The sequence below is a fragment of the Chroicocephalus ridibundus genome, chromosome 1 (genome assembly GCF_963924245.1).
Source record: "Chroicocephalus ridibundus chromosome 1, bChrRid1.1, whole genome shotgun sequence".
NCBI classification, from domain to species: Eukaryota; Metazoa; Chordata; class Aves; order Charadriiformes; family Laridae; genus Chroicocephalus; species Chroicocephalus ridibundus.
Genome location: NC_086284.1, coordinates 133,779,246 through 133,923,424, shown reverse-complemented (window position 1 = coordinate 133,923,424; position 144,179 = coordinate 133,779,246). Strand labels below are relative to the sequence as shown.

At 42.2% G+C, this 144,179-nt stretch overlaps 5 protein-coding genes and 1 long non-coding RNA gene across 36 annotated transcripts in view; 3 read left to right on the top strand and 3 right to left on the bottom strand.

Moving 5' to 3' along the window:
• KEL (Kell metallo-endopeptidase (Kell blood group)) overlaps window positions 1-4,627 on the bottom strand; it is a 23,912-nt gene extending 19,285 nt beyond the window's left edge. For all 14 annotated transcript variants that reach the window (XR_010073560.1, XR_010073564.1, XR_010073578.1 and 11 more), the window contains exons 1-2: window positions 4,364-4,627; window positions 4,112-4,264 (exon numbers count right to left, since the gene is read on the bottom strand). Coding sequence is in view for 7 of the 14 variants with exons in the window: in XM_063354276.1 (XP_063210346.1) it covers window positions 4,112-4,129 (18 nt within the window). In the remaining 7 variants the exon portion in view is untranslated. The remainder of the gene's footprint in view (window positions 1-4,111; window positions 4,265-4,363) is intronic.
• Window positions 4,628-17,488: 12,861 nt separating this feature from the next.
• On the top strand, window positions 17,489-18,424 carry LOC134509878 (taste receptor type 2 member 40-like). The gene has a single exon (XM_063322530.1). It carries the CDS (start codon window positions 17,489-17,491, stop codon window positions 18,422-18,424), a length of 936 nt encoding a protein of 311 aa, XP_063178600.1.
• An 18,778-nt stretch (window positions 18,425-37,202) lies between these two features.
• LOC134524263 (antigen WC1.1-like) lies at window positions 37,203-65,421 on the top strand. The gene is made up of 15 exons (XM_063354120.1): window positions 37,203-37,272; window positions 45,531-45,845; window positions 47,334-47,642; window positions 49,230-49,544; window positions 50,346-50,657; window positions 51,087-51,404; window positions 52,603-52,917; window positions 59,226-59,540; window positions 60,313-60,375; window positions 60,462-60,776; window positions 60,972-61,007; window positions 61,308-61,445; window positions 61,733-61,828; window positions 62,425-62,496; window positions 64,882-65,421. The coding sequence occupies exons 1-15, from the start codon at window positions 37,203-37,205 to the stop codon at window positions 65,178-65,180; spliced, it is 3,288 nt and encodes a 1,095-aa protein (XP_063210190.1). The 3' UTR covers window positions 65,181-65,421.
• LOC134524331 (uncharacterized) lies at window positions 60,553-72,596 on the bottom strand. The gene is made up of 5 exons (XR_010073556.1): window positions 72,185-72,596; window positions 70,481-70,622; window positions 64,868-64,998; window positions 63,789-63,921; window positions 60,553-60,678 (listed from the first exon to the last, which is right to left on the bottom strand). It is a non-coding gene; the product is annotated as an uncharacterized LOC134524331 (long non-coding RNA).
• GSTK1 (glutathione S-transferase kappa 1) lies at window positions 71,722-78,807 on the top strand. The gene is made up of 8 exons (XM_063354259.1): window positions 71,722-71,977; window positions 72,603-72,684; window positions 73,552-73,680; window positions 74,029-74,129; window positions 74,528-74,563; window positions 76,398-76,514; window positions 77,039-77,132; window positions 78,406-78,807. The coding sequence occupies exons 1-8, from the start codon at window positions 71,912-71,914 to the stop codon at window positions 78,453-78,455; spliced, it is 675 nt and encodes a 224-aa protein (XP_063210329.1). The 5' UTR covers window positions 71,722-71,911; the 3' UTR covers window positions 78,456-78,807.
• A 329-nt stretch (window positions 78,808-79,136) lies between these two features.
• LOC134524274 (rap1 GTPase-activating protein 1-like) lies at window positions 79,137-131,127 on the bottom strand. Of its 18 annotated transcripts, XM_063354134.1 has the most exons (24): window positions 127,569-128,253; window positions 123,478-123,571; window positions 122,549-122,584; window positions 116,321-116,368; window positions 115,166-115,204; window positions 114,860-115,051; window positions 106,363-106,466; window positions 104,792-104,870; window positions 104,436-104,489; window positions 104,262-104,345; window positions 103,914-104,014; window positions 103,165-103,294; window positions 102,751-102,906; window positions 99,922-99,993; window positions 99,650-99,736; window positions 98,835-98,969; window positions 97,093-97,239; window positions 95,760-95,863; window positions 93,350-93,466; window positions 88,334-88,460; window positions 88,146-88,248; window positions 82,334-82,419; window positions 81,765-81,836; window positions 79,137-79,648 (listed from the first exon to the last, which is right to left on the bottom strand). In XM_063354134.1, the coding sequence occupies exons 1-23, from the start codon at window positions 127,610-127,612 to the stop codon at window positions 81,813-81,815; spliced, it is 2,163 nt and encodes a 720-aa protein (XP_063210204.1). In that variant the 5' UTR covers window positions 127,613-128,253; the 3' UTR covers window positions 79,137-79,648; window positions 81,765-81,812. The 18 variants fall into 18 exon arrangements, 12 of the variants coding, with proteins under 12 accessions (XP_063210204.1, XP_063210242.1, XP_063210200.1 ...); XM_063354172.1 differs by lacking the exon at window positions 127,569-128,253 and adding an exon at window positions 130,790-131,127 and having other exon boundaries at window positions 79,137-81,836; XM_063354130.1 differs by having other exon boundaries at window positions 79,137-81,836.
• Between the last annotated feature and the right edge of the window lie 13,052 nt (window positions 131,128-144,179).

Here is a 144,179-nt window from a genome sequence, read left to right as displayed (position 1 = left end):
CCTTCTGGTTTACGGAATCACTTTGCATATACCTCCTGAAGATATCAAAGCCTTTTTGGGCCCATAAAGCTAATAACAGGATGGCTAGGACTGGTCATTCTTTATTCTGTTACAGTCTGGCAAACTGAGCCCTAATTTCAGATTTCTCCTCAAGAAATAACTCCTACATCCTAAGTCCTCCAGTCCAGTTGAAGTGGGATAGAAGACTTGCCCTGTTCTACAAACTGCAGTAAGCTGTAAGTCACAGAGATGATCTTGTACACAGGTTTTATGTCACTTAAATTTAGTTGTGTTCATAAACTAGGTGTGTCTTTTTGGTCAGAGGAGAAGGCTGGGCACAGTATGACTACGGTTTCTATTTTAGACATCGGTCTTAGGATCCTCCAGAGTTACCAGTCTTTTTCTACATTGACTGCAAAGGAAGACAGATGGCTCATAACGTCTACCTTCATAAAGTTAGATAAAATGACATTTATCGTGTGTGTCCACCGTTTCTACCTACTTTGATGTACACAAGACTGGAGAACAGCATATTACAAGAGAATAGACGTGGGAATGGATGCTGGTAATATAAGGAAAGGGGTAGAAGTGGAATAACAGAATAAGAATATACAGTGAGAAAAAGGAGGCAGAAGGAAAAAAAACAGAAGATAATGGAAAACCTGGGAGGAAGAGGGATAGAGAAAGCAGTATAGCAACGAAGGAGTAAATCTTATAGGTGTGAAAGCTTATGGAAGTGCCACTTTGAGAGTCTTACATTCCAGTGCCAGGGCCTGGCCTCTACTGTCCCCACAGCCTAAAGTTTAGCTCCCTGTGCTCAAGCCTGGTTCTCTGAAAGCTGTTTGATAAACCTTGACAGGCTTTGGAGCTCTTTGAGAAAAAGCTAGAAGCAGCCTTGGTTGGAGGTGCCCACTTCTTCACTTGGGAGCTGCTTTTTGTAGCTCTCAAGTGATCTTCATCTGAGCTATGCCGCGGTGGCAGCCATGTGCCCCATTGATCTGAATCCTGACCTTAACCTACAGACTTGATTCTGCAGGTTTGACCTTGGACCTGCCTCCTCACAATGCACTTGCCTTATAGAAAATAGAAATAGAAAAACAGAGCTCAAACATGCTTTTTATTCATCATTAACAGAAGCCTCTCAAAAGCATATGTCAGCTTACTTGACTCATGGAAACTGCTAACAAGGGTTAAATACCTAACTGCTTTTCTCCCTTTAATATCCTATTCTCCTGACTTCCTTAGGCAGGATACAGTATAACTAAATGGAGAGCAAGTACATACAAGTGAATCCTGGCATTAAAAGGTGCTAGATAAAGAACATGACCATACTGGCAACATACAGCTTAGGAAACGTAAAGGAGGAAATCCAAATTCCTTTCATACGCCCCTGTAGTAGAACACTTCAGCTTTTACTCCTCAGGTAGAGAGTAAATGTCATGACCTAATAGTATGTCAGGGAAGTGAGCAACATAAAATTTGCTCGGCTGAAAAGGAAGAAGAAAAAGTATTCTTCAGTGTGCAAGTCCCCATCTCTCACTATTTAGGTGAGAGCGAATGATTTACATTCACAATGCTCCTGACTTCTCTGTTGCAATAGACTTCTTGTTTTTCACATTGAAAATCTGGCCTATTCCTACTATGGAATATTTATAATTTTGCAATTCTTTGGTCCCATGTCATCAGAGGATATCTTTTTCTCTCTTTCAAGTAGTAAATACCAAGGCTATGGAGATACTAATAAGAAATCGGTATTTCAAGACTGACATTGCCATTCTGCTGAACTTCTGGTAAACAGTACATCTATATTTGACCTAAGCATTATATTCTTCAAACACTTCACCTTTCATAAGGAATGTGTATCTAATCTTGCCTCTGTTACTGGGGCTCAATTTGAGAGAACTTGTGGACGTACGTAAACAGAAAAAAGAGGAGGGCAGTCATGCTTCGTTGTCCCTTATATCTTTTTCATGACAACAGTTTAAAGAAACCTAGACAGACAAATACCTGCTCTTTCAGTACTCTTTTAAAGATACTGACCTGAGCAATATCCCTGTCAGATCCTTTACCTAGCATGAACTTCACTTTTATGCCACAAATGGACTAAGTGGTTCACAGGCACTGAAATACAGAGCCCTTCCTAATTCAGTGATCCTTGGTCAAGGAAGTGTGAGTTTAACTACGTGGAACTGGAGGTGGGATATAAGAACTTCCAGGGTACAGGATGCAGGAACGTTACATAGCTTGCAGGAAGCAGATACACTTTATTGTGGTATGTTTTCAGGCTTGTTTGCCTCTTGCAGCATGCTCTGTATAAAGAGCCAAGTGAATAGTTTGAACAAGCCTGTGGAAAAGGACAAACAACCCTTAGGTTCTGACAGAGCTTTTTCATTTATGAGTAAGTGAGAAGAATGATTAGTATTTGCATGAAGTTGAAGATGAATGCAATTGCCAGTACAGTTTCAGTCCTTTCATGCTTTTCTTTGAGATGTGTAAGTGCTCAAATTTAAATGGCTTCTCTGTAGCTAAGTGAGATCAAGTGGCTGTAAAATCACTAAAAGCTGAATTCTAATTGTCCTCAAATCTAAAATGATTAATTTTGAATTTATGTACTACATGAATCATCCGATTCAATGCAAGCATGACTTTGGCGAGCAGAATCTTAACAGGTACTGTTACCACTAAAGAAAGAACAGTTTGATGCAGCTAAATCAGCCAAAGAATTTGATTTTCCTTCAGCATCTCCTTCTTTCTGTGTGTGAGCTATTCCTGAATTCTGCAGGGACGTTGAAGTTCCTCTGCCTAATTCTTCCTCACCTTGCATTTTCCCAATGTTTAGTGTGCTGTTGCAGAAAAAGAAACATCTGACTGTTATGAAAAGAAAGTAAATTAAAATAAAGAGATCAAAGGCAGAGAGAATCGGAGTTATTTTTCATAATTATTTACCAGACAATTTAGGGGTATTATTTTTCAGCCTGTAGATTATTCGTGAATTACTGACTTTGGCTGTTTCACAAATTGTGTTTATCACGTTACTCACGTGGATGACATGTTTTCAGACTAATGCCCCAATAATCACAAAAACTTCAACATTTTCTTAAATTTATCTTTAGTCAGCAAATCACTTAAGGACATAAATTGAGCACATTAAATGCCATTTGAGAAATAATATTTCACCCTGTGTTCAAAACATAGTACCTGCTAACATGAGAAACTAAACAGAAAGTTTGCTGAATTATATTCTGGGCTACTGAAAGTTTGAAGCATAACAATGGCCAATAACTATTTAAAATTATGACTGTTGTCTGATCTTTATCACACAGAAATATGAGAATGGATATACAAACCAAACATTTTTGCAAATACTCCAGCCAGAAAAATATAAACAAGATAAATATAAAGTGAGCATTTGCATTATAACCACAGCTCTTGCAACACTGAACGGCTCTCAACATAACAAAACATACACATTTCTTTTTTTATATTATTTAGTTACATAGAAAGCTTTACTTATCTCTATTGTCTTTGAATGTTTTGTACATTTCAGCAACCCTGAGCTAACAGTTCAGTTCAGTGTGATTTGTCTGTAAATATGCAATTAACACTTTACTAGTTATTTATATAAGACATCAAAACAGGAAAATGACACTGTGCTACACGGGAAGCAATTAGGCTGTCATTCTTACATTCAGAAAACTATGCCATGTTTACCCATAATCATTTGTAGGGAAAAATATTGCATGTTTCTGCTTGAGTAGTTTCTTAAAATAATTTGTTGAAAAAATGGAGATGCAATAAAAGATGCAAATAATCATATTATTACTACTACTACTACTACTTACTGGTCAGTTCTTCAAACAGATATGAATACAGCCTCAGAATGGCCATTAGGATCACTAAGAGGAAGAGCAGTAACCCCTAAATCCTCACACCACGTCCCACATCATTAATTCTGAGACCTGGACAAGCCCCTTCTGGATGCAAACTGTCAAAACCTCAACTGCTCCAGCTCCCTAGGCCAATAAGCAGTTTAGCTGTGACAGGGGAAGGAAAAAGAGAGGGATGCAATGAAGGTACCTCAGCAGACTGCAAGACAGACCTGTTTCCTTACCTCTGGAACAGTCCTCATCCTTGTCACTGAGCAGGCTTTGCTCCCGTCGTTGACACAGTTGTCAATTCTGTTTACTTGTTTACTATCAGTCTTATGTACCAAGACACACTCCGAAGTTCAGAGACAATCTCTTCTTCCCAGCTTGGCTGATTGCTGTGGGGAGGAGAAAAGAGAGGAAAAACTGTGAGAAAAACGCCCTTAAAGAAAATGGGAGGGAGGGAAATGGATACATTTCTGCAACTCTCCACCCACCTTCTCTTTCTAACACCTCTGCTTCTCATAAAACTATATTTTTTGTTCCCTTCTGCCTCTCCCTGTGACCCATGTGTCTTTGTGTCTTGTGGAGCTGCACTGAAAACTTTTTGAACAGGAGTATGTGATTCACTCTCCCCGCCCCAGCCTCTTCTCAACCGTTTGCTGCTTCTTTTGACTCCAACAGCCTTACTATCCTGCGCACCCAAGAAGCCTGTTTTAGTCTGATATTCTCGCAGCTACTAGCTTGTTTCAACCTGCTGCTCTGGGGCCTACACGCCTCTGCCTATTGCAAGATAGCGTGGGTTATGGATCCTAGTGCTCCTCCCCCTGCGAAAGAAAGGCCAATGTGCTGACTGTCTTTCTGCTCTCTCTCATCTGCATCCAAAAGTCCATTCAAGAGGTGAACACAAATCCCCTTCTGATTCTTTTTCTTTTGCATTGAGGCATAAAAGAAATCATTCATTACTGATTCTATTTACAGCTGTTCGTTGCTTCTCAGGTGGTGGTCAGCCTGTCTGTCTTTGCTTCCTTAAGGATGCATATTGGAAAGATTTGGGAGGGAAGTTTCTCTGCTTTGAGGACTGGGAACCAGAATCACTTGCCTGAGGCAATAAAAACTGAGTACTGGGCATTGGGAGTGGAGACCTTCTCAAGTGGCAGTTGGGAGCTGAGAGAGATGATGGGGACCAGTTTGGTGTCAGCTTCCAAAATGACTGAAACAAACAAAATAAATACCAGGACAGAACTGCTTACCTCCCCACCTTGCTAGTCCCTCAGGGGAATATGATATCTTGATTCACTAGTATGAAGATAATTAGATATCTGTTCAAGTTGTTCAGAGCTTCACAAATCTTTGGACTCTCTCCTAAAGTCCAAATCTTCTCTCCACCTTCATCAATCTGATTTTTTCCCTATTCCTGTAGTGCTTGCATAATTTCTTAACATTTTTGATTATACTGCGACAACAGGATTCTTATATAGCCAAAACAAATTACTTACTCCCAGTTCTTTCTACCTCTTAGGTCACTGGTAGGTATATATTTCAACCTTTACCCAACAGCTCTAAATACTGCAAAAAAGGTCCTTTCACACTGCAAAAAAATGTCCTTGATGACCTTTTATTCCTTGCAATACATCACTTCTCTTCAGCATAACATCAGAATCCAATTTGCAAATACTTCTTGCATAAATGATTGAGACTCAGCTTAGTGGAAGTAACACGACACTCTTTTGGTAGTCACAACTCTTGCATCACTGTGAGGAGCATTACTGTGGTCCATACTGTCCAACAGATAGGCGCTTTGTTCATTGTGGCCTAAGTTAATCTACAGCTAGTCAAATCACAAATCTTTGTGCAAATGGAGAAATGGGAATATGTAACAAAATTCAGCCCTTATTATCCTTTGTTCCAACACAGCTTTAAGTCTTCCATGTGTTTCTGCCACATTTGCCTTCGAGCCTTTTCCACACTTCCCTACTTTACATCTTTTCTCACAATAGCTACAGTTCTAGTACTCTCTCACAAACACTTTTCAGTAATTGCACTGACAGTACAGACAAACGAGTGGTATGCAAATGCATGTAGTGACCTGACTAGGTTTAACTATAAGTGATCTCACAGTGGAGATATCTTTGTAAACTGACTGGACAAATTGTTCATGACAAGACGCAGTTATTTATCTGTCTTTTCTATGTATCTGAACTCTTCCATCTTCATAGTTACAGCATCTAACAGCTCCCAAACTTTAAGTAACAAAGTTAATTTTACCTCTATTTTCTCTAATGAACACTATCTAGGCTTTAAAATTTCATTGGGCAAAGAATTTATTGCCTTTTTGATTATAAAATGGCTATGATCATTTTAAACACAATGTGATTTAAATTAAAGCAAGTAATAAAACCTTGGCTGAAGTATTCAGTTTTAAAATGAAACTTGAGAAGACCAAAAATATTTTGGTCAATATGCCAATGGGATATGATTAGAGTTAACATGGTTTCGTGAGCCAGTATCTTTTAAACACGTCCTCTTTGTCCTCTTGATTAAATGCAAATTTACCACATAATTTGAAAAAATGTTACATTGATATTGCTACACCATATGGATTGACACACGCACACTACCCAGAAATAATTTGAATGCATATATATGGATGATTTTTTCCAGACCTTGTAAACTAATCAGGACACATCTTGAAAAGTAGTTGGATGACAACCTCGTTTTAAGTGAGCATAGAATGTTTCAGGAAATGAAACGCACATCACTTTCTCAGTAAAGAGCGTGGGTCTTTGAATTAGTACGTGTTTCAGTGGTCCTGTGATGCTGAGAAAGCTGTCTTGCAAGGTCTGGCATGGAGGTGTTGTTCCTTCTCCTAAGTCATCGCAGACCATAATAACATCATATACTGGATGTAGCAGACACTACTGTTGGTTTCCATTGGAAGAGTATGTTCCTGAGTAGCATTCTGCTGCAACAGAGTCTGTTAAATAATTCAGTAGGAAAGTTGAACTGTTATGGAGACAATCAAGTTGTTAAAACTTTTATTTATTCCAAAATTAACATCTCTCTTTGGAGAGAATGTGGATTTATTTCACATAGGTGCTCTGTCTGTCCCTGTGCTCTGAGATATCCAGGTATAAGAAATATTTTATCCAAAATTATGACCCACACTTCAGAAAAATCTGTTTGACTGTGGTCATTAGCTGAAACTGAGTAATTCACACACTGTAGTCATGTACCTTTCCACGCAGAATTTCTTGCATCTGTCAGAGTAAGGACAGAGCACATTTGCATCTGTCAGCAATAAGCCAGGGAAGCATATCTTACATTTTCCACACTACCAATTGGATATGGAAGTCTTCTTCAGGTTGTGTGCCACAGGACAGTGTAGTGTCCGTGTATGCATTTAAGCCTTGAAAAAGGTCTCCCTTGGAGGGGATTGCATGATGGCAGTGTGCCGTCAGAGGTGTTTATTGAATATACAGCCTGTAGAGCTTTGGGGATCTTGTGAGCTGAATACATGAAGTATTTGCGTATACAAGAGTATGTGCTGTATACCTGCAGTTGTTTTTTCCTGCTAGCACATAAGTTTCTTTGAAGACGCCTTTATCAACTACCTAAAGTGAAGACAAAAAGTTTCCCTGTAAACTTTTTCTAACTACAGAGGCAGGAAGAGGGGTTGGGGTGTGTGTGAGGGGGAAACGTCACAAATAATCCTTATCAACTGATTCCCTTCTTATCTCTAAGGCACAGATGCCAGCTCTGCTCTCAAGTCGACAAATTAGTGAGAGGACCTCTGGCTTTTTTCTCTGTGACAGACACTTTCTCTTCTCTATACAGTGCACTAGTTCTTCCAAATGTAACACTGATCAGCCCATTGTAAAGAATACAGTGTTGGACATGCCTTCCAGCTGTCACACATGAAAATCTTTAATGGCAATTATCTTTTAGATACCTCTTAGATTTAAATAGATGTATGATGCAAAGAAATGTGGAATTATTAAGTGCATTGATGTGCATTTGACAGATGTTTTTGCAAGCTTTTCTTATAGTTTCAAGATGGTTAGGAATCTAAGCAGATTTCAGAAAATTATCTTCTTACTATCTGTCCTGAAGTGAAATTGAATTGGGACTTTGATCTTCTATACTGTGTGAATAGTAAACTCCCCTGCAACAGTTTGTTAGGGTGAAGTTTTGCTTCATAGATTGATATTCCAGCTTCAACCTTCCAAAAATATTTATATATCATAGACTGCACAAAAAAATGCCAGCTTTATGTAATTAAATAAATAAAGAGCATTAGAAAAGCATGATACAGCAATGTTAATGTCACCAGCCATCTTGAAAACTCATGTGGAAAGGTTATCACTTACAAAGAGACTGTACGTAGTTTTAAAAATAAACTTGTCTAACTCAAACTTTTCTACCCCAAATGGTCACTGATGGTACTACCAGTGACCAGTGGGATTTGTGGATTAAAGTAACATGAAAGAAATTTTCATATTCTCATTTATATGAAAGACAGTTTTCCAAAGGTTAGTAATAATTTTGGTAACAATCAAAAGTACAAATTTGTTTTGAAAATGTCAGAACACTGTAGCGCTGTGCGAGCTTGCTATTTCACTAGAGAAGTTCAGAAAACTGGAGGCAGGATAACCTGAGAGCCATAATGTTTTCCATTATGGATGGGAGGACCAACAGAAGAATAAATTAATTTTAAACAGCCCATAATTGTAGCTGCCAGTCAGGCATCTAGCAGACTGTTCTAACTGCTCCATGGGTGACAGAGAGATCCCTCGGGGGCAAAAATGCTCTCAGAGAGTCCTAGTCACATATGCAGACAGGAACTTTTCACTACCTTTTTTTCCACCAAATTCTTGCTTTCTCATCTACGTTCAGTCCATCAGTTACATAGAATCACAGGATGGTTTGGGTTGGAAAAGCCTTTTTAGAGATCATCTAGTTCCAACCCCGCTGCCATGGCCAGGGGCATCTTTCAGTAGATCAGGTTGTTTAAAGCCCCATCCAGCCTGACTTGAACACTTCCAGGGATGGGGCATCCACAAATGCCCTGGGCAACCCCTTCTTCCAGGTTCTCTGGGCCACTTGTTCAATACCTTTATTCAGGAAAAAAGGACAGAAAAGTGGCTGATACTTCTAACCCCTAACATCAGTCAAAAGATTTTAGGTTCAGAAGAGAGAGGAAGAAGGGGAAAGGCCAAAGGTTGCAACCACAGAGTAGCGCAATGTGTGGTAGTTCAGTTACCTGGTTGAATCGGTTCAAGATTATGAGAAAAAAAGGTGGGACAGCCTAACCTGTGTGGGTCCTTCAATCTGAAGATTCATCAATCCACCCAAAAGGAAGAGTATACTTGACTTGGAAGCCAAGCGGATGCAAGGTATGTGAATCAGGAAGTAGACAGGAAGGGTAGCCTTGATGACAGAAAAGAAAAGGGGTTGGTTTCAGCTACTAGAGAAGGGAAGTCTGAGAATGAAGATACGAAGGTAGAGAAGATAAGGCAAGAAAGCCAGGTGAAGGGGAAAGAATTAAAAGTAAGAATGGCAGGAGAAGACATTGAAGCTGAAACTACAAAACATCCACCTTATTTGCGTGAGTTTCCCTGGGCATAATCCTGACCTACATTAATGTCTTGTATTATTTCTTATGTTACTTTAGTATCTCATTTTATTGCTTCACTGGGCACAATCTCTAAGAATTAATAGGCTTAATTATAATATCACTTCAGGCTATTGTTAATGATTTTGTAGTTTGTTGTAGTTACTGTACTAGTGAGAACTTGATTTTTTTCTGTGCAACAGGGTAAACATTTATATCAAAAAAGATTTTTTGTAATTGTATATCTTTTTACATATTCAGACATTAACTGTGGAACCATCCCAAAACACCCATGAGGCATTGTTTTCCATTCAGAAAAGCAAGTCCTAGCCTCTGAAACTTTTATTTAAAATGAAGGAGGGCAAGAAAGAATAAAAACATAATCCCTGAATAAGCAGACACACTTAGCATGCCTCCTCAATAGCAGGCTGTGTGGCTGCTCAGAGGACAAAAGAGATGCTTGCCCCCGTAAAATTTTTAGAAAGCTGAAAATGCAGTAGATAAAAATAAAAAAATACTGTGGTTCAAGCTATAGACAGAGAAACTAAATGAAGAAATATTCAAATGAAATGTCTGAGCCCAGGAGACTGCCAGAGGGCATCTGTTAAAATTGAGCCTGTAACAACTCTGTTCTTGCTTCTTCACAGTGCACCACTCTCCAAAATACATCCTAGAAAACCATTTTCTACAGTTCTTTAAAGTACTGGCTACCTACTTTGCCTTTTACAATTGCTTACAGGCTGATTTAAAAGGATATTTGCTCTAAAATTCAGTTCTGATTCTGAAAAATCAGTAGAATGAAAAATCCCCTTTCGTATTCAACATAATCAAAAGTGGTGAATTTAATAATATAAAATCTATATGCTGTGTTTTACTGCATTAGCCCTAAAGAAACAATCTGAGATGAGAGGCAACCTTGTGTGAGATGTGCAGTTGTTCACTAATATCTACTTATGACAAACTCAGGCTAAATTCTGTGCTTGATGATAGTAAAATAGAACTAAGCCTTATAACTTGAATGATGGGTGCTAACATGTGAGGTGAAAAGGGCCTTGAATTTCAGAGATTATGGGACTCACAAACAGAATCAATTATATTTCAGATGTAGATTAAATTCTCCTGATGCAGACTCACTTGAGTCATTACTGTTAAAATGCAATAGTCACTTGACCAAAACTCAGAGACTTGTGTCTCAACATGTATATTTTAAATGCAATGCCCCAACAAGAAATTACATGGAAGTATTGTGTTCACAGTTAATTAGAAACAGTGGGAATTCCATAGGCATTGGCAATGCTTTAGAAAGTGTTAGCAAGAACAGTGTTTCTCAATATTTTTTTGGATTGAAGTACATCCATGTTATTTACCATTAGTTACAGCTGTGGACCAGATATTGAAGTTTCATCAGTCATAAAAATCATAGAATCATAGAATGGTTAGAGTTGGAAGGGACTTTAAAGATCACCTAGTTCCAACCCCCTGCCATGGGCAGGGACACCTTCCACTAGATGTCCTTCAAAGCCCCATCCAGCCTGGCCTTGAACACGTCCAGGTATGGGGCATCCACAACTTCCCTGGGCAACCTATTCCAGTGCCTCACCACTCTCACAGTAAAGAATTTTGTCCTAATATCTAAGCTAAATCAACCCTCTTTCAGTTTAAAACCATTACCCTCCATCAAAATTCTTCTCTTCTGTTCAGTCCACAAATCTGCTGTCCCCATTTGTGGTTTAGATTGTACTTGATACGAAAGCTCTTCAAATAGAATCATAGAATCACCTAGGTTGGAAGGGTCCTTTCGTATCATCTAGTCCAACCATCAAGCTAACTCTAACAAAAACCATCACTAAACCGTATCTCTAAGCACTATGTCTACCTGTCTTTTAAACACCTCCAGGGATGGTGACTCCACCACTTCCCTGGGCAGTCTGTTCCAGTGCTTGATAACCCTTTCAGTGAAGAAATTTTTCCTAATACTTTGCAATATCATAAATAATGCTTGTGAAATGCAAAGAGAACTGACATATTTTTTTCAAAAAAGAAAAGTGACCTCATGTCTCCTGGGCAGAACCCTCAATTTCCTTGCCCTGTATTTCCACCAAGTTTTCATTTTATGTCTTCTCTTCTAACCCTTTTCATCCTGTTCAGTATCTCTAGTTATTGCACTGTGTTTCAGTAGTTAAGGCCTATACTTAGGATGCTGGAGATTTCAAGTTCCACTGCTAACTTTGATCCTGACATGATATGTGGTATGATTCGATGATCTGCTAACTTAGCAGTGCATGTGTAAAAGGGAGTTGTTTCTATCTGCCCAGCAACATAGCATGTTTTGAAATTTACTCAATAATTTCCTATGTGACTATGAGGTATTATTAAGTACCAAAGACCCCAGTACACAAAGTCAAAAGACAAACTGAACACCCTAATTAGCAGCAAAAGATTTTCTCCCAGACTGATGAAATAGAAACAAATGCATTTTTAGTAGGCCTCTATGAAGTTAAATGAATAAGCTGTGCTTTCATTCACTTCTCTTCACAAAGGCAGGATCAGCTTTCCTTGTGACATTTCTGCAACTTCTTGCTCAAACTCTTCTAAAAAGTTTGCTGTGAGAATACATGTGACTTTTTTTTTCTCTTATAGTAAAAAGAATCTGACTTTGTCATTATGAAGCCTGTCGCTCCTTGGCCTCTCCATAACGGACATGGAGAAAAGCTTATTCCTGTATCTTCAGAGTTATTTTTTGCATATGTAAGCCCTTTTGCAGATTTCTTCTCTCTAAACTAAACAAGGCTGGTGTTTTCTATTTTTACAAATGTTTTAAATTTTTGCAGTTCTGCAACACAACCTTAATAGTGCTACATAGAGCACTACAATGCCTTAATTTGTACAACAACAAAAAAAATTGCTCTTTGTATCCCAGCATGCCATTTATCTTTTTTACAATTGTCTTCACAACTGTTGCTGTACCTACCAGATCCTTCTCTGCAGTTCTGTTAACTGACAGCTTCTTCCCTATCCATTATTTATGCCCATGTTTATTCATATCTATAAGCATTTGTCCACATTTTTTCAGTCTGCATCTCCAGTGTGTCAAGATAATTTTGAATTCTGAATCTGTCTTCCGAAAACTTTGCAGCCAGTCCAAGCCTGGTGTTACCTGCAGATTTAATAGTTCTCCAGTCACTAGAAAAATAAAAGTACCCCTGAATATTGGATGCAGTATTCCAGATACTGTCCTTAGAAGTGCTGAGGGAATCACTTCCCTTAATCTACTGGCTATGCTTCTGTTAAAACAGCCCAGGATACTGTACACTGTATACTGTGTCCTTACTGTCCCCTCCTGCCCTGTAGTGATGCTAACTTCCTGGCTCACCTTCCCTTATGGAACAGCTCCTCCTGCTGCTCCTTGACACACGCATGGCAATTGTAATCTATGCTTCATTGATAATTCCCCCTCTGGTTTTACCCCATGTCGTGTAGCTTTTGAAATGGATGTACTGATAGCAGCCTCTCAATAAAGAGCATATGGGGATATGTGCTTCGTTAGTTGTCTCCATGAAGATGGGGAGTTCAGGTTCAGCTACCGCCCATCTGATCTCCGTGATGTTCCCTGGGGAATACCGTTACAGGCCTCCAACTAGACTCTTCGCTGCTGATCACAGCCCTCCGAACTCTGCCGTTCAGCCAGTTCTCAATCCACCTCACTGTTCACTCATCTCACCCACACTTCCTCAGCTTGCCCATGAGGCTGTCATGGGAGACAGTGTCAAAAACCACTTGTACTTCCTGCCACAGTAAAAATGACTGCAATAATACACAGACAGCAATATGGCGGCAAACTAACTGCATTCCTTCATCAGCAAACACTGTTGGAAGACACATAGAAAAGATTGCTGGAGGTTTGAAGAAACAAGCATCAGTACAACTTGCACAGTGTGAGAGGCTTGCTATGCAGCTGGATGAAAGTACAGATGTTTCTAACATGTCTCAGCTTATGATATTTCCTAGATTCTGTTTTGATCGTGAAATACATGAAGAACTACATTCTGTGAGCCACTAAAGGGAAGATCTACCAGAGAAGCTATATTCGCTACAGCAAATTACTTCTTTAATAAACATGTTTTATGGAAAAACTGCAAGTGTAATGACAGGTGGAGCAGCTGCCTTTTCTAAGAAAAGGATTGCGTGGTAAGGTTACACAGACAGCACCACACCTGAAATTCAGTCACTGCATTGTCCGTAGGCAAGCTACTGCAGCAAAGAGATGGGAGCCAGACACACACAAAGTGCTACAGGATGTCATCGACGTGGTTAATTTAATAAAAAACAAGACCTTGAAACAGTAGAAACTTTACAATACTTCATCATGAGATGGCAAGTGACCATGGAAATCTTTTGACCTTGGCTGGCTGCCAGGTGCCCACCAAGCCACTCTATACTCCTCGTCCGCAGCAGGAGAGGAGGAGAAGATACTGTGAAAAAGCCCATGGGTTGAGACAGGGAGATCACTTAGCAATTACCATCACAGGCAAAACAGACTCGACTGGGGGAAATTAACTTAATTTATTGCCAATCAATAACAGAGTAGGGTAGTGAGAAAGAAAGAACAAAACCAAAAACCTTTTCCCCCGACCCCCTCCTCTTCGTTCATGACTCTCCTACCTCCTCCCCTCTCCCCCCGCTCCCCCCAACCGTGCAGGAGGATGGGAAATGGGGATTGCAATCAGTTCATAGCACTTTGTCTCTGCCACTCCTTCCCACTCACAGTATTCCCTTGTTCCAATGTGGGCTCCCTCTCACGAAGTACAGTCCTTCAGGAACTGCTCCAGCATGGATCCTCTCCACAGGGTGCGGTCCTCCAGGAACAGACTGCCTCAGCATGGGTCCCCCACAGACCACAGGTCACAGGTCCTGCCAGAAAACATGCTCCAGTGTGGGCTCCTCTCCACAGGTTGCAACTCCTGCCAGGAGCCTGCTCCAGTGTGGGATCTCCACAGGCTGCAACTTCCTTCAGGGCACATCCACCTGCTGTGGCATGGGCTCTCCACGGTCTGCAGGGTGGATATCTGCTCCAACGTGGTCCTTCCTCCATGGGCTGCAGGGGGACAACCAACATCACCATGGTCTTCTCCAGGCGCTGCAGGGGAATTCCTGCTCTGGTGCCTGGAGCGCCTCCTCCCCATCCTTCTTCACTGACCTTGGTATCTGCATAGCTGTTTCTCTCACATTTTCTCACTCCTCTCTCTCACAGCTGCTGTGCAGTGGTTTTAACCCTTTCTTAAACATGTCATCACAGAGGCACCGCCAGCATCACCAGTTGGCTCAGCCTTGGCCTGCAGTGCGTCCATTTTGGAGGTGACTGGAACTGGCACTGTGTGACATGAGGGAAGCACCTGGTCTCTCCTCATAGAAGCCACCCATGCAGCCCCTCCCACTACCAAAACCTTGCCACATAAACCAAACACAGAATTACACAAACATTTGCTAGTTATCTTGTGGCAATGGGCTTAAAAGAGTTGTTGAATTTAAAGACCAGTTACACATTTTTCTTTTACAAAAAAGTGTTCTGAATTTTCTGACCTTTTTTATGACGACGAGCATCTGTCAGCAGCAGGTTACCTAGCAGTTATTTTCAAAAAAATAAACACACTTAAAGTATCCCTTCAACTTGAAAGTGACATCCTAACGGTGGGTGAGAAAGTAACTGCTTCTCAAAAGAAATTTGTGTTGTGGAGACTTTTGTGATTTTCCTGCCAAAAATGATGTGTGTCACCTACAGAAACTCTCATACATGTGCACTTACAAAATTTGAAAACAGAACTTGCTAATCTGTTTAAAAATCTTCCAAAGGAAGAGTTTCATTGGCTTTTGAACCCATTTGTTAAAAATGCAACACCTTCTGATTAGTTTGCAAGAACAACTGATTGACATCAGGGAAGATGGGCATTTACTAGCTGAATTTCAACAGAAACTTTTGCATAAGTGGTGGATGGGATTGACAAATGAGCATCATGATTTGGTCAGTGCAGCCAACAATATACATCTTCCATTTGGATTTATGTATGAGCCAACAATATACTTCCATTTGGGCTTCTGTATCTATGTGAGATATGCAATCACATTTCTCTGACTAAAAATAATTATTAATAATATTTTTAGTGTGAACGAGAAAAGGCGTTGTACCATTAATAAAATAAAATAAAAATTATTTTTAAAATATTGTTAATTCATCTTTAATCCCTTTTTTCATTTCTGGTCTTGCGTGTGTTTTATAATGTACATAATAAGTGCATTATAGAAGAGGCCATGGTAATTATTTCTCATGAACTCAGAAGTGATAATTGTGCAATCCAGGGAGAGGTTTAGGCATCAGATATAAAATACAAATATGGGCATGTAAAGTGGGACATCAGACACCAGAGTTCAAAACTGTAGCTGTAAAAACAATTCAGCTGCTGCATAACCCCAGACATGTCTGTATTTCCTAGCGTTAGGATGTCGGTATGTCGTCTGGTCTGTCACCTCTTCCTCTGCCAGTGCAACGGAAAGCATCTGGTTTCCCAGTGATCATTGAGCAGACCCAAAGGAAGAAAAGGAAAGAAAATGCCCAAATCTCTCTCAATGGAGTGAAAGAGATGTAGATACTTTCGCATCCAGCGTATTATTCACCTTGAAGTACCTTTTCAAGGTAGAGAGAGATTTCTGTTCTTCTTGGTAATGTCACCTTCAAATAATTTCTGAAATTATAAGGCCTTTTTGCCATGGGAAATGAGGCAGGGACCCTGTGTCTTTCTCTTCTACTTTATAGCAGTCAGGTCATTTAACTGAAAGTTGGAAGGCTTGGACAGATTCTCTTCTGACCTATCCCCCAGACCACTCTGCTCCAGCATGGTGGGTGAATAAAAAGAGGGACAAGAAGTGTGCTGGCAGCAGTCAAATCAAAGAAACAATGCAGTAGATCAGATCCACATCATAACGTGATGATCAGCAAGAGCAAATTGTGTGCTTGCTTCATCAATTACCTGGTAGGAGTGAGTTGCCAATCAGTGTAAACTGTACTTTTCTTTTCAGTTGGCTTTGGTGCGATTGGTCCTTAAAGGTGTAGTTAGGCTGCTGGCCACAGAACTTTAATGCTTAGGGGCTAGCTCTTCTGACGGGTCAATACATCAAAAAAACCCACCACAGATTCAGTGGTGGGGGGAGAAGAAGGAAAAAAAAAAGGCTGTAAAGCAAGTGCACTAAGGTTCCCTGATGGATGGGATGCTCTCCTTAGATAACACTAAATATTCCATTACAAGTCCACAAGTGGAGTTGAACCAAGCTCTGAATCCTTTGTTTTGTTAGGAAAAATCAAGCATATAGTAGCCAGGCTGTGAATGTCTTTTCTGCAAACTTCAGACCCACAGTGAGAACGCTGGTGAAACAGTTGCAGGAGTGAGGGAAGAATATTAACTGCTTGATGGTCAGATGTGGAAATCAGATCAGGCTCCTCAAACACGTTTAAGAGACTTCAGGCATTTGTGTACAAAATTTAGTTCATTGTGTATTTTCTGAAAAAGTTTAGTATTTCTTGCACTTTCTGATGTTGAAACAATCTTTCTCTCCCCCCAGATAGGGGTATGGGGCTCAATCCTAGCATGAGGGAGAATACACACATCTGAAACTCTTCTCCATCTTTACATACATAAATTCAGAGGGTTCTGTGCAAACTGGACTACAACATTTTTTAAAATGTGTCTGAGCCCCTTAAATGCAAATCCTTTCTCTGAATTGCAAAGACTGTAATTGAATCTTTATCCTGTTTGCATGCTTAGAGAAAGCATCTGAGCTATTAATAACCTCCCAAAAATGCAAAACAACATAATATTAAATTACTTATTATGATACTTCTTCCTCTGAGATAAATAGGTGAGCATGTGCTGATAACAGCTAGTTGGGATTGGCATTGACCTGCAAATTTGAGGCTTTCAGGAGCCCATGAAAAGCCAAGTAAAAATTGTGATTTGCTATGTTCACAGTATTTTACCTCCTTTTTCTAACAATTGCTATAATTGAATCCATAGCAGGACTTCTAGGAAATGGAATTATCTTGATTGTCAGTTCAACTAGCTGCATCAGGAGCAAAATATTGTCCTCATATGATATGATTATGATCTTTCTGAGTTTATCCAGATTCTTTTTGCAGTCCTGGCTGATGTTGGATTTATTCCTAAGTCTGTTTTGCGAAGGCTCCTATTATCAAGAAAATTTGTTTGTAATTTTCAAGACAGTTTTTGTGTTTCTGAGCTACTCCAGCCTCTGGTTTGCTGCCTGGCTTAGTGTCTTCTATTGTATCAAGGTTGCTAGTTTTACTCAGTCTATCTTCATCTGGCTGAAGCAAAGAATTTCCAGTCTCATGCCCTGGATGCTGATAGCATCATCTCTTTTCTCCTTTGCAACCTCTCTTCCTTTCGCCTGGGATGTCTACAACGTACAAGACAACATCACTGCTCCTTTAACCATGACAAACTCTTCAGAAAGGAGAGTCACAATGAAAGACAAGGTTTTTCTACTGATTCTTCTCTGTAATGCTGGTATAGCTTTGCCTTTAATACTGTTTGCTTTTTCGAGTGTCCTGCTGATTAGGTCTCTGTCAATACACACCAGAGAGATGAAAAACAATGCAACTGGCTTCCGGGATCCCAGCTTAGAGGCCCATATTGGTGCCATCAAGTCAGTCTTTTCCTTCCTTATCTTCTATGTTACATATTTTATTTCTTTGGTTCTCATTTTATCCAGCATTTTTTTACCTTTTAGCATTGGGGAAATCATATGTATAGCTCTAATGGCTGCCTGTCCTGCAGGACACACTATGGTCTTAATCTGGAGCAACCCCAAATTTCGAGAGGCGCCAGCTAGGCTTTTGCACCACGCAAACTGCCATGTCAGACCTAGATACATGTAAAAGACGCTGGGCTAGCCTGGACTTTCTAGTTTAGATCCAAACTGATTAAATTGAAGTCACCAGAGGTACAAAATAATAGAAGCACAAATGAGTGGATTGTGGCCCTGACCCGGAATCATGAAGAAGCTGGGAATTTGCTTCACTTGGATGTGATCCTTGTAATGAAGATTTCTGTAAGTTCTCTTCTGTTTTAAAGGACAGTTGCCTGCAGAATAGAAGTACTGTACCTGCTGTACTTTCTTCAGAAATCATCACCATTTCTCAAAGACAGCAGAAAAACAAGGCCAAGACTCAAGATAATAAGGTAATCAATTGAAAAGGTTTAAGTTACAAATCAGACTCTCATCAAACTAAGAGAACAGACCTGCTTAAGCACAGGCACGCTCAATTCAATGAAGCCTGGAGGCTGTTTCTGGTTAGTACAAGCACACAATGAGGATGCTAAGTAATACCCAAGAATTTGGTAATTTCTTACTGATCATTTTTGACTGCTTGTTGATTCTCTAAGTTGAAAAATATTTTTTGATTCCAAAAGCATCTTTAAGATTCAAGCATGATCCAGTAAAGAATGACACAGCCTTTTGAGCTTCATGGTATTGCTGAACTAGTAATCGGTGTCTGCGTTACCAACAAAAAGACACACTGGAAGACTCTCCAAAATCCTGTGATTAGAGCTAACAGGAAAAAGATTTTCCTTATATGAGACTTTTCTGAAGAATTAATTAAAAGGTTAATATTTCAGGTTTTGTTATGGAGAATATATTCCTCAAATCAGAGGCATGGATTTGTGTAATTTAAATATTGTCAAATATATTTAAATTACTAAATTATTAAAATTAATTAATTAATTAATTAGCATTATTGAGAAAATAGTTCACCAGTGTTTACATATATGGCTTGAAACGCTCTTTAAAAGTTTCTAGAAATCGCACTTCTCCGTGATGTGTCTCAATTTTGACAAGCTGTCCCCTGTAATTTTTTCTACACAGGAATTCCTTCGACTTTGGAAATAAATTACAATTTCCTCAGCAAAACTCAGCACATGACTGTTACATTAGGACTGGAACTTTATGATCCTTTTCAGTTGCAGTGGGAGCTTACATTCTTTTAAAGTGGTCATCACTGAAATATATATGGCTTGAGCCTTGTGTTGACTAAATGCATTCTGATTTAAAATATCTGGTTTTGATGTTGTCACAGTCAATCTGTTTGAAGCAATGTATCTGTTTAAACTGAGTTTGTGCCAGAATTGCTTTTTTAAAAAGATTTAAAAATACCAAGTTAAAGAATTTTTTCTGTTGGAGTCTTTCTTCCCATTATGACATACACTGTTCCAGAGGTGACAGCAGTGGCTTGCAGAAGAATTTTGTATGACATTTAACAGACACGGGGAAAACTCAGGACGTGGCAATAACACCATGACATGGCATTTTCACCATCTGTGAAAAATGGTGAGAGATTTGATCTATCTTCTCCATGGTGTCCCCTCGCTGGCCTTAGGGAAAAAAATCTCAGATCTGCCTGACCACAGGAACAAGCAAGACACATGGGGTCTGGTCAACCCATAAAACATATTTTTTCCTGCTCCAGGGTGAGCTATAAGGTACGTGGCTGCTCAGCAGGGATACCCTGAACAGCCTCTATCACATAAGTTGGTTTACGTTACATTATTTCTTCTCCATTTCCCCCCTCATGAGTAAACAACCTAACCACGTTCCTCAGTGGACATGAGATTTGAAAGAGGTCCTGTGTTATTTTTCAGACTCTTTAAGTGGGTCTTCCCTCCAAAGCTTTATTTGCATAGAGCTAAATGAAAAAGTTACCTGTGCATCAACATGCATTTTGGAATCTAAGAGGGAAATTAGACAGAAACACTGGAAGTGACCCCTTATAGGGTCAGTCTTCTGGTAGACCTTTCTGTAACTGACCAGCTAACTAACTTGGCATACTGATAAAAATATCTTTAAAATGAGTTTTATAAACAGTTACTAAACCCTTGTTGTTCCACTTGATAAATTATTAAATAAGATCGTTAAACATTTGTTCTGGTGAAAAAAAACCAACCCATGTACTGGTAGGAAAACAATAGTTGCTAGAGTTATGATTCTTTGATGTAATGCACCTTATCTGATAGTAGGCATTTTTCTCTTTTCTCTGTTTTGTTTGTAAGCTGGGAGTTGGTTTGAGTCCCCCATCTTAAACTTACGAGTTTGCAAGCTGAAGAAAGTTTGAAATTCATCTTATCAGACCCTTCTAAAACATTTCAACTATTTCCCCACACACCAATGCTACTTAGAGATACTGGCAGCTCTATTTAAAATCTGGTATGATAAATCAACTCAGGAAAAAAGCAAATTCAAAGCTCATCCTGTTCTAACACTAGCAGAATGAAATGATACAAATCATGTTGTCTTGTAGCAATTTTCATTGAGGATCCAGAAAAAAAAAATACAAGATTTTCTAGAAAAGTGCTCAAACATAGCATAAAACAAAGATGCCAGTATTTGAAACAAAGCTCTTTTCCACTAAAGAGACTTTTCTGGATTTCTGTAATTTACCAGTTTTACTAGAAGCCTTTCTTTGTGCCTGAGCAGCAAATTCCTTGTAAACTCTATGTGATGGGATTCCTGTTCCCTGAAGGAGAAGTACTATAAAATTGCAACATTATGACTGTATTTTAACAAAGTGTATTGTCTTTAGATTCCTTTGTATTGGACAGACAGAAAATTAGTTCCATTATACTGCATGGGTCTGTGGACTATCAGCTACTGATGAAGCCATACACAGAAAAGGCCCCGAACAAAATGTTTACCGGTTCACAGTCGGAACTTCAGGTTTGTGACAATATCAATATATTGTATAAAAGTAGCCTGCAGATGACTGGTAAATCATAAAATCCTTTGTAATGATAAAAAATAATCAATGAGAAATTCAGAGTAAAAAGGACAACAGCCCTCATTTGTTTTCTGAATCAGAGTCTGGCCTCTTTTCCAAGTAATGAAACAGTAATTTGATTCTAGTCATTAGCTCAAGGCAAGAAATGCAAAGATGTGCTATGTAATTGATAGATCACTACGGGATCATTCTCTGATTTGCATACCGGTAAGCACAGCTGGAATTTTCCTAACTGAAATTCTAGAAAACATGCTATGGATTCTACTTTCAATGCACATCAGAATGGGATTTTAAGAAATAGGAAAACCTGTCAATGGTACACAGATACAGCTCATTCCTCACAGACCTTCCTGAAACGAACACTGCACGTGCACACCAACGTATACCTGCACATGCACACACTGGCAAGCAGGCGTCTTGTATGATGGTTCCTCATACTTTTGCATGTGCACATAAAAATGGACGGCAGGACTTCCACATTAAGCTGGATAGCAACTTAAAGCAAAATATACATCTTTTAAAAGGGCATAGTTTCTTCATTACACTTCATTTTCTTTCATCTTCATGTGGCTTAATTTGTGGACATATGGAAATGCAACTGTTAGTCATGCCTAAACCAGCATATCTGATATGGCAGGTTACAAATGTCTTCCACAAGTCCAATTTTGCTGTTTATTTAAGCCAATTCACTGAGCTCTCTTTGTGTCCACCCTCTTACTTAAGCAGGGATACCTCTTAGAACAGTATCTTTGTTGCACAAAGGGGAGTTAAAACAGTGATGCCTACACTTAGCATTTGAAATATTTCCCTCTGTCCTATGAAATGGAATTCTTTTCTTTCCTTTTTGTCACCTGGAACGCTACACTGAGCTCAGAGAAGAAAAATGGGATTGCTGTTACTTTCAGGTTGTTGCGAAGATATGCGTTGTATGAATCTAAATTACAGCATGGACAGAAATTCCAGTTTATTGTGATAATATATATGTGTTTGTAAAATCCCAGGAGCCGTTAAGATCAGTTCCTCCAAAACGGAAGACATTTCTGCTGAAAGGATTTGTCATCAAAACACAGTTTGTCGAAACAGAATCACAGTAAGGCTACATCTGCAAGTATATCTTACATTCATATGGATTCCTACATCACTTATTTTAAAGGGCAGCAAAAGACACCTGAATAGAAAACCTCATCTTTCCCAGAAAAAAATGCTCATTTTAAAACATCTCAGCTTCTGTGTGTCTTTGCATTTTTGTGTGTGTTTGTGAAAAGCTGTCCTGAAAGTACGTATTTGCCAAACCCATTTTCTGCAGAAATCACTTTTGTAAGGCTTCTAAATTTAAACTTCTTCATTGGTATACAGACACTGAGGTTTGAAAAGCTGAAGTGACAGACATCAGCCTTAATGGTATAAGAGCTACCAAATTTTTTTCCAACATTGTTTGATCAAAGACTAAGAAGATGCCACTGTATAAGAATAAGGCACGAAGTAACTTACACTCTCTAAAGTGGGGAAAGAGTTGAAAGGGAAGACAAACATGACACATACTCAGTGCAGGACAGAGAAAAACTAAAGGAAAAAAGTAGACTGTTGTAAGACTGGTTATGAGTACAGGAGGCTAGCAATATGAAGGGAATTAATTAATTAATTGGTGGGACTTTCCTTAATCATTTGTACCGGCTTTTTCTCACCATCTGAGCACATGTTTCTTCACCATTTTTGTTGGAGGTCACCACAGTTTTCAACTCCTGGACAGGCAAGATCATCAGAGTCTTCACTGCTTGACACATTCCTTCCAACCAGGGGCAGGAGCAGAAGGACACGTTATACAAATAGCCAATACTATTTCTCAATGGGTTGTGTCTTTTATGGCAAAACTTGGTCATCATATGGAAGTAAAGCAGAGGGGACAGCATGCTCAGACATATTTCAGTTGCTAGAAGAACAATATAGACTTTCTCAGGAAGAAAGAAAGTAAGAGAAGGACATTGAATTATAGAAGAATTTCACATACATATGGATTTTCCCTGCAAATTTGAAAACAATTAAGACTATTTTTGAAGGACGCCACAGTTTTTGTGCCTAATATTTTTTAGCAGGGTAGCTTAGTCTTGTAGTTACACCAGAAATGAGGCAGAATTTTGGATAATTCTGTGCTCATTAAACACAAATGTGTCTCAAGGGTTTGGTGGGTGACTTGAAACTCCATACATACTTTTCTATGTACCCAATACTTTAATGAATGAGTAAGTGTAAGGTAATCCTTCAAATTGTTTTGAAACGCCTTTGTGCGGTTATCATATAATTGTATAATTATTTGGTTTGAATGTAAGTTTTTAGCGTAAATGGTATTATAGTTTCACACTATATACACTGTATTTACATACCGTTTCAGACATTTTTTTAGATAATTTCCTAAAATTGAATAATTCTAGCTTTTGCATTTGCAAGGAAATTTTTATGATTAAATAAAAGTAAACTGTGCTTAGTCCTGTAATTTTTTTCATCAAATAATACCATGTTATGGATTAAAGTGTTCTGCATCTCACATCCAAGCTTACAGGCATATGGTATCTGTGGATGGATTTTTTGCAGGCTGTTTTTTCACAGTTTCCTGACAACAGTGACTTTGAGAATTTTGAAAATAAAACGACTGTTGTAACTGCTGTTATCTGGTGTGGTTCATCTTTACTAACGGGTTAATCAAAACACTTATGAACTGTGGTACACGCCTGCTCCCCGATCACAGTAAGAACTCATAGATACCAGGGCTACAGGTACTACAGATAGCTACGTATTTAGGAGAAGGCTACAGAGGAATTAACTTGAGAAGCAGTAACACCAGTCTCATGTGTGGGCATCATTATGCAAGTAGGTTTGATATTCTTGAGAAGTAACCTTTCTCTGATTATTGTTGCACTTCTTTATATTTTTGTGACTTGCCGACAACAACTCATCCTAAACAAGGGTAGTGTCAAATATAAAGTCATTGTCACTCTGTTAGGAGCAACAACCATGCTATTTCTGCAAGCCAGAAGAGGACTTAAACCTTACTATTTCCTTCACATAACATGTTGTAAGAAAGCCAGATTTGAAACAGAAGTCCGAAAAACACTGGAAGAAACTCCTAAAATTTTCTAGATCTCTCATTGCTTATCTTTGAAGTTTATTTGCGCCTAGAGCTTCAGTTCTGCAAGCACCAAGAAGCAGTCTACACTATTTCTGACTCAAATTCTGGTGAATAAAAAACAACACCTAGGTAAAGCAGCACATACATTTGCCATGCATTATGTTTGCCCTGCCCACATGAAGTGTGAATCAATAGAGTTGAGCAGCTTCAAAGATTTAATACCAGCCACCTTATATTCGTGAAGAGTTAGTAGGAGAGGAACATGGCTCTCCTCCCTTTCCTTGCCTACTGTCTAGAAAACTTCTTCAAGGAAAAGAGCCTGGACTGAGTGTCTTATGAAACCTGATAACATGCAAACAGACATACCAGCAAGAGGTTATTAGGCTGTAAGCATGAAGGGGCTTGGGCAAGTAGGAGGTTCTCTCCACTCACTTGGTTGAGATGCTTCCTAGTATAAGACTAATGGCACACAACAGAGAAACTGCCTGCCACTTACAATAGTAAGTGTCCTGAACTAAGAAGCAAAGTCTTTTGTTTCCAGTTCCTTTTCTATCCATGGATTATTAGATTTAGATGAAATGTTTGTTGGACAAAAACCCAGTAGAAATGGGGGAAAAAAACCCAGATGCAATCCTACACGTAGGAGCTGAGGTGTCTTCCTGGGAATCTGATGTCATGCTCGGGTTTGGGCTACACACCCTCGGCCTACATTTTTCTATAGAAGAGTCTTAGGTGTTCTTTGTTTGTACATGGGTTATCAGTTCCCTATGGGGACCCTATCCCTTTGCTTTACCAAATCAATTTCATACAACTTCCAGAGCCTTGGTTACTGATATTAGCTAAGTCAGCTTAATTCTAGGTGTATGATATTCAATTTTTCTTCTGTAGAGTGTTAGGCTGCAGTTACAAATCATAAGCATTTTGACTGGCACATCTTGCAAATGAATTCCTGATTTTTTTATTGCCTGTTCTTTCTGGGCACAGGATGGAATTGTACAGAAAGATGATACACAGGTTAAACATAGAAAGATTTAAATGATCCAAACAGGATATGCAAACAGCCAATCACTGTAGTTTGCATTCTTATGATTACTGATTGGGCTTTTACAATCAAAACATTCTTTCCTGAGATAAGAGAAATGTCTTTGGGACTTTCTGGGAGATCCACAACTTCGTCTTTATCTGAGTATGTATTGTAAGAGCAGTACTATCATCCTGATTTTAGTTTGATTAATATCTATATACAGATGGTACTTGTGAAAGGCGATAAATAATTTTAAGGCAGCATCTTGAAAATATGCCTAATATATGTTGTATAAAAATATAAAAACCTCTCAAGATCAGTCAAAAGGGACTAATCATACTTGATGCTCAAATTTTCAGTGCTGAAATTATTTCCTTGAAAAGATATAGGCATTCTTCTATTCTCCAAACTTGAAAATGTAACGATTCAATCAGACATACATAACCGGAGCATTTAAAACTCTTGAATAGATTTTCTGCTTCTGTATATCAATACATGCGACATCAGGGTTATTGCAAATTCTACTTTCCTTGACAGAAGATTATGTCATGGAGAAACCCAGATCACAAACGGTATTTACTTTAATGTCTTTTATTAATTAAGCTGCTATTTTATTAGAATACATTTTTCATTAGTAGATAGCTATTCACACAGTACAGACACTTAACTCCTTACACAGTTCCCTCTCTCTCTCTGTCTCACACACACGCACACACACCCCCCTCTATAAATGCTCACTCATAGTAACCTGGTCAGAGTAATGGCTGAGACCAACCCCAGCTGTTTATTCAACAGCTGTGCAACAGTAGCTTTTAGGTCAGTGCTCAGAAAATTCCTAAAGAGATCCTTTATCTCATCAAGTATATATATATATATACACATGTATGTGTACATACGTATACCTATATTTGTATATCATCTTCTCCTCTTTTTATAGAACAGCTATCGCCACCTCGGTTGACAAAAATTTTTGTGCTTTTGATGATTTTCTTACATTTAGGGGGGGTTTGTAGCCTAATTTGGCATTTTTTTGGTGTGCCACCATGTAGATGCAGATGAAGGTGGTCATGGTTTCTTTCTCCCTTTAAGCCTCTCTGACACTTTATGGAGGGTCATAAGTCAAATCTGAGATCTACTGAAGGAGTGATTGTTTCTTTCAAGTGTTTGGTGACATGTTTCCTAACAATAACATTCTAGAAGTTCAAGAGTACGTGCTAATTCAGAGTTTCCATATTGTAAACCTCAGAACTATTTTTTTAGCCTTTTTAAGGATCAAGAATCCTGAGACACAGCTAAGTTCATAGGATAGGTATACTTCAGATTAATAAGTAAAAATCTGTTAAGGATATCTGGCTAACAGCTATACAAATACACAGAAAGCAATGAGTGGAAAATCAAAACTCAGTCTAATCCCTCTGAATCAGCTACTCCTAAAACCACTGAAGATTACTAATTTAGTAATTATCCCTGTTGTAAAACACTCAGTGGTGATTCAGTTCTCTTTGGAATGCAATGCAAGTGAAGACAGACTACTGCATAAAGTAGTACAGAGGTTAAAATGGGGAGCTTGGGGGAAGAGGAGAATTTGGGGATTAAACAATGGAATTTTGGGAATGTAGAGGAAGAATTAAGGGACGTTTACAGGGAATAGGGAGGATCATCTTATGGAGGAAACTGGAGAAATTGGGAAAGGGGAGTATAAAGGATGCCATTGCATATAAGCAGTAAACTTGTCTGATCACTACAGACTGTCCTGTCTTCTTATTAAGTTCTAACTGTTTTCATGTGAGTATGCTCTCTCTTTCTTCTGTGTGTGTGGTCTGCCAGCAAACTTCAAGCTTGACTCTCTAGTGAGTGAGAAGTTCACGAGCTAGGTACTGGAGAATCTGAGGGTCCAGAAGCCAGCTACCAGAAAGACCCACTGGTTTTTGTTGGAAAATTTCTGACGGCCACTTCTCCGAAAGCATTTGGACCCACGAGAGAGTAACAAAATGTACAACTAGCTTTTGGAAGTTTTTGACAAACACATTCATAAAGATTCACAAATGTAAATACTACTCCAGATGACTTCATTTCAGATGTTTGTTTAAACCATTGTCAGTTTGAGATACAGAGATTAATCATTCTCAAAGCTCAGTTTTAACTTAACCACAGGATACATCTCATTTCTCTGAAACTTAAAATCCCTCCAGCACGGTCTGAGTAAGGAAGAAAGTGGTTTCCTTCCTAACTGCTTGTTTTCCTTCAGACACCTCCATCTTTACCTTAGCATTAAGTGTATTAGCTCCATCTCTTAGCTCCATCTATGTTTTATTTCAAGATAACATCAGTTCGAAGATACGCATACTTATATAGTCCCAAAACAAGTTCTGAAGCAGCCTATATTAACTTTGGACCACACGACATGTGTTTGCGTGTGTGTATTTATCTCCCTCACCCACTTTCATAGATGTATGGGACCGAAGGTCTTAAGACCTGGAGGAAACTTTTTGAAACATGTACAGCCTCCTGTACAAAAGGGTTCATATTCTGATTAAATCAATTTAATAGCACTGTAGGACAAACATATTCAAGAATTTGGTTTTACTTGTAAGCCTAATAGTTTGAGAGCTTACCAGAAACCCTTACTGATGGCACTGTCTGGTGAGCAGAGAGCACAGCATCTCTTCCTGAACACTGCAGAGCAACAAGTTGCCCCAGCGCTGGGGCAGTAGCTCCTTCACCTGCCTGCCTTTAGCAGGCTGGAGAGGCTGACGTGGGTAAGCAAAAGCAGCTGCAGGATAAGAAACGCTGGAATGCTGTCTGGGTGGAGACCAACAAATTACAGACAAAGATTTGCTGTGCTCCGCCAACGTTAATTGGAAAACTGTGTGCCCCTGGAGTCAAAAGTATGGAAAACAGAGCTCTATATGGATACAGTTCCGGTCATTCTAAGGGAAACACTGTGTCAGCTGTGGAAACACAGCCACCCGGCATGGTAGAGGGAATTAAACAATTGGCGTAGAGCTGTTTGCCTCTTAGTTATGTTGCAGTGAGTGACGTATTTTAAAACTCTAAGTTTTAATGTGCAGCAACCATAAGACATAAATTTCACACAGATAGAGGAGAACTATGTCCAAAGGGACTGGAGGTAAAGATTACTGCTGCAAGCTGAAATCGTGGGAGCGGAGAGTGTCTTGTGGAAAACATTTTGGCTTATGGGTCAGCTCTGGCACTGCATTTCTGTCATAAAAGCCTGTATTGGGTGAATATGTATGACCGAGCAGTGCCTATGTGTGTGAATGGAAAGACAGTAACCAGAAATCAGATCAAGGAATGAACGGGTAGGTGCTGAGAGGCAGCATGTTGAAGTCTCCCAAAAATATATACGGTCTGGAGAGTCTCAGTCCTGTGGATCCACAAGAACAGAAAAACTCAGAACATCAAGAATCTCAAGTCTGTCAGGGCCACCAGCACACAATGATACCAGCTTAGATAACTTAGACCACATCCTAGGATGCAGTGTCTTCTGTATACAAAGACAACAAAATTATATACACACCTGCTGAAAAATGAGCCTTAAAGGACCTTTCTGAGCTCAGTTGGAAGCCCTTGGCATCACAACCCTTTGCTTTTGGGATGGGCCTCCCAGTCTTGCCCTAAACGGTAACTGACAGCGAGTGCCTGAGTGTGAGGCAGTAATTGAGCGTACTGTGTGAAAAGTTATCTGCTATTAATAATAACAGCTTGTTTCTATTAACATTTTAACTAGTAAAACATCATTTAATAAACATTGATTGTGATCTTTTTCTCCCCTGACTTGAACACCTATCAGGAAAATTTACAATTCTACTGATGAAACCATCCTGTCCTTGCTTGACTTTTTAGGATTAGCACAGGCTCATCAGTGGTTGTCTGCCTGAGTCCCACCTGTACCTCACTTGACCAATAAGTATTCCGTTAATACTGCTCATTCCCTCTTCACTGACCTGCCTCCCCTGCACTTTGTTGGTCACGGTATAGGGAAATCTGAGAGTTTGCATGTCCATAGAGGAGGGTCCATTGCCAAGTACCAGATGAAAATGCTACATTGTCATGACGAAGTACGTTTTTTCGGTCTACTCTACAGCAATCTTCCTTGTTCATATTCAGATTTACTTCTCTGGATAATTCCAGGAAACAGAGGAGGTTGTAGTTCTACCACATCTTGCACTATGCATTCTCTAATGTTTCTACAGCAAAAGTATGATTTATACAGAAGGTCTATTGTGGTAAGGGATTTAAGGGGACAACCCCAGTCATCAAGCCTACATTTGTGTTAACCGAAAGAAACGTGCCCAGTAATTCCTTTCAGTGATTACGACCTTGGTCATCACTAAAAAAGTTTCTTTCTGTTACCATTTTTGTTGGAAGCTTATTGCAGGACCTCATTTTTCTGATTGCTAGAAGCCTCCTTGTGACATCCAGTCTTACATGTCTTCACAGCATCTTTATACTTTTCTTCACATTATACAGTTCTTGTTCCAGTTAGTGTTAACCTGTCTGAAAATACTTAGAAGCAGAAGTTTCTTTTGTGAGACTGGCATTTTTTGTTAGTTTCTTCATCACCCTTTGACCGTAAGACAGACTCTGTATTCCTCTGATTATCCTTAAAGGCCTTCTTTGTATTGTTCCAACTCTAGTACATCACTTTACTTATACATGAGCAAAATTGTTAACTGCAGAAAATACTCTGTAGAGTAACCTTAAGAATCCTCTATCTGTACTGCAAATTCTCAACTAATACAGCCTAAAATTGCATTTGCCTTTTTTTATAATGATATGATTCCGCTTCATTGATTACAGAATGAAAAGATCTAGGCATTTTTCTTCCTTTTATGTAGTAATATGTTTCATCCAGTCACCTTACCCTCATCCTCAAGTTATCTCCTTCCTCCTTGGTGCTGTTGGTGCGTCCTAACTTTGCATTATCTACCCATACTACTCTTACCACTGTCTTAAGGGAACACCATGCTTGTTTCAGCGGAATGTCTCAACAAAAAGTCCTTTTCCTCTATATGGAATTGTAACAGGTCTGCTTTTAAAAATATTTTCCCCAGAAGAACAATCTGAGAGCTAACACAAAGGGCTGTTGGTAACCACAAGGGTGTCTTCCTCATGAGCAGAAGAAAAAACCTCATAACAGAAAAGATTTTGAGTTAAAATTAAAAACTCACATCCAAAAATCCATAATGGAACAGAGTCTTGATAGGATTAATGTTGCAGCACAACCAGGGTATAACATGACCCAGAAAACAGAGGTAAAACCTGAAATTAGGAATAGACAAAAATTACAACCCAGACAACAGAAGGAAACAAAAGAAAAGGAGCTTTAAGGGAAAAGGGGAAACATAGCTAATTGTAGAAGAAGGAACTACTACAGATTCAAAGAGTTGTCTCTAAAAGAGAACACTGAGAGCCTCCTGAATATTTAGAACATGCCTTCCACCTCTGTTATACATACAAGCAGAAATAACAGACACCATATTAAATCCAGCGTAGCTTTCTGTGTCCCTTATTCAAATCAACCAAATATTTTTAACAGAAAGGGAGATTTGGAAGAACTGGGACAAACAATATACTCTACATTTAAAGACATCTCATAAGCTACTTCTAAGGAAGGAATGAATTAAATGAGATTCCCTATTTGTTTAAGAACGCAAATATAAGATGGAGATAGAACCTGCCTTTCAAAAGTCTCTTTACCATCAAGAAAAGAAAAAAAAACCCACAACACAAAAGAAAAGTTAAAAAAAGAAACATTCCAGTTCAGAGAAACTGAAAGACTTGTCCTCTAGACCCTTCACCAGCTTCATTACTCTTCTTTGGACGTGCTCCAGCACCTCAATGCCTGTCTTGTATTTAGGGCCCAAAATTGAACACAGTATTTGAGGTGGAGCCTCACCAGTGCCAAGTACAGCGGGACAATCACTTCCCTTGTTCTGTTGGCCACACTATTTCTGATACAAGCCAGGATGCTACTGGCCTTCTTGGCCGCCTGGGCACACTGCTGGCTCATATTCAGTCAACTGTCGACCAACACCCCCAGGTCCTTTTCTGCCAGGCAGTTCTCCAGCCACTCCTCCCCCAAGCCTGCAGTGTTGCATGGGGTAGTGGTCAACGGCACCACTGCCTTCTTTTTATCGTATCCCCAGGTATCTTCTAGATACCATTGGCCTAAACCACTGCCTGGAGGAGCAGCTTTTCTCTCATCCCATTGCAATCCACCAAATATGTGGCTCTCAGCGAGGCAGCTGAAATGATTCCAGGTGCTGCAAGAGAGACCAGGCAATTCCCAGGGAGGTGATGCCTGTCTGTGCTCCCTTGTCACCACACGTTGCCATCCCTGTGTGTTGAGCCACCCTCAGGCTATCCCTTTGGCTATGGCAAGGCTGGCAAGACCTAAGTACTCCTCTGCAGCAATAGTCAGGAAATTGCAAACGGCAGGCCTAGCAGCTCACCTCTGTTTCTGAGAGAAAGTTCCTCTTCTGAATTCCTGCTGAGGCTGCCATTGGGTCTGCTGTGTGAAAGGTTCAGCAAGGTCTAGCACTGATATGCCTAGAGCTGAGGAAGATGATGGCATCTCTGTTGCTCCCTCACTACTAAAGCTTCTGGCAGCAAGAGCCTCAGAAACAGTGTACATCAACATCCCTGATGTAGCCTTCTTGAAAAGCCCTGAGTTAGAGCTCGAAGCAGTTTGTGGCAGGAGGGCTTCTTGGTATGCAGAGATCAAACCTGCCAGTTGCAAAGATGGAGACACTGAGCTTTTTGTGACCTGAAGATCTGCTGATGTCCTGGATCTCCTGTCCCCATAGGTTCCCTGTGTCTACCTGCTGGACAATCCTGTGTCAGTGCAGCTGAGGTACCCATTCCCATTGTCTCCCATCCCTCCATGACTTTCTTTGCTTCACCTCTGTTTCTCGGGAAATGGTCTCTAACAAATGTTTTCTGTGTTTTCTTTCCTATGTTCTAAAAGGGCCTGAACTGCCTCCTTTGTTGCTTACCCTGCACCAGTGTGCATGCCTGGAATCCTGCAAAGGCTCCTTTGTAGTCCAGATGATCCAACAGAGAGCTTGCTAATGGGTCTTCTTAGCCATCTCCACTACAACTGCTTCCTAAGAGATCTCCCACTAGACAGCTCTGTACTGCCAGGTCTTCAAAACTCTTTTAGAAAGAAAGTTTTTTACAGACTGCAAGGACAAGACTTTTCTTGCTGACGTCCTACTCTATATACCTCATCTTCATGTGCGTGGGGAGGGATGCCCCATACTGTCATGAGGATGAATCCTGGCAGGTGTCAAGAAGGTCAGGGAGCTCTTCAGCTGGAGGAGAGAGAGATGGGAGGGACTGTGTGGGTACAGCTACAGTGCACGATAAGCAAGCAAACTCAAGCACTTAACCTCTGCCCATGGCTCAGGTGCTCGTTCAGTCGCTAGCTTTGCTTTGGCACACTTCAAGGGAAATGTGAGATAGAGGGAATTAATCCCATGCAGTGCTGGCACAAGTCAGTCTGTGTCACTTGACACCGGTCCCAGGAATCAGTCCCTGACCAACTTTTACTTAGCACTGTAGACAATACTTGTGCTGACTGCTTCAAAAATGAGATGAGCCTCTAACCACATCCTTCATTGCTTGCTCCAGAAGATGAAAGCCCCAGTGTCTCCATGGTACTTGCTGCCTTAGGTGAGTCAGTGTGAAAACAGTCCCTGTACACCTCTCAGCTAAGGGGTCCTGCCGCACAAGCCTTCCAACTACTCTTGCTACACAACCGGCGGGTGGTACCCATGCAGCCTGCTTCAAAGCCATGCAGCAGCATCCTTATGTGTGTCAGTTCCCCATGCTATCTTCCTTTGCAAATGCAAAGTGACAAACTAAGGAGCATCTGAAGAGAAGAGAGAACTAATGTCTCACTATACTTATGATATAAACCAGTGATTTCTTTATGAAACAGAGGGCTATTTATTGGGCTTCTCCCACCACCCTCCTTTTGCAGGAAGGTAAGTATCTCCTGTATATGGACAGATCCTGAGAACAACAAAGCTTCACTTTGTGCTCCAACCAGATTGTAGGCCTGCCCCCTATCTACTTTTCTTCTTCCTTCCTTGCAAGCCGGAAAACGGTGGGCTCTGCCACCTCTAAATTTTTGCTTATTGCAGTAAGGAAAACTTTCTTGCAAAAGAACCAAGAAGTAATCTTGGTTACTTGGTTACTAGAAGTAATCTGGCTGACCAGTAGGTACCGCTAGAGCTGACAACAGGAGCCCCTGGAAGAAAGTGCTGCTTGGGTGTCTTGAAGCACCTACTCAGCAAACACAGAAACAGCTGTCAACCAGTATCCTCAGACCCCATTTTCATTTCTGTGAAGAAATATACTTCATTCTGCTCTCAGAATGTGTAGTAGGGAAGTCAGACAATTGATACTAGTACGATGTTTCTCATACAGCACAGGAAATTCTCTCTTTATTTCCTTCCTGCTTTCTCATGCAATCTAACTATTGGCTGCAAAATTTCACAGTTTATTGGGGATCCTGTAAGGGTCTTCTATCTCTTTCAGATTCTAGACACCAATACCTGTTACATCTTCCTGTCCAAGGGTGTGTGCTAAACCAGTGTCCCTGCAACTCTATATGCAATATGATTTTAAGTTACAGAGTTGTAAAGTTTGTTTTCAAGTACTCAATGTTGAGTCTTGTCCCCAGCACATTTTGTTGCATGCTTCCAGACCATAAGGGTTAGTTTTTGTCCATCTTCCCAGGCTTTTCTGGTGGGGAAACCAATTCTGAAATAACCTTCACAAGTGACAGAAACCATCCAGAAGTCCCAGAACTCATGTGGAGTCAAAAAAAAGAACACCAAGAATTCAGAAATGTATGTTCACATTGGGAAAACTAAACCTAAAGCAAATATACTTCAGTATTTCTTCATAAGTCTTGAAGTCATTCCTAGTCTTCCAGACCCTCTTGATGACCTGCTATCAGCTGCCCTTGTTTTAAACTTCCAATTCCCTCTCTTTGTCCCGTTACAGACTTTTGCTGTGGTGATCAACGTTTTGTGGAGGAGAAGGCATCTATTTCTAAGGCTAACAGCAGGAATACAATGTGGAAAGCATCAGGGAATACTTCTGAAAAGGTGGGGATGGACCTCCAGAGGGATGAAACTGATGGCAGAGAATCTTTTCCAAACAGGTACTCACTTTATGACATTTGAACTCTGCTTTAAAGACAACTGCAAGATTCCTGCTCAGCATCCCTATTTCCAGGAGAGAAGAGACAGAATCCTCAGCCTGTGACTGGCTTATAAGCGGCACGGGAAAGAAGTGAAGAAGGGAGATAGTTTGACTGGAGGGGGTGTGGGGAGACGGGAGGTAGGGGGACATAGGTGGGTTCCTTAGAGAAGAAGGAATTGTTTCATCCATCTGAGGAAGAAGCAGAACTTCTGGACGTGTAGACCAAGATGTTTGTGCTTAGTGGAGATGATGCTGGTTTTCCTTCTGCTATCTGAGCATATATGGTGTCCCAGAATGCCCCTCTATCCAGACAAAGGATACAAACAGTTCTGATGGGCTGTGGAATGGTAACTGATGAGTTACTGTTCCATATAGGAACATTCTGTATACAAGTCTAGTGAGAAGATACCTTTAAGGTCCTTCACAAATATTGCTAGATGGATAAGGCTGGATGAAAGACATGATGCCACGTTTCCACTGAACTTGTCCTAGAATAGATGTCTTCTCCTGGTCATTTGGCTAGAAGCACACCCTGGTCTCACCAGACATATTCAGGACTTGTTAAAGTCATCAAGGGGACTGTGGTTTTTAGGTAAGCCCTCATGGCCATTGGGCACAGGAAATCCATGCTGCCAGTCCCAACCCAAGTGAATACTGATCCTGATGGCATCCCTGTCTGCAGTGGGAAAGAGAAGAAAAGGAGAGTAACAGCTTCTCCCCAGAGAATTCTGGAGTTCTAACATCCATGGGCATGTACCTGGTTACTTGGTCATAGTGCCCGTGAATGAGACTCTGGTTATCAAGGGACAGCACGCTGAGTAATAGATCTCGCTCTTAGACTTCCTGGAGTGGGTTTAAAATGTCAGTGAAAATTCTGTTGATAGCTACTAATCAGCAAGGAAAAGAGTGTTAAGTGAAACCACTGAACTTCAGTACAGGAACAGATATTATAATGGATACCTTGTCTATCTCTCATTAACACATCTGTAGTGGTTTCTTCCTCACCCTGGCCACATTTCAAACAGAGTGGAAGCGACTTTCTGTTTTTCAGAGATCTACATCAAGGAGGAGAAGCAGGCTGCTCTGCAAGGGAAGGTCAGCCAGGAACTGAAGTTGACAGCAAGCCAGGCATGAGGCAGGATCCTCACCAAGGGGTACAGTCCCATAGTACCTGAACAAGAAGTACCAAATAGGACCAGTGACTGCACCCAGGTTAAGTCAGCAGCTGAGGCAATCCAAACGAGACCATAGTAAGATGGCAGGTACAAGATCAAGCCATAAAGTCAAGTCAGCAGATCAGCTGACTAAAGTCAGTCAGCAAAGTGCACGGCCAGACCCTAGTTTGTGTGCCATATAGCTCTAGCAGAGACCACAGGCAAGTGTCTGAGCTCCTGAGCAGCTCCTGAGCAAAGTATGGGCAGCCTCTATCCAGACTTCTCTCTGCTCTTCCTCATGCAGCTCTTTCCCCAGCAGTCTGACCCAAGGTTACACCGCTGCGAGGTTATACAGACCCTGCACAGGCAGTCAAAGCCCAGTGAGAAGGGAAGAGGTTGCAGAGCTTACTGGTGTACTAAGGACCTAACAGCTTGGACATCACTGAACTTGGGATTCTGGATAAACACCAGATAGCTGCCATCGGACAAAAAGAGCATGTGCGTCACTGTCATAAAGAGGATTGTGTGTTCAGACCAGTGTAAACAGATCATGCTCTGCAACTGGTTCCAATTGCAAGAATGAGTCTAGCAGCCACAGTTTGATTAACAGCAGCTTTTATTTCCCTAAATTCATCATCATAAGAGAGTGGGCAGAACTACCAGCAATGGTCATACATAACCTGAAACAAAAAGAAACTCAGTAGACGAAACAGGAAGTCCTGTAATTCGCATCCTAAGGAAGATGGTCTTTCAAGAGCCTCTGCCCATATAGTTCTCAAGTTTTGACCGAATAAGGAAACTCCGAGCAGCGCTTGCCTCAAAGACTGAGTGAGTGTCAACTACTTACGTTGATTTTACGGTGGGGGTACAATTGGTCCCAAGGAGATGGATGAGCTACAAATCTAGGGATTTTCTTTGCCTTTTTCTCTTCCAAAATGATTCACAAAATTACCAATGTTCTGGACTTTCACATTATTTTGTCAGGTGAGAAATAACCATTTTGCGTACTGCTCTGCCTGTACTACCAATGTTGGTCCCATAGTAAAACAAGACAATATCGATAATGACATCAGAAGCGCAATCATCCTTCATATATGGTCACAGGCAAAATTTTTGAATTTTATTGGAGGTTTTGGTTCTTTCAGATTTGAGATTAATCTGTTGATAATGTCTAAAAAGGTGAACAATATTTCTATTGGTTCCTTCATGTAGTTCATGCTATCATGTGAATCTATATTTCCTCCTTTGTAGTCATTTGTGAGACACAGAGAAGCCCATGCAGAGTTTGGTCTAGGCGGAGCCCAACAGAGAGTGAAGTTTCTTCTGTCCACAATCAGAATGGCAACAGAAGGACATCTTTCTACTCCAGTGTTGTGGCTGCTTCTCCTCTCCGTTCAGGTCTCCCTGGGTAAGTACACACTTCATTTCACGTAAGGCAGTGAGGTAGGAAAACTATGTAAATTCAGTATAAATACGTTGTTATTCCATCAATATGTAAGGCAAAGTGTCAAGAAGGTGTTTAAATACATTTTTGCCTTTGATTCAATCTCCTTGGTGATCCTGAGAGAAAGAAGGGTAAGCCATTTGTAATAGTTTTCTATTTTACACAGACGTCAGTGACCGGCCATTCTCATAACAATTCGAATCCAAGCTTAGTAAACGGCCGAGCTGTAATGGAAGCCAGCTGGGTATTGTTACTACTGTCTTGCCTCCCCTGTTGAGCTCTGTGTAGACAGAATTAATTACTCCAGGTCTTAATTCAACACCAGTTAAAATGATGTTGCTGTGCTCTGTGTGTCCAGTGGAGTTTGGCTGGGTAACATACTGGCCCTTCAGTTGTTCCCGTGTACCCGGAGCTTATTGCTATTTGTCTCTCTGCTCTTTTAGAGCTATGTGTACATGTTTGAAGCTGATGACGAGAGCCAGATTTTGGAATCCCCATTTTTGTCTCTATACACATGGAGGTGGCGCTACGGCATTGTGACTGGTGGTCGCACCCTCATGTGATGAGAACAAGACTTCATGGTCGATACTTTGATGTAGCGTGGCCCTAATCTTAATGGTTCTCACCAGTTGTGTGGATGCAGTCACCGTTCAAGCAGATGGGAAGAGACGGCATGGGCCTTTCTGTGCAAAGGAGCGTGAAGAACCATATTAAACATTTGTACTTGGACATCTTCATAGCAATGTTTGAGCGTCAACTGACCAGTACTGTAGAAATGAGAGTGAGTTTTCTGCCAACTTCTTTTTATTAACAGGGGATAATACCCGAGTGACTCACTGGCAGATGCAGACACGAGTAGCTCTAGCTTGACACCATGATCAGCACCCGCAATCCACGTCTCTGCTCTGGCAGTACTTGCACTCTCCGTGCTGCCTCAGCCCCCTGCTGTTCCCCAGGGAGGGTGCAGCCCGCAGGCAGTGCAGGAGACATGGCCCTCGGGGAGTGAGCAGGCAACCTGCGACCGAGGTAGCACGTGTGCCGAAAACCTCCACTGAGGCTCTGGGTACGGGGCTGTACTTCTCATTCTCATCCCTGACCTAGGAGAGGAACGAGATATTCAGCTAGAGCGAGCCAAAATCTGATGCCGCCTTAGCCAAGCAGAACCTCACTCTGGGACTAGTACCACTGAATTCAATGAAGGGTGGGACATGCTATGGAGCGTGAGGGATACAAAAGAGTGTGCCTGTAGGTATCATAAAAAAGCACATAAGACTGATTACAGCAAATGATAGTTTTGATTAGGGAATATTTAAATCTGTTGATTGGGTTATGCCTACTGCTGCATCCAGCCTTGCATGCTGTGACACCTTAAAAACATCAGATGTTGGATGATTTAAAACTTTAAATGCAAAGAGGTCGCTCGACCAAGCGACAAGCTGGTTTACTCCTGGATATGGCTGATGGAAATACATTATCTGTTTCCTTTAATAATGTATTATGAATTTAATTTTTCTTAGAAATTATTTCTCTTTTAAATATATATATATATATATATATTAGCTAAGAAAACTCCTTTCTGGGATATGTTCTTCAAGTAAACTGTGGGTTGTTCTCCAGAATGTCTTTCAGAAGAGTCTTAAAAGACTTATTACAGAAAGATTATACTCCTGAGACAACATGTGGCAAGTACAAAGGGATTTCGTAGTTATTAGAGACTTGTACTATGTATGTGAGAAACTTTCTTACTCAGGAAATTTGAGAAGAGAGTACAGTTTGCAGAAAAAATAGTTTTTGGAAGTTACTAGTTGTCAGTCACTTGAATAATCTCCCTTAAATTTTTTGCATTTCGGAATCTAAATGATAGGCAGGAAATTGTGAGGAAGACTAGCAGTATTAGCAAAGAGGTAAAACCTTTGCCTATGTACAAGAGGTGATCATGTATCAAAGGTGTATTGTCTGTGTGTGATGAAGCAGGGAAGAAGCAGGCTACAGACCATATGGAGATGGAGGCAAAATTTTAGTTGACTACTGCGAGGGCTTTACTCTGGAATGAGAAATGAAACGATGGTTAGTTACTGAAGGAAGTGGCTGCATTAGCATCAGTTACGGGCTAAGACTGACATACTTACAGTGAATAGAGAGAGGAATTAGACTTGTTTTCAAATGCAAAGAAAAATTATATATTCTTGTTTCACAATCTCAAATGACAGCAAGCAGTGTGATACGTAGGAACACTTCTCTCTTGATTAAGAGAGGGAAGGTAATATTTTTCACACCAGATTGTTTTAACAACTCTTACTGGAAAACCCAAGGGTCTTAGTGCAAATTAATTATCTTTTGTTGCTTATCAAATGCCATGATTGATAGGAGATGATCTCTGAGAGGTGTCTTTCTGGACTATTTGCAAGATGTGCATAGCTGGACTGTTTTCTCTTCACATCACTGTCCAGTGCTGGGTCATAGTGAGTACTGCAGGTTTCTCTTGGTACCTGGTTAGGTTCTGACACCTTTCTTGCTTCCAGTGCAGTCTTACTAAGAATTGTGGTTGTCTTAGCTAACTGTGTCACTTTTGGAGAGGTGACTCTGATGAGTTATGAGCTCTAGAGTTGGTATGAGGGCAAGGGCCAGCTGCTCCATCTGCAATAACATGTCTGGCAGGGTGAGGGCCTCACCAGCCCAGGGCCCAGCCCTGGAGAATGGAAGAGCAGCAAGAAGGGCAGACCTAGGGGTGGCAGTTGGGTTCTACTCTTGTTGCCAACTTGCCTCATATCATCAGGCAAGTTCATAGAGATGAGGCAGGTCCAAGGTCAAGCTGAGAAGTCAGTCTGTGCCTCAGAGTGCCGATCAACAGTGCCCATGGCCAGGTGCAGCTGTGCCCAAGTTGAACACAGATGCACCAACGATGTAGCTCAGGCAGGACAGAAGGTCCATGCTTGTGCTTAAATAGAGGCCTGGGCCCATGGGCAGAGTGTGTGGGTGGGGACCTCAACTGGAGAAGCTCAAGGCCATTAAGGATTATTAGTGCACTCAGGGCACTGACAATTGGATCAAACCTGTCCTATAGATGTTTGCTTTAATTTTCCATTGTGTGTCACGTTTTGAAACAGCGCTAATTTGAGACCAAAGTTACTAGGCTTCCTATGTGACTGTCCTGTAAGCGTTGTCTAGCTATGTGGTCAATCTGAATGATCCTCCAGGACTCAAAAGAAGTTGCCGGCCCTCTTCAGGGATTTCCCTGTTTCCTGACATGCTGAAATTCAAATCTTGTCAAAATGAACACAAGTCTCAGATGTAGGGACTAAACTCTTCCTGAGTGCACTTAGTTTGTAGTTTGTCCTTAATATGGAAATACCAAAGTCTTGCATGTGGGTTTCTACCATTTGATTTCCCACCCATTTTGTTGTCTCCTCTTTCGTGCTCTAAACACCAGTGGCTTTGCATTCACCTGGTTCAGTAATGTCAACACAGCTTTTTTTTCCATTTTCTCCTTTTAAGTTTTCGCCTTGAGAAGCACAAAGTTCATATCCAACAACTTGGTTCCAAGGGGTGTATGAGGTGACTGATAGATTTAGGTTGAACATAAGGAAGCCATTTTTTACAATGAGGGTGCTGAGACACTAGAACAGGTTGCCCTGAGAAGTTGTGGATGCCCCATCCTGTTATCCCAAAGCAGGGTCGTTTACCCGATGTGCAATATGCCACTATACACACAGAGTAGAGGTATTTATTGAAATCATTGCTGCTGAGATGGGTGCTAGGTGGCAATCCTCAAAGCCAGCACACAGGCCTACACACTCCTCAGAATATTTATACAGTTCAAAACACAGAAATACACACCTTTAATTACAATTATTGGTTAATACCTTATCTTAACAATCTGTATTGGTTAGTACAGCGTCTCGCTTTCATTTAAAGCCACAATGTCTTTTAATTGATGTGCACATGCTCCGGTACAGTGGGAGGGGCTAGTTCTGTTCAGTCTCTAATTGAGTCAGTGGTCGCGATCTCCCACTGCCGCCTGTTCCTTTCCCCAGTTACTGCAGATCTTTGTTGACTTTATGCTTCATCCAGCAGCTGTCCGGGTTTCAGCTGGTTTCAGTGCCTTCTGCAGAGGGATGTTCCCTTGTTATCAACCTTCTGTTCTTCTCCAAGGGTATATTCATTAGCAAGGCATGTATTGTTTAAAGTGTCCTCTTTCACAAGGCCTTGTAACCTTTTCACAGCTCTTTGCTCTTGCTTAGTGAGAGATTCTACCTTCTGAAATACATTCTACCTTTTAAAGTTCATCAATTCTTGGAAGTGTTCAAGGTCAGGTTGGATGGGGCTTTGAGCAACCTGATCTAGTGAAAGATGTCCCTGTCCATGACAGGGTGGTTGGAACTAGATGATCTTTAAGGTCCCTTCCAATCCAATCATTTTGTGACTCTATGATTCTGTTTTCTTCTCTGACCGATCAGAATAAAAATCCCTCAGTGGAAAATATGCAAATACATACAATCTGGATTCCTCCAGACACTCAGCCCATCCAGTATCTGGTCCTGGATCCTCAGCGTCTGTAGCTCATGCACTGACACAAATGCAAATGGGTCTTTGAGTTGACCCCCTGACCTTACAATCTCTCCAGTAGTTGGTCCGGACCCTCTGGTCCTTCTAGTAGCCAACTTCTCCAGTTACTCACTTCCAGAGACACATACTTCGCTCCCAGGCCAATTAACTTACTCACTGGCTAGTCCAGATTGATATTCGCTAGCAATCACACACTGTCATGCAATACCCACACTCACTCCAGTTGCTGGCATCTGTTGTGGCTTAACACCAGTAGACAGCTAAGCACCACACAGCTGCTCACTCACTCTCCCCTGGCGGGATGGGTATCACAATCCATTTGGATCTCTTAAATTTACAGGACAACATATACTCTGTGAATTAATCTTTGTTTTAGCCGCTCATTAAGAAATACAATAAACAAACACAACTACAGGGGCTCATTTCCCCTTTGCCCAGGCTAGTCTGTCATCTGAATTCACTGATTCAAGTTATAAGGTTTCATAACTTACAACCCGTAACTCTTAATTTGTGCACTTATGAGAAAAAAAACCCAAACAACTTAGTTACCTAGCCAACAGTGAGAACCCTCATCCTTCCTCCTCCATCACAGTGTGGGCACCCCCTGTATCACACTGGGAAGCATGAATGCCTCAGCACTCCAGCTGCTGCTGCATCTCCTTCAAAGGCTTTTTGGGTAAGCTGATGTTTTATAACTTCCAGCTTGGAAGTTTTGTCTATACCATTTCCATAAGTTAGCAGATTCTGAAGAGACTGCCAGACAAAAGCCAATGGCTGCAGGAACCAGCAATCTGCAGGTGATAATGGCTGTATTATAATGGCCCTTTATCTCTTTCTGGGCACCTAGACCGCCTACATGGTGCTCTCCCTTTGACCTAATGGCTCTCCTCCCAGCACACATCAGGGTTTAGCATGAGCTGTGTTAGCCAAAATCCGATCAGGAGTTGAGTGAACAGTCTCAGATGGGGGAGAGGTTTGGAAGGGTAAAAATGAGAAAAACTCATGGGTTGAGATAAAGACAGTTTTATCGGTAAAGCAAAATCTGCGTGTGCAAGCAAAGCAGGGCTCCATCACTCCTAATGGCTACTTGGGAAGACAAACGCCCTAACTCTGAACATCCCCCCTTCCTCCCTCTTCTCCAGCTTCTATTGCTGAGCAAAGTGTCATATGGTACGGACTATCCCTTTGATTAGTCGGAGTCAGCTATCCCAGCTGTGTTCCCTCCCAACCTCTTGTGTACCCCCAGCCTACTCACTTGCAGTGTGAGAAGCAGAAATGGCCTTGATGCTGCATAAGCGCTGCTCAGCAAGAACTAAAACATCCCTGTGTTATTATCAACACCGGCTTCATGACAAATGCAAAACATAGCCACATACAAGCTACTATGAAGACATTTAACCCTATCCCACCCAAAACCAGTACAGCACCAAAGACACTTGCTTCTGTGACCTGTGGTCCAGCTCCAGTTGCTGGCACTTGAAACTCCATACACACACATCCACACTGAATAGAGTCACCTTACCCAGGAAAACAGTTAGAAATAGATTTTAATAAAAGGACACAATGGACAGTGCTGATTAGGTGCAGGGCATAACCAGACAAGCATGCTGTCCAGCAGCCTGCTTACCCACCACTGGACGTTTTCACAGAATCACAGAATGGTTGAGGTTGGAAAGGACCTCTGGAGGTCATCTGGTTCAACTTCCCTGCTCAAGCAAGGAAGCCAACTCCACAACCTCCCTGGGCAACCTGTTCCAGTGCTCAGTCATCCTCATGGTAAAAAGCGTTTCCTGATATCCAGACAGAAACTCCTGTGTTTCAGTGTGCCCATTGACTCCAGTCCTTTTATCCACTTACCCTTCTATTTTCCCATGCTTGCTCCTAACTTAACATCCTTGATCCCTCCCTTTCCCCACCTTTGATTCCTCTTCTAAACATCCCATAATAAACCTTATGCAATTCCAAGATGCTCTTCTCTTGCATCCCACAGAGTGTCCCATAGCGTCTAGACAGTAGCCCCCCTCAGTCCCTAAGGTGACACAGAAAGCCCTCATGTTGATTCAACTGATGGGTTTCATACCTGGACAACCCTAGAAGGGGGCAGGGCAGGGTCCTGACTAGATTATTGGTGTTCCCCCACCTGCCATTGTTCCAGTGTTCTTCGCACATGGAGACAAGCTTTCTATCACATAACCTAACAAATGAATGCCATCCATATTGTTGTTTAATTACAACAGTGACTGCTTTTGGTGGAATTTGGCAGAAGGTTTGGGCTTTTTTTTTTTTTTTGCTTCAACATTTGTTTTCACAAATATCTACAGAAAATCATTGTCTACATCAATTCAGAATGTAAACTCAACATGTTCTATGATTCTGCAATTCTGCATGTGCTTTTTACTCAAACAGAGTTTTACGTTTCTGCAGGTAAAGAATCTTTTTTATGAAAAGATGTTCCAAAATTCTTGCCATAAAATTCCTGACTGGGAAAAAAACCTTAAGACAATTCCTGAAAAATTCCACTTTTTTTCTTTATGTGTCATTACATCTTAGGCTACACACTTCAGTTTTTCCAGTGTTTACTGTGTCTATGTAAGACACAATCTCAGACCTGTTCCCCTGTGTTTCTAGGGTCCTAGCAGGCCTTTGTGTAGCTTGATTTCCTAAGAACTGCTTCTGTGTCCCACCATCATTCCTGCATTTGAATGTAACAAAATGGTCCCTGTGTTTTCTAGCCTGTAAGTCCCTGTGCTAAGCTACTGTATAACATTTGATGAAGCATCTATAGTAGCAGCCCAACATTGTAAAGCAAGAAACCAACATGTGGATCTTCCCTCTTCTGTCCGTCTCTTTATCAAGTGCTCTGTGATGACTGTAATGTTATTTTGTAAGTCCACGGGTAAAAGGACTGGGAAACGTGTATCCATATAAAAGGAAAGAGGCAGACCTGGGAGCAGAGGAGGAAAAGAGGTTCCTTTGGGCATCAGACCCACCCCAAGAGATGGCGGGGCATGAGGAACAACATGAAAACCTACCCATCTGTCTTCTGTTTATGCTGCTGCATCTCCTGAGATAGTTTGCCAGCCCTCATGACTAATTATCTTCTCTCCTGAAGTACCCCTGTCTAGGGGACCCTATGGCTAGGGCAAGAGAGAAGAGGAAGAATAAAGAGTATTGGGACACTGAGTTGCAAGTAATAGTTTATCTGCGGGGAAGAAGTTGAGGCAGACAAGAGAAATTGCTTCTTCACACCATATGGAACACGGGAATGAAGAAACTGGTGCCCAGTGAAAATTTTCAGCTGGATATCATCATGCCAGAACAACAAAGAGAAAGGAGGAGTTTCTGTTGAAGCCTTTGTGAATCACGCAGCAGGGATATTACTCAGCATTTCCCAGCCCTGGTAGGTCAGAAGAAGAGAAAGCTCACCTGTCATTAAAAATAACTTACATTTTAGCAGTGCAGTTAGCTCAAACTTGTAAATACAGACACAATTCCCTGCAAGAAACCTTTAAATTGGACTACTTAGAAAGGTGAGCCAAATAGCTCTGATTTAAGAGTAAATTAAGAGTAATAATAATATCATTAACCCTCTGGAATAGATAATCATGATTAGGCACTGTCCTTTCCATAACCTTGCTCTGTCTCTGTGTATGAAGGTGCTGATGAATTGAGGTTGTCAAATGGAACTGGCCCCTGCTCTGGGAGAGTGGAAGTAAAACACGAGGAGGAGTGGGGAACTGTGTGCGATGGTGACTGGACCATAGAAGATGCTGAGGTTGTTTGTAAGCAGCTACAATGTGGATCTGCTGTTCAGGCCCTTAATCGAGCTCCTTTTGGAGAAGGAACTGGACCAACATGGTTGTATCGAGTTGATTGCCGTGGTGATGAATCTGCTCTCTGGAACTGCTCACACACAGGATGGGGTGCCTTTACCTGCCCTCATTACTTTGATACTGGAGTGATGTGTTCAGGTAAGAAGTCACCCAACCTAATATAATAGAAAAATGCTATGAGGCCGAGGTCAAACTTTGTCCTAGCTGGATAAAGCCCAGTATTGCACAGAGGTAACACTTCCTCCATGGCCTCCACTCAGCTAAAGCAAGTTGCACTAGCATTAAGTCTTCTGCTGACTACAAGTGTTATGTCTCCTTTGCCTAGGCACAGCAATGACATAGCCTTAAAGTACACATAGTAAATGACATAGAGCAGAAAAAGAAACACTATTTGTTTCTACCACAGCTCTCCCAGGCAAGAGGAGAGCAGTACTAAACTTGTCTTTGACCAGGCATGGGGGCTACAAAAGCAGGTGTAGATAGAGAAGCAAGAAAATGCTGTGTTTTGCCATACAACTACCCTTCTTCTCCAGATCTCTGTGTAAGCTGAGATGGGACAGTCTGCAATGGCAAAGAAATCCAATGTCTGTCTGGCTGCCTTCCTCTGCAAGATGTGTTTGGTTTTGCTTTTTGGATAAAGCACCGTTGCAAGAGTTTTTTTCTTCCTGACTTTACATTTGCCCTTTTCGATTTTTGGTTGTGGTCAGCCCATTAATCCAGCCTGTCTATGTCCCTCTGAATGGGAGCTCTGCCCTTGGGTTTATCTCCCACCACCCCCAAATGCACTCCATCACCTCCTCCAGGTTGTCGGTAAAGATTCTGGTCCCACAAAAGACTCAGCAAGTGGTACTCCACTTGTTTCCAGCCTCCAGGTAGAGTGCAACCCACTAATCACTACTCTCGGAGCCTGACTGCCCAATTACCTTTTTAACCATGTAGTTGTCCACCTGCCCAAACTGTAACATCCTAATTTGGACACAAGAACATTGTGCAAGACAGTGTCAAAGGTGTTGCTAAATGTGAGATAAATGACATGCACCGGTCTCCCCTCATCCACAAATTTAGTCACTTTTACCAGAGAAAGTAATAAGTTGTTGGCGTGATTTACCTTTGGTAAATCCATGCTGAGTCTTCCCAGTCACCATCTTGTGCCCAGAAATGTTTTCCAGGAGGACTCACTCCATGGTCTTCCCAGGTAGCAAAGCAAGGCTGACCAGCCTCCAGACTGTCTTTTCAGGCTTTTCTGAAGATGGCTGCAACATTTCCTCTTTCCAGCGTGCTTCAGCTTCCTATTCATTTGAATAATGACATCTCAAGGACACACAGTAGTACATGGCTTTTTTTTCTTTTTTTTTTTTTTTTCATTTGGGGATTGCTATTTCTGAAGCATTTGGCAAATGCTCAGAATTTCCCTCCTTCCAAAGGATTCAGTATTTTCACATATTAAGAAACAAGCATTCCCACACACCATTTTCTCTCTTGTCAGTGGCATACAGGAATTGCCACAATCGTTATTTAAAAGTGTCAGCGGTCCTCAGAGAACTTGTCCGTGAAGGTATGGTAGTTATTAAATTAGGTCAGTACAACCAACCCTTGATGCTGGGTTTCTTGGGGGTTTATTTCCAGGTTTCTCTGGGCTGCATCTGACTGGAGGGGACACTGCCTGCTCAGGACATCTGGAAGTAATGCAAGAAGAAACTTGGGCTACAGTCTGTTTTTCGCACATTGATTTCAAAGCTGCCTCTGTTATTTGTAATGAGTTAGAGTGTGGCCAGGCTGTGGATATCTTGAGAGGAACTCACCTTGGAGACAGACATGAACTGATCTGGCAAGAAGAGTTTCACTGCGTGGGGAATGAGACTCACCTCGCACACTGTCCCAGGATACTGCACCATATTAAGACATGCTCTCATGATGCCACTGTTTTATGTTCAGGTGAGACTTTGGACTGATGGATATAATTTATGTGTGTCCTATATGTCTTTGTCCCGTCAACCCACAGTTCAGAGCCTCTGTATATTTCTGTGGTCCTCAGGGTGCTTGAGTGCTTCCCCTATCACACCTTGAGCCATCCAGGGAAGGCCAGGAAGTAATAGAGAGCAGCCCCACGATCTCTCATTTACTCTACTGAGAGTCTACGTTTAACATGGGCTGTTGTTACCTCTTCACTTCTGCACCAGGGATGCAGATCTCAAAAGGGCTGTAATTTCTTTTATACTACTAAAGGTATGCACTCAATAGTGCTGAGAATTCCTTCTTACATAAAAGGAAAGATGGCCAGAGCAGACAAATTGAATGTATTTTCTGTGCTGCCAGTGTGCATGTTAATCTCTGGCACTTTAGTTAATTGTAAAACTGGAAGAGGTACCATACCTCCAAAAAGTCAAAGGAGGCACAAGTTACAAATTTAAGTTATTAAAAAAAAAAATAAATAGAAAAGGTTGTTGGAGGTCTGGATAGCTTTAGTTGTGACTGCCAGGTAACATTATTTAAGAACTCCCTAGAGGCAAGGCTGCTGGGGACTCTAAATACAGTTAATTTATTGCCACCCACTACAAAAGTGATGATTAGACCTAGCAAACACAACTTTTTTCCTGAGGGCACAAATCAAAAGGGGCAAACTGAATGTGGGGCAGAGCTGCTGGCAACACCCTGTCACAAAACAAGCCTGGAAAGGACTGCAGTTCATATCCATTTCCCAGCCAAAGGGCTGCAGTCCGTTTCAAGACTGTCTTGGACACTGTCCCACTGGCCATGGCTATCTGGAGCACTGGCTGGGGACCTGTCACAGCCAAACGGCCCAGTTAAGGTATCAGTAACTGATAGGTCTTGGTTCCTGCCTCCGTCTTGCAAGAGTCGCTGCTCAGAGTGGAAATACAGGTCTCATTAGGGGGAGTATGATGCAAGGACCAGGCAAGGGTAAGAAATAACAGCGTGAGAAGATAGAGGGACTGCACAGGGCTGGGAGTAGGACACCACCTACCCATGCTGCACTTAAATTATTGTGAATATGCCGATGGGCATGGCCTGTTGTGTTCAGAACCTTGTGCTGTGGCATGGGTGACAGTTGAGAACGGCACACTGCAGTTGCTGCTTACCAGGTAATGTGAGATGACTGAGAGAGTGCTACTAGTAGCTCCTACTCTGAGTTTCTCACATGCTCCATTGCATGGCAATGCTGGAACTGCCTCTGCAAGAAACGATGCTGCAAGGTAGCAGAGTACTGGGGGGTGGGGAGGGGAGTGCGGGGGAGAAAGCAGAGCAGAGGAGGAGAGACTGAACTTAAAGAGTCAAAAGGCTTTTAGTCATGTAGCGCAAGCTACAACATGGACAATAAAGACTTTTTTCAGAGCTGGCTTATGAGCATCCTGGTCTAACATGCTTCCGAGTAACCTGAGACATACTGAGTGCTAGTTCCTTGCAGTTAGATCTCTCTTACAAATTTCAATGCAATAGCACACCAAAAAAATGACAAAACCAAAAAAAACCCCTAACAGCTAAGTTCCTTTATTCTTCCTGCAGGCTATGGTGGGTACAGGCTGGCAAATGGCAGTACCACATGTTCAGGGAGAGTAGAGCTTCTTCATGGAGGCACGTGGGGAACCCTGTGTGACTACCTGTGGGATTTACCAGCTGCTAATGCCCTCTGCCAGCAGCTGGACTGTGGAGTCGCCCTACTGATACCAGGTGGACAGTCCTTCAGGAAAGGAAATGGATCTGTCTGGAACGGCACATTCAGCTGCAAGAAGAATGGCTCAAGCCTGGGAGCCTGTCCTGTCAGTGTGTTACCGCAAGATGAATGCCCTGCTGGAAAAGACGCTCGTGTGATATGTTCAGGTGAGCAGCGGAAAGGACTAAGAGGAGAACTGAAAAACTCCTTCTTTGAGGAAAAATATGGACCCAAAACCCAGAGGGCGTCTGTGGAGCCAAGCTTTGTTTTTTGTCTGCTACTCCAGGCATTTCCAGGGTTTGAGGCTGCACTTTGAGCCTGCACAAGGCTGCCCTCTGTGAAATGCTCCCGGTGTCAGGCAGCAGCAAGAACAGGGCTGCTCCACAAAGTGGGATGAGCTGGGGGCAGAGGGCGAGGACAAGACAGGCAGTGTCCTTACCCATCAAGGCACAATCCAAAGCATCTGCACAAAGGACAGAAGGAGGTACTGATAACAATGTCTATGGACAGTCCTAGACAAGGCAAAGTAATCAATCCGATGCTGGGTCCAACTGGAGAATAGTCAGGAGCAGCAGGAGACAAGACTGGAGACAGTTACACCATTCACAGACTGCAGGCATGGTCCAGGTTTAAGTGAGGCCTTGGACCAGTAGGATGCACAGCTGGAGGCCCCAGGCGAGGCTGGTCAGAACAATTAAGGTCTATTAGTTCACCCAGAGCCCTGAAACCTAGTGTCCCGAGTTTAAAAATTGCAAAGGGGAACAGATCCTGATTTCTAGTCATTCTTCTTAGTAAAACAGGGTGGACTGAAATCTAGTTATGAGTATGGAAGTTCCAGTGGCCCAGTGGAATCTTTTTCACTACTGAATGATAAGGGAAACTCATTTCCATTTCCGAGTCACTTTCAGGCCATGCCCATGAGCAGTTACTAACATGACACCTCAGTACCCACTTTCTCTTATATTCAGGGTGCCCAGGGGGCAGGCTGGTGAATGGCACCACATGCTCTGGCAGAGTGGAGATCCGCCATGGAGACACCTGGGGAAGACTCTGTCGCTCCCACTGGAATTTGCAAGCTGCCGACGTTCTCTGTCATCAGCTGAACTGTGGCTATGCAAGGTCAATCCAGACAGGAGATCGTTTTGTGGACGGGAACGGGCCTGTATGGAGGGATGCTTTTCACTGTGAAGGGACAGAGTCCTGCCTGTGGGACTGTGCTCAGGTGACTTTGGGCAATCCAGCCTGTTCAGCCGAAGACGCAGCCACTGTTATTTGCTCAGGTAAGTCAGGAGTGGCCTTTTATGGGCAGTGCGACTTCAGACAAATGCAGCATTGGTGATCTCACTCCGACAAGTAAGTCTGGTTTGTCAGCCTGTCTCTAGTGCCCCTTCCTTTCCCTCACCCGGCCAACCTTTGCTTCAGCATAAAAACTTCATTTAGTAGAGGGATTCATATTGTTTAGATGTACTTGACTCCTCATCTAGTCTTTGAGCTGGGGAAGCCTTTCTCACTTCCCGTTGCAGACTTATGTACATGAAAGCAAACAAAGCCCTAACAGAGGTGGTCTCCTTAACTAGCGGTGAGAATTATTTTCTTTACCAACATAGAAATTTGTCTTCCATCTCTGTCCTGCATGTTATTTCTATTCTATGCTCTTACTGCAGTAAAAGCAGTAAATTCAATACATTTTTCAACTCTCTTGAGCCCAGGTCTTGCTGAATCACTCAGACTCTTAGGTGGCGAGAGCCGCTGTGATGGGCGAGTTGAGATCTCTCTCCATGGCACGTGGAGCAGAGTCCTGGATGATGACTGGAACATTAAGGATGCTCATGTGGTATGCAGACAGCTTCAGTGTGGAATTGCCGAGAAAGCCTATTACCTTCCAAGGTCCAAGCGAGGCAAGGGTCTTGTGGCCTTAAGGAATGTCCAGTGTGCTGGAAATGAGACTCAGCTGATGCTCTGTAAGACCTCCCATTCTCAGACAGTGCCAATGGGAGTTGCTGAAGACGTTGGTGTGATTTGCTCAGGTGAGTTACTGCGCGAGGGGAACAGAATGCTTCCTGGGTTGCCTCTAGCCCCGCCTTGTGCTGTGGTCTCGCCAGATCTTAAATAGGCATGGGTCTGAGCGTGTGATACCCACCTGCCTGTATAATGATAGTTAAAGAAGCAAGTGTAATTTATATAATGTTTTCTTCTTCTGAATTTGTTAAAGAATCTATCTCACAGAATCAAAAAGAAATGATAGAATACAGAAGTCATAAAAACATTAATTTGGCCATGACTGCCACACATTCTGACTTGCGAGTTAAATAGGTTTTATGTTGTGACATTTCTATATGTATAGATATCTGCAGGCTTTCTAAAGTAAATTAGAACTGTTTCTAATCTTCTTGTATTTTGTAACCCATCTGTAACAGAAACTGTCTCTGTTTATGTAGAAAATAGCTTCTCAGGCTTTCTAAGATAAGATGATCTCCTCGTATACTTAGTATGACTACACACTCCTTGTTTGCAACAACTCACAGGAATTATTCAAACATTTACCTGATGCAGGAGAAGGCCTTTCCCTTTATGAGGTTTTAGCATCACAGGAGTTCTGCCCAACAAATCATAACAGAAGAACTGGAGTATAACAGGAACATGACATGGGTATAACAGGGAACTGCTAGAGAGGGTGCAGCAGAGAGCTACCAAGATGATTAGGGGACTGGAACACCTCTCTTATGAAGAAAGGCTGAGGGATTTGGGTCTCTTCAGTCTGGAAAAAAAACGGCTGAGGGGGGATCATATCAACACTTATAAATACTTAAAGGGTGGGTGTCAGGAGGATGGGGCCAGGCTCTTTTCAGTGGTGCCCAACAACAGGACAAGAGGTAATGGGCACAAACTTGAGCATAGGAAGTTCCACCTAAACATGAGGAGGAACTGCCTTAATTTGAGGGTGGCAGAGCACTGGAACTGGCTACCCAGAGAGATGGTGGAGTCTCCGTCTCTGGAGACATTCAAAACCCGCCTGGACGTGTTCCTGTGCAACCTGCTCTAGGTGACCCTGCTCTGGCAGGGGGGTTGGACTAGATGATCTCCAGAGGTCCCTTTCAACCCTATGATTCTATGATTTTATGATGATTCTATGATACCTTAAAAGTGTTTTAAACATACAGTCATTACACTGACCTGTGCGTTGTCATTATATCGCATGTTGACAGCTGGGTTTTCTTCCTGCAGGTAGCAGACAGATCAGGCTGGTGAATGGAACAAACCGCTGTGCTGGGAGAGTAGAGCTTTATCATGATGGCATCTGGGGCACCATCTGTGACGATAAGTGGGATCTATCAGATGCTAATGTTGTTTGCAAACAGCTGCGATGTGGACATGCCATCAAGGCATTTGCCTCTGCTCATTATGGCGAAGGCTCTGGACAGATCTGGCTGGACGATGTGAACTGCACTGGGGCTGAATCTGATCTCTGGGCATGTCCCTCTAGGGCATGGGGCCAGCACAACTGCCAACACAAAGAGGATGCTGGAGTCCTCTGCTCAGGTCTGTTCAGAGATTCTTTTTCTGAGCCTGTGGGTTGAAAAGGGAGGGTTACATGAAGGGTAAGCAGAGAATAGTGGAGACCTGTTTGGACAGCCTCTTGCTCTCTCTTGACTACAAGCATAGTTGGTCGGCACATCCCCTTGGTTCCACCAAGATGCAAAAGGTTTACAGAAATCCTTCTTTTGCGTTAACAGTCACACACAAAAAGTGTGTGGGGGGGTGGGATACTTGGGGGATAAATTGGAGGGTTTCCAGCAAGGGGCTGTGGGTGTTCCTTGTGCAGGAGGAGGTCATCCACTGCCGTGTGCCCATTACAGTCAGTTACAGCTGGCTCTAAAAACAATGGAAACAACCCACTGTGCGCCAAAGCATCAGTCAATCAGAGGAGCACATGGCCGATCTGCTCCTGTGTATTTAAGACAGAGTTGCAGCTGCAATACAGAGGAGAAATGAAGAAGTAGGAAAAGACAGAGCTGGGGACATGGCTGGAGACATGGTTTCCATGCCAGAGGAGGTATGCCTCTGAGAGGGCTGTGTCCTGTGGATAAGCCACACTGGAACAGATACACTCCTGAAGAGACTGCAGACGGTGGAGGGCCCACGATGCAGCAGGTACCAATCCTGAAGGAACTGCAGCCTGTGGTCCACAGTTGGTCAGACATGTTGGACCAAGTACAAACCCTGAAGAGACTGCAGCCATTGGAGAGCCCACAATGGAGGAAATACAACCCCTGAAGGGACTGCAGCCTGTGGAGCATCTATGCTAGAGCAGAGGAAAATAAATAAGAAGCAAGGAGCAGCAGAAAAAAAACACAGGCTCCTGCACTCCCACCCTCACTGAAGGAATTGGCAGGGAAAACAAAGGAAGTTAGGACTAATGGAGTGCATCAAAGGTGTTTCCCTCAGTGTTTATTTAATTGTTAATGTTTCTTTTTTTTTTCCTCATCGCCTAAAGCAATAATTAGGATTATGTTAAGTGCAAAAAGTAAAATTAAGTTTCCTAAGTGGAAACTGTCTTGCTCATGATAGCAGGCAGTAAATGTTGGAGACTCTCTTGCCCAAACACGAGTACCCGGCATGCCCTGAGACTGGAATAATTGTAGTGACTTCAAAGCTCCAGAGAAGCCTTGATTGTGATACTGGAAAGTTGTTGTGGTGTGGTGTAAGTGGTACACCTATTGTTGGGGGAGTGGGGTGGAAGGATATGGACTATGTGTAAACAGGTGGGAAATGGAGAGTGTGACAGACCTTGTTGAAGGGCAAAGTGATTGGGAAGAACTCCAGCGGCCTGTAGCCTGGATATTTTTCTGTCCAAGAATATCAGCCTGAGAGATGCAAAGGGGTTTTACTGCCTGTGAAACACCAAGAGAGTGGTGTGTTGCTTTGCTGTGGGGTACACCAGAGCCTACCATGTGTTCACAGCAGGGCTTCAAGAGGCACTGGGACAGCTTAGCAGAGCTGGGCAATCTGGCTGACAGTCTCAGTCAGAGCAATGGTCTGGTAAAAGTGGTATTAACTAGCGCTCCGCACAAAAGGGACAATTCCGATCAGAAATTAGCAGCTAGTAGCACTGAAATGGTCAAATTTCAAGCTTCAGGCTGCTTGTGGGAACACCTAGAGCTTAAATTCACGGAACTGGACACCTTGGGAGGTGAAAGTAGGGGCTCATCATGAATTAAAAAATGAGTCCTTTCAGACAGCCCTAGTTACAGTAATTAAGGAGCCCCACAGAAAAGGGTACGCTGCTCTCCAGACTGTGACCACTCAATGGGTCTTTACTCTGAATGTAAATGAATACAGAAATGTGGAGAAACTTACAGTCCCTGCTCTGCAGTGGCATTGCTGGGACACCAGAGCAGATGAGATACAGCTGAAAGCTTGAGACAGCAGGACTTTGGGGAGCTTGGGCATAAGACACTTGTAAACACTGTCCTGAACAATGTAGCAGGGCTCTGGGATCAGTTTCTGGAGAGATGTGTTGAGTGGTGCCTAATCCTGCTGATCCTACAAACAAAATACCCCTTTGAAAGGACTGGGAAGAAGGAGATAATCAACAGCAGTCTCCTGGACTCCTGGAGTGTGGTTACAGGCAAAGGGAGAGGGACCCTGAAAAGCTTGTGAACACTAATGTTAGGGCTTGAAATCTCCAATGGCTAGGCACGGTTGCTAATGCCCCTCTGGTACCGTCTGGCGGGATGGCCTGTTGATCAAGGAGTAACCTATGTTTACCATTCTGGAGTGAGGATGCCAGAAGAAGAGCGCAAGCTAACAGCACAGATGAGGATAATACCGAGGATCCAGCAGTATGGTCAACCTCAGGAAAAACATGAAGAGAGAATGAGAATTCTGCATGTTCCCCTCCTACACGCCAGGACTTTAGGATGTATCTGAAAGAAAAGGGAGACAATATGAGAGACTGGGAGGAAAATCCCTTCACAGACCTAGCATTGTGGGCACAGGAGAGAGGTGAGAGCTTATTTAAACTATTTCCTTCTGCTGCCCCCACTTCTGGACCACATACTGCTCTGACAACTGATTTGAACTTAATGCATCAGGGGGGTTCTCCCTGGCCTGGCAGTGGATGAAGCTAACCAAATAATTTTGACTGTCCAGACAAGGTGGTCAGGCACCCTTGCCTCAACAATACTGTGCCCTAGTGGGTACCTAATAATTGCGGTGCTCAGTGCACCTTATTGTCCTCTTTGTGTAGCAGTGATAAACAAAGAGTTCTTGGAGTAACTAGAGGATGTTAAGTCCAAAACATGCCCAGCTTTCAAAGAAGGGAACCTAAGCTTGAATAGATGGGTTTGGTACACCTCACTTGTGGCCACTGGCCCTACTGTCCCTGTCATCCTTGCTTGACTATCTTGACCACTGGAGATGGATGGATGTGTAAGGAAGGCTTTGGGTTTTTTGGAATAGGCAGTGTGGCCTGCACGGGTAAGAACCAGCTATGGGACTCCCCAGGACTCTCTAATCACCCAAACATTGCTGAATTTGCTTAAATAAACCCAGGTGTCGGTCCTTTGGCAATACAAGTAATTTGCTGAAAGTAGTATCAAACTGACCAAGGGGACACTGATGAAATCCCCAAAATAATTGTTTCCCTGGAAAAACAAGGGTTGGTCTTAAACAGTCACCTTACAACAGTCCTGTCTACCTGTGTGGAGATCTGCTGGAGAATAATCGTTTACAACAGCCTTCAGAGCTCTGAATAAAGTCACATCTCCACTAGCTGTTACAGTTCCAGACACATTGCCACTTTTGTATGAGCTAGAAGCTAAAGAATACATCTGGCATGCTACAACTGCTTTTTTTTTTTTTTTAATCCCACTGGTCAAAGAAGCAAAACTTCAGTTTGCCTTCACCGCAGTGGTGTGCAGTACGCCTGGAACCAACAGCCCTTTGCATCTGCCATGGCAGCATCCACAAAAATTTAAAGCAACAGAATGCCAAAGAACTTCTCCTCTACCTTGATGATGTTTTGATTGGAGGAACAACTCCAGAAGTAGAATTAAAGGGCTATAGAAAATCATTACCCCTCTCAGTGCTGGATTTGCCATTAAGGACTCTGAAGTAAAAAGGCCTCCTCAAGAAATCCAGGTTTAAGCCATTAAAAATTGATGGAGATATATGCCAGCTGATCACATTGCTTGGATAAGCACCATGGGCCTCCATGCAATAAACAAGAACCCAGGGCTTCTTTGGCATTACTGCATTTTGATGTACACGCATCCCGTTACAGCCAATTGACCAAACCCACATACCAAGTGACGTGAAATAAGTCTCATTTTGAGTGGTAAGAGGAACACCAGCAAGCTTTGGAGCTGATCAACAGAAGATAGTCCATGCCATGCCATTAGGACCAATATGGGTAGGTAGCAATACCCAAAAAAAGTGTAATATACACATGCAGGAAAGAAAAGCATTAAATGGAGCTTGTGGCAATGAGCATCTCAAGAGATGAGAGACACTGTTGGAACTCTGGAGTCAGAGCCACAAAGGAGCAGAAGATATCTTCTCCCCTCTAGAACAAGAAGTCCTAGCTGCATGCGCAGAGGGTGTCTGAGTGCCACTGAAGTGAGTACAGAGCAGTCACTGTGGTTATGCCCTAGACTAGCTGTCCTGAATTTTAGGTTCAAGGATTCAAGACTACTGAGGGAAGAGCAATCACAACTACCTGGCAAAAAAGGCTACTGGCCCTTTACCAATCTGCACAGATCGGTTCAGGTTCCGGACCAGGATTAGTTGAATTTACTAAGTCAATAGCTGGTAAATCAATAGTATGAGGAAGACCAAACATCTTTGGCTGTCGAAACCCTAGCATATGATGAATTAAGTACTGAAAGTAGACAACAGAGTTTGTTCACTGATGATGGATCCTGCAAAAGCACAGCAGGAAACAGGCGCTGGAAATCCTTGGAACCCCTCTACAAGAGAAGCTGCCATCTTGAAGGAGACTTGAAGAACTTTGGAAGGCCTTGAAAATAGCCAGGAGCATTGACAGACCCATGTATACAGACTCCTGGATGGTGAATAACGTGGTAGGGAAATCGCTTAAAGAATGAAACTGTGATAACTGGCAGCAGTGAGGAAAACCATTTTGAGGAGAAGTATGGAAAGTAGTATAATCACTGCTTGAAGAAAGACCTGCTTAGTATGTCATGCTAATAATGCATATATCCCAAATTCAAAGACAACTCAAGAAGAGAAACACAGCAACCAAGCTGACCAGCTGGCTCAACATGTCAGTAGAGATTTGGGATAGGAGCGTAAAGGAAAACTATTTTTAGATAGATGAGCCTATGAAACTGCTGAGCATGCTATGAGGGATCGAGGACAGAGAAGGCTGCTGAGGTTTGTCTTGGGAAGATATAATGCAAGCAATTAGGCAGTGTGATGTCTGTGGAATAACGCGATATACAGTGTGAGTGATGAAACAGTATGCACAGGGAAAGAAATGAATGTTTGGAGACGCCTGGCAAACGAATTATATAGACCAACCCCGTCCTCCCCAACACCACTGGCAGATGCTCTCACAGTGGCAGAGTATCACAAGGGTGGTTAGAAGCTTTCCCCACTCAAACAGCAAATGCAGGTAGCATCCTAGAAGGAACAGAGAGACATCTCTGTTGGCACCATGGAATGCTGCTTAGGCAGGAATCAGACAATGTAAGTCATTACAAAAGTACAACCATTCAAGAATGAGTAGAGTGGGTACATCACCACGTAGCTGGAAAAGTAGAGCTGTGCAATGGTTTACTTAAATCCATGCTAAAAACACTAGGGAAAGGATCTATCAGGGAATGAATGACATCCTCGCCTTCCTCACCTGTGTGGCTAGCTAACCTTGAACCAGGAACTTGTCATAGCAGCCCAAAAGAAAACATGAGCTCAGATGGGTGATAAAGTACCAGCCAGTCCTGATGCTTGGATTGGGAAGCCTGCAACAGTTGAAATTCCTAAGAAAGTGGTCTTTACTGTTCAAAGAGCAGGGTTTCCTTACAGGTTGGTCTTTGGAAAAAGAACAATGAAATGTGTGCCTTTACATCAAGTAAACAGAAGAGAGTAATCTTACTTTGCCTCATAAACTACATTCTTGTTCATGCGTTTTGCACGCACAAGGTCTGAATTTCGTAATAAATGTATGTTGAGATTGGTATGATGTTAACTCCTATACTGTGGTTCCCAGAATGAGAGGTAGCATTTTATTGACAACATGTGCACATTGTTACAACGTCAGTACCTGTTGTCTGGGACTAAGAGTAGAGTTTATAATGCATGTATTTTGTGATTATGGTGATGGTAAAGTAGAGCATATAATGGATGTATGTTCAAACACTTCTCTTAAATAGGTGTTTCTCAGAGGTGGCCGGTGAAATGTATTGTCTGTAACTGGCAGGGTTTCAGGCACCAGAGGCTGCAGGGGTGCCCTGTGCTTCTGCAGGGGAACTATTCCAGCAGGCTCCTAAATTACTGTAAGCAAGTCGTTGCGCACCAAAACTTCAACAGATCAGAGGAATGGCACGTACGCTTCAACACACCAAAGAAATATGCCTGCGACTGTGGGGGGTGGCCATCACTGCTGTTTGTTTGTGCAGATGCTGGTGAATGCTGGCTAACCAGAGAGGATCACTGTACGATTTTTTGGTTTTAAGCGTTTACCACTCTTGTAGTGGTTTCCTCTGGCACCTTCTCATTCAGAGTGATTAGCAGGATTATTAGCAGATTCTGGTTTTCACTTATCACAGCCAAGTTCCTAGCAGGGTCAGGCCCCTCTAATTCCATTTTTATGTCTTCACTTCTAGAGTTCCTGGATCTGAGGCTGGTGAATGGCAGTGACTGTGCTGGGCGTCTAGAGGTTTTCTACAATGGGACATGGGGGAGTATTTGCTCCAATCGTATGTCTCAACTCACTGCAATAACTGTGTGCAAACACCTGAACTGTGGAGATGGGGGGGAAATCGCAGCAGACTTCAAATACGGCCCAGGTTCTGGGCCCACATGGCTGGACCACATCGAGTGTACTGAACAACATAACTCTCTCTGGCAATGTCAGTCAGACCCCTGGGATGCTCAGTCATGTGGTAACCGAGCAGAAGAGACCCATATTTCTTGCTCTGGTAATTAGAAATGCATCTGTACGGGACTACTCAGACATACACATAAACCTGTGCATGCATATATGGACACTGTAGTAATTACCTCATGTTCATTTGCTATCTGATATATATTATTTCTAGTTTCATGCAAATGGCAGAAACACTTTTCTTTGGCTATATCCTTGATGTAAATGAGTGAATTAAAATTACAGGAGTGTCAATGAGTGCAGTTACCCAGTGGAAATCCCAAGAAGTCCCTGATAGGATGGTGCCATTGCGTATTTTTAAAGCAAAAATCCATGACACATGGTCAGTCTGTGGGATCTGAGTTAGGATCAGACTTCTCAAGAAGTCTGGAGGCATGTATGTGTTTCTACATGTATGGAGGCATACCAGCGCATATGTACACGTACACACATGCACGCGCACAGCCATGGACAACTGTATGAATTAGTTCAGTTCTAAAGGTCCATTTCTAATGCCTGCTCTTATGACAGTATTTCATACCTGTGGGTTCCCACTATAATACAAATGAATTCTAGATGACATTCAGATCTCTTGAAAGGGACTGCGGCTGCCTCACACAAGAATAAAGAAAGCACAGTCATCAGGAAGATTATTTAATTCACAGCAATAGACAAAGTGATCCACCAAATACTAAATAGGCCATATATATATATATCTATATATATCTCTCATAGGAAAAAATTTACTTAATTAATTTTCAGGCATTTTATACTCCCTCGCTCTTTTCAGAGAACAATGAATTTACCTCAGTATTTAAATTCTGCAGGAAGAAAAGAGGCAATGTCTCCAGCCACATTTGCTGAGTGTCCAAACTCTACAAGTTGTTCAGGTACCTCTCCCTCTTTGTTTCTCCTTGTTGGTCACTTCAGACCTTCCTGCAGTTTCAGCAATACAGAAGGTTTCTGTGTTTTGCAGACAGGGAGAAGTTACGAGTCATAGGAGGAGAGGACGGATGTTCAGGCAGAGTGGAGATTTGGCACCAAGGTTCTTGGGGAACAGTCTGTGATGATTCCTGGGACGTGGCAGATGCTAATGTTGTATGCAGGCAGATGGGTTGTGGATCTGCTGTGTCTGCTCTGAGTGAAGCCACCTTTGGGGAAGGGACTGGTCCCATCTGGTTGGAGAAGGTGCACTGCAAAGGAACAGAGCTGTCTCTTTGGGAATGTCCTGCCAAGCCCTTGTTTGGCAAGAACTGTGATCATAAGGAAGATGCTGCTGTGAATTGCTCCGGTTAGTGACTGGTCCTTTGGCTTATTACACAGACCTGGGAAGGAGGTGGATAGAGGAACATTATGTCAGCTGTACATCCCAGTGACTAGCCCCCTCATAATTTTGACTACAGGAACCTCACAAATGATGTGGAGATGTTCTTGCTATTTTTCACACTTGCCTCTTCCTTAATCTGGACTCGCCTTCCTTTTGCAGGTGTGACAGAAACAACAGCATCGCCCACTAGAGCAGGTAAAACGTTCCTTCTTCCCCCTTTCTTTCTCCCATCAAATGAGGATTTAATGTCCCCAATACTGCATAGCAGGTAAATCAGCAGTATATTCCAGCTCATGAGAAAGCATCTCCTGCAGCCTTTTGCAAAGGAGAGCCGAGTGGCACTATCCCCAGCTGCTGAATTCTGGCTGCTTGAGCAGGACCCACAACTGGGCAGCTGGTGGCCCGCCTGACCCTGCCAGCACAGCAGGAGGCTACAGAGAAGCAGCCCTTTGGGACACCTGATTCTCTACTTATTGCTTCTTCATTCCCACTCAGATCGTCCCCGCCGCCCTGCAACAGAGAGCACAAGAATTTCAATGCCTGTCATCTTCTGCATTGTCCTGGGGGCCCTGCTCTGCATGGTCCTTGCCATTCTCGCTGGACAGATCCGAAGGGCCAGGGCACAGCAGAGAGGTGGGTCCCTCAGGACTGGTATGGAACACCTCCTCCACACAGCTGGAGCCATTTAGTTGGATGGGGAGGCTGGGGGGATGGGTGACCGGGATGAATGGCATCTGCTGCCAAGCTGAGATTTTCACTTACCATCTGGCAGTGAAAGATTCAGCCCAGCAGTGCTTATCCCCAGCTGGCACCTCTTGGTGAATTTCTGGGTACCAACTAGGCCACATAGACCCAATTTAGGTCACTTCTCCTTTTCACGATCCCAGAGACTGTGAGTGATCACTGCCTTTTACTTTCAGGCTCCAGACTACCCTATGACCCCTTCTCTGAGGCCGTCTATGAGGAGATCGACTATAACCTAATGAGGGAAAAGCAGAGCATGACTGGCCTTTCAGGTCTGTGTGTCTTGATCTTGTCAAAGGAAAATAACTGAGGCTATCTCCTCCTGGTGGCCCAGATCCCCATCTGATACTTTGCAGCTCCCAAATCCACGGGAAAAGGAAAATTCCTAGATTTGAGGAGAGGGGTTTCCTGCCCACTGGACTCTGACAATTCCTCTCCTAGGGACAATTCATTCTGTGCTATCTTCACGGCAGCCATAGACCATAGGTCAGTATAGGTGAAACAACCAAAAAAACCCCTTCTTTCCCCGCCAAAAAAAGGCTTTTGCTGCAATTATTTGAAGCAGGAACAAACAAAGGAATAATTGTATCTCCTTCCCAGCAGCTATGTGTCTCTGTAGGCTTCCTCCTGTCGACTGCTTTTCTCCTGTCGTGGCTTGCCTCCCAAAGAGCCACGAGAGGCCTTGTGAGCCCCCTGAGGGATTCTGTAAGCCCTTTACCTTGCAGGAGTAATACTGACTGCCCAAGAACCTTCTTGACTTGTGTGGTATTGCTGTAGCCTATTCTTTTCCTCATGATGCAGTCTTAGCAGGTAAGGAGAATTTAATCTGATATCGCACTCTTTCTCATTCTCCTAGATTATTATTCAGAGAGTTCAAAAACAAAGGCACGGTTTTATAGCGGGGACAGTGATGAAGAAAATGGTCCTGGAGCAACTCAAGGTAATAGAAGATGGGTATTCTATAAAGAAAGAGACCCAAAATCAGAGTAGTTTTTCATTTCCAAAGCATTATTGGTGATTAAACTAGTTTCTTGCTGCACTTCATGTCCACTATTGATGTTTTGATGTGAACCAAAAAATTTCTGTTTAACTCTTGTGGTGGAAGAATGTCATACAATCTCGTATACAAGTGCTAGTCTTCTCTTCTGTATCGGAAGTTGAAAATAAATGTTTGCTAGTATTGCACTTTTCACAAGATCCAGTCACATGAATCCAACAATTTGACAGCTGCTTCTCCCAGAAATTGCAGCTGTAACAGCTTGTAAGCTTCATTTCTGAGCTAAATGGGGAGAATTTAGACAGAGCTCCAAACAAGAACAGTGGCATACCATTGGAGTTGATCAGGGAATTTTAATCTCAGTGATCTGAAGAAAAAAGCAGTTTGCCAGATGTGGTTTTTTTGTTCGTTTTTTTTGTTTTGTTTTGTTTTAATTTGAAAAAGCTGAGGAAGAGAAAGTGTTTGGAGAAGGATTTCATTTTCCTACAGCTGATCTTAGCTCTCCGCTGGTCTCAGAGTTCAACTGCCAAATGCACAAGCAGTTTTGGACCTCGGCTGCCCATATCCCTAACTCTCTCTTGTGTTACGTCTTTATTTCTGTTGTTTTCCTGATATTAAGATTTTTTTATTATTTAAATTAAAAGCTTTTCTTTTCTGTACTTGCTTGGAAATGCTCACCACAAAGACAATTATTCCAAATAAGATCTCTTTTTCTTATTCAGATTGAATACTGAGTACTAGGTAAAAAGTGAAGTAGGAGTGCTTTGATTGACTTTAAATTTTATATACGTATTATTCGTATGCCCATGTGTGTATGTATATACTATAAAACAGTGAAAGCTAATATTCTCTGAGGGATGGCTTCCAGTTGAGTACAGACCACAGCGCTAGCTGCCCCTGAGGAATCAGAGCGCTGGCTACTCACAAAACTGAGTTTTATGAATGAATAAGGAATTGGCTGGATGGCCGCATCCAAAGAGTTGCAGTCAAAGGCTCAATGTCCAAATGAACATCAGTAACAAGTTGTGTCTCCCAGGGGTCCGTACTGGAACCGGTACTGTTTAATATCCTTATTAATGACATGGGTAGTGGGATTGAGTGTACTCTCAGCAAGTTTGCTGTCAACCTGAGTGCTGCAGTTGATACGCTTGAGGGAAAGGATGACATCCAGAGGGACCTCCAGCAGGTCGATGGAGGTGATTCTGCCCCTCAACTCTGCTCTCATGACACCCTACCTGGAGCACTGCATCCAGCTCTGGAGACCTCAGTACAGGAAAGACACGGACCTGTTGGAGTGGGTCCAGAGGAGGGCCACAAAAATGATCAGAGGGATGGAGCACCTCTCCTATGAGGCTGGGGTTGTTCAGCCTGGAGAAGAGAAGCAGAACTGCAGACATTTTTCTCTAAAGGTTTGGCCTAAATTTGTAGCCATGCATCCATAAGTGTCCTGGCTTATTGTTTTAGATGTTGCTAGGTAACGTTTACATTAGTCAAGGTCTTTTTCAGCTTCCCATAGAAGCTGAGAGGGAGCACAGACAAAGGAATATTCCATACCATAGATGTCAAGCTCAGTATATAAATGAGGGTTGGGCAGGGGGCAGGAATCCGCGATTAGTGCTCGGGATGGGATGGGCAACCTATCATTGGGTGGCAAGAGTGACTTGTGTTGTATCGTTTTATTCTCTGTATTCTTTTACCATTATTATTGTTATTTTACTCTTCCATTGCTGTTCTATTAAACTGTCTTTATCCGAGCCCACAAGTTTTTTTCCCTTTCTTCTCCTTTTGTCCCTCCCCTCCCTGCCCTGGAAGAGGGGGGAGAGAGCGACTGGCTGCGTTGGTTCTGGTTGCTGGCTGGGCTTAAACCACAACCATAGGCAAATGACCAAGGGTGGCTACTTAGCTAGAACATTTCAAAGAAATTTAACAGAAGGTGGTTAAAGTAATGAAAAGACAAGGAAGCAGGTGCTACACAGAGATAAACAAGGAGCAATTTGTCATTGTTCAATTATGAAATGCAATGGGGAATCTTACTCTGAAATAAAGCCTGTCACTAATTGTCTACTTCTCCAGATCGTCTTTCCCCTCCTGTCCCTCCTCCATGTTGATTTTCGCTTTCTACTTGTTACAGCAATGTATAACAATTATTGGAGCTATACCATTGTTGTCTGGAATACCTTAGAGTCCTCAGAAGGATTCTTGGTTTATGATCATTCATTATCATCATGATAATATGAGTATTACAGGCCCTTATTGCTGGATCATCAGCTACTGCTTTCTCTAGCGGAAGATCTCTCCCTGTTACAGTTAATACCTGTACTGTTCCAGATGTCTCTCCACTGCCTGGAAATGCCCTGGAAGATGGTTATGATGATGTGACAGAAGCTCCTGGACCCAAAGATGCTTCTCTTTCTGGTCAGAATGAGCAGGAAATCATTGGGATCTCTGAAGAAAGTGACAGAAACAAGGAATCACGGACAGGTGAGTCCAGAAGAGCAGTGCTGTTAGTTTTCATAATCTATAGTTACTGTAGCGAACTCAGGGAAAATCAAGGTGGAGGGTACCTGAAGGGATCACCTAGGTTTTATCTAACTACTGTCAGGGAGGAACACTACTTACTTAAATGAAAAGTGTAGGTCAGATGTTTGTTATTCTGTTCTTACAGCCATTCAGTCGCAGTGTTTCCACAACGTCTGCAGGTAATCTATACCCAGGCAGTGTTTTCCTTACAGCTATAGAATTCTTGCCTGTGGCCTAACCTAAGTTTTCACTGCTGCAAATTAAAATTGTTACTTCTAATTACAATGACCATGGAGATACAGGAGTTGCATTCATCTTTGTAGCAGCCTTTTAAGTACTTGAAGACTGTTAACATATCTCCCCTCAGTTCTGTTTTGTATTTCATTTCTCTAGACTGCCGTAACCTAAATTAGTCAATTTTCTACTTAGGTCTTGTTGACTAGACATCTGCTCATTCTGTATGTCTCCAATCAGGCTGTGTCAATAGGTCCGTATCTTCCAAAAAGTGTTTCCAACCCAAAATTTTACAGTATTTCTGTACAGCATGGTACTGTGACTTTACTAGTGGCATGTAGAGCAGAAGGACCACCTCATGTCTTACAGGATATCCTTCTGTTTATGCATGCTAGTGTGAAGTTTCCCTTTTTTGCAACAGCGTAACACTCCCGAGAGTGTTCAATGTCTGGCCTGATGCAACTTCAGATCCTGGCCTGTAAAATACTACACACCATTAGACACCAATCTTTCTAATTATGCAGTTGATCACTTCTCTCTTCATCTGTAGTCTTATAAGTGTCCTTATTAAATTTCATTCTATGTTCATGAATACTCTGCCAGGATCATTTGAATTACAGTATACTATAATATCATCTGGAAAACGTAATAAGAACAGGTGTCTTTTATCTTAAGAGTTAATAAAAATACATAGTTGTACCTAGGGCTGTCAAAGGATCTTACTTGGTCCACTGAGCTACACTAAGAATACCATTTTTGACTGAATTTGTACCCAATCTACTGAGCTTTGAGTTAGACCATATTTCTCTAGTTTACTTATAAAAGTATCTTGTGAAAATTTTTTCTACTCCCTTATAAAAGTATTTTTAGATAATCAAAAAGAAAAATCAGATTTATCAGGTGTGATTTATTTTTGACAAATCCATGTTATCTGTTATCTACCAGGTTTTTTTTCTTCTGACTCCTTACAAGTAGTTTATTTGTTCTCATATCTTTCTGAAGTTGAACTTTCTTCTACTCCTAATCTTGTTTCTTCTACCGCACACATCATCTTAAAAATAAGTATATGCTGTTCATGTTTTCCCCGTCTTTCAGAGCCTGTTCTCTGTGAGTTTTTAAAGACAGTGGATAGTGCCTGGAGGATGGATTCAGCTAGGTTTTTATCCTAGCACTAAATTTTGTCAGGCCCATCTAATTCAAAAAGAATTAGCAAAAAAAAATATTTAAGATAGACTTTTCTTTCTCAATATAACTGTGGAACACCTTCTGATCAGCAGCTCAACTCCACCTCTTGGGGTAGTGATAAATATATTTGACAGACTGAAGACACAAAATAATAATCAAAATGTTTTAGGACTCAAAGTGATTAGAGAAACATTAGAGATTTTTTTTTAACAGCCCGTGATTATATTCATTTTAACATTATATATAAAGTTGTATATATCTCTACCTTGCTTAAAGGAATTCTCAGTGTCTTTGTGAACCTCACTTGCTGTTGACTTCATACAAAGCTGCTCTGTTGCATTGACAAACTTTGCTGTTCGCAAAAACTCTGTATAGCTAAAGTATATTCATCTCTCCCATCTGTTGTTTGCTTTCTAACAAGTAGAAGATAGTAGGGTTTGCTAAATCTGATAGTCTGATGGAGGTTCCATGTCCCTACATCCAGCCAGTAGTGAGGCTGAGCATGCGCAGGCATGCACATATATGCACGAACATATAATACATAGATGCAGATACACAAGGCTGGCTTGTAGAGCCAACACAGACCGAAAACAAAGCACTAAAGCACAAGCCGCACCAATAGCCTCATCCTGTTCCCCTCCCTGGATGGCCACAATGAAAGCCAATTAGTGGAAAATGTATATGTACACACAATATATGGATCCCTCCAGCAGCTGGCTTTAGACAATCTATCCAGTAGCTGTCCCTGGATCCTAGGTCTCTCAAGTTGCTGGCATCTGCATGTACGGACCCTGGAGGCCCACAGACCCACTCCAGTTTCTGGTAATCAGACCTACACACACACATATGCATACGAACACTATCCTTCCGCCAGTAACTGGCCTTAGACACTCTGTCCAGTAACTGGTCCTGGAAAAAACCATGGCTTTCCAGTTACTTCACAAACCCACATGCACACTAACACCCACGCATATGCACAACACGTCCACCAGTAACTGGGCTTAGACATCCAGTCTACCAAGTAACTAGCACCTGGATCCCTTGACCTCTCCCAGCCGCTGGTGCCTGGGCATGTGAGCTCCCGAGACTCAGAGTCCCACCCGAGTTGGTAGCACTTGAAGAGTTCTGTCCACTCCAGTCTCTCCAGTTGCTGGCACCACAGATGCACAGACCCCTCTGACACATGGTCCAGCTCTGGTTGCTGGCACTTAGACCTCCATACACACACACACAAAATGGAGAGCCCCCTTCATCAGGAAAGCAGTTAGAAGTGGAATTTACTAAGCAAACTCTTATATTTGAGAAGTCGTGGCAGTCCAGTGAAGTTCCCGATGACTGGAAAAGGGGAAACATAACCCCCATTTTTAAAAGGGGAAAAAGGAAGACCCAGGGAACTACAGGTGAGTCAGTCTCACCTCTGTGCCCAGCAAGATCATGGAGCAGATCCTCCTGGAAACTATGCTAAGGGACATGGAAAATAAGGAGGTGATGGGCGACAGCCAACAGGGCTTCACTAAAGGCAAATCGTGCCTGACAAATTTGGTGGCCTTCTACAATGGGGGGTTCCAGAGTTGGTGGAGAGAGGAAGAGCAACTGACATCATCTACCTGGACTTGTGCAAAGCATTTGACACTGTCCTGCCTGACGTCCTTGTCTCTAAATTGGATACACATGGTTTTGGCAGAGGGACCACTCCAAGGGTAAGGTTTACTTGCCACCAGCCCCTTTTATCCCGTTATCATTCTATTTTCTCATGTTTCTTCCTCCCCAAACTATGTTGATCCCTCCTTTTCTGTGCTTTTGTTTCCTTCTCGAAGCAGCCCATAGTAAGTTGTCTATAATCCCAAGATGCTCTTCCCCTTTATCTCATAATAAGTCTCCTACCTTTGCAGGCAACAACACGCCCCAGTAAGTAAGGTGTGTTACATCTTCTTAATGGGTTTCGAACAAAGACAATGGGCTGAGCTCCTATGAGGAGCCCCATCAGGGCACACTTGTGGGATGGACAAGGACCGATCTACTAAATTTGCAACGTGTCAGATAACGCTTGAGGCAGTAGAATGGAGTTGGGCTATCTAGGGATTTTGAAGAATTGCCTTTATTAGAAGTGTTTCCAGTTAGAACAGTAACCCGTTTTCTGGGAAGAGTAAGCCTGATCCTTGCATATGTGTACGTATAGCAGGAGGCTGGATGAGACAAGCATTTCTCAGGGCTTTCACAGCGATGCATATCTATGGTTCTCATTTCTGGAGAAGACAACGGACAGGCCATGCTGCCAAGTGCACAACTATATAAAGGTAATACCTGCAGGATATACGTTTATCTGAGTGTTCTTCCCTTCATGTTTTCAGACCGGAGTCCTAATGTGTCAGGAAACAGGACCTCTGAGTCAGACAGACATTCATCCCCTGCTCTTGAAGATACAAGCTATGATGACATTGAAGAGCTGGGACGCTGACAGATACTGCTGAGCTGAACTGACCCTTTTTGGAAATACACCTCTGTTCACAAAATGCTAATTGGGTACTAGCAGAACACGAACAACCTGCATTTAGGATTAGTTTACCTAAGTTTGGTTTATTTTCAGCATGACTGTTAAGAAAATCTTTCTAATTTCCCTCTTAGTTTCTTGTTGCCAAGACCGTGTGAACACTTTTGCTTTTTATTTATGAATATTTTCATTGCAATTTTTTTTTCTGCTGAGTTAATTTTTCAAGTTATGATCTTTTCTTATTAGAAACTGTTTAAAGATCTCTCAAATTTATGCTTCTCCTTCCAGATACACAAGGCAGCTTTCTGGAGATTATTAGGAATGGAGACTGAACTGCAAGAAAACAATCATTACGTCTTTTGGACGTAATCATTATATCATTTCATCTTTTGGATATTCTTGCTTGTCACACAGAATGTGAGGACTAGAATAAATTTTCTAGATAGTGCTTTGTGAGACGAGAAACTCAGCAAGAGGTTATTCTTGTCCTCACTTTACATGCATGTCCGTCATTTGAATTTTGTACCAGTGAATCACACATTTGATTGGAGGGAAAAGCTGTTCTCTTTTCTGCCTCTATACCATCATGACTTATTATCTCCCACAGTCATACCAGTTATACAGTAAGAGTATACAAGTAATAAATTAGAGGACAAAGAGTGGGTTTTGCTTCCTTCTTTCTGTCTGCACTTTATTTTTTTACCTTACTATGAGTGTTGCCAGATGTAATGTTCAGATGGACAGCACTAAGTAACGCATGGTTTGGGTAACCTTAGACAGCTAAGTCAAACACCTTAAACACAAAGAGGAACGACATGTGCTCCACTCCAAGGCAGCCAATCTGACTCTCTCAGCCAATCTCTCCCTCTCTTTATATAAATAAGCATAATATGTAATATAAGCAGTAATTCTGAGCTAGTTTGGCTTCTCCAAGGGAAAACTGAACTTCTTGATTGTTTATACTATCAGTGAATGAAGAATTGAAATCAAAAAAGTGAACTGGATTCAATTTGTAGAAGCACTCAAAATCATTTAGAAAACACGTATTGATTATAGCTGTTAATGACGTCAGCCCATCCTTACGATGTCATTTCAGAACTACCTGTGAAACAGCGCATCTTCTTTCCAAGGGTAGATCTGTAATGACCAATCAATATAGTTTCATAGATTAAACCTGTTAATTATAAAGACAAACAGTTCTATTATAATGAACGTCTTATTTTTCTAAGGCATAAAAGTTTGTAAGCAACCATGGTTCTATGCTGGAAACTGTTATAATCTCTACATTTAAAATCTATTGTCTGAAGTTAGACACATTCATGTTTTAACTTATTGAAGAGGAACAGGCCCATTTTCAGAGCTTTTGAGCACTTAGAAACCTATAAAACCCAGTGGGAGATGCTCATCCAAGAGCTGAATTTAGCCCAGCATATTCAATATTATTAATTGATATAAGGGAGGAAGAAAAGACCAAAAAGCCGAGTCTGTAGATGGTACCTCAGTTACTCCAAAGAGCAAATACTCAATGGTGGAAGAAGGTGGTGGGGAAACATACTGCACTTCCAGATCAGGGAGCATAAGAGATGAAATCCACTTCTCTAAGGCCAGATTGTGACTGTCTCTGAGGATGAGGAGTCACCTGAAAAAAGAGAGGATGGAATTAGCACAGGCTGTGTGCTTTTGGAAGAGCCGGCTTTGTTCTGTTGCTCACGTACATAAGCCACACCTAAAATAGTGAAATGAATTTACTGAGCATATCAAAAACGAGATGGTGTGCCCTAGTTTGTTGTAACCCAAACCCCAACATGGTGGCAAAATTTTATCTTGCTACTATGAGGACAGGCTGAGAGAGTTAGGGTTGTTCAGCCTGGAGAAGAGAAGGCTCCAGGGAGACCTTATAGAGGCCTTCCAGTACCTGAAGGGGGCCTACAAGAAAGCTGGAGAGGGGCTTTTTACAAGGGCACGTAGTGATAGGATGAGGGGTAATGGCTTCAAACTGGAAGAGGTTAGACTTAGATTAGATATCAGCAAAAAAATTTTCACGAGGGTGGTGAGGCACTGGAAGAGGTTGCCCAGGGAAGCTGTGGATGCCCCATCCCTGGAAGTGTTCAAGGCCAGGCTGGATGGGGCTTTGGGCAGCCTGGTCTAGTGGGAGGTGTCCCTGCCCATGGCAGGGGGGGTGGAACTAGATGATCTTTAAGGTGCTTTCATTCTACGATTCTACTTCCCACGTGATTCAATGGGATATTGGAATATACTTGCCAAGACTTTTAAATATCAGAAAGGAGACAGAATGAGACTTACAGATTATTTGACTAGTGTAACACAATACCCGAAAAAAAGGATAATAAAAAAAAAAAGGAAAAATAGTAATTGCTTCCTGTGCTGTAGATTGTTGCGTAAGAAAATACTTAAAAAATGTCAGCGTACTTAGAAAGAATGGTTCACAACTATGAATTTTCCAGCTAGCAAGAACTTCAACTTGTTACCCCAACTGATTCGGTTTTGGGGGGGAATTTTTTTGCCTTTTTTCTTTTTTTTTAATTTTACATACAGGCTCCAGCAGGGAAGGCGCGCTCCCACGAAAACACGCTGGGCTGCTTCTCCGAGTCAGCGCCCGGCTTCCCTTCCTCGGGAGCCTCCTCTCCTCCCGCCTCGCCATGGAGAAGGGCAAAGGCTCCCCCCGGGCTCCCGCCCTCACCCCTCCTCCCGCTCCCGGGCCGGCCTTCAAAGGAGAGACGGCAAAGGGCACCTCACAGACGGGACCGGGCCTCGGACAGAAAGAACCAGATAGGCGGAAGGAGGAGCGCGGCCTAAGGGAGCCGAAGGCCGCCCCGCCTCCGCCACCGCCCGCCCCGGGGGAGGTGGTGGTGCCGCGGGGGCGCGCTGGGTAGAGGCGGCAGCGGCGGAGGTCGGGACGGGGCCGAGATGGGGCGGACGCTGGTGGAGCTCTTTTACGATGTGGTGTCCCCTTACTCGTGGCTGGGGTTCGAGGTGAGGGCGGCCGGAGGGAGGCCCTTCTCGGGGCGCTCCGCCGTTCTCCGGCCGGGGCCGGGGCCGGGCGGTCGCTCTGCCGCTGCCTCGGCCTCGGTCTCCTTCAGCAGGCGGCTGAAGGGCGGCTCGCCCGGACGACTGGCGAGGCCTTTCCCGTCCCGCTGCCGGCGGCGCCCTCCCCGCCAGCAGTTTCGTTGTTAGTTTTACCTCACTTTTGAGGGGCATTTCGCTATTCCGGTTTCTTCATCGGGGTGTTGAAAACCAGGGGCGCCCGGGGAGGCGTGTCTTCAGCCAAATGGCAGCGGTGGCCGGCGCTTCTTTGCTGAACGTTGTGTTTTCGGGATAGTTAGGATGTTTAACACATGCGAGTGTGCACTCATAAGCGGGATCTTATCCTTATTTACCGCTGCTTACACTTGTGCAGTCGTAATACAAATGTGGTCCTTTCAGTTTTTGTGAGATGGGAGTTCTCGGGCAGCCTCCAAAAAAGGATTTTATCCCCATCACTAATGTAATAGAAAAGCATTTATCTGCAGTGTCTATTAGCGTTATTTCCTAGCTGCACGCAGCTCTTACAGACATCTCCTCTGACTGTCTGTCCGTCACTGCTTTTTTTATGTTGCAGGTGCTCTGCCGGTACCAGCACATCTGGAATATTGATCTGCGCTTGCGTCCGGCTTTCCTTGGCGGCATAATGCAAGCAACTGGTAGGCAATACGGGGAGATTAGCTCTGTGGGGAAGTGCCTTCACTAGTAGGACACTAGTGGGAAAGCTCTTAGTAAGTGCAGAGCCCGCTTTAAACTAAGTTTTGGCACCAATAATAGATCAATTATAAGGTTGTGGAGCTCAGTAGTGACTGAGAAAGCAGCCACAAGGAATTTCACGCAGCACAGACAGTCTATGCCAAAGTTCATCATCCCTAGAAGTATTTAAGAAAAGAGTAGATTTGGCACTTCAGGGCATGCTCTAGTGGCAGAGATTGTAGGGGTTTTTTGGGTGCGTATGGTTGGACTCAATGATCTCAAAGGTCCTTTCCAACCATGAAGATTCCATGATTTTATGATGCTAAAACAGGATAATAATAATTTCATATGGAATGTTTTCCTACAAGTTTCCTGTTGAGTTTAAGCCAGAATTAATTTGTGGAACACTTGCAGGTTGTAATATGCATGAAGGATCCAAGTATGCCATAAAATAGAACTTGTGGCCTTATCAGAACAAGTTAATCACTGACACTTATAAATCATGAAATTAACAAGTCTCTACATTTGTTTACCCATGCATTAGTAGTTGTTTAGCTTAAAAGTCATCAGTCTGAATCAATATAAATCCCTGCTAGGACATATGTGCCTTGGTTTAAAACTTACTCTGCTAACTTAAAGAGTTGATCTGTGCAAAACCAAAATAAACCATGTTTAAATCCTAGCATTATCTTTGGAAAAGCTGTGTATGTTTCAGTAAGCCGGTATGAAATCATACTTTGCCTTAGCCATGAGGTCTAATTTGTCCAGTTTTGTTTTGTCTGGTGTTATTATAATATAGTTGACAATCTAAACAGAACTTTTTCTGAAAGGTAACAAGCCCCCAGCTATGTTGCCAAAGCGTGGAGAGTACATGCTGAAGGATATACAAAGGATGGCAAAATACTATCAAGTGCCTGTAAAAATTTCAGAAGGTGACTTCCCACGTATCTTTGGTACAAGTAAGTAAGAGACTTAGCTTAGCTGCTGTCTTTCAACTCCAGCATTTCTGGTTCAAGTCCTGCGTAACAGTAAAGGTGAAGATGGATTTCCTGTCCACAGCCTCTCGCTGTATCTGTGAGCAATATGAAGTATGTGCATTTTTAACCATAAAAGGAACTTCTGGAGAAACATGCTTGTGAATGGTACTAGCATGGAAGATACTGTGAGTCAACATAAGCTTTACTAGTAGTTTTGGGACTGTTACAGAGAAGATCATACTGTTCTTAGGTAGCGGTTGTGCAGGCAGTATATGTTACTGATCCTGTGCCTCGTCTCAGTATATTTCTCTGTCTTCTCACTAATCCCAGGCACTCTTGGGGCCATGCGCTTTATCACAGCCATGGATATGACACAACCAGGATACTTGGAACCCTTATCTAGAGAGTTCTGGATACGTTTTTGGTCACAGGTCAGTATTTTATGAAGTCGACTTCCTGATCCTTTCTCTGTCACCCTTCCTGCCCCACTTCGCCCAAATGTGGAAATCGAGCAAGAGAAAGGAAATGTCTTTTAATGAAGAGTCATAGCAGAAAACTTAAGGTCTTAGAGGTTCAGGAGCCATTACAAGAAAAGAACTACCTTGTAGTCAGCTTAATTTGCCTTTTTTTAGGTGTGTATGATGAATCCTGTGGGCTGAGTGGATCAGTAGTTTGTATCAGAAATCAATACATTCCCAGATTAGGTGACTTACAACTTTTTCTGAGGAGATTTCTCCAGCAACTAGTATTGGTTTTATGTATATTTTCTTAGAAAACTGCTGAGCTTTTGTTCTTAGGTACTGAATTATTTATTTTATTCTTTTACCAGTGTGAAGATATCAGTCAGCCGGAGAGTATATTGGCTGTAAGTGTCTTTTTTGTTGGTGCTTCTGTGTTTCTGATAGTGATTCTTATTGATGGCTTGGATCAGTAATAAACATGAAGACAGCTTAATCAAATGATAATTTGGAGCTTTGAAAAATTTCAGCTAGAAAAAAGTGGATTTCATTTCCCGAGCAGCTCTGTTTGGAATGATTTTTATTTTATTATATTTTTTGTTATGCTTTGAATGACACTCAGAAAAAGAATCTCCTTTTTTGTTAATGCATCTGACAAGATACCCACAGTGGACAATGCATTATCTGTTAACAAAACAGTAGTGAAAATATGAACAGTGTCTCCAGAATGCATTGAGGTTTTGCTGCTATATGGAATCTTCAGGTGAAATGCAACACTTTGGAGAGATGGAGCCAGGCTTTACTATTAAGTTCAGTGTTGTATTGCCCTTTTACATGCTTAGAAATTGTATCATAAATATGTGCAGAAAGCCCTTATGTAGTCTCTGGATACATCATTATTTAAATAAAGATAAAGCAAGGACATGCATAACTTCAGAGAAACAAACTTCATACTCAGAAAGATCTCTGTGTAATGTAGTTACTGTTTGGCGGCCGGTGAGTATGCCTCTGTCTTCCGCAAGGCAGAGAGGTAGGCATCTCCTTGTTTGCTTCTGTCTCCCTTCATTCACCCCTGCTGCAAGTACTAGACTTTCCTCTCTTCTGAAGATATGCCATCCAAAGGTGGGTGAGGGGTCCCAGCCTTTTCATCTGAGTCTTTATAGGTGAATTTATTTTACACATCAATTAGAAAAATGGACTGCTGTTTACTTGATAGAGTTCCTTAGTATTTTTTTTACTTCTTTTTTGTTTTAGTCAGCAGTAACTTCACTTAAATTACTATAGAAGCAATGTATAGTCTTTGAATCCTGCCCCAGTCCGCTTAAGTTACCCCTTCTGCCCTAACCTGGTGAGGACCAGATACTACGTCTCTGTGTAAATATTGCAGTCTAAACACTGCGGCTGCCAAGCACACACAGCATTTTGTTCTGCTCCAGTGCTACACTTATCTCCTGTTGAAGCAGAGTCAAAAAGAGCTCCTAAGCTCCCTGATCTGGGAGTAGGAGAAGGTACAATAAAATGTGGATAATAAATGAGAAAGTGATTGAGGGAGAGAAAGAAAAAATCATTAACACCTGCATGTGCAGGATTACTGGCCCATGTGCAATACTGTAAGCATTTTTTAATTCTTTTGTGAAATACTTTATTAAAATAGGTACTTGTAACTGCGATGTTAACTGATAAACATTGGACCTTTAGCTTTGGCCGCTGTCTCGTTCCTGTGTGGCAGAGGCACAGAGGAGGCTAAAAAGAAACAGCAGTTAAGACTGGGAACTGTTAACACCTGTGAGAGTTACAGTCTCTTTCGTGCAGCACCACTTACAGATCCTGCGTGACCACATTTGTTACACAAACTGTTTTTGTCTTAGCAGGCTTGTACTGTAAGATTTTCTTTTTCAGAACATTATTTTTTGGGGGGTAAGTTATTTGGTAAGTCATCGGATCAGAGGTTACACTTAGTATTTATCTTTTTTTTTTCTTTTTTTTTTTCTGTTTAGGAACTCCTGAAAAAAAGTGCAGATTTGGGGCTTAGAAGTTTAAAATATCCCTTCTACTTTGTATCTGAAAGTTGATAAATGATGAACGGGTGGGGAATACAGCAAGACAGTGCTTCAACAGCACTCTGTAATTTTTTTGGTAATAGACCTTGGGTGATAAAACTGAAGATTAAATTAACTAGACCATAGTAGGAATGAGAATGTTTAGTATTAGAGTATTCTTAATTATATCATCTTTTCTCAGGTTGCCAGACAGGCTGGGCTATCATCAGAGCTCACCCAGAAGCTACTTGAAATGATTTCATCCCCTGCAGTGAAGAACCGACTGAGAGAGACAACAGAGGAAGCAATAAAACATGGGGTGAGAACCTTCCAATGCCATTTGGCATCACAGCTATGCATTCCTTCCCTATTGAGAATACTGGGAAGCAAGGAACAATGAAGGTGATGAGTAGAAAGCACCATATAGACCATATAAAGCACTACAGGTCGGTTTTGCTTTTTGAACATGTGCAAGCTAACTCACTGTTGTCGGTAGTTTGTCATCTGGGAAACCAAGGTTGACCCATTCAGCTCATTCCATCGGGACAGCAAGAATGGGGAGCTACAGGACCAGTACTAAGAGATACCATTTGTCGCTACTTGACATAAAACTCTGGATTTATCAGGTTGCTTTTTTTGCACCTTCAAAAGGGGCACACAAGCTCTGGAGAGTCCCCTACTTTCTGACGGCTACATTAGACTCATCTTAAGAATGAAGAAGGTGAAAAGAAGGGCAGGAAAAAAAGTCAAAGCTTTTGCTTTTTATTCCTGAAGATTGATCATGTGTCTGCAAAAGTTTCTCTCATTGTAACATTCTCTGTTTCATCTCCACGGTGTCAATAGGCATTTGGGATGCCTGCTGTTGTGGCACATTTTAACGGAGAACCTCATCTCTTTTTTGGCTCTGATCGTTTAGAGCTGCTAGGCAGTGTTATAGGTGAGTGTACCTTATAACTTCACTTTTGATTTCATGCTTTCACCCTCTTCTAATGCAGTGTGCAATAAGCTAAATAAAACGCTCTTAAGGTCTTTCAAATATTAAATAATATTGGTATCCTTCTCATGGGATGAAACTGCTGATTGGAACATACAGTTCAAGTGGCCAGAGATGTAGTCCTTTTCCAAACAAGAAGTAACTCGAGTTCTTCATCCTCTCTTTGTATGTTTCAGGGCTTTGTGCTTCACATGCCATACTCAAATTATTATTGAAGCTCTTTAGTTTTCAAAGTGTTCATATTTAACTTTTTGATACCGTGCATTAGATCTTGACTAGGATTAAGACTATGGCTGATACTGCTTTTATTTTGTTTATAGCTTTAACATTTTAATTTTACATCTGTTCCTTCTTAATATAAGGCACGTTATCACAGCTTCCCAATACATAATTTGTAATTACTTAACTACACAACTTTTAAACAGAAATACATATATTGACCATCTTTCTTTTCATTTTTCTGTTAATAGAATACGAACTTCAAATTTTTGAAGAGAATTGGAATAGGTTGTGATAACTAATAAAACTCAGACACCTGCTTTTGCATGAGTTAGAGGGCATTTGACTAGAATTTGTCACTGGAAAGAGTTATGCACATACTTATCCCTTATACATTTGTTGAAAAATTTCAGCAGCAAATCTTAATGTAAATTAAAATTAGTTTTAGGCTTAAACAGAAGGGAATTTTGCTGAGGTTTATTTTCTTTTCTGGATGGATTTCTGATTGTATAAAAATATTCTTGATGAAAATGAGAATGAGGAAAATAAACCCAACACCCCCTATGATAGTCACTAATCCCGATTGGAGTGTTACAGCCTGGTTTGTAGTCTGAACTCCAGGGACTTCAACAGATTTGCCTTTTGTTTCTCTCACTCCCCAGCCTTCCACCCTTTTTCTCTTCCTTACCCCCAGTCCCTCAAAAAAGGACTCCTAAAAAGAATTGGCTTCACCATCACGTGGAGTGCCACAGACCTGTAGAAATCTCTCATCTGTGACAGAGGAAATAATTCTTCTGTACAGCTTCAGTTGTGACTAGATGGTGAAGGATTTATGGCGCTGGCTGAAGTATGCCAAACAAGATATAAATCTGTATTCCATCATCAGTAATTACCCGTCAAAAGAGGAGTAGGAACGCTCTACTGCAGGAATGTGACTGGCCAGTCACTTCTATGTATTAAAACTTAACTTTCTCTTTTGTGCTGGATTGCTTTGCAGGTGAAAAATGGCTGGGACCAGTTCCATCAGTTCCAAGTCCCAAGATGTGAAAAGTCCTGGGGAAGTATATGAATGAAAATACATGTGTACATGGTCAGTCTTCAGCAATTATCTGAATGTATCCAATTTTATGGAAAGATTACTTTCTCGTCCTTAATGGCTAACTTTACAGCTCATTCTCATTTCTAATTAAGAAGAAATTCAAGGTTTGCCAGTATTACCAGTCCGGTGAGGTCTTTACCAATACAAATGTGCTGCTTTTCTTTCAAAAGATTAATGATTAACATAAAAGATGAAACACTAAATATTTAACTTCTTGCAGATTAAACATTATTCTTTTCTGATTAGCTCTTTCTTTTATTCTAAAAGCATGAGGATTAAATTTTTGTTGTGGGACTGTGATCTCAGACTCTTCTTGCCTGTCCGTTAGAAACACACACACACACATGGACACAGCCGAAGAGAAGCTGGCTGCATTCTGCTTTTATTTTAAGTCCAAGATAACTACATATACACTAGAAGCACAGGACAAGGTATTCACGCTTCCTTTTACTCTGCAGTATGGCAAGTGGAGGGGACACAAGAGAGAAGAGTAGAAGAAAGAGGGACAATTCCAAGCCCAAAGAAAAATCTGGGGAACCAATCAAGTATTTCAAAAGGAACTGTCCCCCCTCCTGGACACTGTTTTGTACTGCAGGGACTGACATGTGAGAAGACCACCACACACAGGCATTCTTGGGCATGGACCCCAGACCTTGCAGGGGTTTTTAATTAGTGCCAGTTTCACAGGAATGTCTTTGGAGGACAATGGTGAATACCATATAAGTTTGGTTCAGTTATCAACTAGACTGTGTTTTGCTTCCTCAAGGATGGCCTAATTGCTGCCTATCCAAAGGTGATTTGAATAGGGCTCTGAGGGACTTCCCATCATATAGTCTGCAGAGGGAAGGAGATGCAAGCAATAAAATTAAAACCAAAAGGCTTTGATTTTCACTCTCATCTCTGATTACAGTAGTTAGAAATTTCACACTGAACTAGTTTGAACCGGGCCCTGTATTGGCTGAATTGGAATAACACACTGAAATTGATTTGTATGAGGCTTGATTTCTCAGTGGTTCCTGGCTGTCTCTGACACATCACTGAAGGAAGCAGAAGAACTAGCAGCAGCTGGAATTCCATTTTTTGTCTCTTTCTGAACTTTAAGATAAAGCATATTCATGCTTGTTCACTTGAACTGCAAATCCTGGAACAAAGCATCAGAAAAAAAATATCTGTATCATGCATGTTCTTACAGCTCTAAGTGTTCTAAGAATATAATTTGTTCCCCTGGCCACAGTTTTTCCTTCCTACACCTCTTCAGGAAATATCCTATAATTTGAGACCTCTTTCTTCCTTTCCAGCAGTGCACCCATTAGTCTTTGGGCAAATACAGCCTGGAATTTAAGGAAATCTTTGTGAGATATAAGAGGCCACATTTATTTAGGAGTTAGAACTGCGGGGAAGTTATCATTTATGTGGACACCATAGATTTCTTTGAGTCCCTTGAAGCCACATTAAAGAATTTTTTTTTTACTATTCTTCCCCCCTGAAATTTGCTAGTTTCCAATTTGTGCTATCAGACTGATTCTGAGGTTGTGATTAGAAGCGGAATGACTGAAACATCACTTTAAGCCAGATCATCCCAGTGACCTGGGGCCGCTGCCATAGGCAGTGCTGTCTGAGAAACAGGTGAAATAGGAGGTAAATGAACTCTGGTGGGGAGGTGGAGAGAATGCAAGGAACATCTTGAAATAATCTCATGGTGAAAGCCAGGGTCTCACGAAGCTTTGTCCTTCAAACCAGCTTGACTTAAAAAAAACAGCCTTTGCGACAAAACATTGTTGATTTGGCAGATGGACCAAATGAGATGGATCTTAGAGACTGCAACATATGTCCCAAAATGATCTTAGATGCCCTTAGACCTACTTGAAATCAGTGGAAATAAAATGCTCAAAGGCTTAGGTACTAAAATAGTACTTAAACACTACTGAAAGAAGGAAAATCCAAACTCAGGATTTTCCTTAACATTGCATGTTGCCTTTGATAACCACTAGTAAGCGGTTACAGCCTTTGCGTCTCTCTCAGTGAGTATGCATATTGTTGCAATTCTGACTGCATACCTACTTCGAGAAAAAGTTGTCTGTTTTGGAGTAGATCTTTGAGGAAGTTCTTCCTCTTGTTTAGGCAACCTTACTCCTGCGTTACAGAGACCTGATCGCATGCACAAGCACTTGGCAGACTCTGTTGATTACCCCAGTGAACGCTGGCTGGCAGCTATACATTCTCGGTACTTGTCTTTGGCGTAGCGTGCATTTAAGTAGTCTCAGAGCTAAGCACCAGCTTTTTTACCTGGCTTCATGGAGTTGACCGTTGAACTGTTTATCTGACTGCTCTGAATGCCACCAGGTGGCAGGGCAGCCAAAAGTGGAGCATTACTTGAAAAAAACATAAGAGGATCTAAACACTTGTGTCTTTTTACCAGGCACGTGGGTAGATGCTAAGCAATAATAAGAACTGCCAGCTATTTAGGAATAGCTGGAAGAATTTTCTTCCATGAAGAAGAACTTCTTTATGGAATTCTTCTACTTTGCTATATACCAAAATAGTTCCTGAGAGCCTCACATCCACATCACTTTCAAGGTAGCATGCTGTTCAGCTGTCAAGCCAGAGAAGATACTGGGCAAGGAAAGGGACTTTGAGCCAAAAGAGAAATTCTCAGCGATGCAGGCGAAACTGGATTACAGACTCTAGGGAACAAACTTTGAGTTGTGTTCCCTTTGCTCTATTACAGACCTCATCAGGAGATCCAGTCCCACTTCCCATGTCTGGAAAAGCTGTGAAACTGGCATGGAGAAGTAGGTCCAACCAATGCTAGGCTGAAAGCAAACGAGCAAGAGTAGAGATAGGCACAAAGTCACAAAATGAGAAAAAGAAAGTGGTTCAGCAAAATAGTGAAACCATAGGAAGCAGAGAATAGGGACAGGTAAAGCCAGGTGGCATCTGAGCAAAGGAAACCAAACAATGGAAGAAAAAGAAGAGAATAAAGCTAAGCATAGATTAGGGCAGGGAGAGGTGTCTCAATGGGAAACGCTGTTCCCTCAGAGGGAGCCGGCAACCAAGAAAGGCAGAGCTGAGGTCAATTAAACAGGCCAGAGTCAGCTGGCCACGGAAGATCATTTGGGGAAGAAGGTGTAGGATTAAGTCTATTTGCTGTGAAGCCCTACAGTACTTGCTGCACTCTTTCTGTGAGGCCAGGGACAGCCCAGGGGCCTGCCTCCACCCTGAGCCATGGCGCTGTGGCGCTCTTCCATGTCCGTTACCTGTGCTCCTCACCCAGCACACGCCGAGACTCTCCTCCAGCGGCGGCCTCACACGCAGCACAAAATGGAGGCCTGCAGAACAAGGCAGTTCTTTAACCTTCCCTGCAAGCACCTTCTTCCCGTCCTTTCATAGAATCATAGAATCATTTAGGTTGGAAAAGAGCCTTGGGATCATCGAGTCCAACCAACAACTCCACTCTACAGAGTTCTCCCCTACACCATATCCCTTAACACCACGTCTAAATGAGTCTTAAACGCATTCAGGGATGGTGACTCCACCGCCTCCCTGGGCAGCCTATTCCAGTGTCTGACCACTCTTCCTGTGAAGAATTTTTTCCTAATGTCCAGCCTAAACCTACCCTGCTGCAGCTTGAAGCCATTCCCTCTTGTTCTATCTCTAATTACCTGTGAGAAGAGACCAGCACCAACCTCTCTACAATGTCCTTTCAAGTAGTTGTACAGAGAACCCTCAGCCAGCAAAGCCTTGCCTCCTAAATTAAGTCTGTCTCTTTTTCTCCCGTCCTTATCGCTGTGCAAGTGAGAAGGAAACATTTTATTAAAGCACTTACTGGATTATGGTGCTGAGCATCTGCTTTGCTGCCTTTTCCTTTTCCAGTGGAGCCAGCAACACTGCTGGAAGGAAGCAACCTGCTTCCTAGAAGGGAACCAAGCACAGAACAATAAAGAAACAATCAAGAGGGTATCCCAGGAGCTGCACACATAGCTGGTTTTACCCCAAACTTTTCACAAATCTGTGGCTTATCCACAGGTAAGAGCAAAAGGAATGTATCTACACCCAACTTGACCTACTTCTCATTCCAGCTTGAAACACAAGAAAAGCGACTACTTAGCTTTCGTTTCATTCAGAAAAATCACTTTGTCCCCTGGTTCCGGACTGTGTGTCAATGCCACAGCGATAGCTTCTTGCCTAAAGAAGCTACGTCTGTAGCTATCTAACGAGTAATGAAGGCATTCTCCAACTTTCCCAAATGTTTCCGTCAATCAATATCAGTCACGTTTTCAATTTCTGTATCGGTCTACTGTTTTACACAAAAAATTGTTTAAAATAATACAGCAGGTTCCAGTAGGTGACAGCATCATGCAGTCAAGCTAAGAAATGCCATTACTGAATACATCTGTGCAACCTGAATGCCTTAAGAATACACTTTGTGCAGCAGAGTCTAATCTTATGCTCTCACAGTGTTTCTCTTCCTTCTTCTCCCGCTGCCCCCTCCCTTAGGATTCTCACATCTGACCTCAGGGTTCTTCTCCATTTGGTATATATCCCAGCTCCAAGCACTATGAAATTTAATTGTGATGTATATTTGTAATTAGTGACTAATAGACTGAGTAGCTGAATAAAAACACACCTAAAACAACTATGCATATTAACTAACCTAGAAGCATCTTAAAGAAAGCGTTAAGGAGGGCTGTAGCTGAATCCTGACCTTGGGGCTAGGGAGAAAGTCACCTCTGCCTCATGTGAAATCCACTGGCATATAAGATATGTTGGTGCTTTAAAGCCAACTCAGAAAATAGCAGGTTTGGCAATGGTAGTTCTCTATGTCTTTATTTAGCTCTGGTAGCATAGTGACCACAGGCTGCTGCCATTTTTTTTCTTCGTTTCTGTAACTTTTCTCTCTCACTCTGAATGGGAAATTGGAGAATCCAAGAATGTGTACATGGGCCAGGAATTCTAGAATCATTCAGCGTAAGATACGGACTTACAGAGGGCATCCAAAATGTTTTAGGTTTCTTCATAAAAAAATCAGTTCAGTCTGATTTTAGACAGTAGCTTAACTGTGGCTGAACAGTTATTGTATAGCTCACTAAAGGACAAAACTAAAACACCTGTGTGCCTCTCTGTGTTCCAAAGTGTTTTCTTTGCTTTCAGTTTAGCTTAACTCTGACATTTCTTCAGTTTATTATGCTTGGTTATGGATAATTACAGTTCTTCCCTGTTACATAGATTAACCCAAATTATCAATGTCCATTTAAATGTAATTTTGTCTAGGTGTCGTGGTTTAACCCCAGCTGGCAACTAGGACCACGCAGCCACTCATTCACTCCCCCCTGCCCAGTAGGGTTGGGGGAAGAGGGAGAGAAAGGAGATAAAAAAAACGTGGGACGAGACAAAGACAGTTTAATAGAACAGTAACAGAAGAGAAAAATAATAATAATGGTAAAAGAATATACAAAATAAAGTGATGCAACAAAAATTGCTGTCACCAGCCAATGATCGATTGCCCAGCCCATCTCGAGCAGTGGTCACTGATCCCTGACCCCATCATACTGAGCATGATGTCTAAGGTATGGAATATTCCTTTGGCCAGCTTCTCCTGCCTATGCTCCCTCTCAACTCCCATGGGAAGCTGAAAAAGTCCTCGACTTGATATAAACATTACTTAGCAACAACTAAAACAATGTGTTATCAACATTATTTTCATACTAAATCCAAAACACAGCAGCTACGAGGAAGAAAATTAACTCTATCCATCCCAACAGAAACCAGGACACTGGGAATATTAACATGTATTGCCACACTTGGTCTTTTGGTAATTAGTTTTCTATCAGGACTGGCTTGTAGTACCTAAATAGAAAAGTTTTTACTACTTGCAAAAATCAAAATAAATATATCATCCTGTGGTTTTTTCCTAAATTTTTTATCACAACACATTGCTCTTAATCCTATCTTTTTCTATGTCAAGAATTGTCAGAATTTCTGTAAAATGAATTTTCAAAAACTTTGAAATTCCTAGGGACAAGATTTCACTTTGTGCTTAGAAAATGCAGGCTTAACTCTGCTACCTCACGTACCTCACAGACACACGTAATCTTTTATTTCCTTCCTCTCTACCCCTTCATCTATTACGACAAACACATTCTAAATGGTGTGGATGGTGACATCATCAAGCTTCCTTACTGGCACTTGAGGCTACATCTCTACAGTCTCCTGATTAGGTGAGCTGATTTCAAAGAGTCAGAAAAGTATCCACTATGTTTATCCTTTTTAAGCATGGCTCTCCTGGCATAAATCGAAGTCCAGATACAAACCTGCATGTTTGTTGGTGTACCCTTATATACTTGTTCGGGTTTTTTGTAAAAAAAAAAATATGTCTGCACTGAAGATATAAAAGTAGATATGATACAGAAAAAAAATCCCCGTTCCTGCAGGGTGCAGCTGCCTTACCATGCCAGGGTACCAAGAAACCACGGTGAAAGTTTTGCAGTGTCAGTATCAGGTCACCGCCATTGACAATGGAGTGTATAAAACCTAAAAATTTTGTTGAACTTTATATCACGTTCTCTGTAATGATTATTCTCAGTGATATATATTCATGATGTATATACCTGTGGTAAAATAAGGAGTCAGCAGGTAGGGAAACTCTCTAGGAAGAGCAGCAGAGGCCACTGGAAAGCATGCCTACTTCCAATATCCATAACAAAAGGGGAACAGCTAGGCTGAATAACCCAGCACTCTTCTGCTGGAGAGTATATTGGGCCAGCAGCTTTTCCCCAAGGTGGCAAGCTGGTAGCTCACAGTGAGTTGGGCCTGTACTATCAACCTAGCACTTGGATCCGGATGTGAAAGTTCATAGCTCAGCTACAGCTCTAGGATCCAGTGGGATTTTCTGGCAAGAAATAGAATGCAGGAAGGAAAACGTTGCATAAATGAGTAGAGGGGTGTGCTGGTTTTGGCTGGGGTAGAGTTGATTTTCTTCATACTAGCTAGTATGGGGCTGTGTTTTGGATTTGTGCTGGAAAGAGTGTTGATAATACAGGGATTTTTAGTTATTGCTGAACAGTGCTTACGCAGCGGCAGGGCCTTTTCTGCTCCTTATTCTGCCCTGCCAGCGAGTAGGCTGGGAATGCACAAAAAGTTGGGAGGAGACACAGCCAGGACAGCTGACCCCAACTGACCAAAGGGATATTCCATACCATGTGATGTCACGCTCAGTATAAAAAGCTGGGGGAAGAAGAAGGAAGGGGGGGATGTTCAGAGTTGTGGCGTTTGTCTTCCCAAGTAACCGTTACGTGTGATGGAGCCCTGCTCTCCTGGAGATCGCTGAACACCTGCTTGCCGCTGGGAAGCAGTGAATGAATTCCTCGTTTTGCTTTGCTTGTGCATGTGGCTTTTGCTTTACCTATTAAACTGTCTTTATCTCAACCCACAAGTTTTCTCACTTTTCCTCTTCTGATTCTCTCCTCCATCCCAACTGGGGGAAGTGGGCAAGCGGCTGCGTGGTGCTTAGTTGCCGGCTGGGCTTAAGCCATGACAAGGGGTAAAAGGAGAGAGAACCCAAGCCAATACAACAAAAGTTTATAGTGGATGTCATGCGGGCTTCCACTGTGCTTTACATGATGCAGGTAGATGGGAGTGATAAGCGGATTTGTGGAAAGAGCACACTTGGATTAAACTATGGGCCATGTCAGGGGAGGCCTAACAGCACTGCATTATCACTGTGCCTGGGAGTGCTCTTGGAGAAATGGACGGCAAAGGGAACTGCAGTTACCCTCAAGGTCAAAAACAATGGGAAATCTTTTACTTGATGACAATAGTCAATTTCTGATACTCAAGCAAAACAAGCTACTTTACATTTACACTAATTTTATGCTCCCATTAGTATTTCCCATCGTGAGTAAACACAAGCTGTTTGTTCGCTTTTGACAGGAACCATCTTTCCCACCTGCTTGGTCTCAGTGCAGCGCCACAAAGGCAACAGGAGTGAATAAAGCTCAAACATTTGTGAGGGGAGCTGTGGCCTGCTCAGGATAATCCCAGACATGTGGAAATGGTAGCATGGGCAATGCCATGGTGATACAGTGACAACCCTCACACCACCAGGCACAAAGAAGCTACTGCCTTTATGGTGTCATTTCTAGATCCCTTCAAAAAGAGACAATTTAATCGTGTTGGGCCTCCTGGCCTTATAGCATCTGTTCATGACTCTTGCTCTGAGCTGATGACACTGAACTCTTTCTTCCTAGCCTTCCTACAGAAGCTCATTCCCAACTTCTGCCTCTTAAGCAGTTCATTAGCTGTCTTCTGCTGTGAAGGTTCCTCACATGCTGCTTTTTCTTGTCTCCACATTTGATACCTTTATGTCTCTCCCTCAGTACAGGCAGACTCTGTATATAGCACCCCACTTCCTAATTATAGCATACAACATGGCTCTCTCCTCCTCCGCACAATCAAAAACTCCACTTGTTTTTCTTGTTCTTCCAGGGTGTCAATACCAGCCCCTTGGGCCCTCGTGTGCCTCTAAGTGTACAAGCCCTCGTGTTGTGAGTTGTTCTGCAGAAGTGGAGAAATCTTACAGAACATCTCACAGAACAGAGGTCTCTGCAGAACATCTCACAGCATCATATCTTCATTGATGTTGCTAAGATACAGGCAATTTTAAGCAGGGCCACTCTTGATGTCTCAGGGCTGCTGCAGAGACTGAGGCACAAAACTCTGTCTTCAAAGTAAATTGGCTTCACTTTCTGACCTTGTAATCCCTTGTAATCTTTTTCAACAATCCCTTTTCACACAAGTCCTATACAGATTTCACTGTTCCTTCCAACCTATTTTCTTCCTTGCCATCCACATAATCCCTAGTATCTCTTACCATCTTAACCTGCTCCTATTCCAGAATCTTTTAACAACAAATGTTGTTTTGCTTTCCACAGTTCCTAATGATTTCCCAATCTCAAAAGCTTAATCTTTTCAATCATACTTTCCCAAAATCAAGGCTGAAGCCTCGTTCTCAAAAACAGACTGAAAGGGATTTAAATTTTCCATAATTTTAACTTTTCCGTAATTCAGTGCGGGTTAGTTACCTGATTACCCACCTTCTCAGGAGCATACTGCTTTGTTCAGGAAGCACTGTTTCTGTAATTCCCATATCCAAACTACCTAATTTATAAAGGGGCACTGCATGCAGAAAAGCAACCGTTGAGATACATGCTCTCCACAGAAACACGTAAACACATTACTTCTTTGCAATCTACTGTAACTCCTTCTGCAGTGTACAGCACTATTTATTCATGCTACTGAAACACACTTCCCCTTCCCATTCTCTCCCCATTACAGTTTGCATGATAGCTTCTCTCCCCATTTCTCTGAGCCTGTCCATCGTCTACCTGCACTTCTCAAATCTTAAGTATACCGATACAAAAGATTTTGCCAAACAAATATGGCTCAACCTCACATATGCCTCTAGAAGCATCAGCAAAGGATTTCTTTTCTTTCTTTCTTTCTTTCTTTCTTTCTTTCTTTCTTTCTTTCTTTCTTTCTTTCTTTCTTTCTTTCTTTCTTTCTTTCTTTCTTTCTTTCTTTCTTTTCTTTCTTTTCTTTCTTTTCTTTCTTTTCTTTCTTTTCTTTTCTTTCTTTTTTACCTGGTGAGCTGGAAGTACTGGGTGTGCAGTCACTCTCATCCAGCCACATACTCTGAACCATTGAATCCTGTTTTGGAGGGCCCTCAAGAGAGCACATCAGCTCCTGGAGAGGGCAAAGAAGACGTGTTTTAATAATGGACTTGGTAAAATCAGGGAGGTAGCCTGTTTGTTAGAGATCATACACCCACCCTGTCATTCTCGTCTTCCTCGGATGTTTCGTTTTCCCTCAAACCACTACAACAACTGCTTACACTGGATGAAGAACGTGAGAATGGCTGCATCACACAGTATCCTGAAGTCTGACTCCTGAGCAGTCTGTGAAATGCAAGCATTCGACATCATCATGCTTGTTGTTACACATAGCCCTGCACTTTTTGTGACATAACTTTATTATACAGCAGTCAGAAACATTGAGAAGAAACTATTCATCCACAGTTAGATTTTCCACATAGGAACAGAATTGAGGTGAACTGGCTTGCATTCCTTAATTTCTAGTTGCTGCTTCATTTAGTAGGAACACCATTGCTTGTTTCCTTGCTAGATAACTGTATGAAAGGACAAGACTAAGTAAATTTTTAAGTCACAGACCTAAGTGTTTTAAAGCAGAGTGAGTCAAATCACCTGCATTTAAGCGCTGTTTACCTCTAGACATTCATAAAATCAACAGGTGCCTTCGTTTTGGAGATCAGATATTTTAAAAGCCTAAACACAACAGGATGAGGTGTTAAACTGAGTATGAAGGGAAAGCACTACCCAGCCTAGGCTACCTGTTCCCATAGCCACCCTCAGCCTATCATGTTTGGTCTTATGTGACATTCCAGACAGTACAAGGGGATTATAAAAGCACATTTTTCATGTCACAGAGCTTATAAACTGTCACCACTATGTTTCTGAACAGTTGTAACAGGAGGAGTCAGGAAAGCATATAGAAATTAACCAGCATTATAGAATGGTTAACTAAGAAAGCTTGAGGAAGCAATGAGAAGGTAGGAAAAAAATTACTGAGATCTGCATTATTTTAGGATATCTCTGTGCCAAACTATTAGGATCAAGTGCCAAGATCTTACACAGACAGGTCAGAGCCCCCTTCTTCCTGACAGATAGGAACATACCCAGGTTAGGATGGCCATCCTGGTGATTTTGCATACGCCCAGTTGCCAGTAAACTGGCTCCTGTAGGTCCATCCCACCAGACTTTTAGCTCCCACAAGGTCATTACAAAAGGAACATTCAAAGCAAACTGCATTGGATCACTTGACCACCACTCTCTCAAATGTCATGGACACTGAGGTAGCCTGGTGCATGTTTCTTATCTGTCAAGAAAGACCCTTAAGGTCAGCTTCTCCCAGCTCGGAATTTGGGATCCACTGCTTGCAGTCATCTGGGAGAGAGAGCCGTCCATGAGGCTGATTGATAAGCTTACATGGTGGAAGGTGCACTGTGCATGTAAGCCTAACATTTACGGTGAAATACTGCCTGCACAAGAGACCAGTCTATAAGAGAGAGATGAAGCACTTAAAAATGTTAAGAACCCCCCAAAAAAGCTATGAGAAGCAAGAAAGATAAGACACTTTTAACATACTAAATATATTTATTCCTTCAGAAACACTGCAAAATGTGGCCAAGTCTTGACCTACAAGCAGTAATGAAACCTAAAGCCCCAGGCATATTACATGCCAGCATGCAACAGGGAGAACAGTAAAGACAGGGCCAATATAGGCCGAAGATACTTCCTCAGGAGATTAGGAAATATATTTTGGAGGAAATGAAGGCCAACATGCTTCTCCCTTAGCAGAGAAAATCAATAACATGAATTTAAGTGAGCTGGGACCTAGATTTCCACAAAGCATCTCCTTCTCAGCATCTTTCCTCAGCAGGTTTCTCCATCCTCGTTCTCTGCGCTGCACTTCCTGACCTATGTCATCCGAAGGCACTAGAGACAGAGGTGGAAACATATTCTCCCGCTCTTTCCTTCTGCGGACGACCTGTTCTCTTCTCGCTCATTTGAGCGGAGGGGAAGAGAAGGGGAGGCACTTTCCCTCCCCCATCCTCCTTCCCCCATCATTAGCAGGGGCTGGTTCAGTGGCTGCTGAATGGGCAATGGGAAGGGCATAGAACCAAAATGCTCCAATAGGAGCTATCTGTCCATCTCCCTTTCCCAGGATTTCTGCTCTAGGAACTGCCAGTGGAGCGTTACTTGGTGCCACTTGGTTTCTCCACAGTCCTTGAGGTCCTCTAAGTAAGTTCATGCTCCTCTTTAGCCAGGACTCTCATTTCACCCCAAAAGTCTTGCCAGTATCTTCAGTGAGGTAACCAATGACTGAGTAGCATCCGGTCCACTCCTGATTGGCTTGATGTCCCCACTCAGATGTGTCTGAGGAGGGAAAACACACACACAAAAAACCCATGTACTTTTCCCAGGATTTGGACATACACAGTACAGTGCTTGATTTTTCAGATGCAACCCAGAAAGCCGTCTGATCCTGAGGAGTTTTGCTACCTGGTTACTTAGGCTGGGTTCATTCTTTTGAGTCTGTCCCTTGGGAAGAAGGATTATTTGGAAGGCTACTTGGACAGTGGAGCAGGAAAACTAAAGAAAATTGTCCCTGTATGTGGGAGAGAAGACACTGTTAGACCAAGAGAACTATGCGGTTTCACAGATTGCAGGCTGATCACTGCAGAGCATGTTGGAAATCAGCATGTGGGGACAGAAAGTAAGTGCTGGTTTGTCTCTACTGTGAAAGAATTAATCTATCATTTATGTATTCTTTTTGCATTTATTTCCAAGTTGGTTTTAGCAGAACATAAATGAAGAGTTTGATCATTCAAGTCTGGAATCTGAAATGATTATTTAAGACCAGCAGCAAGATGCTGGAGATTTTTGCAATAGAGAAATTTCCTGTGATGCTATTCCCTGGAGAGAGCCAGGAGTGGACTGATGACGTACTACCAGGGATAACATTTTTAATATGGGCTGCATAAATTACTGTAGAACCAGCCGGAACTCTTTTTGCATTAGAAATATACCTATATCATGATCCTGATTTGTGGTTCCACAATTAATGGACAATAAATAGACTATTTCAGTAGAACTTCAGTAGAACTGTCTCTGAGACAGACCGTTAGAATTACACACCCAGACTGTTCCTGCAATACCGTGCCAATACTGTCTTGGTGAAACTGGTGTGCATTACATGGTGGAATTACGTGTCCTTGATTCCCTGTTCCAGATGTGATGCAGAAGGTATGGCTGCACGTGGGCTGCTCCCTAACTCTGAAATCATGATCCTAACTATGGCTAATCATCAGTTGTGCAAAACTCCATGCTACATCCCATCTTGTAAACAAACTTTCCAGGAATGGGCTGAACCACCACAACTGTGAAAAGACTTTTTCTGGTGATTGTACAAGTGGTTTTGAGGCCATGACTGGAAAAAGATGCATGGAGAGAAGCCTGGGGACAAAAGTAAACAGACTGCCAAATCATGCAGGTCATGTCTCATGTGCATAAACAATATTCATGCTAGTACTTCTAGTGAAATCCCATGCTATGTTTGCTCTCCGAAAGCATGTGATATCAATTTGAAACAGATATTGCAGCTGGCTCACCTCCTCAGCTGATGAATGGGGAATAGGGGTGGGGAATTGGGGAAAGCACACAGTCAAATGCAGAAATCAGGAACAGATGTCAAGAAAGCGTCATCATTTTTTTCCAGGACATGCGCACATTCTACAGTAGGGTAACCAGGACTAGCCAAGCTATGAGATGTTTTCTTACTAGGCAGAATTCTTGCTGATTATGCAAGGTTGCTTCAGCTACCTAATCAGAGGAAGAGTCACTCACACATGCCTAGCCAGGAACTTCTGGTTCACTAACAAAGTCCCAGGCAGGAAGAGGAAGGGCAGGTGGAATGATGTGGTAATACTGGAAGATGGGGGGTGCTGACCAGTCGGTGGTTCCATGTCCTGTGTTCTTTCTTGTCCTTGGCTGCCAGAACTAGCATCTTAAATGGTCTGTATCTCCTAGCTGCGCTCCAATCCTCCTTCCCACCAAAATTTTGGACACCCACTCAACCCAAAAACTAGTATCACAAAAGTATACTTAACAGACCTCTGCGCCTTGGCTGTGACAAAATTCCGGGCAGTCCTACAGCATACAATTGGGTAGCTGAACTACTGCAGTCACCAGCCTGTATTTCTCAGGGACCATTGGGTCTAGTTGGAAGGAAGGCCCTTCCTTGTCAGACTTAGCACCAGGAGCAACCCACAGAGGCCTGGCTCTAGGGCACCTCCTGGAATTTTCTTAGAGCAGCCCCAGTCCTAAGAAAGGGACATGCCCAACTACCAAGTACTCAGTGCCCTCTTTGCCACAGGTCTCATACAAATTCTCAGCGAAAAAGAAATTCATGTGTGGCGAGCTGCTCCAGAAAGTCAGCTGCAGTCTTGGATTTAGAGACAGGCTGCTCCGGAGTCTTGGAAATGAAAATGCGTGGTTTCCGTGAAGTCTTGAAGTATCCTAGATAGGATCACACCCCAGCATAATACAACTTAGCAACAGCAAAGCTGCGCTACCCGGAAAGTGCATTTTTCCAGTTTTTGACCATCAGAAGCTAGAGAACTGTTTTGCAGACTACCACATGAAGTGCTTTGCAGGAGAACACTGGGTGCGGTATGGCGTGCTTTCGCAATGAAAGATAGGTGCAACACATGGGACCCTGCTGTAACACTCTGAGAGGACCCAAGACAGGCTAGTTTATGCTGGTTGGGAGCAGCAGCATGAATCCTGCTTAAAGGGGCAGAACTTGAGTACAACCCAACATACCCTTGTCCAAGCTTCTCCATGAAGCTCCAAAATCACTCCAGAGCAAACTACGGAGGAAACATACACATGAGCAAGCATGGATAATCGGACAGCTAGGGCTTTGTGTAACCTATTGGATGTGAGCTAATGTTACAGTAAAGATATAGCCAAAATCACCTTTAAGTGGTCCAATTTTTCTTCACTGACTGTTTAAGGAATCTGAGTTCCTTACTTACACGGCCTGAATTACTGTGCCATGGCCAGACATCTAACTTTTAAGATGCTGCAATGCCTGATGTGGACAATCTCAGAAAAGCCTTTAACAGAGCAAGACATGCACCACACTTAAGCCAATACCAGACACAGTGAGCATCTTTCAAACATTAAAATTATTTTCAACTCACTTGTTCTTCCTGCTGGGGAACTCTGGGGAGCTGGGACTGGATGATCCGTCAGACTTCAGGTCAAAGAAAGTTCCTGGATTGTCCAGCACCTTCTGTATCCTCTCTGCAGTGTCTCTGCTGGGACAAAAGAGAAACCAGCTATACCCCAGGGCCAGAGTTAACCACTGTCTATTCTAACACTTCCTTGCAAGCTACAACACAAAGCTGGATCTTGCCTATACACATGAAAGGGAAGCAAATACAGTTGTATTTAAAAGGGCAGACTCCTTAGATATGACCTGTTGAGGGCAATATATTAGAAATGGCCAACTTGAAGCTCCTTTTTAATTGACATAAAAGCCAAAATTAATTTCAGGATTCTCCTTTAATTCTACAACTTTTTCTTCTACCTTCCCCATTTCATTGGTCTTAAGAAGCTTTGAGATTGATTAGAGATCTTATATATTTATTGCATAAAGAAAAAGGATTCAGCTAATTTCTCTGTTTCAGGATGGTTACAATAGTTTTGTTTCTACTAGTACTTGTCAAGATACTTCTGAAGAAAGCTGTCTGTGTGAGTAACTGGAAAGTGGGATATGATTAATTAAGGATTGGATAACTCGTGTTTTTGTTGTGGGGTTTTTTTTGTGGCTTCAGTGATGGAGTTCACAAAGTTCCTTCTCTGCTCTCTTGGTCAGTTGATCACAGTTCCTCATTCCCTCACTTGTGCTAATACAACTGTTAGGGAGACTGGAAATTACCCTGGCAAGAACCGATCCTACATGACCCTGAAACTTCTATGACACATGAACAAGCGGGGCGGACTGGCTCAGCTCTGTCATCAAAGCCTGCATATCGTTAAACTACAGCTTCAGGGTGAAGTCACACATGACACGTTGAGCTCACTGTTGCCACACGGAGAGCCTGCTCCAGCCCCCTCCACTCTTGCTGAGCGTACTTTCCATCAGTCCTGGTACCCATCAGGCTTCTCCATGAGACAGTTCATGGCAGAACCTGGCAGACAATTAATCCAACGAAAGAAAGTTGATAGTTTTCTGTTTGATTAATGGACTGAATCAGTCCACTAAGCATCTGAGCCATCACGAGGAATGGGACAGGATTGGGTAGTTGAAAGAGACAGTGGGAGAGGGAAAGTGTGATACCTGCTTTACAGCAGCCATGAACTATTAGACCAGTTGCTTGTCCTTCAAGAATCACCCAAAAAGTGTTTCAGAAAACACAAGATAAGGCTCGCTGTTCCTCATATGTAAGATTACAAATAAGCAAAAGGAAAGCTGAGTGAACCCAACGGCTCACCAATTCCTTCCTAGCAAAGAGCAGGAAAAAAAGAAAATAAATCCAGGGTTTTTCCTTGTTGTAGAAAACTTTTACAGGTCTTTTAAGGGGATAGTGAAGGATGTTGCATGCAAAATAATGGATTGAGGGGCACAGCTGCATAAGGTACAAAATTATTTAAAGTAGTGAGGAGCTGTGGCTACTGTGTTGGCTTAGACTGTTACAGGGAAGTTGTCTCAGAAGATTTTATTTTTCTCAAACAAATTTCTATACTATTTTTATTCAGATTAGGTCATAGGCACCTCATTAATGAAAGGTCCAAGAGAATAACTGGAAAGAAGGGAAAATGTAGTAATTCTTCATGTTGTGAAATCACTAGTTTCCACATTAAAGATGGCTTTCTGCCTTTTACACTGAGTCTTTAAGCTGTTCCCTGGAATTCTTGCAACTGGGAAAACTGTATGTTAGATGCAAAGCACTCCTGTGAGACTGTATAATCTTAAAAAGATGTCTCAGCTAGAGCCAAAACAAATTTATTGATTTAACTAAATAATTCTGTCAAATATTCCAAATCACTCCTTAAACCTGTATGTTACCCCTTAATTATAATTATTGTTCAGACCATCTAATTTAAACGCTAGTTATTTTGACTTAAACCTTTTTTTAAGAAATCCTTTTTTAAAGTTATCAGAAGTTTTGTTTATTTGAATTTTTTAACATGAAAACAAACAAAAAATCAAACACCCAATTCCCCCTTCCCAAGTAAAAGCCTTTCATCTGACCCTTACCTAAAAGTGGTGAATACTTTTCGCCACAGGAGAACCAAGAGTTCCAGATCACAATGCACGATGTTTAAGAGCGATCTTACCATATTCCTCCACCCATCTCCTCGCTTCTTCCTCAAATATTGATTCTCCCCGTTTCCAAATGTCCTTTTTTGGTTTTTTTGTTTCTGTCATTTGTCCATTTCTCCATTAGCCGATAATCAGGCTTTTCTTCCCATTCCAACCATTTCCATTTCAGTTCTCCTTCCTGTCGATTCCCTCTCTGTCCTTATATGTGCCTTTCTACCTCCCTTTTCTCATCTCCTCCTGCTTTTTTTCCTCTCTTTGTCCCACCTTCCCACGGCTCATACCTCTTTTCCTCCTGTATGTTCTCAATGCCAATGGCACTACTCCGTCGCCCATGGAAGCGGCTGGCTCGAGTACGTGATGGGCTCCTACCAGGCAAGGCAAAAGACTAGAAAAAAGGAAAGTGTGACAGAAAGGAGGGAGGGGAACAAGACAGGAAAAACCGGAGAACTGGAAGTATGGGACAGGGAGTTTGCGATGTGCCTCCAGATCCTCTTCTTTACTCTGCAATACAATAGCACGGCCCAGCTCCACCGGTGCAAGAAGTACTTTCTGTCAGTGAGAAAGAGAAGCTAGGGCTCACAAAGGTGGTATGAGAAAGAGACAGAGAGACATAGAAACAAAGGCAGAACAAGATACACAGCCAGCGTACAGAGAAAGAGGCTCAGGAAGGGAGGTATCCCCATATTACGAGAGGAGAGGCAGAATCAAGAAGGCAGAGAAAACTAGAAGTTAAAGGAGAAAAGGAGGCAGTAAACCCAAGTCATTACTATTCTGCGACTTTGTTGTGCTGACATAAAGAATGCATACAAACTGTCACCAAGAAATTTCCACACTGAAAGGCACCTTCTTGGCTTACTCAGAGATGTTTTTTCGTAGTTTGCTTGTATTGACATCAGTAGCGTAGAGACCACAATAAGCTGGATGCACTTTGGCCAAGGTAACCATATTTCCAATATTAGAAACATATATCCTTTTCTGGAAAAATTTGTCACGGATTTATTATGCTCGCACTGATCATATATGTTTAGTATTCCTAGAAAATAAAAAAGACTTTGATAGTGACTAAAAATATTCACTCTTTCTCTCACCCCAGACTTTATTAATTCTGCTGTTTGTTGCCAACATGCAAATTCTATTTGCAGCAAAACAGCACACTGAATAAACATTGTGCACTTGTTTATATTACAGAAAAGAATCTGACTGGCGAAATTGAAGAAAATGGAACAAATCTAGTGTCCTTATGTTCTCATCTCTTGCCACATGACAATACTGTACCATTCTGGTCAAACCACAGTGCATTCCTTTTTTTTTAAGGTATGGCAACGTACAAGATCTAATCCAGGATAGCAGAGATAGATGTCTGATACAGAATCACGTTTGGCTTTCTTCTCTCAGTCTGCATCAATCTCAGCTTTAGTTTACAGATGAACTGGGGCTAGGCACAGACAAAGCAGACTGCAACATGTGCCGTCCCCACTTGTGAAACGGGATGATACAACAAAGAGATTCACAGAAGGACAAGAGGACAAACTAATAGGGAAAGAGAAATAGAACGCACGAGTGGGACACAAAGGTATGCTGGGTTTCTTCTTACAGCCCACCCAAATACCTTACCGCAGCAATGGCCTTAGGGCCCTCGGCGACACTCTGGCTGAGGGCAAGGCCAGCTGTAGTTGGGCGGCTGGGCAGGGTGGCTGGCTGCTGCTTTCTCATGGATATCCCCATGGTATCCAGGCTCTGGCTGCGGCCTCTGATCACCCGCTGAACAGAAGGGAGGCAGGGAAACAGACAAACATGGATACACATATAGACATGCACACGGTAGGGCAGCATGGAAAGCACCACAGATTGGGTGGAAAGTTGTGACAGACCAACACCAGAACCACAGAAATCCTAGCTCCTAGAAGGCAGCATCTTAGATGTTACCCGTTTTTGGTCCTAGGTGATTCATGGAGCTCACTGCCAGGGAAGAACTCTTCCTCAAGTATGTGCAATACTTTCACCTACCTTGTCCTGTTGCGATAAGCAGAGATTCCCTACCAGTATCCCAGTATACTGGGTAAGACAGCATCACCTGGAGCAGTCCTACCCAGCACAGGCTACAAACCACAAAATCAAACTCCTCTTCAAGACTGTAAGGTTCAGTCTTGCATGAACTTGAGTTCAAGGGGAACTTGAACTTGCAAGGGGAAAGCAGCCATATCAAAATCTGCAGCATTTGAAAACGCCATTTTCTGAGTTTAATACGTAGTCTTTTCCAGCCTTTTACAAAGGTCATCTGTGTACATGACAAGCAAATCACAGCATGCGCTAGAAGTCAGAAAAGGACATTTTGGGATAATTAGTGGAAGACGTGGATGGGTATGAAATTCCTGGTTAGCAGAAAAGGCAGGGTAGACTGTACGTAAAAATACACCTCACCAAAGCACCCTCGCTCTGACCAAAGCTATGCATATAGCTACCAAACCTATATGTGAATGGATTTGTTTCACAGCCCTTAATGACTCTAACCAGCCCACCATACAAAGGAGGTGGAGGTCACCTGAAGAAATGCTATTTATAATATGGCTCTATGTCCAGACAGATACCTTATTATAAAAGAAGTGGCGAGGCCCTTCCCACAGAAGTGGGAAAGGGGAAGTAGGTAGGAAAGTGATATTAGATTCTCTCAATACAATCAATTCAAAACTCAGTTTGCCTTTTCATACAAAACCTTTGCTTTCTCCTATCACCTTTACCACTTTTAAGAGTAAGTTCTGTCACACCTGATCTTCATTTATTAAAAAAAATAAAAAATAAAAAAAATAAAGTGTCATCTACACTGAACAAAGATAAATTAACTCTGTCTTTTAGAGGGTAAGTAAAGCATCACAGTTTTTCTGGACAGTACACTCACAGATATGTTAGAAACTCTCTTGCAACTCTTTCAGTTATAACGAAAATTAATTGGAAGAGATCTGCTGTAGGAACTGAAAGCTGCTTGCTACTAGTTATTAAAATTCCTCTGCAAACACTCACTCCTTTTTCTGTAAGTCATGGAGTGAAACCCCGTCTGACACTAGACACCAGCAGGAAGCATAAAGAGTTTGACTTCTCAGGGACAGCATGAAATTCCACCCTAGATCATGCTGTAGCTCTGTAGAAAGGAGCACAGAAGGGGGAAAATTTCTTTTCTTGAGAGATATGATAAAGCATAGTTAAGATGCTCTAAAGAAAGGCTGCTGGATGGAAAGACTTCTTTTCTGTCTCACCCTAAGCACAGCTGATCAGCAGGGTCAATATTCCTTGGAGGGACACATAATGAACTTGAGAAAAGTGTGAGCAACTGGGTAAGGCATCAATCCACTATGGCTCACCTTGAAATTCTCGAGGAAGCCCCCACTGCCATTCTCTATCTTGTCATCCTCCCCTATGGGCAATCCCATCATACTGCGACTGCGAAGCTGCAGCTCCTCAAAAAGGCTTTCCAAGAGGGCACTCCGGGTTCTTTCCTGCATCAACATTGGGAATGAAAACACAGCTATTATTGGGAGAGAAGGGATTTCCCCGTCCTCCCCCGTTTTTGCAACATCTCACATCCCCCCTAAAAAAAAAAAAAAAATAATCAAAAAATCACTGTAAAAATTAATTTAAATAGTTTAAATAGTATGAAATGGTTTTAGCTGTATAGTTATGGAATATATTAGAGTAATACCCAGCCCTTTTAAACTCTTTCTAAAGCAAGTCATAAAGGACATCAGTACTTCTTTACAGGTGATGAAACAAAAGCATGGATTGAGGGCAGGTTTTTTCTAGATCAGGCAAGCAGCAGAGTCTGGAGCAGAATTTTGGTACCTTGAACCAAAATCAGTGATATCAGTACGCATCCTGTAGCACAATACCAAGTTTCAGCTAATACACAGTTTCCTCCAGCAAAATGTAAGCATCATATTCCCATTCTTACTTGAGCGTTAGATCTTTACATTAGTATGTACCTTTTCATATTCTATCACACCTGCTGTGAAATACAAAGGAAGCATCACATAGCTGAGTATAATCACAATTCATCTTCCTTTTTTAAGCAACACAAAACTAGAAGTAGAAGAAAGTAACAAAATATATTGTATTTTCTTAATCTGGCATTAATATAGTTTTATAATTTTTAATGGAAGCAACCAGGTAATAGACCCACCTCTAATTTAGCAAATTTCTCAGCTCGATAGCAGCTGTACTCAGCATTGATGAGCTTGGCCAGGAGGAATTCACGAAACTCTGCACTCTACAAGACAAGATGAAGGCTAGACTGGAGATGAAAACAGTAATAAAAATGTCATATGAGAAAAGCTCTGCCTTACTGCTCTTTAGACCTCCAAAGTCATCTAGCCAGATTGACGACACTGACTCAGAACACAGAGGTGTGTACCACATCCCCCTGCCATCTAACACTGGACCAGAGAAACAAACCTTCCTAAATATGGCTGGATTTGGCAGAGGGGGTCCAAAGAAAGGGACGTCATCTCGGGCTGTGACTGAAACCTGAAACAATATAAGGGGAAGAAAAATAAGTATCATAACACCAGTGAGACTATCAAAGCCTTCAAACTGCCACGGTATATATACGGTATGTCCGATCCCTCCTGAATCATTTACATATCGAAGAGAAATCTAACATGATGTCCTGTGCATCCATCTGTTTCTGTACTCAGTCAACGGATGTGCTGATTTATCTCCCGGAAATTCAGTCAGTTAGATGTGCACACAGTAAGAGCAACAAAATACAATTGAGCAAATTGCTTTTTAAAAAAAATATATTTTTAATAAATATTTTAAATAATAATCAGTTCATTTAGAACAAAAAAATGAGATGCTTCTATCCAGCCTGCAAGATTTACCTCCACTAGAGGAACCTTTGTCAATACGGTTGGACTGACCTATTTTTTTTTTTACAAGGAATCCTCGGTGGAGATAGACTGCACGCTGAGGGGAGCGTCTCAGCGACACTCCCTCTCTGAGTCACATGTGCTAAGTCTACAAAAGCACTTTCCCAGTAATACATGTTTCCGTGTTGGTTTTTTTGTTGTTGTTTTTGTTTGTTTGGTTTTTCTAACATGCTCCTACATGACATAAAAATGCCAAAAAAGTAACCGTAATGCAGTTCAGTTTTTACATACTGTTACTTGGCTCTTCACAGTGCTTACCTGTAATTATATGCAGCTATCTTACCAGATACATACAGCACTTACAAATATCTCACAGTTACTTTTTTTTGTCATGTTTGAGATGGAACAATACCATTATTTGCCATTTCATACAACAGGGAACAATGTCAGAAAAACTTAACAGCAACTGCCTCAAAATAACATTTACACTCCAGTGTAATGTCACCGAGACAATGAGAGGCAGGAGTTTAATGAGTGGAAGAAGGAAAGGGGCCTTTGATTTAATTCAGATTTCTCACATTATAGGCCAGCTCCCCTAATTACAAGGCCTCCCTCACCCTCCCAACAGAGATCTACCAGTCAAAATCCTGCTTTGCATTTTTATTTTCTGATTACAAAAGTTGATTCAAATAAATGAATGCCATTAATTTTCCAATTTAACCACTAGGCACTAAAGCTTAAGTAAATGCAACAAAGGATGGAAAAAAAGTCTTCTCAAACTGCAGTCTTTTAGGTACTAGAATGCTCTCAAGGCAGAACGAGTTAAAATCGCTTTGGAAGAGCCTTTAGAGAACACTCTGCATTGGCTCTAGGGTCTTGACTGGAACGATTTCTTTTTCATGAAATGATGCAGCCATCCCTATTATACTGAAAAAAAAACAATGCCATTGCAGACAGGCAAAAACAATAGCAGGAAGAGAAAAGAGAAATGGCAAGCTTCCCGAGCTCTTTTTTCTTGTCATTAAAAAATTCCAGGGAATTTCTGTGCCCTACAAAACAGAGCAAGAGGAGAACTGGAACCCCATGCTCCTGATCAACATGAAGCTATCGGGTCACTGCAGACTGGCTGCCCATAGCATAGGAAACAACGGAAGGTTTTGTTCTACCACCAGCACCCTCTTTGGTGGGACAGGAGATGGGGATCCTGTCCTATTTTTTACGTTCTTGGTGTTCTTGTAGACCTCCAAGGCGTAAGGACTCATCACCAAATCAGAATTCCTACATAACATGAGACATAGCACTTTAATTAAAATATTTCAGCAATGGAAAATCCATCACAGAATGCAAGCTTCTATATATTTTCTGCTCTCTCAGCATGACTGAAAGTTGGACATAAAGTTATATAGACATCCATACAAAGTCACATGACAGAAAAACAGCTGTGTCCAAAGGCTGCAACCAGGGAATTCGTGTTCTAGAGGGGGCTTGTTCATGTTCTAGCCAAACTGGTGGGCCCTAACAGATAGCAATTCCCTGCCAGATGGGCATCAGTTCTGGGATCCCCCAAAGCAGATGTAGCTGGTTGGGATTCCATAGATGAGGCCAACCAGCTGTATCTGACCTGCAGTCTCAGGCAGTGCAAGCTCTCGGCCCTGTGCTCTGCAGCGTGAGCAATGCAGACATGGCTTTCAGTCAGGTGAATGAGTTTTATCTGGCTTAGATAATGTAAACAAGACATCCCCCAAAATGGCATCAATTGCTCCTTGTGCTCTTTGATGTAAACAAAAATTTTTTATCCAAATTCGTCCCGCTTTCCCAAGCATCATCAAGCATTCCCAAGCTTTAAGCTTCAGAAAATAATTAGCTACTTCGAAAAACATATAAGTACATTCTAGTTTCATGTGTAGATATACTTAATGAATTCATCAAATTATTCTTTGACCTTCTATTTGCTAGGTAGGGGCAGTAAGCAGTCCTGGACTCCTTTCAGTAAAACACTTGTGTTACAGGATTTTAATCATTCTCAGCCTCACCTCCTAGCCCCGTCCAGCTTACCAATACCTTTATGAAATCTGAATACTCAACAAACGTGAACACAGATTGCTAAATAGTAGGAATCACAGCAAACAGAGGGGACCTCTGCAGAAGTATAGAATAGAGAACAACAGAGCAGGAAGGAGACTCCCGGTCAGAGATCACAGGGTGGGTGAAGGGCAACGAGAGCTGGTGGCAGCTACTGGATCTAATTATTGCCTTTCACTGAAAACGCTGATCAAGTTTACTAACAGAGCAAGCAAAGCTGAGGAAGACAGCTGGCTGAACCTGTACCTCTCCCAAAGGCCCAAGAACAGGTTTCCACTTCAAGGATCAAAATCAGTGAATCAGTGCAGAGGGATCTATTGGCTCTGTTTACCTTGTAGAAAGTGTCTCCAGTGGTGCCAGGGGTGAGCTGAACTACCACATAAGCATGTAGGAAATTAGAAGCAATCATATCAGGGACAAAAGGCGTGCTTTCATCCTGGAAGATGATGGCTACAATGTCATTCCCAATATGACGCTTCCGCTGAAGCTGGAGAGGGGAAAAAAACAATAAAGCGAAGAAGGCGGGTGAAAAAGAGTAGAACAGTACGATGGGGCCTCAAACACCAGTCTGTCTAGCATCTCCAACCATTTGTTCAACCAACCCCCTCATCACTACTTTCACCATTACTCCAGCCGTAATTCCCAACATTACATAGCTAGGCATTCTCCCTTCACCACTGGCCCCTCACCAAATACCCCTCCCTCTTAGCCACACTGTTGAATTCCATAGTTCACCTTCCAGTACCTGCTGGGAATCTCCCTCTGTGAAGGGCAGTTTTGTAGACACATGAAACATGATCTCCTTGCCCCGGAAATTTGTGTAGACTGACTCAGTGCCTGTTTGACCTCTAGTGACATCCAAGCCTCCCCGGAACCTGAGCAAATCCATACCACACCAGAGGTCAGGCAGGGCAGAGATGAGAAAGTGGAGACAAGAAAGAAGATATCAGTAACAGTAGCTTGATACATCGATATTATCAAAGGTGATTTTTAAGAAATCAGTGATAGTGGGGCACCAAACCTTCCCAAATCAAAGGCACTGACTGAAGCTGTACGATGAACATACCAGCTTGCTAAAAGCTATGAAGCTAAACCATGGATTCTCAAAGGAGCTACTTTCTTTGGAATTCTTGTGAGAAACACAATCCATATTTTAGAAGTACAGAAAGGACAGGCCGCCCCACAGAAAAAGACTAAAACAATACTGACCCCTACCGTTGTGAAATAAACTTACATTTGCAGTCAAATAAAATTATTCTATACCGACACCTTGGGTCAGACTGAGATACCAGGAGACCTTTAAATGAAAATACCAGCAGAGACCTAAACTCCAACTGGTTCCCAGAGCGGGTGGTTGACAAAAGCATTCTGGGCTTCCCCGCTTGCACTGGGACACAGCACTTTTCCAAAAGCAAGGCTCTAACAGAGTCGCGCCCCCTGATCATGTGGCATTCCCTAACTCAGTCTGGCTTTCCAATGGCACTGGGTACGCACCCACGGAAATCCTGCAGCTGAATCTTGTCACCAAGGAAATCCAGGAACTCCAGGAAACCCAGACTCTCTTCTGTGTTACTGAAGACTTCTTCTTCAGTCGTCTTCAAAAGGAAAGGAGAAGTCATAAGGAACACAAGCAGTACAAAGAACAGGCAGTAATTTCTATACACAGTTCAACCAGCTTTGAGGACCTGCACAAATTGATCAACATAGGGCAAGCTTCTATCCTTTCTCTTTACAGCATCTGTATTTTTCACAGGATAGTGCAGACCTTGTTACTATATTTATGCTAAGAGAACTGAGTCTGGATGTTTTGCCTCAAGTATCCTGGGATTTGAGGGAGCTTACCTGTCCAGGTTTCTGGTAGATGACCCCAAATTTGAAGTTATTGCTTATGACATGTTCATCAAATGCAACAATAAGCTGAGAAGCCTGAGGTAATGAAAATACAAATTATCAGTCGGACGTCAGTAGCCAGACCTTGATGGAAAAGGGACATACAGACATATCAGAACATTATACCTTGGGGTAGAGGACAGGAAAGAAGCGTTCAACATTCACATCCTCACACAGTAGCTGTCGAGTGAGAGAGAGAGAGAGAAAGAGAGAGGGAAACAGAAATGTGATTACCATGTGCCCTAGCTTGTTGCGGGCATGAGAGCGTAGGCACTGTTTATAATTATCTGACAGGAGTCCCTTCAGGCAAAAAATTCTGACGTAAAATTAGAAGAGAAAGAAGAGAAGCTAAATCAAAGTGAAACAGGGAAGTATATGACAGTACTGCTGGGGAACAGTAGAAGAAGGGAAATGGGAGGAAAGCAGTGAAAATAACTTGAAGAATGAGGCTGTAACAGTGAACAGGCAAACACGAATTTCACCTTTGCCATCTGGACAGCATTGGGAAACTCATTCAGACAGGAAATGGGGATCAGGTCGTGTTTGGTGCCAGTCCGAGTCCTGACAAAACAAAAAAAGGCATTAGAGCAAAATCTGAAGGGAGACATAAGCAACACTGGCTCTTGAAAGAAAGAGTAGCCATTCCTTCAGATTATCTCTTAAACCTGCTGCATAAAATCACTGGGAAAGGGACATATTTACACTTCTTATTGCTCATCATTTGTTGTGTGGGAGCAGAGGAAGACAAAACAGGGATGCTTAGTCTCTTCCTCGTTTGCATTCTTTTCTTGCTTGAAAAAAATATTTTGCTTCCTCCTCCCCACCCCCCTGCCATTTTCTTTCACAGAAATCTAAATGTTGAAATACAATTCATGGACACAGTCTTATATAATATATATATATAATGGATTCATAAGATCATACAGTGAGGGTTTGAAAGGCTGCTAAAAGGTCTGTTAGAGACAGCCTAGGAAAGCAGATCTATGCAAAGTATAGGAGGTAGAAAATGGTGTAGAAGAATAGGAGGTAGAACTGTTTCCAGAAAGTTGATGGAGAAAAGCTTCCTTTCTCTCTGTATAAGAAATGTCTTTCTAGGACAGATGTCTTTCTATGGGAGAAGAAATATTGGGCTGTCAGAGTCCTCTTCAAACCATTATAAACAAGCTATTGAGCAAAAGGTGCAGCACATAATACAATATCTTAATAGAGGAATTACTACCCTTTTGTACTTCACCAGTCTCTTCCATGTAGGAAGGTTTCTGGGCTCAGATAAACATTCCCTGGGACAGCTCACAAATAGGCTTTCTCTTTCCCCTGCCCCAGATTATTGCTCTGCCTGGTACTCTAAAGTGTCCTCCGCATACAACAGAGGAAACTCACCAGTAATTCTCTTGTGGCTGACTCCCATGCAATCAGTATTTTCCCTCAGTCCTGGATAAGTCCTTGTCAGCAGCAACTGTACGTCAGTTGCTTCCAGCAGCATATTCCCTACTGGAAGTGCACCCAGCCCATAGTGTGGTAAAAAGCTTTTCTGCAACGTGCCTCTCGCCTATGCAAGATCTATCTCTGTCCTTTGTCTAGTTCATTCATCAGCTCTCTCGGGGTAATGGCTCTCGGTGGAAGCCCTAAAGGTTATGGCACTTTGTAGGCTATCCTGGGAAGCTAAGGAATGTTCTAGCTCACCTTCAAGGGAGCCTTAGCCTCAGGTACAAAGTTCAAACGCAGGCCTGGGCCAGGCTGCCCTCCATCAGGGAATCCATATTGTCCTAGAGAGTACTCACATGTCTCTAAGTGAACAGAATAAATGTAAAAACTTTCTTTTTGAGGAAAGAACAGATGTTTTTCACACAGTAACTATGAAAATGTGCCTGCAAACACTACTTCAGCTTCCTGAAGGAAGCTGCTGAGAGAAACTCGGAGGCAAAGGCAAGAAAAGAAGGCTCAAAGGTTCCTTTGCAGTCCTCTCCAGGAGAAAGACACGGTTCACAACCATATCTATGCAGAGGATGCTCAAGACACACAGCACAGTAACATACACTTCAAAAACAGGCACCTCAGCAACAGGCGTAGATTTTCCTGTTTCTCGATCTGTTCATACTTCACAGAAAGGACCAGGTAGCCCAAGGACATGTCACTGGAGTAAAAGTTCTGGTGCTCCTGAAAACAGGAAGCCAAAATGCATTATTCTCAGAACACTTCCCAGAGAAGTTTACCAGATTTTTTGCATACAACCTGTCACTCAAGATTAGCTAATTTTTTCTTTAACTAGCAATGGCATGCTTGAAGACATGCATACACTGTCTCCCAGCCCCCTTGGTGATAAAATGCATGAACATATCAGTCAAAGTTCATCCACTGCCAGTTCAGTTCCTCCTCAGCTGTCCATCATTGCAAGGGCTCCTGAGAAGGAATAGGATGAGAACATTCAGCAACAAAAGTTTCTTGTATCTTTCATGGACTTTCCCTGTATGCATTCAGGCTCTGCACGACTAAGTAGTGGTCTCCAGCACATTCAACTGGATGTGATCATGGGACTTTTCTATACAAACAGTAATGGCAGGATCATTATACCAAATGGTTGGTCTCTAAGAGCGCTCACGTCTCAGGGAGGATGCAGTCAGAGCTTCAGGCAACTACTTTGCAAATGAAGAGTGTTCTCAGCAGTGCCGCTAACACTGCTTGAGCTTTAGTGGAGTGTGCCTCGAACAGAGAGACTCCTTCAGTCAAACAATGAACCATAATGCGTTTTAGGTTTTATAGAAGTGGCTGCGGCCATACATTTCTTCTGGGTATACAGCCATGTTCCAGTGGCCTGGGTATATCAGTATATATTTATATATATAGACTTTATATATATTTATTGACATATATATTTATGTCAATAAATGTCATATATAAATATATATATTATATAAATATAATATATTTATATATTTTATATATATATTTATATTTATATATATAATATATATAAATATAAATTTATATTTATATATAAATATATAAATAAAATATTTATTGACATATATAACCTCAAACCTCAAAAAGTTAAAGCCTTTTGACAAACGACATGAATGGAAACTTCTAGCACAATGAGAATACTAAATAGGTGGAATCATCCAGACATGCTTAGATCACTCCCATCTTCCCAGTGGAAAACCACTTTATGGCCAGTTTTGGGAGCTGGCTGCTACATAAACTCTGATCAAATAGAGATCTGAGACCGAACTCACACTTTCAGCAAACAGTCCAAAATTATTGGGCTTGAGGCATAAGCAGGACAGAGAGACAAATGAGAATGTCATGCGGGTGATCTGATTCTCTTTGGATTAGATTTGATTAGATTAATATCTTAATCTCTTGCTGCTAATGAGACCTTCTGTTGAAAGAGGCAGTAGCACATTCCAGTATTTAGCCTCCAAATCAGGAGAATATAGTGAGATTGGTATGGTACTTCTGGGCTAGCAATGATGGAATTTGCGGTAAGACTCCTTCTCAGCAAAGCAAAATAATAATGAATAAATAAAATAAAAAATAAAATAAAAATAAATAAAAAATTAATAAAGAATCATCTCAGCTACCCTATAGCAGAATTATGAGTGCCTCCTTATGCCTTGGAACCATGAAAATCTGGAGAAAGTCATGCAGCAATCTGCTGACAGTGAAATCAGGAATGTGTCCACAGAGATCTTCAGTGCAGACCAGTTTAGGCAACAGCAAAAAAATTAAAATATCAAGGCTTTCTTTTGGTATCTTTTGTAGACAAATCTTGGGATTTTTCCAAATCCCGGATGATGTACTTCATAATATCCAGCTGGACTGCCCACCTGTGGCTCTGTAAGAAAAAGAAGCTCTGTCCACTCACTGAGAAGTCAGACGCCCCCAGGATATAGAATGGACATACTTTAATGGGGAGCTCGATTCCCACATTCCACTTGTCAACTGTTTCACAGAAAAGAGGTACCAACTGCTATTTTGTTTGTTGATATATTTTCTAATGATAGTGTTGCCCATCACCAAGTTACTTGAAAGATATAATCAAAGTGCTCTGAGGACACTTTAGTGTGTACAGCTTCTGTTCTGATGTACACCAGTGGGTTTATGCTGTTTGGTTGTAGAAATTATCTTCTCAGCCTAAACGCGAAGTGTTTTTCACGATAGAATTAAATGGAGGAGAGAGATAAAACACCATTTCCCTGCAAATAATGAACGGGCTGTTCTACCAGCAGAATAGCAGTCATCTCAAATCAAAGACAAAGTCACTTGCAACACGAGAAGACAGCCAGGGAGCATGAAGACTCAGAAGGAACATCATAGGATGCACTGTATAAATGCATCCTTGTGCATGACGCAAAAGTGTTATGCACTGAGACAGTAAGTTAAGTGTCCAGTTGTACAGTCAGAATGGGCACGATTTGGAATGTGTTCTGTGAAAGGAATACTCTGGACACAATTAATTAATAATATGGACTCAATGGGAGCAAAGCGTGTCATTTGATCAGAGAGAGTTGCTAGTCTGAGAGATCCTTCCTCAGCCTTTTGCCTAGAAAATACAGACAGTCTGTTCTACCTCTGGTGGATTTCAACATCTCTCAACACACTGGTGAGATTGCCTTTTGCCATGGAAAAAATCTAGGCAATTTTTTGTATTAGTCATAGTTCTGACTCACTGTGAAACAAAGGTACATCTACTGAAATACTCTGATATCTACGTGGAGGTAGGCATCTTGAAGTCAACAGACACAAACCAATTCCCTGTTTGGGAAAAAAAAAAAAAGAATAACTAAGACTATAGTCGCTACCCTGAACATTGATGTGAAGATGAAGTTATTGTACTTCTTTAAGTATGAGAGATATCATTGTCCTCACTTCCTCTTTGAGACAGAAAAAACACCAACACCCAGAACTGCCCTGCTACTGACTTATGGTGAAAAAGTTTCACGTCTTCCAGTGCTAGCATGGTCTACCTTCTGCTGAAGAAGACCGAACAAGTGCCTCCTGGAAAAGATAAGGTATAAGTAAAGAGCAGCAAACAAGCAAACAGAATAATGCGACCTCTAGCTGCAGTGTTCAAATTACAGAAGTCCAGCGTGATCAGTCACACAAGTCAATGGTAGTGACTGAACTTACCTCTAGGTGGGAAAAAAGCTGAAATCAAAGGAAGCCACAAAGGCTGAGAGCACAGTTAATTTTTCCTGACCATGGCTTTCACGATACTAGCAGATTTTGGGGATGTGAACAAGGATCAGGTGCAGCAGTCATTGTGACCAAGGGCAGAAAGACAGAGCAGCTGAGGAATAGAAAGATTCAAGGGGCAAAACAAGAGCACACCCAATGATCAGTTGAAGTCTAGAATCAAAAAGGTCATATGCTAGGGTGGATGCCCAAGACAGGCTGTTAAAGAAAAAGATGGTGCAATGCCAACAAAAGTCAGGACTAGAAGGCAGAACAAAGGAACAGGAGCCAAAGCCTGAGGTTAGATGCAGCCTAAGGTAAGACTGAGCTGCAAAGACCAGAAAACAGGATGCTTTTTGATGAGACTTCTAAGCCAGACCCCAGCAGGTCCGATACATTGGGATCTCAGTTGTTTTGAACCCTGGGCTATCAGCTCTGCAGCCGGCATAACCGGGCAGAGCTGCACAAAGGGGCGCAATCTTCACAGGGGAACAGGCACCAGAATTAGTGGAGGTCAGAATAATTGAATTTTTGTCAATGCTACTCTGGCTGCCTAGCTTGATCCTGAATATAAGCCTGGGTTTTAAACTGAGATCCGAGTAATCGTATGTATAAACAAAACTATAGTTTCCTCGTTATGACTTTTTTTTTTCTCCCCTCTGTGATTTTCTTTCTCTGTAAAAACACATAGGTAACAGAAGGCAGACTCAGAGTCCTTCAATGTACAACAGCATTTATCATTTGCTGTCCTGAAGTTCGAGATGAACCATCAAAAGGCTTTATGGCTTATACTGAAGATTGCAACTCAGCGGTGGCAAGACACCCTGGAGCTGAGATGACCTATGTATAGGTACAAATTTGTTCAGCCATAGAAGCCATTTCTATAACATTTAAGGCAGTCTGAAAGTGAGTTCTGGATTTCAAATGGATCTCTGTAAAAGCAATTAAGTATCTTCCATGGGGCCAAGGGAAAAGACTAACAGAATATACAAGGAGTGCTGACAGTTTGCCTGGGAAGTTATAAAGCTATTAAGACATCTGCCACGTTCTTAGTTGCTTGGGTTCTTTTTGATCAAATAGAATAATTTTTCACTACTCAGTAGCAGCAATTACACCAAAGATGAACAAACCAGACAAAAGTACAAGATGTCTTCCCTGTGGGACCTGGTTTCAGTCCTTTTAGCAATAGAAGCATAGGAAGCCAGAGAAGACAAAAAGATCTTTACAGCTTTCAAACTAGGTTCATTAGTCCATTCTCTTCCTTCAGGACAATTGAAAATTAAAAATACAATTAACTTTAAAAAAAAATTGGCAACCTCTGTTCACGTGGTAAAATACTGTGATTATTTCATCCCTGAAGAAGAAACAAAAGCAGTTTGGGTGGCCAAATGATGACCTACAGGAAGACAATAATACCTGAACATCCAAGCCCATCAACAGTGCTAGATAACTAAATGAACTTACAGTACTGAGTAGGCAACATCATTATTCCGTCAAGCCTTCTTTTCGTAAAATCATAAGGTGTAGTTTGCCAGTCAGATGATAAGGACCTAGGAGCTACTGCTATTGTTGGCAACTGCAGAACACAGACCCACTAAGGCTGGGCTGGTACTGCAATAATACCTGATGAGGCTGTCTCCTTGCAGGCCCTCCCTGCATCTCTGCTTGGAGAAAACTAAAAATAAAATAATAAAAAAATCTTGGGCTGATGGAGCTTGTTACTGTTTTCATGTCATGACAAGCTGACATAACACATGCATTTGCATACCAGAGGAAAACGTTCCTGAATATGAGAAGATCTGCAGTCTGAGCAAGTCAGAGAATACATTTACCAAAATTATAGACTTGTAATGAAACAAAATTACAGACACTTCAAAATAACAAAAGAGATCATTACAATTATATCTAATAATAAAAATGTCCTTTCACTGCTTCAAACAGTTTCCACCTCTGTCCTAGGTTAAGCTAGAATTTCACACTAATAACTTAAGAAATACAATAATAACTTTCTGCTGAGAGGACCCCACTGAGTCAGCTCCCCAACAGTTCACATCATTGCAGCAACAATACTTTAACCAGCACAAAGAAAGGACAGCATAATGGACATTGGACGTTGTCTATCTGGACTTTGGTAAGGCCTTTGACATCGTCCCCCACAGCATTCTCCTGGAGAAGCTGGCGAATCATGGCATAGACAGGTGTACTCTTCACTGGGTTAAAAACTGGCTGGACGGCTGTGCCCAGAGAGCTGTGATTAATGGGGTGAAATCCTCTTGGCGGCCAGTCACCCGTGGTGTCCCTCAGGGCTCATTTTTGGGGCCAGTTTTGTTTAATATCTTTATCAATGATCTGGATGAGGGGATTGAGTGCACCCTCAGTAAGTTTGCAGATGACACCAAACTAGGTGGGAGTGTTGATCTGCTTGAGGGTAGGAAGGCTCTACAGAGGGACCTGGACAGGCTGTATCGATGGGCCAAGGCCAACTGTATGAGGCTTAATAAGGCCAAGTGCTGGGTCCTGCATTGCGGTCACAACAACCCCAAGCAACGCTACAGACTTGGGGAAGAGTGGCTGGAAAGCTGCCCGGCAGAAAAGGACCTGGGGGTGCTCATGGATGGCCAGCTATACACGAGCCAGCAGTGTGCCCAGGTGGCCAAGAAGGCCAACAGCATTCTGGCTTGTATCAGGAATAGCATGGCCAGCAGGAGTAGGGAAGTGATCGTGCCTCTGTACTCGGCACTGGTGAGGCCTCACCTCAAGTGCGTGTTCAGTTCTGGGCCCCTCTGTACAAGAGGGACATTGAAGTGCTGGAGCGGGTCCAGAGGAGAGCTACCAGGCTGGTGAGGGGTCTGGAGACCAGGTCATATGAGGAGAGGCTGAGGGAGCTGGGCATGTTTAGCTTGAAGAAGAGGAGGCTGAGGGGAGGCCTCATTGCCCTCTACAACTACCTGAAAGGAGGTTGTAGAGAGGTGGGTGTTGGCCTCTTCTCCCAGGTGAATAATGACAGGACCAGAGGAAATGGTCTGAAGCTGCGGCAGGGGAGGCTTAGGTTAGATATTAGGAAGAATTACTTTACTGAAAGAGTGGTCAGGCACTGGAACAGCCTGTCCAGGGAGGTGGTTGAGTCACCATCCCTAGAGGTGTTTAAGAAATGTCTAGATGTGGCACTTCAGGGCATGCTCTAGTGGCAGAGATGGCAGGTTGTTTGGTTGGACTCGATGATCTTAAGGGTCCTTTCCAACCATGAAGATTCTGTGATTCTGTGAATGGAGAAATACATGACCACATATGAATGCATGGAAAGAAAGCTTCTCTCATAAGATTTTACAGCCTTCCTCCTACTGGCAAAATTAATCTTACTGAGTAATAGTCATATAAAATATAGACAATGAAACAAAGAAAAGGAACTGAACTATGGCTTGTACGCCCTTGCGCATTTTTTGTGGTTGTTTTATAGGATCTGCTACAAAGTTCTGCAAAAAGTGTCAAAAGAATTGTCCAATTTTGAGTGACCTAGGATATGCACACCCACAACACAGACATGCATATTAAGTTTGTAATACCACATATACTCTAATCTCCCATCGTGCTTAAAGGATATTCCCTAAACCACTGGCTATGCCTCTCCCATCATACGATGCTTACGGACTCTTCAGCTGAGAATTGTTCGCAGTTATTCAAAGCATGCAAGAGACCTTTCTTTACCTTTCTGAAATAACCTTCCCATGTTATCAGCAAGGAAAGGACCCAATCCACATAGCACCAAAATCACTGGTCTCTCTTAACTTTGAGCTGAAGAAGTATTCTCCTCGTGGAAAAGCTCTGAGCTCTCTCCTTACCTTAAGATATGGGTAAAGACATGGGTAAAGTTTTCTACCTGTGGGTAGAGATTTCTGGGACAAAAGTCCTATTCACCTTGTTCTTTTCTGACACTGACGTGCTCAAAAATTTACATGTTTAATGGAACACAGACAAACATTCATGTCAATTAAGACAAAAAATAAAACACTGGACACTCTAGAAAAGAAAGAATATAGGCGAGAAGAGTTTTTCTGTAGTATTGAAGCGCTGATGGTTGGTCACTTTGTAAATTGTATAGAGTCTGATGGTATGGGAATTCCTGGATCTCACTTGGAAGGAACAATGATGATATGGCCCTGGTTGAGCACGAGTATGGAAAAGATGAGCTCCACAGGTCCCTTCCAACCTCAACCGTTCTGAGATTTTGTGATATCAGGTCAGCAGTGATTCCTACAATCAGGCTGAAAAAATCATATCCCAATTTGCCTCTCATCCTAGCTGGCTCTGGAAACCTTCAAGCACAACCCTAAATTTACCTTGACAGAAAAATAATTACAGTTGGCACACTGAAGGCTTACAGAATGTCACAGGGTAAATGTCCATTAACAGATTGTACAGCAGATCTGTCAGTCTAGAGAGGAAGCCTCCAGGAAGGGTACTTTACATATCAATTGTATTAATATCAGTTTCTAGTGCTGCATACTACACAAGATCATTCAGACAAGTCCATCTACTGCAGAACAGGTCCCAGGTACTTCCCAAAGATCCACCTCTTCCTGGTTTTAAACTTACTAAGCAATCACAGAGGGAAACCACTGAATACGATGCAGCGTGAGTATACCTGTCAAGCTTTCTTATCTCCTTATGCCATGAATTTAATCTCAGAAAAGATCATGGGTTTGTTCTCACTTGTTCCTGAGATCCAGTCTGGGAATCAATCAATTCCCTGAACAGGCCAACCCAGATGGACCGTAATGGCCAGCCAACAAACATACACTTAGTGAGGCCAAGCTCTGCCTCCCTGTGTCAGACTGAAATTTTTAAAGTCAGGCAACACTTAGCACCAAATTTACTTAAATTAAACAACTATAAAACACATTGTGCAATTTCTTCATACAAATTCTGTGGTGACCATCCTTGCTATTTATCAACCTGAGGAAAATGGACCCTTTTTCTTACTACTGAGGGCCTTGCACTGTCAGTGCTGAAGTCCCCTCTAAAAATTATACCACCTCCATTTCCAATATTATTACAGTTTTTCCCCCTTGTCATCCCAAGGTTGGATCTGTCCAAGAGTCTCAAAAGAGCTTCTTAACCAAATATAAGCATTTCATGTGCAAACCTTTCTCTTCTGTCAACACAAAGGATGACGCACATATCACAGGGGGACAGGAGCAACCCAACACACTACTAGTCATACAGTAGTATACACCTTATTTACATTAGTTCAAGGCATCATGAGGAACTGAAATGGAGTGGCTGTACAGTTATTTCTAAATCCATAAGGAAAAGCCAGAGATGCGTTTCAGCCTTGAGGCCGGGTGGGCTGAGAAGGCTCTGAAGATCACCCTTACCTTCCCCAGAAAATGTTTGCGGTACAGCTTGGCTGTAGGGTCACTTTCCAGTTTCACTTTACCACTCCAGGGAAAGGGTACGTCAGACAGAGTTGGACTCGAGCTGGAGAGGTTGTGGCTGGTCCCTTCAATCCAGTAGCCCCCAAACTGGGGTAAGATAATGAGAGGATATGGCCACCCTTTCTGTAACACCTATTCAGAAGGACACAGGAACATGAAAGCTGAAAGGCCAATAAGATGAAATGCCAATAAGCTGAAAGGCCAATAAAGTCCAAGGAAAACCAGAGGAGAGCAGTACTAACTCACCTCATGGATGCTGGGGTAAGGAATATACTCCTCTTCTGTCTGAAATCAGAAAAGACCATTAGCAAAAATGCATGATATCATTTAAAGTGCTATGCTCTCATGATGGCGCAAGCTGTGCCCTCGGCTTCCACTCTGCCCTTGTCCATCTTTAGAGTTTTACTTTAGGATTTAAGGTTAGACTCTATTTCCCAGGCCTCAGCATTATAATATAGAACTTTGAGAACAACAAATTTAGGAATCAGATTTCACCCACCTTCCTCCTTGAAACTACACAGAATACAGGTATGCAAAATGCCAAGGTAGTCAAACAACAGGCAAACTGGATGAGGTTAGGAGTGGAAGCCTCTCTCCTTTCCCTCCACATAGTGTTAGACAGCTGCAGACAGAGATGACAGTAGGGATGGTAGAAACAGTACTGTATTTACAGCTGTACAGTTGTGGTACACAACTGAGCAGTGCTAAGGCATGACTGCAATAACAGGACGAGTATCTGAGCCACTTTATGCCAGTTGGATGCCCCTTCCATCACCACAAAGAGCACTGACTGTCTCTGTCAGAATGGAGCTATATCCATTCTCTATGTGGTTTGGTTTTTGGTTTGTTTGGTGGTTTTTTTTGGGGGGGGGTGGTTGTTTTTTTAAGGTCATTCCAAGATTGAATTCAAGGTCAAGGTTGACTTTAAGGTTACTGTGCCTGAGCTGAGACTGAAAGAACAGAGAGGAAGAGTTGAGAATTTAAAGATGGGAATCTGTTTTTATTAGCCTAATATTGAGGGAAACCGACCAGCTTCCTATGAGTCCTCAAGCAGTCTGCTGAAATAAATGCAAAGTGGGTTCATAAATATTATTATAGCTCTTAAATTAAATAAAATTTAAGAAATTATTTAGTCAAACCTAAGATTGTTAATAATATTAAACGCTTATTGGAACCACTTAAATTTGGAAGTATCGATTCTGTTTCAGCTACACAGTTTCACTCTGTCACACAGCAACTTAATAATTAAATAAATAAATAAGTAAATAAGACAGGCATATATGTGTTCTTGGGCTGTTTGTAGGCTCCCTGTTCACTCCAAGATGAGAATACACTGCAAGCCCGGTCAGTTATTATCTTCCATTGTCAGCAATTTAGGAGGCAACAACAGCTTGGCCTGACCTTGAGAGGAGCTGGAAGGGAACATCTTTGTTCGTCCAGACGACTCCCCTGGAAACACAAAGTCACAGACAGTGAATCCCATGTTTTAGCATTTATGTTTCACTTACCCTCTGTGTCCTTCTCCATATCCCAAATAACTATATTTTGTCTCTCTCTGTAATCTTCTATTTTAAGCAAGTTTGGAATAAACGGAAGGAGTAAAGCTAGAACTTGGTCAGTCCCCTAGTTTTGTATTAAAATGGAAAAGACCCCTCCCCACCTTACATCTTTTAAAAAGCAGAAAGCTAACAGAAATCAAAAGCAATCTCCTGAACTGATTTCCTTATTTAATTCTCTAATCTCTTCTAGCTACTTTACTTCCTAGCCCAAGCAATAAAAAAAGGGAAGAGGTAAAGACAGAACGCAAAAGAACAATATTTCAGACCATTCATTCCTGTGCTACTCTTCCCTCTCCCTTGAAGATACTGTCAGGCAAAGCACTGAGAACCTCAGAGCAGGGTTAAGAGAAGTAACAAACACTTGTTTTGAGGATTAGGGCTAGGCAGGAAGACTTTTAAGCAGCTTATGTGCCTTGCTTCCACCCACATAAGGGAACAAATCTGTCTCCTGGAGGTAAGAGAGAAAATCAGAGCTGCTCTCCATCCATCCATCCATCTGACCAGTGCAACAGCCTCCTGCAGGCAGCAAGGAGCCACATAGCAAAGCCCTGCACATCTGCTTTCCTAGGCACTGTCACTGTGAGGTGGGTTGGAATGGCAGGGCAAAAGACTACTGGCTGGCTAGTTTCTTCCTGAATCAGTAGCTGGCATCCAGACTTGATTCTCTTCCTTAAGATTGTTCCATCCTCTGCCTTCTCACCATGGCAAGACTAGTTCAATTCCACCACACTTCTGCAGCAGAAGCACACGGGAATAGGAAAATTTTAGTGAGGACAGCCCCAACATGGACCGAGCAGAGAACAAGAACAAAATAAGCCAAAAATATATGGGGGGCAACACGCTCCCATGAAATGCTGGTCATAGTCCAAGTGGGCATCAATACAGAGAGGAGAGTAAGAGGCAAAATTTGCATTGTCAGATAGGAAGCTGAAGACCAGGATTTAAGTTGTAGCTTTCTGTTATACACAAGACATGAGTATTCAACTACTGCCACCTAAATCTTGTAACTTTCATGCCAGAACATGATGCTGAGAATATGGTTTTTTATGCCGTCAGTGACTGCTTAATGGAGTGGCTAATCAGGGATTCCAGACACGATAAGCAGCTCTCGACTTTGTTCTGAAAATAAGCAGGATCTGATTTATAACAGCTGTGTAACAGAATACAATTATTCCGCAGTGGAACTAGCTTGTAAACTAGTATCTGGTAGAAATACATCTGAATGGAAGTCTACAGTAAGAGGCCTAAGAGCAAAAGTTTGGGGCCAATGCAGGGTGAAAAAAATGCTACTGTAGCAACAACAGTAACATTGGGCAATAGCAACATTAGATCAATGATTAATAATAATCGGGATGCTTCTTGCAGAAGCAACAAAAGAAAGAAAGGAAAAAAAGAGAAGGATAAAAAGAGAAAGGAAAAGAGAAGGAAAAAAAGAGAAGGGGTAAAGAAAAAAGAAGAAAAAAAAAGAAGAAAAAGAAAAAAGAAGAAAGAAGAAAAAAGAAGAAAAAAGAAGACAGAAGAAAGAAGAAAAAAAGAAAAAAAGATAAAAAAAAAAATCTATTACATAAAACCTAAGCTATAGAAAAATGAGAAACCTTATTAAAAGGACATAAAAACGAGCCTAAAAAAAAAGCTAAACCTTCATGAAATGTTGAGGAGCCAGACCTCAAGCTCACAACAAATGGATAACACCTTCGAAAAATTCTTAGAAACACCAGAAGTAAACCAGTACGGCTAAACTCCAGGGTAAGGGAGACTAGTAATAGATGTATGAGGGCATTCTTCATAGGCCTGAAGTTGAGTTCAAACACAAAAAAATGGCAACATCAACAAATTTTAGTTGGTTAAATATAGAAACACAACAAGTGGGGAACAATCTGCAGGTAACAACATAACAGCAAAAAAAATATTTTCCTTAACTATACTTTGGCAAGAGAAAGAAGCTTGCCAAAATGTCTACAGAGTGACACAAGATCAAACCATAAAAGCTGAGCTTAGAGAGAGTTACCCCCCCCAAAACCAAAATTTTTAAAAATATTTTATTTTTATTTTCAACAGAGAAGCCTGAGCAAATATCAGCTAAGAACTATTTTTCACAGAAGAAGATCTGTTTCAAATTGCAATGTCAGCACTGACAAAATGAACAACAAATTACCAGGACATGGTAGGTTGTGAAATCAAGATGGAGCAGAGGCTGACAAGCGATCTTTACCTTTTGCAGAGGTAGTAATAACCATTTTGCATTTGTGGAAGTCATAAAGCTGAGAAAGTGGAGTGTGTGAAATCTAAGTGTAAATGGATGTTTTGTTTATGTGATCTGGAGTTTCGCTTGTGAACCTAGTGTGTTGAGGTTCATCAGGAAGGCTACGTTCTGAAACAGGGCTCTCAGGAACAGTTCGCTGGGACAAGAAAGTCCTATGCTCTATCAAAGTAGGTTTGGGATAGGAGAGACATGCAAGTACAAAGCAGGCCCAGCCTCCCGGAACAAACTGTGGAAAGTACTGGGACAAACTTGCTATGCACAGGGGGATTTCTGCACACAGAAATGGAGGTTGGGAAACTGCAATTTTGTAAGATCTCTCTCCCCTTCCTTGGCATTTTTGGCAGATCTGATAACTGCAAAAATTTTCCACTTTCAAAGGAGGTGCTGGTAGAAGACCAGTATCTCAGAGAGGCCTAAGGGAAAACTTCCTAGGCTGCAGTAAAGGATCTGCTGTTCATATCTGAGACTCTACAGAGAGCTGAGGAATGTGCAAGCACATTCCATGACTCTGCACTGTTAAAGGAGCTCCTGGTAGCCTGGGAGCAGAAGACGTAGGCCTAAATCTACCAACCTCTCCTCTGGAGTGAAGCTTAAGATACTGGCAAAGATCTAATTCAGTCTTGGGCCATAGAGTCCAAAGCTTTATTTCAGAGGGGACTTACAGCATAAGTACTGCAGGGAACTTACAGCATAAGTTGTTGAAGTGTCAAAGCATGGGCAGAACAACTGCTTGATGTAGGCCACGAGGATGATCAGAGGGCTGGAGCACATCTTTTACAAAGACAGGCTGAGAGAGTTGGGATTGTTCAGCCTGGAGAAGAGAAGGCTCCAGGGAGACCTTATAGTGGCCTTTCAGTACCTGAAGGGTACTGAAGAAAGCTGGGGAGGGACAAGGGCATGTAGTGACAGGACAAGGGGCAATGGTTTTAAACTAGAGCAGGGTAGGTTAAGATTAGACCTTGGGAAGAAGTTCTTTACGGTGAGGGTGGTGAGACACTGGAACAGGTTGCCCAGAGAGGTGGTGGAGGCCCCATCCCTGGAGACATTCAAGGCCAGGCTTGATGATGCTCTGGAGCAACCTGGTCTAGTTGAAAAAGTCCCTGCTTACTGCAGGGGGGTTGGACTAGATGACCTTTAATGGTCCCTTCCAACCCAACACATTCTATGGTTCTATGATTCTATGATCACTGTCATTCCTCAAAAGGGAGAGGCATAAACTACAGCAGTTTCAGCCACCTGTGGAGACACCCATCTGGTTTGGTCCAGTTTGGCTTGCAGCGCTGCCTTTACGGAAAGACTTTCCCTCACTGTTTTCCTGGGTCACTTATTGTAGACAGCAGTGGTCTGGGAAACCAATATTCCCAGGGTCTTTTACAGGGGAAACACCTGGCCTGAGCAGGATGAAAAAATGGACAGCAGAGGAAAAAGCCTTCCAGACCCACAGTTGGGTCCAAAATGGCACAACAATGTTGTGATAGCACATTTTTTTTACAGGGAAACAGCAGTGCCTTGAGGGAACTAGTTCAAAATGGACAACTTGGATATAAAAGGGGACACAGGAAAGCAAAAACATGAAAGTAGTTGTGAGAAAATAAGACTGAAGGCTATGTTGAACTGGCATGAACGCAGAATAGAGGTAGTGAACGTCACACCATAAAACACAAAAGCAGGTAGGTGAAGAGGGGTTGGTTATGCAAGCATGTAAAGACCTAAAACATCTGAGTTTATTGGCTGAAATAAGATTTGCTTGCTTTTCAACTGCTTGCACTGCAGAGTAATCTAGGAAAATGTATTCCTATGTGTCCTTAACAAAGTATTTACTATGACTTCATTACATCTGTGTGCATAGAACAATGTGACCAGTAGCCCATTTACTTCAAGTAATGATTATTAAGATTAAACAGGAAAAAAAAAAAAAAAAGGTAAACTTCCTTCCTAGATGCCGGGGACAGGTTTCAGTTTAAAAAGAGAGCACAACTTCACCTGTTAATTCATCACACATAATGAAATGGCTATGTTAATTTTCAGTCAAACAATTATACTCCAATCCAACTATTAAAGTACTCAAAAGTACTGTGGCTTTGTTGTTGTTATTTTACAGGAGAAACATCCAAGTCTCCAATTTTGCCTTTTACTCACTTGATTGCTGCTGAAAATCCCAGATTTAATTTTCAAGAATAATTCACTAAATCTAAAGGATAGCCAGAGTCAAATGGAAGGAAAAGGAAAGAAAAAAACAAACAAACAAACAAAATAAATAAAGACTTAGTAAAAATATAAAGAAAGATCAAAACAAATAATATAAAGAAATATTGGGGGGAGTTTTTTCTTTTGGAAAACACCACTCTTCCCTTCTTTCAAAAAATTGCTGTCATACTTAAGCAGCAGTTATTAATTCTCCTAGTGCAAGACAGGTGACAAAACAAGCTAAATTAAAGAAAAATACCACGCCACTATACAGTCTTAACAATGGGCAGCTAAGAAAAGAATACAGATGCAAAATTAGGTGGTCTACATATGTTGGAAATTCTCATCAGCTCCCTCTGTTATATCTCTAACTAAAGAGGTACAAATCCAGCGAGAGACAGTTTTCATATGGTAAAGTGGGAGCTAAGAAACACTGAGAATCTTAAGCAACACAGTCTTCTAGTAAGGGACATCTGCTAGTGATTCTTCCTTATTTCAAAAAGGTTCCAGATTTCAAAAGGCCTGGGGAGGATTGTCATACCTGTCAACATGTGCTTGAACTGAACAAGCAGCTCTGCACGCTCCAGCTTACTTTCTAGCACAGAGTTAAATGAGCCAGGCAGGCTTACAGAGCCTGTGATTCTAAAGCCCTGAGCATATATCCCAAACATACTTCGGGTGTCAGAACAGTGGTTTCAAGGTCTGTGTCTGTCTACACATAAATACATTGAATATATACCTTCGGCCCCTCCTTACCCCATTTCTCCTTTCTAGTCTGCCAAATAGTACACTTCAGCCTCGTAACGCCGTACTCAGCATTTTGCTGCTACCTTCCACCTCCTCACCTTTATAGTCCCAGCAAAGTCTTGCTTTTTCCTCACGTACATAATTCGATCACCCAAATTCCAGAAAAAGAAGTTAATATTTTGCTGAAAGTTAAATTCCTGCACATAGCAAAAGGCAGGCATTACTTGCCGTGTTATGTGTCATGTTAGGTCAAAGTTAACCACAGCATTTTAAAGAAGGTGTACCACTCAGAAAATATTAGTAGTCTGTAAGGATGCTCTGAGAACAGAGCAGCTGAAAATTTTGTTTTCAAAGATTTTGTTGTAAGATATATACCATATATTACTGTCTCATCATTTTGTAGGGCAGGGTTTTTTTCCCTTTTACTCTATTTTAAGTTTATAATGTAATATATGCAACTAAAATGCATGCATTTCCATAAGTGAATTAATCCAGAGTCATTCTTTCTTGTGCAAGTTAAAGACGGGGCCTACAGTAGTTATTTATTAAACTGTTTGACCTTGATAAATGCAAATATCTTAATGCAACTTTGATTTTCTCTCAGAATCACACTTGTGCAAAGAGCAGACAGAATTATAATAATTTGTGTCTATTCCTTCCATCATGCTGGTTGGAAAAATGAACACAGGAAAATGCTTGTGAAACTGCATTTAAAAGCAGGTATAGGAGCTTGGGCCTAGAAGAGGTAAATATGCTGCAGACCCAAATTAAAGGGTATTGGGAGTAGAGTGACAAGAAAAATAGCAGCTGATTATTTGTTTGGCTATGAAAAATCAAGAGATCCCAAAGTTTGGCAGAATAACTTCTCCTTACCTGCATTTTTTCAATCATCTCAAACAAGTCCACAGTCTGTGAAAAGGAAAAGACAAAAGGGAAAAGAATTTAACGTCTGCAGAAGCTAATGTCACCTTTTGTGGTAACCAGATATTGAAAGAGCCATCACGTCCTTCCATGTTTTGGCACAGAAACTACTTGTTTGGTGAAGACAAGATGGAATTGTTCTGGAATGATGGAATCTGGAGCACCTCTCCTATAAAGACAGGCTGAGAGAGTTGGGGTTGTTCAGCCTGGAGAAGAGGAGGCTCCGGGGAGACCTTATAGCAGCCTTCCTGCACCTAAGAGGCCTGCAGGAGAGATGGGGAGGGACCCTTTATCAGGGAGTGGAGCGATAGGAAGAGGGGTAGCATTTTAAACTGAAAGACGGTAGATTTAGATTAGATATTAGGAAGAAATTCTTTACTGTGAAGATGGTGAGACACTGGAACAGGTTGCCCAGAGAAGCTGTGGATGCCCCATCCCTGGAAGTGTTCAAGGCCAGGCTGGATGGGGCTTTGAGCAGCCTGGTCTAGTGGGAGGTGTCCCTGCCCAGGGCAGGGGGGTTGGAACTGGATGATCTTTAAGGTCCACTCCAACCCAAACCATTCTATGATTTCTATGATTCCTTAACTGATAGCATGGACAATACAACTGGCCAAATTGTCTTCAGCTTCTGTTGCAAAAGCTTGACGTGGAACCTGATCAGGCAGGTACCAGGAATTCCCCTCTTTCAATGGATGAGACTACTGGCTTAATACTGAATAGCATAAGAAATTATTAAATGAACAAGTTTAGGATTCTCACAGAAGTGGGTAACTACAGCTATAACACATGCATGCACACGAGCTTTCTTTCAGTCATTTCTTCTGCTCAGTGGTTCAAGGCACATTCCAACCCTGAGCCCGAGGAACGTGGACTGCCTTTACCTTGTTGGGGACAGCAGGAGTGAGAGCACATGGAAAGCCTTGGGTGGGAGAGTCTATAACATCACTGAAGCAACGCAGCCCCTCCTCAGATCTCCTGCAAGAGACAGAGGCAGAAGGGAGGAAAAAAAAAAAAAAAAAGGGAAAAAAAAGGAAAAAGAAACATTTCTAACTCTTGGAGAACTCAAGATGCCAGTACTTGCCTGCAGTGCCTCCTTTGTCTTCTGCTTACTCTTCCTCTCCCCAGACCATTTCTTGCCTATGAGGAAGCTGTCATTCCCTGTGAGATTCCCTGAGCTGTCTTAACTTACCACTTGCCACCTGAAACATCATGGATGTAATAGCAAAAATCTTCTGGCCCCGACTGCTCAGTCTCTGTTCACAGGCACCATTTGCCTCACAACTGTCATGTAAGAGCTGAACAATCTTTTTTGCCAAGTTCCTCCTCTATCACAGATTTGCAGCAGAACAAAGGTCTCACAGGAAGCTTTGGGATCAGATCTCAAAACTGAACCATATTAAAAGAGCTGAAAGTTCTGAAATATCACTGAAATCAGCACCTAAAGGACAACACCAATTACCACAGCCTGGGTATTAGTCTCCAAGACAGGAGATGGTGCCAGAACAGAAATTATACACCCTGCAGGAGAGATGCAGGCATGGTTCTGTGGTACCACTGCTGGTAAAGCCAGAGCGCATATTAGATGGGCTTTTGTCTGCACATCTGCTATTGAAAATATATTATTATTTTGGCCCCTGCTGGAGCAGCAACATATACAAATAGCAGCACCATTTATTTGATTTCATAGAAGAGAAAACAAAAAATAACACAAACAATACGCTGTAGTTTAAAAGACATATATTGCATTGCTCATTGCACTCTGGACAGCCTCACTGTTACCTGCAGCTCTCCTGCTGCCGGCTAATAAACTTTCCACGCCATTCACAGATTTTACTAGCAGTCACAACTGGGATTTAAGTCATGGTGAGCGTCACATAGGTGGGGCTGGGAACAAAGCCCAAGTTTCTAATACAAGGGACAAGGCTCCTCCACTTTGGAACGCAATCATGAATTGTTTGTTAGGTCATATAATGCAATTATGAACTGTTACCCTCTAGCTGTTAGATTCATGACGCGTACTGCTTCCGTGCTGAGACACCAGTATCTGTAAGTCACACAGACTCTTGCTTTGAAACCAGTGGCTACATTCCCTGTTGTATGGAAATATAACGTATTTCTATAATCATGAAGCTACACTCTATTACAAGCTCCAAGAATCTCTATGCCCACCAACTCTCTGACAAGTCACAAACTATGTGGGTAGCCCAATGGCATCACGTAACTTGTAGACAGGCTGATCTACACAAAGAAACACAATGCTTCCATCCTGCAACTTTCTCCTAAAACTCAAATGAGAGAGATCTGTGTAATGCATCTAAAGATTAAATCCATAATGTATATGGGAGGGAAGATGTAGGAGTCAGTCTTGACATCCTCACATAAATATTGGAGTAGTCAGATGGCAAATGTACTTCAAATTAATATTAATATTATACCAGCACATGCTTTACTTATCGTTTTAGTCATTTACTTGAAGCATGTTTGGGACTAACAAAATTTATGTCCAAGGCAGTACATGAAAGATTTTCATTGTTTCTTTTAGTAAGCTGAAGTTCCTGTTCTGTGAGCCCTAAAAAGCTAAGAACTTAATTTGATAAATTCACATTTTCAGAAACTAGCCATCTCCACAGAAGTGCAGTATTAGAACTTCTGTGCAACTGGATGCTCTGGGGCCTTGTTGCATGCTATAGTGTTTTTCTTTGGCTGTCACTGGTTTGAATACCAAAGCATTCAGTAGAGAGTAAAATACACACCTGTCTCATGAAAATCTGTCAACTCCTACATGAGGTCAGCGTGGCCAGTCCTGTCCCTGTTCTCTCACTGTAAATTCATCTCTACACTTTGGACTGACCTGAGCACTTCGTGCAGCAACTGCTTCTCACCATTCAATTCTAGTACAGTTCTATTGTCAAAATGACTCCAGCAGATGCAAAAATCACTGGTCTTATCATACATTTAAAGATATTCTCAATTCTATAATTATCCCAGATTAGGAATGTGCTGAGGGACTTTAAAAATCCAGGAGAATGATTTAGATTTTATGTTATGTTTTACAAAATAACACAAAAATTTGGGGCCATTGTAACTATTGCTTGAAAGTCCAGTTGTGAATTTTGAACTTCTGGAATTAGAAGCACTAAGCTTTATTTATAGAAAGATAATATACTTCTTTTCAAATTGGAGCTTCAAACTCTTTGACCACAGAAAAGCAGAATAACGTCCTTCTGAAAAAGAAAAGCAATTCTGCAGACTGGGAGAGGAATACGTGTACTTGCTGAAGCTTTATTTTTAGGAAACGGCAACAAGGGGAAGCAGAGGGCAGAGAAAATGCTGAAGACTAAACTAGGATTTTACTAGCGACAGTAACTAGTGCACTAATTTCAAGCAGGTAGCCAAGCTAAAAGTAGGCAGTGCTGATCCACTGCTAAAGACTCCACTCCCAATACTGAAACTGTGCAAGAAGCACCTTTGCAGACCTCTAAGCCACTATCTCCACACACACACAACTCGGCTCATGTCCTGTATTCCAATCTGGCAGCATCCTCTGCTATTTCAGTCCTGGGATCTCTCTATACAGCTCTCAAAATCATTCCTATCTACTATAGCTGAGCCAGTTCAATAACCAAGTCAATGCAAATACTTGCTCCAAGAAAAACACAAATCGGCCTTGACAGATTTCATACATCCTTTCACCCACCTTTCATAAGTATTCCAGAGGTAAAGGGGATTTGTTGTGCTCTAAAGAGCGAAGTGCCCCAAATCCTCAGGGAACGTTCACAGGGAAGCAGGTGTATAGCTATTGTAAAAATGCTTGCTAATCTGGAAGCCTTCCAGTATGAAAAACAATATGGCACAATTTGCAGCTAATTATGGAATGACAGTCAGTATAATATCCCGTGTCCCTGCCTGATGAGTGATTCTTGAAATGAGATGTTTTGGTATGTTTTTGAAATCATTCACTGGAAGGGACAGGCAACTCAGAAGAACTGAAGCTAATGTGAAACAAGAGCAGGCCTGAAATGCTCATAAGGAAAATTCCGAGCAACCACTTCCCTTGAGCAACAGCTTCTGCTCTTTCACTCCCTTTTTTCTCCCTTAGAGAGACATATTTGCTCTACCAAATAAGATTTTTAGGTATTCAGTGTGAAAACACGACATGAATAGCCTTACTACTAACACCAGCTTTGAATTTTGCTCACACACAGATTCCTAAAATTCAAGAAAAAGAATTACCAAGACAGAAATAGGAAAAGGAAGCAACTACCACGGATGAAATGCAGTTTGTGTGCTCTGAGCTGGTCACAAACTTTTCTGCCTATAGGCACTCGACTTCCACTTAGGAACTTCACTTCCAGCTGCTGGGGAGCTCCTACCCCTCCCGCGGGAGCCACTGCTCGAACATGCAGCCAGTCTCTGCTCAGGGCTTTCTGGGTGTACCGAAAAGGCCCAGAGAACCCAGCTAGCTCTGGCTGCCCACCGGCTACCACCCTGCAGGTCAGGAAAAAGAACTCCCGAGGGAAATCGATCTCGTCGCGCAGCCGCACTCCCGAGAAGTCCGAACTGGGGATCTCCGCCACTCCCGGGGAGGCAGGAGAAAAGCAAACGAGCCTCCCTCCCTCCCTCCCTCCCGCTCTTCCCCTTCAGCGAGAGGAGCCCCTCGCCAGCCTCGCTCGCCCGCCTCCTCCCGACCAGAGCGGGGCCCGGGGCGGGAGGGACCGCGGTGGCTCCGCTGGCAGCGGGGACCGACCCCAAAGCCAGACCTGCCGGGCCGGGGGACACGGCCATCGCCTTCCCCCTCCTCGGCTCCCCGCTCTTTCAGACAACACGTGAGGGCTCTTCCTCCTGCTTCCCACGACGTGGGGGAGGGACCCGCTCCACCGCTTCGCCCCAAGCGCCTCCAGCCGGTCCCGGTCCCCGTCCCCGGGCTGCTGGGGGAAAGGCCGGGTCGCCCAGTACCGGTGCCGGTACATACCCTCCGCAGGCTCCAGCAGGGAAGGCGCGCTCCCGGGAAAACATGCTGGGCTGCTCCGCTGAGTCAGCTCCCGGCTTCCCTTCCTCGGGAGCCTCCTCTCCTCCCGCCTCGCCATGGAGAAGGGCACAGGCTCCCCCCCGGCTCCCTGCGAAGCCCCGGCTCCCGCCCTCACCCCTCCTCCTGCTCCCGGGCCGAGCTTCAAAGGAGGGACGGCAAAGGGCACCTCACAGCCGGGACCGGGCCCAGCGGCACAGGGAAAGACGGAGAGAAAGAAGAGACGTGGAGGAAGATGAGACAACGGAGGATGGGACAATGAGTTCTGCCCTTCCTCCGCTGTGGAAGATCAGTTCCCCCTGGATTTCCCCTTTCTGGGGGATCCGCGGGTGGTGCGCAGCCTGCAAGAGCACTCTGCGGGGACAGCCGAGCCGAGGAAGCTGTACTCCGGGTTGTCGGTGATGGTAAGACAAGCAGTATTGGACAAGGACAGCAGAGGGGTCCTTTATTCAACTCTGCTGTAGAGTTAAGAGCTCTCCCCAAACTCTCAGTATCCAGAGGGAAAAGTGAGCATCAAGGCAGTCCTCCGCAACTTCCCATTCCCTTCAAGGGAAGACCTTGGTATTTGGAGCTGATATACATCAATTACTACAGAGATTTGGCTCTACCTCCCCCTTGTGAAATAGCTCACTGACCTAACATGTAAGCTCTTCTCTAGGGAAGCTCAAATTCTGAGAGGTCAGATACCCCTTAACCACGTGTATTTGCATTCACTCATCAACGATCATCACTCCTGATAAAAACTGAGGATGAGAACACACTCTTCCATTGCGAGAGTGTGCCTATACTTGTGCTTCAATAACAACACACACCTCTTCTGGACACGTTTTTTTTTCCTGTCATTCCCAATTTCATTCCACAGGATGATGTAATGTTTCCTTTTTACATCAGCAGCTTTTACATTTGCCTTTACATAAAGGCAGCAGCTACAACCTTATGCCAAGCGTCAGCCTCACACTGGATTTGTTCATATTCACGAAGGGGAGAGTAGGAAACACAGAACAAGAGACAGAATTTGACAGAGGAGCCAGAGAGCTAGGAAAAGACACACAGAGGGAAAGCAGAATGCAGAGACCAGACAGAAAACATGAGATAGCTAATATACATGGGCAAAAAGAAACATGGAGAAAGCAAGCAGCTACATCAAAGTTTTAGGGATAAGAGTGTAGCAATTTTGTCCTAATGCTTCCTATAAATTCTATTCCTATGAATTCCACTATAAATTCCTATATTCTATGAATTTCTATAAATTCCATAGAAATTATTGTGGGGGCTTCAAGGGCCTGTGGGTGGGAAAAGAGACTGTAAGGCATCAATCAAGGTAGGTGACAACTTTGAATGGACAAAGAAAGGATCCACGTGCTATTTTTAGGAACTTGCATGGAGGCCAGGTGTTTCCATTTCCTCCTGTCTATCTCTTTTTTTTTTTTTTTTTTCCCTTTTTTTTTTTGTTTTCACCCCTGCAGCAGATCTGATGCTGGAGTATGGGCTAACTCATACAGCCCACCTCCTCGCTCCAACCCAAACGCTTCCCAGTGGTCCAGGGCATTGAATTACAGGAGCTGCTCTCTGCACAAGCAGTTCTTACTCATTCACTTGAATCTCTAAGCAGAGATGTGACTGGGCCAAGGCCAAGAGCCAAGCTTGCCAGTGCTGCTGCCTCCAGGAAGGAGGAAGAGACATTATTTTCTGCTGCTAGAGGGGGCTGCCAGCAGTAACTACTGCCCTCCCCCATCCCAGGGAGAGGGGGAGTATCGGCAGCCATAGGAAGCCTGGCCGTGGGGAAAGCAAAGTATACAGAGGGGCCCAGGTCTTTCTGCCATTCTTCGGCAGCTTGCCACTCCAGACAAGAGCCAACTTTGTTCACATACAAAAACACACCGGGCTCAGCTTTCATTTAACCGTCTCACAGATTTACCTAACTTCCCATGCAACTCCAGTTGTGCACAAAGCCCTCAAGACCCACTAGCAAACAATTATTAAATAGCCTAATTACTGTTCTAATGACCCTCCTTCAGCAATAATCATACGAGTAAATCACTTCCACAGGTAAGCAAATCACATGTCCCCTTTCCCCTTACTATTCCTCAACTTACAAGCAAGCTAACAAGTGTTACTATTTACACAGCTGATGCAACGATATCACCTAATATAAGCCTTTAGTTGTACTAAGCAGATTGAGTTCCTAATATTTGCATTCTTATATGACTAATTCCGTGTACTTATAGTCTTACATTGTAATTCATATATTTATCTGTATTTGCATAGATCATTATGCATTTGATATTCATTGTGTGTTTTAGGGACTGACACACAAGTTCCTGTTCTTTCAGGTATCCTTATAGGTCTGTTAATACATGTATTACAGAAATTGTTGTCTATACCTTTTGCTATGTATTCTTCCAGTTTTTGTTAACAGAATTTTTTCATTCTTATAACTGCGTTATCATTTTATCTTGCTCACATAGGAAAAATCCATATTAGCTGTAGCACAGAAATTGATGTCTGCAATTTTATTAATTATTTGAGTCATTGTAAGAACATCAGAAGCTGCGCAGTAAACACAGCAGCATATCCTTCAATGCTAAACTCTTCAGGGCAGAAACTGTCTTTTTTTTAATGTATTGCTACAATATTACACTCAGTCCTCACAAACTCCTAGACGCACCCACAGACAGAACAGATACATGTTTTCACATGAGCTGTTTCCACTGATCTATGCACACAGCTTCTAAAAATAGTACTTAGTGTGCACAGGCAGCACCTCCCGCTGCCCACTTGGACTCATCCTGTTATGCCAAAGGTTGACAGAATTGGGGTGGGATTCCTTGGAGTCTGGGCAGACCCTCTTTCATGCCCCTCCATCTCTTCAGTCTGTCTCATTTCCTGCACAGACATCTGCTGTCTCTCGCTCTCTCTTTCTAATTGCTTCTCTACACAATGCAGTATAACACAATGTCTTTTAAAAAGCGTACAGACACTTTCCCTGCTGAGGCTGAAACTGCCCCAAGATCCATCCATTACACAACGCCACGCCAGCAGCAGAAAAGATCTGGATCAACCCTCCCCCAGCTGTCTTTGCTCCCATTCCTTCTAGATGCAAAATATACTTAATTGGCATTGCAGGCAAGACGAGAATAAAAGCAGCTAAGCTGTTCATCCCCTACCTGAGCAGGGATCTCTCATTCCCAGCTGGTGAGCGGATGGAGACAGGGAACCCAGCTGCTCTCCGTTCCTCGCACTATCAATTATTCACGTAGGTTGCAGTGTCCTCCCTCTCCCTCCCTCCCTTTCTCTTCCGCTGCCCCCACCTGCGGATGAATGGAGAGGGAGCAGGTCAGTGCTGTCATACTTGAAACTAGAGATCATTGTCGATTGAACAGACAGCCTGTGGAGCAGCTGGGCTCTTAAGCAGAGAAGCTCGGTCCTAGGGGAAGGGGCCAGACCCGCAGCTCCATAGGTGGAGCATGGGCAGCTCTGTACACCCACATCCTGCTCCCTGCACTTCTAATCCCAGACCTGCAGGGATGACCTTTAAAAATGACAGGGGGCTTTTTTTTTTTGGTTTGGTTGTTTTTTGTTTTTTGTTGTTTTTTTTTTTCTTGTTTGGGTTTTTTCCCACAGAAAAGCACATTTCTTTAGTTCTCTCAAGTATAATGATAGCTATTCGGTGACAGCAAACTGGGTCATGCGGATTCATGTGTATAGATGAGAGTAGGAAGGGAAAGTAGCAGGCTGGGAAAATCTGAAAAATGCTTACTTAGTACCGACTTAGTCCCATAGCAAAGGCACCGAAATAGGATAATCTGAGGGGACAGGATGACATGGTACTTTCTGCAAATGCTTTTGGTGATCATGGGCCAAGAGACTGACCTGTGGATTGGAATGGTTGTTCAGTCGCAATTTTTGTAGGTAATTAAAGAATTTACTATGTGGTACCAGTCTTAGGCTATAGTAAAATTAGTTCTGCAGACCTAGGTGAAGGCATTTAAAGCATTTTCCTTTTGTAAAGGGCTACTACCTATAACTGGGATACTGCTTTAGATCCATCTCAGAGCAAAATTAGGTTTAATTCCCAGGCCAAATTAACCACTCCATTTTACACCGAAGTAGCTCAGCCCGACTCATACTGGTTCCATCAATCTGATGGGTAGACCTAATAGGTCATCTCAAACATCACAGTAATTTCTTCTATTAATTCTTCCCATGACCACATCCATGGCAGAGGCACCACAGCGACAAAAAAAAGCATACTAGGGTGCTCAAAGAGTAGGTCATCATTGGCTTTTCTGCCCTATGTAACTTCTCCCATGTTTTGAAAAAAAATCTGCAGGAATTTTACTGGAAATTATAGAGTTTCCTGAAATTGCATTAAAAATGAAGTGCCTAATAAAAATTGTTGGTGTTGCAACCTCAGTTGTGAGTAAGATTCCTGAAAACTGGCAACTCTTTTTCAGAGGGCACAGTGATTGTTTCTATCTACAATTGTTTTAAATTATATTATTGTTTTCAAAGCTTCATGGATCGAGCTTTGTCAAGCTTTTTGCCACAATTATGCAGGCTGGAAATGCTTTATTTTAAATAAAGAAGAAGTCAGCACCTTTTTGTCTTCATATGAGCATGGGAACCAACAAGTTCTACAGATGGAACAACAAGGAATTTCCCATGGACTTGTTTTGTGTAGTTGTTCCAGGTCTAAGAACTTGGACTGAATCTGCTGGAGCACTCACAGGACCCTTCCCGTGTGCTGAATCTTTGATGACGTCTACTCTTTTGGGACATTTAGGGGAATTTTTTTTCCTGGTTGGCCATCTTAATTAAGTTTATAGGAACCTTTTCTGTGAGATAAGAGTACAAATTCTTTCTGCGATAATTATCAAAGCTATATCAAAGAGATAATTATCAAATTATCCAAATATAATTTTGAGAAAATTATCAAATGAACAAACTATCTTTGAGACCTTGATCCTCTAATTTTAGTAGAAGATAACTATTCCAAAGCTTACTAAGGGATAATGGTGTACGGACACACCCACACCGACTGTCTAAAGTATGTTTTGCTTACAGAAAAGTAGGCTAAGAACAAAGTACGGTAAAACTCAATAAAAGTAAGAAAACTGGCATTGTAAATATTAGAAAAGCAGTCATGCTTAGCTTTTCAGTAAGCAGCAAATATCGATACCTATATATCTACCTACAGATATAGGAGCATAAATTTATGCATTTTATTCTGAATATTAGACTCATGCTGGACTTATTGTGTGATTATTCTGGTATCTTACAATTTTGAATGAGTATTATTCATAACCTGATTAATAAAATTATAACATCGTGCCATTTCTACAAGACTTTCAATCACCTTTAGATTATAAACTGACTGGGTCTTCACATTTGTCTATAAAGAATCTAGAAGAAATTGTTTCCATGTAAGTACTAACTCTTCACGTTTCCTTGCCACCGTTCCCTGAAGATCTCGCAATACGTTATTGATATTGGTTCTCATTATTACCACTATTCCATGTATGGATAAATGGCACAGAGAGACTAACCCTCACTGTCACCCACAGCTAGGAAAAGCCTAACAGAGCTCCCAGTCCATCAGTACGGTTGCAGAAACAGCTTGAGACACCTGTGTACCACACTGACACCAGGGCAGTCCCACTCGGATCAGTCAGCTGATCTGGTGACGTCCTGAGTGCTGGTGCAATGAAGGGGACTGGAATAAGTGGCCAGGGATAGAAATGCGATATGGCAGGACTCCCTTTTTTGAAAGCAACGGTATTTAAAACTGGCCCGTGAAACTGCATCATCAATCACCTGGCAGAGCCCCTAGATAACAACTCCATTTATTTTCAAGCTTTGGGCAAAGTTGCCTGCTAGTAGAACTTAATGATATGAGAAATATTTATTAATTTATCTGACTGACAGTGCTGTATGAACTGGGGAAGGTTTTAGCAGTATACTCTGGATATTTGTCAACAGGGAAAATTCATATGGATGGAAGTTAAGGAATTACTTGCTAATTTCAGAGATGACTGAAATGGCCACAGTTCAGAAAAGAGGAAGCAGCTCCTCCACAGAAGTGACATCCAGGTTCTCACATATGTGCACAGTAGAAGCACAGAGGTAACATTCAGGTTGCACCAAGGAAAATTTCAGCTATGTGTAAGGAAAATTTGGTTCCTTCTATGAGGGCGGTTCAGTAATGGGAATAAGTGCCAAGAGAGGTTGAGTAATCTCCATTCTTGGAGATCTTCAGAAGATGTATGGACAAGGCCCTGAGCAACCTATTCTAGCTTTGAAGTTGTCCATTTTGTGCAGGGTAGTTGACCTAAATGAGACCTTTCCGTCCTAATGTATTCTATGATTTATTCACTGCATGTGAGAACACCCATGGCATGAAATATTCAAAAGCTCAAAGTTCATTGTTTCAGTATGAAATGTAAGAGCTTCAAGTTCTGCAGTGTATAAGATAATAACCAAGTTGAAATTCTTCACCACTGGTTTTCCACCCAGAAGTCATCAAGTTTTGTAATAATTCAGCAGGTAAAATTTTTCTTGGCATACGTGAGAGCACTCCGAAAATCAGAAAGAGCTTGTAGCATCCATCAAGTCTTGCCCTGGAAGTATATCGCAGGTGCTCAACAAGAGAATAGCTCTGGCAGATGGAAAATCTGAGATGCAAGGACAGCTGTAGTAATGGAAGGCACTCTAATAAACCCACATTTTGCAAACAATAGTGCATTATCTATATAATAATTATGTCTAAGAGAAAGGACTTAGTTCCTGGGCTTTACTGCACAATTAACTTCATAATTGGCTTTAAGTAATAATTTTAACAAAGAAAAACTTTCTTTATACCCTTAGCCAGACCTGTCCCTCAAAAGAAGTAGTATATGGATATACAGTTCAAGTCCCTGAATTACATGTGAAATCATGGCAGAGAAGTGAAAGGATTTCCAGAGTCACAGTAAAAAAGGCGGATGGACAGATCTTTTTGACAGCAGAGAGGCAAGTTATTAGAGTGAGGAAAGGCTGAAGAGCACATAGGTGAAGATATGGGCCTTGCCTGGGTTGGGTCAACAAGCTTAACAGTTTGCAGAAATGAAATGGTATTCAAACAAGGGGAATAATAGCAGTCTAGCCCACACAGAAGGACAGGGTGCACACGCAAAGTTTTTGTGCTATGTATGCGCCCACAAGTTTCCAAACTGGCACTAGGACTGCTCAAAAGATACACGGGATGGGGAGGAAGGGACATCAGACCTGGAGGGATGCAGTGTGGGTGAGGACAACAAGGGAACAGCTGGGTGGAAAGGCAATCGGACAAGCAAGTTTCTGTCACAGAATTAGGGATAAAGCTGCTCTCAATTTCTCTGAACCAACTAGGATTATTCCTCACAAACCTCCTGTCGGCCTGAAACCCTGAAGGGAGCAGAAGGGGTTAAAGAAGCCTGCAGTAAAAGGGGTGGCAGGGAGCAGAGCGGCCCCTGCCAGGCCGCCTCAAGCTGGGGAATCCCTGGCGGCAGGACACCATCAGCCCAAAGCCCCCTACTCTGGCAGGAGTGTCCCCCCACAAACACTTCTTTTGGTGACTTCCCGGGAAATGGGAAAGATGCCTTTAAGAGCTGGAGCAGCTGCTTATTAGTGTGGACGGCACGATCCACTGCGGCTCGGCGGGGAGCAGCCAGCAGCCAGCAGCCACAAACTACCATGCTCTCAAAACGCTAGGGAAACCCAACAGGACTTGTACCCCGAGGTACAAAAGTTCGCTTGGACGGAGGAGGAGCTCGTGTTGCTAATTTCACACTTCCTTTTTCTTTTTTTTTTTCATCGAAGGAGGCTGCAAGAGAGCTTAGCAAGATCTCGGCCCTTTTTGCAAGGCACAAAATAAGAGTCAGTCCCCATTCTAAAAAAATTCATGTTCCAGGAGACCTGTGATGAGCCAAGGCATTTGCTTAACGTCACAGCTGAAAGATTATGCAACTGGAAATTTAACTGCGATTACCTGACTCAGAGTTCAGTTCCTCCGTTACAAGCACAGTCTTCTTGCTCCTCCTTTCCTTGCTATTACTACTCAATAAATGAAAAGCATGGAATACAGTGTCTATCTTTATTTACGGGAAGGGGAGTACATTGTTACTTACTTGAATCAGGACAGTAAACAAACAGTACGCAGACTGTTCACGATTACTGCCTCAGGAGAATTTCGTCAAAAAGCACCTAGCAATTAGTCCACAATGACAGGCCACCAAGAAAGCAGCAAAGATGGTTTATGCAGAGCATTAGGAGAAAAAATAACAGATCATTTATTTGTTAACCAGTAAGGGCACATAAAGAATAAGGAGGATCTAGTAGTGTAAGCATGTGTGACAGCAGAGAACGGCTGATACTTCCTTTGACAACTACTTAGCATATATAATGTCTTAAAAAGAATCGCTTCATGATCTTCAATAAGAAAATGTCTACCACTTAGGAAACATACACTAAATACCCAGAAAATCTATCAATGAAAAATGTGGGGGATATTTTGCTTGTGTGAATGGCTAAAAATGTATCCTACTGTGTTTGTACAGTACATATCACAATAGGACACAATTGGCATGTATCGGCTGTAGAGTTTAGGTATGCATATATTTATAAAATACATAATATATTCTGTCTGCAGTAAAGTCTGTCTATACTGTCTGCAGTAAAATCTGAATCTATGGCTTCAAGTTTATTCATTACAGAGCAGTTCTCCCTAAACTTTTTGGACTACTGTCAGACAACATGTCTCACAAAATAGTGTTTCTGTATGAAACTTAAGTGACAGAGCAACTAAGGAAAAACGATGCTGTAGACCAGTTTGTGAAACACCTCACTGGCCTGGATAGCACTAAGAGGACAAAAAACCGAGCACCGCTTCAAAATCAGCTAGCATAGAGCACTATGGATAGTAAGAATCCAGTAGAATTCCTAGACTGCAGGCAGCTGAACTGCTACAACAACAACAACAAAAAAATCCTAGTAGATTGCAGTGCATCTGGCATGGAATAAAAAGCATCTAGCCATTCTTAGACAGCAAGGGACCACTTGGCTGGAATAGGACACATCCAGCAATTTCTAAACTATAAATTGTAGGCCTGAGATAAAGAACGCCAGCAATGCTTCAGTGACGCATAAAACTGAAAACAGGGAAAATCCATCAATCTTCTAGCAGGGAGTAGAGTTACACAAACTAAAATATAATGAAAGGAGGGCAAGAAGTTTACTTCCTTCTCAAAGAATATTAAGAATTGATAAATATACTGATATAACTGATGTAAATATATTTGTGGAATGAAAGGCAGAACTCTTACTACGGCAATTTCCAGCCAAAACTTCTCCATTTAGAGAGCCACAATTCACAAGAAGCCTTGCTTTTGTTTGGAAATATGTTTACAGCCAGACTTCTTGTTTGACCTACCAGTTTCAACGCAACCTGTAAGAAAAACATCCAGCCTGCAAATTAACAAAATAGAAAATAGGACCACAAAAATATCACCTCTGAAAAGATCTCTAGAAGTGTTGTAATGACTTATATTTTGGTCTTAATTACATTAAATAAGCCATACACAGTTTGCATGGAAATTAAGACATTTCTGCCTTCTCCAGCCCTGTAGTGAAGTGTGTTGGTCTCGTAGAAACTCATGTTGCCAGTTTCATGTACTTGAGGTTTGGAATTTTAGAACTGTGAGACAGGCTTAATGAAGTTCACTGTACCTTCACTGTCTTGCCATGCAAGGACATTTCATGGTAGGGTTCCAAGGGGAAAGCAGCAAGCAGAAGCAAGAGATGCAGAAAGCTGTAGTACTCGATATAAGCAAACACTTATCGGGGATTTTGCATAAATAAAAATCAGTGCATCATTTGGCCTTTACAGTGCTCATAGGAAATTGAACAAATCACTTAAAGGCTACAATTCTTCACCTCCACACATTCCTCATTCTGCCCCATCCCATACTTTGCAAATATTATTTGAAGAACAGCAGGTGAAGATGATATTGCCAAGGAAGCAGAGGAGCCAGCTCCCATCATCAAGGCCCTTTATCTTCTCTTCAGGTGGCCAAATGTACATCCCATAGCAGGGGCTGAAGTAGAAAATTAGTAAGTCTTGATGATGGTCAAAGTTGTTGCTGAGTAGCTTGATGAGCAGGAGAATCAGGGTAAAAGCAGAACCACCATGTATCAAAGACTTGGAAATTTCAACAATATCACTGGAGACTGTGAAATTTTGTCAATATCAATGGATCTACAACCAGGTGCTGGAAATTTGTGACAGATCTGGATGTCACACGTTGCCCCACTTCAATGTGTAAGAAGTAAAGGGTCATATAATGATGATTCTGACAGGAGACTGTTATCCCTTTTTTTAATCAAGCGAGATGGAATTCGGAGGAAGCAGGGAGGAACTGTGGAGGCAGTGGACAAGAATATATACCTGATCAGTAGTTCCAAGATATTAAAAGAAGTCTTTTCTGCCTAACTAAAATCTCCCATGCACCAAGTATCAATAAGACCTTTTCAAAGAATTAACACTGTCTCCTGAATCACTCTGACATTTTTTATCTGCAAGGGATTTCACAGAATGGTCTTATGAATCAGAAGTTGCCAGTAGCCATCAGACTTGACAACTCTTCTCAAGAAACAGTGGCACCATCACGTGGATTATCTTTGGCATCAAATACAACTTCAGTCTAACACAGATGTCCATGAACTATGACCACTCTACCCTGACGCTCTCCCTTCATGGGCAATCTTCTCATATTCACGGAAAGACGCTTTGCAACCAGTCATTGCTTTTCTCATGAATACAAACATGACGCGGAACAAGCAGACTTGCACATACCACCATTAATAAATTCTGCGTCAAAGCCATCAATTCAACCAGATATACACTTAATTCTGCATATTGAGTGTCCTTGGTTTTTTGTTGCCTACGGCGAACAAGAAAGCTATCTCTCAGCAACAGAAGCCTTGATAAAACAGGGTTCCCCTTTACAAACAATAGGAGTTGCAGTATCGCTACTGCTGCTGCCTCAGGAGAAAGCAAAAGTGGTGTATTGCTTTCACGGCGCTGACTGACAAACAGCAGCCTGTTCTGGCAGTGATGTGGCACAGTGCTCTTTATGAGGCTGCCCCTGCAGCTGATGGCTGACCTCAGAAACAGTAGGTCACCCCACAGGAAAAAAACATCCAAAACATCTTCACAATGCCATGCTAGAATGTACCAGGATAACAATTCAGATGCCGTACAAACTGCAGTAGTACAAGGCATGATCATGGCACATACCAGAAATGCATTTTGATGTGCTCTTGCTAATTTGGCGGTGTCCATTAGACATGCAAATCCATGTCAGAAGTGGATAAAACCTGTATGTATCACTAAATGAACTGCTGGCTCATACATTGAGGAACCATGCCAAGATAAAAGCTACATTCTTGTCAGCTCACATGCCTATTTGCTTTCATAAAGTAACAAAGAAAATGCTCTTTCACTGACCTCTGTAAACGCCTATTTGTACAGATGTAACTGAAATGTAACAGTTTTTCTAAAGCAGACAAAGGAACCACATCAGGTTTTCTCTTTCTGAGGTGTGCTGCCTTTATGGCACATGGCTGGAGCAAAATGCAGTGAAAACTCATGCTAAAACTAGTGCTCTTACAAACAGTGTTGCCTTTGAATGGAGAATATCTAATGAAGCAAAGAAAGGATCACTGCTTACAGATCTAGTTTTGAAGCAAAACCTGCCTTTATTAAAATAGATTTTACTATTTTTTTTTTCTTTCTTATTTCTTTTCTTACCAGGTTATCTCTCTCGGGCCTTCCATACTTGCGTTGTTGTTCTGTGGCTTTGTCACGCTCGCTTTAGGCTGGAAACAGGCGCCGAGGAGCACGTGGGATTCTGTGCTGCGTTTGCTATAAATCACAAGAGTCAGAGAGTGATCAGTACCAATAACAGCAGTGCACTCTTTTTCGCAAAGCACAGCTCATCAATAAAATAGTTAAGTGAAGTGAGCTCTTTGTCTGGCAACATCTCCCCCATTCTCCCACCTCACTATTTACTGAAACAATTTGAAGAAAGTGCAACATTATACAGTAGGAACATAAGAACGCCTCAAGGAGAGGCACTGTGGGTCCCACCAGTCCCATTTGACAAATAATGCCAAATTCCTGTTCAGGAAGCTACATTCCGCAACAGTAATTTCAACCTCTTTCTCCTCCTCTCATGCCTATTATTTTTCAGTCCACAGTTATTTAGTATCACAGTGAGTTGAACAGTCACTGAATTCCAACCCCAGGAGGTTTTATTTTAATGTTGGGTGGTAATTCCCAAGTATTTCAGGTGTGGTTCCCTGGCAGAACCATCTAATTTTGTTGAAAGGAAAAGGGCATTCCCTTATTCTTCAACACAGAAGTAGCCCATGAGGTACTTTCTCCTCTCTTATGGCCATACTGGTGCTTCCTGCATGTTTTCGTGACTGTTAGTTTACTAACCAAACAGAAAATAGCACTTTTTTTCCTTTTTACTTGGTTAGTTTTATGCCTTGTTAGCAATTCAGAACATGTTAGGGAAGGCTCCAGTGCATAACAGGTTTGGCAACATACGCAGCAAGAATATGTGGCCAGGACCAGGGAGGAAGATAGGGAACAGGAACTCTGCAGCAATACACGTTAACTTTTCTTACTCCGTTTCAAGTCCTTTGGCTGAAAACTTTCTTGTTATCGAATGGTAAAATTACATCTGGAAAAAAGGAATGCAGACACTGTCCTACAGTAAAGCAGCTCAGCATATACAGGTCTTATTTTCTCTTATTTGCAGGTACATAGTATAGTCTAGAATGACAGCAAGTGGTCTTTCTGTGTTGCTTTAAGTATTCTCAATTGATTCCTTAATTTCTTCTTGAAACTATTTCTTTCTGGTCACTTGCTCTTTCCATGCTAGGTATTCTACTTGATTCTTTCACCATATTCTAGCAGTAGGATATTAACTGCCCTTCTTCTTCACCTTTAGTCACAGTCAAGTTTTCTCATCCTCTGTCTGATCCACATTAGGAGCTCTAAGTTAGCACAAAAGGAGAAGTCGCTGTAGTATTCCATTTAGTAGCATTGCAGTCACCGGGGTGAATTCCTTCAAAAGAGTGCATACTGCCAATTTACACCCTATATACAGTAAGGTCTGATTTTTCATCAGTAGCGGTACTGCAATGTGCAGATTCTACACAAGCAGAGAAAGTCCTCCAACAAAAAGTAAACAATATAGACCAGATCAGGCTCTGTCATTAAGCTAAACCAGCCACAGAAAATTTTACCAATGCTAATGAGACCTCACAGTTTTAAAGCTCCTGCCCTAAGGAGAACTCAGAATAAAAAGATGAGGAAGTTTTCAGCCTTCACTTTCTTTTTTTTTTTTTTTTTTTTTTTTCAGAGAAAAAGCTAAACATGAGACATAAGTGAATTTAAAAAGCTCTAAGAGGAGATAAAAAACCCTCATATTTCATAGGCTTGGTAAATGCTTGTTACTTTTATGTCCTTGTCATGGCAGAAAAGGAGGTGCTGCTTTGTTAATTTTAAATACTTAGGAACTTCGGGTGTGCAGGCAGCCCCGGAAACACTTTTTAATTACATGTGACTCCCCACTTTCAGAAACGAGATATCCATTAGTTCTGCACAACATAACAAGTATCTCTGACTCAGTCTCTGTAGATTTATGCTTTTCAGGTATCTCTGAGACAGTTGAGGAACTAGTAGCAGGAGAAGAACCTCTCCTTGCAATATCAGTCCTTCTGTGACCACATCTCAACCCTGATCTATAGAGGAAAGCCACTGCAGGTAGAAGACAGCCAGCCACCATAAAGTGACTACACACACAATAATTTTCAACCATTCATAGAATCATAGAGTTGGAAGGGACCTCTGGAGATCATCTAGTCCAACCCCCCTGCCAGAGCAGGGTCACCTTAGAGCAGGTTGCACAGGAACACATCCAGGCAGGTTTTGAATGTCTCCAGAGACAGAGACTCCACCACCTCTCTGGGCAGCCTGTTCCAGTGCTCTGCCACCCTCCAAGTAAAGAAGTTCCTCCTCATGTTTAGGTGGAACTTCCTATGTTCAAGTTTGTGCCCAATACCACTTGTCCTGTTGTTGGGTGCCACTGAAAAGAGTCTGGCCCCATCCTCCTGACACCCACCCTTTAAGTATTTATAAGTGTTGATAAGATCCCCCCTCAGCCGTCTTTTTTCCAGACTAAAAAGACCCAAATCCCTCAGCCTTTCTTCATAAGAGAGGTGTTCCAATCCCCTGATCATCTTCGTAGCCCTTTGCTGCACCCTCTCCAGCAGTTCCCTGTCCTTCTTGAACCGGGAAGTCCAGAACTGGACACAGTACTCCAGATGTGGCCTCACCAGGGCAGAGGAGAGGGGGAGGATGACCTCCCTCGACCTGCTGGCCACACTCTTCTTGATGCACCCCAGGATGCCATTGGCCTTCTTGGCCACAAGGGCACATTGCTGGCTCATGGTCATCCTGTTGTCCACCAGGACTCCCAGGTCTCTTTCCACTGAGCTGCTCTCCAGCAGGTCAGCCCCCAACCTGTACTGGTGCATGGGGTTATTCCTCCCCAGGTGCAGCACCCTACACTTGCCCTTGTTGAATTCCATAAGGTTCCTCTTTTCCCAAATCTCCAACCTGTCTAGGTCTCTCTGTATGGCAGCACAGCTTTCTGGTGTGTCAGCCATCCCCCCCAGCTTTGTGTCATTGGCAAACTTGCTGAGGGTGCACTCTATCCCCTCATCCAGGTCATTGATAAATATATTGAAGAGGACTGGGCCCAGTATTGACCCCTGGGGAACACCACTCGTCACTGACCTCCAACTAGACTCTGTACCCCTAATCACGACCCTCTGAGCTCTGTCTTTCAACCAGTTATCTATCCACCTTACTTGTCCATTCATCTAACCCGCTTTTCCTAAGCTACCCTATGAGGATGCTGTGGGAGACCGTGTCGAACGCCTTGCTTAAGTCAAGGTAGACCACATCTACCGCCCTCCCCTCAACTGTCCATCTAGTCATGCCATCATAGAAGGCTATCAGATTAGTCAGACATGATTTCCCCTTGGTGAATCCACGTTGAGTACCTCTGATACCTTTCTTTTCTTCCACATGCCTTGAGATGATGACCATTGTCCTGTAAGAACTGGAATTAGCTAGAAGACAAAAAGAGATTGCCAGTTCTGTAGGCATAACTTCCTTGGGGTTTTTCTTTCTCCTGCTCAAGACATTATACTGACCAGAAACATAACAACTGTAGGTCATGGCTGACCCATGACATCTGTAGATACAATGTAATCATGCTCCTGAACAGCAAAATCAAAGTTGTATTTCACAAAAGTGACTAAGCAGAACCTGGGAGACAAAAGGAGAGGTGGAAAAGGTGATTCAGTAGCACTTTGTCCCCAGTACTTGCTCAGGCTCTAGGAAATTGCTTCAGGAGAAGGTTATAGGGAAGAATAGACTCAGTGATTACAGAGAGATTAATGGTGTCGTGGTATGTACGTCACAAGCCCTTGGGAATAAAGCAAGCTCCTCTGCATACCGAGCTGATAAGCGAGCTTACTGTAGGTACTAAGTTAATTAGTAGCAGTCTGGGTAGGAGGTAGAGTAGATAGTGAGATGAAACAGGGGAAAGGTGAAATGCTTCCTAGGGACTGAATGAAGAACAAAGATCAACAATGAGATACTGGAAGAAAGAGAGAATAAAAGAGGAAATCTGTGGTCTTAACTAAGGAAATCTCCTGTTAAATGAAGTGTGGTCCCCGCAGCATGGCTGAACAACACAGAACAGAAAGCTTTCTCTAGAAAACATCTCTACTCCACATGAAAGGGAGACAGTTTAGGACAGCAGTATAAATGTCCTTGTTTACTCTCCCTGACTTCTACCCCTTGTTTCGCAAACACTGCATAGTTATACCTCTCAGACCTTTCTCAAGCCCCTCTGCCTTTTCTGAATCTTGTCATCACCAAAAACTTCTTGATGCAGCTACGTGATCAATTTTTCTTTTTTATGGATCCCCACACACTGTAACCAATGACAGTCTGAGCCAGACTATGGAGAGAATCGAAATGGCAGATTGACAAAAATTTCAGAAGTCCTTCAGAAATGCCAAAAGGCCTCATGTAGAAGCTCTGTGTTGTTACAAATTATATTGCAAAGGTTAGTTCATAGATGTTCATCCTGCTTTGTATCCTTAGATCCACAAAGCAGTCAGTATCACATTCATAAACATGTCAACTGATGCATTCACAGCTGCATGGCAAAGTGTCATTCCTGTAAATGCATAAAGATCATTCCTAAAGATTCAGGCCAGTCATAGAATCATAGAATTGTTAGGGCTGGAAGGGACCTTAGAGATCATCTCGTTCCAGCCCCCCTGCCATAGGCAGGGACATCTCCCACTAGATCAGGTTTCTCAGAGCTGCATCCAGCCTGGCCTTAAAAAATTCCGGGGATGGGGCCTCCACCACCTCTCTGGGCA

Coding starts and splice junctions, on each gene's coding strand:
- LOC134524274 (XM_063354130.1), bottom strand. CDS start 127,612: ATGTTTTCCCGGGAGCGCGCCTTCCCTGCTGGAGCCTGCGGAGG. Junction 116,369..122,548: donor AGATGATTGAAAAAATGCAG/GTAAGGAGAAGT, acceptor TTGTGTTTCCAG/GGGAGTCGTCTGGACGAACA. Junction 103,295..103,913: donor CAGCTGCAGGATTTCCGTGG/GTGCGTACCCAG, acceptor GGATTTGCTCAG/GTTCCGGGGAGGCTTGGATG.
- LOC134524263 (XM_063354120.1), top strand. CDS start 37,203: ATGGCAACAGAAGGACATCTTTCTACTCCAGTGTTGTGGCTGCTTCTC. Junction 49,545..50,345: donor CGCTCGTGTGATATGTTCAG/GTGAGCAGCGGA, acceptor TCTTATATTCAG/GGTGCCCAGGGGGCAGGCTG. Junction 60,777..60,971: donor TGCTGCTGTGAATTGCTCCG/GTTAGTGACTGG, acceptor TTCCTTTTGCAG/GTGTGACAGAAACAACAGCA.
- GSTK1 (XM_063354259.1), top strand. CDS start 71,912: ATGGGGCGGACGCTGGTGGAGCTCTTTTACGATGTGGTGTCCCCTTAC. Junction 74,564..76,397: donor AGCCGGAGAGTATATTGGCT/GTAAGTGTCTTT, acceptor ATCTTTTCTCAG/GTTGCCAGACAGGCTGGGCT. Junction 77,133..78,405: donor GCTGCTAGGCAGTGTTATAG/GTGAGTGTACCT, acceptor ATTGCTTTGCAG/GTGAAAAATGGCTGGGACCA.
- LOC134509878 (XM_063322530.1), top strand. CDS start 17,489: ATGTTCACAGTATTTTACCTCCTTTTTCTAACAATTGCTATAATTGAA.